A 137,705-nucleotide genomic window follows, 5' to 3' on the forward strand; every position below is an offset into this window, starting at 1 on the left:
TGCTTAGATTCTGAGAATGTGAAACCTGTAACTGAGATAGAATTGAAAGTAAGTTTTGATGTTTGAGATGTCCTAGCTGCTGGATGTCTGGGAAAACAACCCCCAATGTATGATTTATCCCACACTTGTAACACCCCCCTGAAGTATCAAGTATCTGTAACCCCATTGGCACAACCCTGTTACAGCCCACCTCGAGACCCCTCATCAGGGGGCTGCGAGAGTGGGCCTCCCTTCTGTTTCTTCTCTCCTCTTGTCTCTTTGTTCTCTTTTCCTTTGCTCATCTCTCTTGCCGCTTGCATCTTGCTCTTGGAATTTCCTTATCTCTCACTGCCCCCACCTTCCAAGGCCACGCTACAGCTGCGCCTGGCGGCTCCGAGCAAGGCCTCACGTCCTATACAATAAACCTCTTCTTCTAAAACCTAGCTTCAGAGATCTCTCGTCTACATTCATCCACACCGTCCTGGAGTCCTCAGCAGCAAGCAGGAGGAGGCATTTTCTACAGTTGGGTTTGTGGGTGTGGGTGCCAAGGTCCTTTCCAGCCCAAACCATTCTGTGATTCTGAGGCAACCAGGGTGGCTGGCCGCATCCATACTGTGAAATTCCTTCACCTTCAGGAAAGGTGGCTGGATTAAAACTATCCACAGGGAGTGGTTCCTAGCCCATACCAGCCCTCATGGATTTGTGATAGTTGGTCTGGGCCCAAACTGAGCCAGTTTAGCTGATATTACAGAGCCAGGCCCTGTACCTCTGTCCCTGCACTGTTTTACTGCCACCATGGACACGGCGCTGCTCCGGGACATTTTGCTATGGATGTTATCACAGGAGAGGGCAGATGGAGCCTTTGCTTCCCTCCTTCCCCTCCACTCACTCCTTCTGCCCCAGGACACCCAGCAGTTCTGCTGGTACATTATTTGGACCAAAGCTGTTGCAATCACACCACGAGTAAGTGAAATCTCTGGCTTTTATTCTAAAAACTAATTGGCCTTTCAGATTACAGCAGTTCTGTATTTAATCAGCCGTTTCCCCCATGCAAAGGACATAGGTCTTGGGCAGTGATTTAGTTGCAAGAACAGTTTTGGTTACAGGAATGTGATATAAAATCTCAGAAGCATAAAGGAAGGAAGGAAGCAGCCAAGCTGTTGGACCAAGTCCCGATTACAGACAGCTCCTGTTCTTACATAAGGGACAAAATCCCAGGGAAAAGTTCAGGCAAAGGAAACAAATTTGGTTGGTTTTCCATGCTCAAAATCTAAGAGCTACATTATTTCTCTATCAACTTTGGGAGATGGGGAATGATGTGCTGAGCAGAGCCATCTGCTCCAGCCTCATCTTGCCATTTTCTTATTTGGGAAAAATTCCCATAATGACGTTTTCACTGCAAATAAAGGCACAAAAAAGTATCTAACATAATTCTGGGGTTTTGAAAAGCTAATAGACTGTGATAGAGCAGGGAATGCAATTAGAAGGATGGGTACCTGCAGACTGATGAGCTCTGGTTTGTATTCATTTAGTCATTTATTAATTTTTTAAATCCACTCTTGATTACATCTCACTGCCAGTGTTGGTGTCTGCTCACAAGGGTGGTCCCTGTGCTTTGTCCAGGTTTTCTTGGAATTTGTTCCAATATTCACACAGTTCCTAAGACAGCAACCTGAAAATCTCTCATGAGTACATCCTGGGTCTGCACCTGGCAAAACAGCTGAAAAATAGAAAAAAAAAAAAAAGTTTACAAGAAATTAGTTATGAATTAAGGTCTGGAATCTGACGACAAAGAAGTTTGATGATTTTCAGACTTGGGGATTGCAACAGAGATGGAGATAAGAAATTGCTTTGAGCCTTTTTTATTGTTGTTTTGTCCTGAAATAAATCCAAGGAAATATTTCTCTCTTGAAGATTTGTAGCTGATAATCCATCCCATACTGGTTTATGGCCTGATTTTAAAGATATCCAAGCCGAAAACCCTTCTGCCTCCCAACTGCAGAGAAAGATAAATATCAACCACACGCCATCAACAAAACATACATTGGGAAAGAAATTACCCTGTGTCACAACCTGGGTTATTTTCCCCTAAATCCATTACGCCCATGTACTTCTGTTATATATTTTCCCACTTGCTCCATTTTATGAAGTTCTCTGCTGTCAGTGTGGCTTTTTAAATACCTGAAATAAAATTGCTGAAACCCCACTCTTCGGGTTTTTTTCCATGCCATTGCTGAAGGTATTTATAAAAATCCATCCCCCCATGGGGCACCCCACGGGCAGTCACAGCCCTGGCACCCCCATCCTGCTCCACACTAAGGCAGGAGTGAGATGTAGATGTAAGCAGGGAAGGGATGAGAGCACCAGGGATAGGCTTGGCCAGAGAAAATGAGAAACACAAAGTCTGTTAGAATCACAGAATCACTGAATTATTTTGGTTGGAAAAGAGCTCCCAGACCACTGAGTCCAACCTGTGACTGATCCCCCCCTTGTCACCCAGCCCAGAGCACTGAGTGCTCCAGCAATTCCATGGACACTTCCATCACCACCTCCCTGGGCAGCCCCTTCCAACTCCTGACCACCCTTTCCATGAAGAAATTTTTCCTGGTGTCTAAATGTTAATAGATTCCTCCATCACTTCTCCAGCAGCCACTTCATTGATTGATTCAAGTACTGGGGGAAATAAATAGGCTAAAGATTTTTTTGTTTTGTTTTGTTTTTGTTTTTGTTTTTGTTTTTGTTTTGTGTGCGTGTGTGTGTGTGTGTGATGCAATGAGCCTCCCTCCACAAACAGGAGGACCTACAAGTTGCCCAGAGGGGGTGTGGAATCTCCCTCACTGGAGATATTCCAGAACTGTCTGGACACAATCCTGTGCAGTGTCTTCCAGAATGAGCCTGCTTGAGCAGGGAGGTTGGGCCAAATGACCTCCAGTGGTGCCTCCCTGTTGGAACCCCAGGCACAGAGAATTTTAGACTTTCTGTGCTGCCAGGCACTGACCTCCAAGAAGACGCTGCATTTGACCTGACGCCATGGAGAAGGCATCCAAAATCGACTGATAGCGCTGGGATTATGGGTGTGTAATTTGAATAGAAGTGTGTGATATCATATTGTGGAAAACTTAGACTTCAAGGTTTTAGAATATAGTGATATATATAAAGCAAGACGGAGGATTTAGGGTGTAGGCTAAGTCCTTCTTTTTCACCTTCTTCATGGGTCTGGGTGTTATTTTGTAATTGGGTGGAAAAATCCGCATTGCAGGCCACAAGTGGCTAGTTTTTGGGTTAAAAGTAAAAATCATTTAGGTGTTGTATCATAATTGGACAGTTTGTTCTTAAAAGACCTTGTAAAGAGATAGAGACAGAGCCATTTTTCACTTCGTTAGCTAGAACTCACAACTTGTGAGACTGTACTATAGATAAGAATTAATAAACATCTGAGTCCGAACACAAAACACCGTCTCTCAAGCATTTAATCCTGGCCCTAACAGAAAAGAGGATAAAAAAGCCACATCTTCCAACTTTATCCATTTTGTGTGTCTGTGATCGTTATCCTTAGGTAGGTCCAGCAGACCAAAAACAACCTTTCCTTGGTCCCTCACAGGGAGATGTGACCTTGTCCTCGGCTTGGACACTGAGACTTGAGCCCACAGGGTGGACAGAAACGAAAACGAAACGTCGGCTTCCAAAACAGTCATAGGATCATCCTAGAAGGAAGCTGGTGGCACAAGAGTGACACTGTTGCCTATACAGACAGAAAAAAAACCAAAACAACCTTGCTGCCTGACAAAACATGGTTCAAGTTTCTACAGAAAAGCATTTCCCCCAGACACAAAAAGTCCAGAGTTGAACCCAATCCGTCACTGCGTGAAGGAGTCCCAACTTCAAGCTTCACATCCTCCTCTGGCCAAGCTACTTCTGTGTCAATATTCAGAGTAAACTACTTTGTGTAACAGACCTTGATAGGGCAGATCACAGTTCCCTGAGAACTGAATTTTCACTGGAATATATAAAGTTATATAGGAAAGAACATTTGTTACAGGAATTTATAGCAATATGGAATATTTTAAGCCTTTCTCCCTCACATTTCTCCGATTGATATGGCCTCAAAGATTTCCTTGTTTATGCAAGACAGAGTATTTTAACTGGAAACATTCAGAGAGTCTCAAGATTATGAAATAATCTTGGTTTTTAAGTAGCTTATGACAATTTTCCTTGAATGGGAGACATCAAGTTCTAGTCTCTGTTGAAATGTCCCTTTGATTAAACCTCATCACCAGGCTCTTGGCAGAATCATCAAATGGTTTGGGTAGGAAGGGGACCTCAAAGATCCTCTCATTCCAACCCCCGTGTCATGGGCAGGGACACCTTCCCTAGACTGTGACTCAAATCTCTCCTGCTTTAAAAATGAAAAGCGTTTTCAGAAGTCTTAAGAGTTTGGCCCATCAAAAAGGGAGATTAGTTGTAAACTCAGCACTTTTTATGAAGTGTGAAACTGTTCCTATTGCCTGCAGTGAAAATACCCCTGATGAGAAGTCTACAAGAATAATGTTTCCTACCAGATACCCTTTCAAGAGAGTGCCAGTTGTCCCAACAACAGCACCCTGAAAATTGTACTGTTGGGGTCTTTTTCACCTGTGGAAGATTTTCGAAAGGAAATACCCGAGTTTCTTACCATTCTGAGAAGTCAAAGGGACAGAAAATCACATTATGGAGACAGAGCCAAAGACAAGGACATTTGGCTAAATGATCTTGGAGGTCTTTTCCAAACCCGATGATTCTGTGACATTGAAAGCAGTGAGGCAGCGACATCTTGAGGAAATCCCTGCTCACTCAACCCTTTGGTGGCATTCCAGGAGTTATGGGATAAGGGATCTTAGGTTCTTTCTTCTTGATCCATTCTCTTATCTCAGTATGCCTCCTGTTTATATATTTTAAAATTCACCTTGAAAGAGCTCTTAAAGGAGTTCAACTACTTTTTATAAATTATAATTCATTCCTACTGATTCAAGACTTTTTTCCCCAGCCCTTCATCCCCTCTGTCCATCTCACCATGGGGAACCAAGAAAAGACTAAGCAGAGAGTTAAAGATCCTGATGACCTGTCCTGATGGCTCAGTTTAGTCTCCCCACAGCTGGGTGTTCCAACAGAATCAGAAAAAACCTCATTGAAATAGTGAAGCAAATTCAGTGAGAGCCATCAAGATGGTGGGGGACTTGGATGCAAGGGATGTGAGAAGAAATGGGAAGAAATTGGGATTATTCAATCTGAGGAAGATCATACAAATGGATCTTATCCCCCCTAACAGGTCCTTGCCCTTCCAAAGGGGTTTTGGGACCAGAGGAATTGACACCCAGACAAGAAGTCACATCTGAGGTGTCCACGATTCCTGCCAACTTTGCAAACATTGGATAAGGGAAAGCTGAAGTTGTATTTGGAAGGAGTGTAACCCCGAAGATACTTTGAATGCTCATCCAGCAAGGAAAGAGCACTCTGCCATGGCTCATCCACTGCCCTTCAGCAGCCATCTGGGGTACAGAGTTACCGAGTGGGAGGGCAAAAGGAGGCATCCAGGAGATGCACATCTCACATCCTGACCCCGGTGTGATTTGAACACACAGCCTTCTGATCTGGAGTCAGACGCGCTGCCATTGCGCCACGAGGTCAGGGATGGGGATGCTTCCCGCTCAAATATCGTCCTGGAATTTGGGGCATTTTTTGAGGGAATGGGAATTTTGTTTCACCTGATAGAGGAGCAGCACCATCTTTGCCTGCCTTGCCTTGCTAAAAAAAGAGAGCTCTAAATGAGATACTTCAGAGGAAGAAGGCCAAAAATGGCCACTGCCCAGAGCAGCCCTGCAGAGCCTCCCCCAGGAGAAACAGACTCCTGGGTGTGGTGTCTCTAGAGGGACAGGAGAAATGGTGGCCCAGTTCCTCCCTGGGGACAGAGGCCTCATTCACCCAGAAGAGGCACGGATATCAAACCCAGGTCACAGGTCACAGGTCACAGGTCATAACCAAAGTGCAGGACAAAGCAGGGAGGTGTGGTGGGTGCCTGCTGCACTTTGCCTCATGAGGAAGCTGAAGGGAGTGAAGGCTTTCTCTGAAAAGTGGAAGAATTTTCAAAGCTGCAGGCTCAGTCACTCCTGGGGACCTGGACTTATCTCCACGTGATAATTCCATGGAAGACCAGTGTGGGGTGGTGCAGTTAGTCCAGGGGACTCCTGGAGTGTTCCAAGACAATGATTCAGTGTAAGATGATGAAAATAGAGAGATCTTCCTGATGAACACCATGAGGAGTTTTCTCAAGAAAAGAGTGAAAAAAGAAGAGTCTGCTCCATCTCTCCTCAGAGGCCAGGTGAAGATTATGAAAGGAACGTTCCTGAAATGAAGGAAGCATGTGGTGATGACTGGAGACAGGGACCATGGACTTCCCAAGAGCAGAACACTCTGGGACAACACAATTTCTTCCTCAATGGCCAATTGAGGACACCGAGGAACATCACTTATCTTGACTTTGGTTTCACAAGATCTCCCGGACGCGTCCCAGCAGCAGGACACGCACACAGAGCAGCTGAGCTCAATCCAAGGGCAAAGCAAAGGGCCGGCACCAGGCACTCAGTGGGTTGGGCTCAGTGTTGGCAGCCCAGGTGACCCTCCACTGCTGGATGCTGAACTGGCTGTGTTTGGGGTCTCTGTGGTGGGAGCAGAGGCTGTTCCACAGAAGGAAGGACATGGGCAGGCTGGCAGGGACAGGGGGACAATGAGGGGACAGGGCCAGTGGCGCAATGGACAACGCGCCTGACTACGGATCAGGAGATTGCAGGTTCGACTCCTGCCTGGCTCAACACTTTTAGCCCAGGCAAGTTCCTCCTGCTCCCTTTGTGAGCACCTTCCTTCTCCTGACTATCATCCATCTTCCCTCAAGCTGCTGATGTCCTGTCCCAGCACTCCAGAAGGGGCAGGGATGTGCCCATCCCACACCAAAGCCAGGGGCACCACAGCAAATCCCACAGCGAGATGTGGGCGCCTCCTGAACTGCTGCCCTGCAGCCAGGACAGAGCCAGCACTCCCAGGATGTCCTGGCACCTCGTGTGCCCTGGTGCCCAGCTCCCTGCAAGGCTCCCACTGGTCCTGCTGCCCTTTGTCAGTGCCTGGCCAAGTTCTGCCCTGGAAGCAGTACCCTGCTCACGGCTTTGATGTCACAAAGTGATGCTCCTGTGGTGGTGATGTTGGAGAGATGGGGAAAAAGCCTGGAAGGTTGAGGGCCTCAGGAAGACAGCTGTCCCTTGTCACCTCCACCACCAGTGTCAGGACTTAAACCTGCACTCTCCCGATCCATAGTCAGGTGTGTTCACTGCCCATTGAGCAACTGGCCCCAGCCTCTGATGCCACCTCCTGTCCCCACTTCAGGATCACCTGGATTTATTGGTGGTTAAAGGGAAGTGGCAGGATCTTACCTTGCTCCCACCTGCCCCTTCCATGTCAGCCTCGCCCTCCTCACCTGTGATCCCCCTGGTTCCACCACCCAGGAAAGGAGATGCCTGTTCTGAGCTCCAGGCTCAGCTCAGCTGCTCTGGTGGGTTGGAGGACACATCTTGCCTTCCTCATGGGACATGCAGATAAACTTCCCAGCCCATACAGAACTCTCTGGAGCTGTGGTGCCCAGTGAAGGGGAAAGCTTAGTCCAAGGTTGTGGGCCTGATATTTCTGTGTCTGAGAGATTTTGGCCTGCTGGCAGCTGCTAACTTTTTCCCCACGGGAAAATTTCTTGAGAAAGCTTCTTCTCAAAACAATATTGGCAAAACAACTATCTTTTCTCAAAACAATTTTTCTCCAGGTGGTGTTTTGCTGTTTCTCTGGTTTCACCAATGGGATTAGAGAGGTGTTGTTCTTGTTCACCGATCACGTTAAGTCTGTATCGGAACACCTTATAAAAAGTAGTAAGAATTAGACAATAAAGCTTTTCTATACTCTTTGCCTTCTGAAGTATCTGGAGTCTCTCTTTTTTTTTTTTTTTTTTTTGTGTCCTACAATGACACCAAGCCACCTCCACTTGCTCCAGCCTGGTGGCAGAGGGATGGGCAGGTCAGCTGTAGCAAGATCTTGCTTGATGGCCCGTTGGTCTGGGCTACCCCGCACATGGACACCTTCAACCTTCCTGGCCCAAGCCACAGATACAGTGAAGGTACAAAGCAGTGATGATAGGACCATGCAAACGTGGGGTGAAGCAACAAAAGAATGTGGAAATGGGAATTTTACATCAAATAACAGTGATTCATGTTGGAAATTACATGTGGCAGTCTCTAGTGCAGACCTGCTAAATTTATGACATGCAGATCAAGACTGCGCACTCAGACTCTGAGTATCTCCAGGGATGTAGAGACCACAGCCTCTCTGGGCTCCTCTCTTGGTGATTTACCATCTCACAGAGAAGTTTTTAACCAGTGTATCCAGTCAGAGCCTCCCCTGATGTGAGGGAAGTTTTGCTGTGCAGGAAGCCCACCAAGAGGGGACAACACCGGAGAGACACAGGGCACTGTGGAGAAAGATGTTCCCTGTCACCATCTATGTGACATCCAGGCTTGTGGGCAGGAAAATTGTGAGCCAGGCCAGAGTGGAACCTGCAATCTCCTGATCCGTAGTCAGGTGCGTTGTCCATTGCGCCACTGGCCCGGCCCTCCCGGAGCTCTGGGGGCTTCCCTTCGCTGGATGGGCTTTGTGACAGAATTCATTAAGTATAGAAAGAAATAGATTTTAGGAGATCCCTGGGTGATCTAATCTAAGCAGCTGATCTAGTCCCTGCTCAGAGAACAACAGTCTTTGACATCAGGCTGTAGTCAAACCTTAAATAGCTCCAAGGATGGAAACTCCAAAGCTTCTCTGGGACCTCATCCTACTCTGAGACCATTGCTGCCACATGCAAGGCACTGACAAAGGGCAGCAGGACCAGTGGGAGCCTTGCAGGGAGCTGGGGACAAGGTGTTGGGGTTAAGTTTTCCTGTGGAATTTTTCCCCCCATAAGTTGCTAGGAGACTAAATACTGATGCCTAAAGGGTGCTTGACCAGTACAAAAGAAGTGGATCACTTAGTTTAGGGGCTAGGAAAAGGCTCCCAGGAGATGAGGGTGGTGGTCTCTCAGCTCTCGGTTTTCCAGAGAGGACGGTCGGGTGACTGGTGGCTGCATGGAGTCCATGGTTAACAGAGGAGTCTGGTCCTGGGAATTCTATATTGGAGCGCCCAGGAATTCGGAGTTTTTTGCCTGCACTGCTGGATTTTGGGTCAGCCCGAGTCCAGCTGCCGTGGCTTCTCCAGCACTGCTCACTTCGCCTGCCAGGACACCCCCCCTGGTGCCGGGACAACCCACCTCTTCCAGCCATCAGCCATGGAGTTTCCACCGTTTCGGTTTGGTGCTCTTGGGGTCCCAAGAGATCAGACTGCCTGGGACTTGTGAGACAAAGCCCCTCGGGGTTCTTGGCTCTGTTTATTATTATTATTATTATTATTGCTGTTGTTGTTTGTCTGTCCTGTTATATTTACTAGTAAAGGACTGTTATTCCTTTCCCCATAGCTCTGACTGAAAAGTTTTTTTTAATCTTCCAAATTATAATAACACGGAGGGAAGGGATTGGAATTCCCCATTCCTAGAGAGGCCCCGCCTCTCTTTTCAAACCAAGACACCAGGGCACACGAGGTGCCAGGACATCCTGGGAGTGCTGGCTCTGTCCTGGCTGCAGGGCAGCAGTTCAGGAGGCGCCCACATTCCGCTGTGGGATTTGCTGTGGTGCCCCTGGCTTTGGTGTGGGATGGGCACATCCCTGCCCCTTCTGGAGTGCTGGGACAGGACAGGAGCTTGAGGGAGGATGGATGATGGTCAGGAGAAGGAAGGTGCTCACAAAGGGAGCAGGAGGAACTTGCCTGGGCTAAAAGTGTTGAGCCAGGCAGGAGTCGAACCTGCAATCTCCTGATCCGTAGTCAGGCGCGTTGTCCATTGCGCCACTGGCCCTGTCCCCTCATTGTCCCCCTGTCCCTGCCAGCCTGCCCATGGCCTTCCTTCTGTGGAACAGCCTCTGCTCCCACCACAGAGACCCCAAACACAGCCAGTTCAGCATCCAGCAGTGGAGGGTCACCTGGGCTGCCAACACTGAGCTCAACCCACTGAGTGCCTGGTGCCGGCCCTTTGCTTTGCCCTTGGATTGAGCTCAGCTGCTCTGTGTGCGTGTCCTGCTGCTGGGACACTTCTGGGAGACCTTGTGAAACCAAAGTCAAGATAAGTGATGTTCCTCAGTGTCCACTTGACTACCAAGGAAAAAATCTCTTCAAAGAAATCTATTCTTTTGGGCAAGGGTGGTCTGCCTTTGGTAAATCTTTGGCCTTCCAGTCATCCTCACATCATTCCTCCTTTTGGGCATGGCTTTCTGAAGGAATGTTTCTAGATTGTTCAGGCAGACTCGGAGCTGTGATATCTCAGACTAAAGCTTTCCAGGTGGTCTTAATATTCTAGAAAAAATCTTTCCATGTTGCTCTTTAGAAACTTGTACCCTTTTTCCATAATCAAGAGTAATTGCTTTCAATTCCCCTCTAGATATCCCCTGGGCTGACAACACTGCTCCATGTTACCTGCCAGGAAAGCATGTCCAGGTCCTCCAGAAATGACTGAGCCTGTGGTTAAAAAGTTTCCTGCATTTTCCTTGGGAAGACATTACCTCCTTCTTGAGGTAAATTACGGCAGACACCCACCCCAACACCACCTCCCTGCTTTCATCCTCACCCATAATTTCCATCCAGCACAGCTCCCTGCTCAGAGGAGAGCTCTGGACATCAAATTCCCTCTTCCCCATATGGTCTTGTCCGTGCCCCTCCACCCTGAGCCCTGCCCCTCCCACAGAGCAGCCCCCCAGAAAAGCAGGGAAGTGCCAATGGTGCCCCTGAGTGACCCCGGTGTGATTTGAACACACAACCTTCTGATCTGGAGTCAGACGCGCTGCCCTTGCGCCACGAGGTCAGGGTGGAGGGGTCCAGGGGCCCGGGATTGGCCACTGGGAATGTCCTTTCCATGGGGACCACACTGGGGTGTCCCTGCACCCCAGGAGCAGGGCTGTTGCTATGGAGGGACAACCTGACGGGACAGTGGCCAAGGATGGCTGCAGAGATCGATCCAGGCTGAAGGATAAACCTTCATGTACCTACATGCTGGAATTCCAGGCACAGAAAATTCTCAGAATGTTGTGCATGTAAGCTCAAACACAGAAATGAATACAGGGATTTGACTTGAGGCCTTGGAAAAGGCCCCCAGCTTTAGAGACCGTGAGCAAGAATGTGGGTTTGCAACAAGATAGAGACATAGGTAGGTAGTGGAGAGTTTTAAGGCTTTAAAGTTAAAATATAGAAGTAGTTATAAAGGTAATAAGAAGTTTTAAGGTGTAGTTCTGTAAGATTGTGTGTCAATAGATGATTGGATAAAAACGTCCGCACTGCGGCAGGACGAGTGATACAGTTTAATTGGCTGTTGGTGTGAAAATTAAAACAATGTGCGTGGGAGTTTATTGGCTAATAAACCTTTAAAACCTCTCGTAACCTGTGGTCTCGTGACCACTGACCATGAGCTCCTGGTGTATGCAGTGAAGATGTTCTCACTCCTCGAGACTGAGGCAGTAAATCATGTCTTAAGACATCTCCCAGTGGTCCTGTCTCTCCTAATATCCCGATAGGTACGGGGTGGGATGAGGGGACCTACAGGGTCAGTGAAGGCAGGAACCAGGCTCAGGGATGCTCCAAGGGAGGATGGTGGCTCAGGGGGGAACACAGGACAGCTCAGGGTGGGTTTTGGCTGTGGGGCCAGAAAGGGTTTTGGTGGAGTAGAGCGCCCATAGGCTCAGGCCAGCCACAGCTCCTGATGTTCTGCCCCAGCCATGGCCCTGTGCTGGCCAGGGGTGGCCCCTGGACCTCCTCCAAGGAGGGCAGGATGTCCCACCTGAGCAGGCAAGGTCCACCAGCAGCTCCAGCTGCCCACTCCTTTCCTCATGGGTACTCAGGGCAAGGCTGCCGTGGACAATGGTATCAGTAAGGAGGTGAAACCTTCCTTACCCTGCTCCAACTCCGTTCCCAACTTCACTCCCACCCCATGGGAGACATGCTGGAGACAGTCTGCTGCGTGCCAGGGTGTCTGGAGAGGGGCAATGCAGGCAGGGGCTGCGGCCAGCAGTGCAATGGGCAAAGCACCAGGAAACTCCTCCCTGGCACAACCTAATCCTGGTCAGAGCAGAGCTCTCCGTATTACTATAATTACAGAGATTTTTAAAGTTATAGAAATGTTATAAAATTATATGATGTTAGAAAACATTAACTTTATCGTTAAACACTTACCATGAATGTAAGAGACTCCCTCCAAAAATTCGATTCCTCTGTAAAAATTGATGCCTGAAACCAACTGCCATCCGTGCTCTCCAAAAACTTTAATAATCACCACGCATTTACTCTGTGAATTACCAGTGTTGAGGATGGAGCAAAGAGGCATTTCCTCTTGCTTTTACCTTTCCACCTGAGCAAATCCTGCACCACGAGGACCCTTCCTCCTCCAGCACATTTTCCCACAAGAGGGAGCCAGGAACCAGCTCATGGGCTCCATGGGCTGTAAATCAGGCTGGAGATTACTTTTGTTCATTGAAGGATCCTCCATCCCAAGGCCTGAGTGGAAATTCAACATGTTTCCTTCCTGGAAAAACAAGATTTTTTCCTCCACAGCCCAAAGTTTTTGTCTATTCAATCCCGATGGTTGCTGTTAGATTTTCCCAGCACATTTTTCCTCACTGATCACCTTCAGTGGCACCTCTCCTCATCCATCCCACTCTGTCACTTGCTCCTGATGATGTTGTAGATAAAATTGGGTTTTCAGCCAGTTCCAGGACCACTTCACCCCAGCTGCAGTCAAATCCTGCTGATTTACATTGCCATAAAGCAAATCTGGTTAAGTGCTTTGGGAAAGCAGATGTTTCCCATAAATTTACTGTCCCAGGTATAATTTTCAGACCTGTCTCATGACTGAAAACTTCAAAATGAAAGAAAAGTCTTCCCTTCTGATAAAAACTCCCTTACTCAAAGGGATGTGGGTCCCAGGCTAGATCAGCAAAACCCTCCAGGGATGGGGACTCCACCAAGCTGTGCCAGGGCTGGACAGAGCTTTCTGTGAAGGAATTGTTCCTAATATCCAATCTAAACTTCCCCAGTGCAATGTGAGGTGATTCTTCTTGCTCTGTCACTCATTACCTGGGAGAAGATCCTGACCCTCCCCTGCCTGTCCCCTCCTGTCAGGGAGTTGTGCAGAGCCACAAGGTTCCCCCTGAGTCTCCTTTTCTCCAGGCTGAGCCCCTTTCCCAGCTCCCTTGGCAATTTTTCCAAGAGATCCTTAGGCAAGGGGCAGAACTTCCACCGTGTGTGAGCATTTCATTTGTGATCCATATAAAACACATCTCTGACCTGGATTAACCTGAGAAAGGAGGAAAACAAAAAAGAGCAAACAAAGCGCAGAGGCATCAAGGCAGACTGAGATGAATTGAATCTCAAAGAGCTGCTTTTTCTTCTGGGATAATTTCTGATCCTAATTTGAAGGGGAGTGTGGTCATATAAGCACTTGTGGTCTGATAGTGAGCACATTCTGGAAATGATGGAGAAGGATTTTGAACATGAGATTACTGGGCAATTACTCCTCTGCCACCAGACTGTTAACACACACGAGGTTTTGAATTTGTACTTCACCTCCCATGGAAATAAATTTTAAAAAGGCGAACATTTCCAGTCCATCACTACAGAACAGAACAGGGTTTTTTGCCATTAAAAAAAAAATAAAATAAAAAAAAAAAAAAAAAAAAAAAAAACAAAAAAACAAAAAACAAAAAAAAAAAAAAAAAAAAAAAAAAAAAAAAAAAAAAAAAAAAAAGTTGAGAAAGTGGAGTGTCTGCTCCAGTCTGACAAAGCACAATGACAGATCCTGTCTGAGAGCTGAGATGAATATCTCAGCCAGGATCCCCGTGAGTTCGGTGGGACCCTGAGCCAACTGAAGGGTTCTTGTTACAGCCTTTGCTTCATTCCTGTCCCTGGAGTACCTGGAAACGGACACAAACACCTCTTCTTCACGACTGGATGGCGCCTGCAAACTTGCCATGGAAAGCAAACAAAGAAAGCAGGGAGGCAGACAGAGAACAATGCACACGGCTGAGGGCGAGGTTTGTATTGTTGATATCAAGGCTGCCGGGTCAGAATAACATCAATAAATACCTTGTACAGAAAGAGGCTGAAGTAAATGATTGGGGGAGAGCCTGGGCTGCCAGCTGCCACTTCCATGTGTCTGTTGGTGGCATTCAAACTCCATACAGACAAATGCTGAGAAAAAATCATGAATCTCACTTGTCATATGCTCCTTGTGCACCTGCAAAGCTGAAGGTGCCACTGGTGATGTCTGAAAACTGATGATCTGCACTTCACGTATCATAGAAACATGGAATGGCAGAAGGGCTTGGGATGAAAGGGATCTGAAAAATCATCTCATTCCAAGCCCCTGCCATGAACACCTTCCACTTGACCAGGTTTATTTTTTTTTCTTCACAGAACCTTTCACAGAAAAAAAATACAGCTATTTTATATGTTTGTGTACAGAATGACCATTATCCTTTATTTCTTTCTCTTGGAAACAGCTGTTGCATCACAGGGCACGGAGCAGGATCAGATACTCTCTGTTGCCCCGAGAAGTGGTGGATGCTCCATCCCTGGCAGTGTCTGAGGCTGGATGGGTCTTGGAGCAGTCTGGGGTAGTGGAAGGTGTTCCTGCCCGTGGCAGGGGGTTGGACTAGATGGTCTCTAATGCCCTTTCCAACCCAAACTATTTTATGATTCCACGATGATTCTATGAGATTCCAGCTGCCTTCTCTCCCACTAAATGACGGCTCATTTCCTCCAGATAATCCATGACCAACCACAATGATATTTCAAGCTACTGATGCTCTCTGGGTGGATCCGTGTTGATAAGGGGCCCTCCCAGCAGCCTTCCCAGTGGTCAGGCAGGGAGGCACAGCTCTTTGTCCCCTTGTTTTTGTGCCCCTGGGCCATTGTTCAGGTTCAGCCGTGTGCAGAGGTCAGGCTGTACCCGCTGCCTTCCCCTGCCACCCCTGCCAAGGTTCTCCGGACAGCCACAGCTGCTCCCGCTGCCCTATAAATGCCGGAGTGCTCCCTCCTCACCTGCTCAAAGGTTCTGGCATTGTGGCCCTGTCTCCACTCTGCAGCTGAGCCCTTCCACCATGAAGCTCTTCTCCTGCCTCATGGCTCTCCTGCTTTTCCTCCTCCAGGCTGTTCCAGGTAAGGGGCAAGCCCCACACTGGGGTTTGCCTGTGTAGGAGGCACAGCTCGGTGTAGGAGGCACAGCTCGCTCGTGTGGTGATGCAGAACCTTCTTCTCAGCTCCTTTCCTTAGAGCAGTTCCCTATTTCTCAGCCTAGAAGCAGAAGTGAAAAATTAACCTATGTTGAGCGGGTATCACACCAGAACCTCCCCACAGAAGCCTCTGCCAGGTGTTGGCTCTTACGAGTCTTTGAAGCCTCTTTAAAACACTTTCCGGCACTATTGGATGGAAATCACCTCCTCTTCTAACGCCAGGGTTAAAAATTGTCCCCTCTGTATAGGTAGAGGAGAGCAGAGGTGTTCCCTGGTATTGCTCAGGTTGGACTGCACCACTGACTTCAGCTCTCTGAAAGTTCTGGTTCCCCTTGCTCAGCCCTTCTGCTGCACTGACTCATTGTCCAATTGTGTTTTCATCCTACCTGTTCCTCATGCTTAATGAAACTCCTTGCCTTGGAGAAAGGCTTCCAGAGAAAGAAGGGACTGGGCAAACTCCTTGTTCCCATTAATAGAGCCAGATTCTGCTTTTGGGGGTTTTTTAAAGTCATAATCTTCAGGGCATGTGATGACCATGCTGTCCCTTGCATATCCCTGCAGCATTGCAGTCCCAGAACTCAGAAGCATCCAAGGCTCTGCTGTCCCTTCCTGTTATCGCACAAATGTCCAGGATATGTTCAGAAAATTGCCATCAACCCCTATGTTTCACTCCAGTTGTACAAAAACCTTCCCTGGAATGCTCTGAGGTCCACGAGTTCCTCAAAACTTTTGGGGTTTGGGGATATTTGCGCCAGATCCCTAACTGGGGTCTGTGGGGTTTCAGCAGGAGGAAGACCATGAGAATGGACTGATCCTGCAGCACAGCTGGGAATCCCATTCTCCCTGTAGGTCTCGGCTTGCCCAGAGACACCTTGCGTTGTTTGGAATACCACGGCTACTGCTTCCATCTGAAATCCTGCCCAGAGCCTTTTGCTGCTTTTGGGACTTGCTATCGGCGCCGGAGGACCTGCTGCGTTGGTATGTGTGGGAACCCTGCCCAGGAGGGCAAAATCTGGGTGCGAAACGGCTCAACCCAGCAAAACAAACTTTGCCCCCAAATCACAGAAATGTTTGGGTTGGAAGGAACTTAAAGATCATCCAGTTCCACCCCCTGCCATGGGCAGGAACACCTTCCACTATCCTAGGTTGATCCAAGCCCTGTCCAAGCTGGCCTTGGACACTTCCAGGCACAGGGTCTGAGCCATCTCTTCCCATGTACAAAGATGGACCTTTGTGTTCCTCCACGGACATCCTGGAGCCGTTGGGGTTGGCCAAAATAACCCAAAGCTCCACCTCCAACTGGGGAAATCAAATAAAAGTTGTGGCGCACAGAGGCTCCTCTTTCCTTGGTAAATCTTCCTTTAATCATCTGTTGGGTCACTGCTGGCTGCACCCACTCCGCTGTGCTTAACAGGTTCAGCTGACCTCCTCCCTGTTATTTTATCTAAATCTTCTCAGAACTGCTTGTTTTTGGTGCTCCTCAATAGATAATCCTCAACATAAATCACTAATGAACACATACTTCAGAAACAACTGTGCTAATCCTAAAGTTCTTCTGACCCAGCATCCTGGATCAGAAGGATCCTGGATCTTTTGTGGGCAAAAGTGGATACTTCCTCACAGTTATTCCATGTATGTGAAGTGACCACAACCATATCATTACATTTCCTTATATATTACACTGGCTATCATGAAATTGCAGCTCAGTATTTTTAGATTTAGGCATCCTTGTGTTTAAAAGTCCTTTCTGGATTTCCCCCCCTTCGGGTTAGAAATTCCTTTCATTTCTTTTAAAACCTCATCCCTCACAATTTTATTCAGTGCCACCTATTCGAAATGTAGTCATTCTGCATCCACCTTCTCCATAGCTTTACAATATCCCTCCCTCAGTAAACTCTTTTCCAAGCTGGTGGATCACAAATTCCTTCTTTTACAGCAATGCTGTTATAAGCCCCAAAGTTCATCTTCGTGTTTTGGAGACACAGTAACCACAACTTCCCAACAACTTTTGTGTATGAGATGGTTTGGACGGCAGTGTCAGGTTTCCTGGTTTGACTGAAACCCTCTGAATTGCAGACACGACGTCCAGCTTCCACATCTGCCAAGATGAGGGGGGGCACTGTGTGTCCCCAGAAATCAGATGTCTGCAGGAGCAAGAGGGACTCTGCCCCCGCAGGGGATGGAAGTGCTGCACAGATGTGTGACGAAGACCCCGTGGGATTGCAGAAAGCCATGGAAGTGAACAGCCAAGAAAGCAAACAAGTTTTATTCCGAGTGTTGTAGACATGTCTGGTGTTCTCCACAGGCAAAGTGTGTGAATAACTAGAGCTGACAGGTCTCTTTATATAAAGAAGGCAATAAATGCTAAATAAACAGGAATAACAGTCATTTATTCATGGAGAGAGGATGGTTGCACTTGGATGCTTTAGAGGACTGAGGACATTTAATCACAGAATCATTTAGGGTGGAAAAGGTCTCCAAGGTTATTGAGTCCAACCTGTGACTGATCCCCACCTTGTCACCCAGCCCAGAGCACTGAGTGCCACGTCCAGTCATTCCTTGGGCACTTCAGGGAGTGGATGAGGGAGCTGGGAAAGGGGCTCAGCCTGGAGAAAAGGTGGCTCAGGAGGGACCTTGTGGCTCTGCACAACTCCCTGACAAGAGGGAACAGCCGGGGGGGGGGTCAGGCTCTGCTCCCAGAAAACAGGGACAGGACAAGGGGAAATGGCCTCAAGCTGTGCCACAGGAGGGTCAGGTTGGACATCCTGAGGAATTTCTTCATGGAAAGGGTTGTTAAGAATTAAAACAGGGTGCCCAGGGCAGTGATGGAGTCCCCATCTCTGAGGGATTTAAAAGACAGGTAGATGTGTCATTTGGGGACATGATTTGGCTTAGGAGATCTGGAGAATGGTTGGACTCGATGACTTTGGAGGACTTTTCCAACCTAAATGACTCTGATTCTAGTTACGCTGGTCTGATTGGGAACTTTTTTTTTAGGGAGAAAGGGACTTTTAACCTTGCTCTTTCACCTGTCAGCTTAAGATGTGTTCACAAAGCAGTTTTATCACCACAGCTGAAGGGACAGCAAACAGCAGGGCCAGGCAGGGCAGCTGGAATAACACATTTTACAGCCAGAGCTGCACACTCACCACAGATTTCCCACCTCAGGCGGCATTGCTGAGCTAACAGCTCTTCCACCAGCACTGTGTGCTCATCACACTCAGGAATGAAGCCTCCCAAATTCTTCGGAGGCCAAAGCTGGGAAAAAAATATAACACCCAGGTTTCAGCTGGAGAAAATATTCACACGAGCTCAGATTAAAAATTAATCACTCCCAGCCTGCATCCTTCTCCTCGCAGATCCTCAGGAGTGTTCCCTTGCAGGTTGCTTCGCTGCTCCCTGTCACTTCCAAGGGATTTTGCTGGCTGCAGGTGAAGGGCAGAGGATCCCTCTGAGCCTCTTTTATCCAGCTGGAATTCTACCAGCCCAAAATGCCAAGGAGAGGAGTCAGGAAAGCCAGTGAACGTGAAAAAAGTCAACATTGTTTGGAGCAGCAGCGCTGGGTCAGAATGACATGAAAAGGGTTTCTCAGCAGCAAATGTTACTCTGGGGACTGGAATAAAATTAACTCCTGCCCAGTCCTCCCCTCCTCCTGGATGCCATCCAGCATGCCAGCAGCACACAGAGGCTTCTGCGAAATCTCACTCCCAGCCCTGCGACTTTCCAGCAGAGCCAAAGGAATGGGGATCCTTGTGCTTGTTTTCATATTCATCTCCCTGGCCCAGCACGGTAAGACCAGGAAGGCCTGGGGTGGTGAACAGGATATCTGGGAACAGGGATAATCTTTCTCTGCTGTGTGATATTGCAGGTACTGAGGAAAGGTGTTTTCTGGGTGAGAGAGTGGGTGAGGTACTTCGGGAAAAAATCATGACTTAATCCCTTGGGGGAACACAAAAAATGAGCAGGGAGGAAGCTGTGGAAATGGGTCACACCAGTGAGTTAGGAGAAGCCCTAAAGGAGAAGCCCTGTGCTCTGGGAAAAGGTTCCTGCCTTTTCTCAGGCTGCAGTTGCCTCCTTGGCAGGGGGAGGACAACCCCTCTGACCTCCCATGCACTGTCTTTGCCAACATCCTGAAAAAACAGCTCCATGATAAAACGTCCCTTGAGGGATGTCGGCTCAGCAGTTTAGGGTTTTTAACATGGATATCTGAACCTGTCTGTGGGATGGGGATCGAGGTGCTCAGGCTCTCTGTATGCTCCCAGTGCTGGTTTGGCTGGATGGGAACATGGTGCCAGAAAGAACTCCAGGAATTTTATCCACGAATTTGCTGCTCCCTTGTCCAGGAGATGCTCACGGACCAGACAGCTGTAACCACGGAGGCGGCCTGTGCCGAGTGGGAACCTGTGTTTCTGGTGAATACTTGGCTCAGTACTGCTTTGAACCCATCATTCTCTGCTGCAAAAATCTGTCCTCCACCAGCACAGAGAGCTGAAGGTTCCCAAAGGAGCACGTGGAGAGCTGCAGGCTCCTCTGGCATGGCACGAGCAGCTGTTGGGAAGGAGATTTTGTGGGTCCTGTGACTGCTGCTCCCCTGGGAGGATATGGCTGTGGATTCACTCATGGACTCCTGAACACTTTGGTTTTGCTTTTTAGGAAACACTGTGACAAGAAGAAACTGAGGCCACTCAAACTGTTTGTCACCCTTTTGGGACTCTGATTGTTATCTGACATGCACAGGTGAAAAATTTGCCTTCCTCCTTACCTGAAACCAATAAACCAGAGGTTTAACAAAGCAGCAAGTGCCCCCCTGTGAGCCAGCAACGCTGCCAGTGCTGGGATGCCACTGACCAGGAGTGGCCACGGCATTCCTCACCTCCCCAGAACACCAGGGGGACTCTGTCCCTTTATTTCCCTCCCCAGAGAAAACAGCTGCAACGGGCAAAGCCTTTTTGGCATCGCTTCTGGTGCAAAAGGCACCTGGTTCGACATAAAGGTGAGTGTGGTCTGCGCTTCTCAGGGAAGATCCAGCCCCATCCACTTCTGCTTTCCAGGCTGTGCCAGGTTCTCAAGGCAGTCACGGAATCCCAGAATGGTTTGGGTTGGAAGGGACATTAAAGATCATCTCATTGCAGCCCCTGCCATGGGCAGGGACAACTTCCACTATCCCAGGCTGCTCCAAGCCCCGTCCAGCCTGACCTTGGACACTTCCAGGGATCCAGAGGCAGCCACAGCTTCTCTGGGCACCCAGTGCCAGGGCCTCATCACCCTCAAAGGGAACAATTTCTTTTTCCCTAAGATCCCAGGTTTGCTTGTTTTAAACATGGTGGGGAGGGGATCTGAAAGCAGTGTCCCATTGCCCTGACAGGCTGCCCTCTCCAGCCGTGGACTGCATTTCTGGTGCAACTCCTTCCCCTTTTGGTCACCCAGCCCCAAGGAAATCACCTCTTTGTCCCTCACAGCTTTCTTCCTATGAGCTCCCTCAGCCTAAATTAATTTTCTGTCCAAATCCACTCTCAACCCTTCTGTATCTTTTCAACATAAAATTTGGACACTCCCCTGCCTTTGTCATCCCTTGGTCTCCCTTTCCAGGTAAAATATTTCTCTCTGGGTCAATCATTTCTGTGAAAGCAAGGAAACAATGACGTAATGAGAGAGCCATGCCAACCAGCTGAGGCACTGGTCAGATGGAGCCTGTCTGGAAAAGTCTTCCCTGGGAGACGAAATTCTTGTTCTGATGAATCAAACGGGAAAATTCCTCCCTGGCCTCACCAGGGTCAGGCCCCGCTGCCAGAGGGCCAACAACTCATTCATCCAAGTGCCTCCATTCACTGATGAGCAGCCCAGTTACTCTCCTCGGGTCATCAGTGGGGCTCCAGCACACACAGGGAGATGCCAGCGCTCCCCTGGAGATCCCCTGCAGTTGGATGAACCCTCGGGAGAGCCAGATCACCCAGAGCTGGCTGTTGGCTTGGGAACTGATTCTGAAAACAGGGACAGGGCTGAATCCGAGCCCAATTCCTGCCCGTTTCCAGCCCATCCCTCTGACGCACGCTGATGTACGAGCACAGCACAGGGAGGGGTTTGAGTCAAGGCACCTCTCCAAATCAAACAGTTTATTTCTCACATTCATCCACAGGGTTCACTATCTGGGAATGCTCAGCCATCCTGGTTGCAGCCTGGTTTCCCGGGAAAGTGAAGAGAGGGGTCTTGCAGCTCACCTTGCACATCTCCCTCGTAGTCACTGGGCTTTCTGCTCCTGACAGGTTTTGGGCCGACTGGCCAGTCCACCAGGAAAGGTGGAAATGCTCAGTTTGTAGGGAATGTTGTCCCTCTGGAACTAATGGGCACGCTCACAGGCATGGTCCCCCTGTCCCACTGCTGTGTGTCCCCTTGTTTGCTGATCTGAGTGGAAATAACCTTAAAGAAACCTAAATCACAGCCCCAAAAAATAAACAAAATTCCGTCATTATTTCTGCCCAATGAATAAGATGAACTGAATTCCCTTCCAGTCTCGCACAGAGGGAGGAGAGACAAAGCACCAAGGGCATGGTGGATGGTGGAGAATGGCATTTCCAGACCTTATAAAATTGTTCCTTGGTGTGGTTTCTTGACCCCTCAACTCGCCGGAGGCAAAGCAGCCAGCTCAGCTCGCGGGGAGCTGCTTTGGTGTAAGTGTGTGACAGGGAATGCTGCTCAAATTAGTTAAATCCCACTTGGAGTATCCTGTAAGCCTGGGAAGGAGGAAGAATCATAAAATCCTCATAGAGTTCCAGAATGGTTTGAGTTGGAAGGGACCCTAAAGATCACACAGATCCAACCCCTGCCATGGGCAGGTGAAGGCCAAATGAAGAAGAGGATTTTTGTGGGAAATTCTTGACTGAGCTTTGAACTCCAGCTGTCTGTACCTGTTAGAGCTCAGAACGCTTCAAACAGGGGTTCTTTAGTGCTACCTTAGCAGACCCACACCTAGAGGAGATGCAAAAATCATCCAGACACCTTGGGATGTATATTTGGGGTCTCTGCAGCCCTGCAGACTGCCAGGATAGAGCTCTACCCTCATGCCAGGTCTGTCAACCAGCACAAGCCTTCTGGGTAACTGGGGACTTCAGTCCATCAAAGCACGGCATGGATTCCCTCGGCAGGATTTGTTTGCTGTTCCCAGGCAACAGGCCAGTGTTTGTTTGGCAAAGAGACCCAAATCCTCCTCCTCTGCCCTAAAAACGTCACTGTGATGTGCACTCAGGAGCAGGAGGGAGTTGGAGGGCTCCTGCTCGGGGAAGCTGAGGTGCCACAGCCGTGGGCAGCCCCTTGGGTCCAGGTTGTCTCTTGCACCCCTGGCAATCCCACGCAAACCAGTGCAACCCCCTGCGTGCCTGGATCTTCCTTCATCCAGGGGAAAAGGGGTCACATTCCAACATTCCACCTCCTGTGGGGTGAAAGGAATCACCTCACACCACAGCCCAGCTCCAGGGCGTGCTGGGGAGACAAAATAGGTCAGGATTCAGAGCTGTACCTAAAGGAGTAAATCCAAGCATGTGAGGCTCAGAAATCAGTGGCTACTCAAACGTGCTGTCAGAAAATGAACAGTTTTCCACTCTGTTCCTTGGCACAGTTTGGAGGTGGGCACATGCCAGGAATGATCCATAAAATCAACACCTGGATGTGGCCCTGCACTGGAAAGGAGAAGTTGATTGCACAAGGTGTGCTCTGACCATTTTGTGTGGGACAAAACCCATTTCTGGCTGTGTCCAGCTCTGGTGGCCTCGACTTAAAAGAGACTTGGACCTGCTGAAGAGAGTTCTGAGCAGGCAATGAGGGATGGTCTGGAACGAGAGCCATGGGGGGTTTCTGGACTGGGGCTGAGCCCAGAGCTGAGCCCACGATCATTTCCTCACAGGCTGAATTGCAGGGCTCTTGCTTGTTTGGCAAAATGCTGTCAGCGGGATTGGGAGCAGGAGGTGGCATCACAAGATGGCAAAAGGATTCATTCGCCCAAGGAATTGCTCCTGCTGGCAAAAACTTACCCCAGGATGCATTTAAAAGCCAGCCTGCTCAGGTCCTGGCCTGAAGGCAACGAAGTCAGTGGAAACATCCCTCCCGTTTGGGAACAGAGAGCAGATACAGATGGATCCGACTCCTCCCAGCCCCAAAACCCCTCAAGCACCCAGGAGCCGATTCCTGTGCCACGTGTGTGAGCACAGATCAGCCTTTGTGCATGGTGAGCTCTGAGAAAAGACATCTGCTGGCAGGTTGGGAAGCAGGGGAGGGTGGGAGGCTGCCGAGCCAGCCCCAGTAGGCTCACCAGAGGCTGAGGCCAGCACGGCAGCGAGACCACGCCAAAGGGAGCCAGACCAGCTGTTGTACAAGCAGTTGCCCGAGGGACAGAGATTTCCTGCCCCGATTTCTGGAGGAAATCTGGTTTTTGTTGGTACTGTGGAGTCCCGTGTAGTCCCGGATTTCTTTCCCTAGGCACGTTCTGCAGCTCAACCTATGTTCCGCAGCAGCAGAGCAGGGGTTTGTGGTGGTGTGGGGGATGCAGCCTGGTCCCCAGAGAGCCTGCAGCATCCAAACAGCTCCGGGCACAAATCACCCTCTGCAGTGGTGCTGCTCCCACCGCGGGAGAGCAGCTGAGCTGGAGACAAACGCCTGGAATTTTGCCATCCGTCACTGGGAACACCATGGCCACGTGGTAGCCTGGCTCCGTGCTCCACATCCTCTCTGGAGGACACCAAGCCATCTGCACACACATGTTAGATTCTTCAGGTCACACACAAGGAGCAGGACACTCACGGGAGCATCCACACGCTCCTCCCTCCTTGGACTGTAGCTCAAGAACTGCCATCTCCTTTCTGCTGGATAAGCTCTTCCCAAATTCTTTGCTTTGGATGTTCTTCCTTGTGAGGATGCTGAGGCCCTGGCACAGGGTGCCCAGAGAAGCTGTGGCTGCCCCTGGATCCCTGGAAGTGTCCAAGACCAGGCTGGATGGGGCTCAGAGAAGCCTGGGATAGTGGAAAGTGTCCCTGCCCATGGAATGTGTTGGACTGGATGATCTTTAACGTCCCTTCCAACCCAAACCATTCTGGGATTCCATAATTCCACGAAATCCCACTGCACCGTCCCTCACAATGGAGATGCCAATCCTCAGAGGTACAGGGTGGGTTGTTGCCTTGCACTCAAGAAGTGCCAGCAGATAGGCAGAGCACCTTTTCCAGAGGCTCACACACATCCTTGCATCCAGCTCTCCCCAGGTGGGTTTCCAGATCCTTCTCCCCTCCCAGGCTGTGCGTGGCCGGTTTGCACGATGGCCTGGTTAAGAGCTCAGTGTCTCTGACTCCAAAGTCTGACTGGTGAAGGCCCCTTTATCTGCTCTGTTTGATGAAGGTGATCATTGTTCTGTTCAAGCAGCCTGAAGGACATGGGCTTTGCATTTTCCAGCACTCCCTGGCATCCAGCCTGCAAAGAAAAATCCATCAAGGTGATTTCTGGAGGGAAAAGGGAAGACATGGTGATGGCCTCCGCTGCATCATCACTGTAAAAAAGACTTTTATAAAGTTTCTGTTTCCTCTTCCTCCATTTGTCATTGGCTGGGGAACATTCCTGCTCGTTGTTTGCTTTGCGTTGTTTTCCCAAGTTGAAACACAGCTCTCACCTCTACTGATTTCCTGGAACTAACCTGGAGAACTGGTACAAACCTGAAAGCCTGCCAGCATCCCTGGGAGCGCTTTAACCCGCCAGCTTTCCTGATGCCACTGAATATTGAAGGGAGGTATCCCAGCTTTCCCATTAAATAAGTACATAGATGAATAAAATATTAAATTGTCTTTTTTTCCTGACAGTTGTAAACAAAACCTTGGCAAGCATCCTCTCTGCAGCCTGGAAGTTGGGAAATTGAAGCAGACCCATATTTTTTTTTAAGGATCCCATTATTTTCAAGCCAGCTTTGTGTGTTGGCGTGTGCTGAGGAGTAGACTGGATTTTTTCACGCTTGACTCTGTCAGGGCTAAACACAGAGTGAGAACTGGAAATAATAAAAACAAAACAAAACCCAGCACTCTGATACTGCAAACACTTGTATTGGATTTTAAGATCACATGCTCGAGCCTACAAACACAGAGCCAGGCTGGGTCAGTCCCAACATCCTGTCTCCAGCAGCAAGCAGTAGCAGACTCCCCAGTGCTCAGTGTAATTGTCAACAAAACCCTGATTTTTTTTTTTCCCTCCTTTTTTGACCTTTTTCCTTCCTTTTTTTTTTTTTTCCTTTATTTCCCCTTTATACTTTTTGTCCGTAACGATGTGACTGAGAGCAGGCGCACCCCGTGCAACTGTTTGCTGTTGTGTTGAAATGCACCTGAGTTTGACAAAGTTCCCTCCACTTTGTCAGAATTACACAATCCCCCTGGCCACTATAAATCCAGGATTTCCCTCTTCTCCCTCTCTTTGGGGCCCTTCACTCCTCTCCTCAGGGTGGAACCTCCACCCACGCCGAGCCATGCGGGTTCTCCAGCTGCTCTTTGCAGTCCTTGTCATTCTCCTCCTCCAGGGCGCTCCGGGTAAGGACAAAATTCCCACAGGGGTTCCTGCAGGACTGTGGAGAGAGAAAAGGCACGTTCCTACTCCGAGGCAGAGGAGGACAAGGCAGGGCTCTCAAGTCAATGTTGACCTAACTCAAGTCAATGTTGACCTAACGCATACTTCCAAGGAAAAAATTTCTCCTGAGATGGTTTCCATGAAGTTCCTGGATGCGGCTGAGTTCATAGGTTGCGCACCCCCTCCTATCTGCACCCTCCAAACTCACCCAGAAATGCTGAGCCTAAGCCAGGAGCCTGAGCTTTGCTCCTGACCAGGATAAAAACCTCAACCTCCACGAAACAAGGAGAATCCCATTAAATTCTCCATGAGTGGAATACAGATGCGGCAAATGCAGGAAGATGCAAGTGTGCCCAGAAGGTTGAGGGAGATGATTTTCATGCTCTGATCTGCTCTGGTAAGATCCCACTTGCAGAGCTGCCTCCAGCTTTGGGATCCCCAGCATCAGAAGCTGCTGGAGCAAGTCCAGAGGAGTCCATGGAGATGTTCCAAGGGCTGGAGCCCCTCTGCTCTGGAGCCAGGCTGGGAGAGCTGGGGGTGTTCACCTGGAGACAAGAAGGATCCAGGGAGAGTTCAGAGCCCCTTCCAGGGCCTAAAGGGTCTCCAGGAGAGCTGGAGAGGGACTGGGGACAAGGGATGGAGGGACAGGACAAGGGGAAATGGTCTTAAGCTGAAGGAGGGAAGGTGTAAATTAGGTTAGGAAGGAATTCTTGGTTGTGAGGGTGGTGAGACTCTGGCACAGGTTGCCAATAAAGGCTGTGGACTCTCCGTCCCTGGAAATGTTCAAGGTCGCGTTGGGTGGGGCTTGGATCAACCTGGGATAGTGGAAGATGTCCCTGCCCATGGCAGGAGGTTGGAACTAGATGGTTTTTAATGTCCATTCCAACTGAAGTAATTCTCTGTATCTTCGATTCTATAAAATCAAAACCAACTTTCAGGGAGAAAAAGCGGGAGGGGAAAGACAGATAATTTGCCTTTTTGTTTGTTTGTTTTCTTCTGGGATTCTGGCTTGATAGAAAAATATTCCTTGGTTTGGCCTTTTTGCTGGCCGCTTGTATACATACATCAGAGATCCAGGTTTCATTCAGGTCTCTAAGATGTGATACACAACGGTATCACTATACCATATCACTATATCACTATGGTGATGTCATGTTCACAGAAGGTAAACCTGATAACCAAGAAGAGGAGATTTACTTGCTTAGCCTGTTTATGCTCTCATTTATTTAACTGAAGTCCTGGGGACAACAAAGGGAGGGAGAAGGGTTTTCCCACTCCTCTGGTGGTGGACCCTCCAGAACCCCCAAACTTGGTGTTTCTGCTGTGTCTAAAGAGAAGCAGCACATGCCCTTTCAATCAAAACAGCAAAAGGTTTGAAAAACCCAAGCAAACAAAAACCCCAAAACACCAAGAAGCCAAAAAAATTCTCCGAACCAAACAATAGGTGAAACGCGCATTCCAAAAGGTACTTCTCCATCTTTTGATGCTTTTGATGCTCCAACCTCACCTAACTCATCTAACCTAACACAGCCAACCCAAACCTGGCTGTCTCACCCAGGCCAGTCTTTAGGAGACTCCCAGTGCTTGCTGAGGATGGAGAATCTCCTCCCAAGCACATCTGATCCTCACCATGGAACCAGCTGAATTCCCCTGCCACAAACTGAGAACATCCCATTGCTCAGCCACCAACACCAGTGGAGTTCGCAGTAGGTTTTGGGGCTCTGAGTAGGTTCCAGCTCTCCTAACCAGATCTCTTGTCCTCTTTCCCCAGCAGCCAGAGGCCTTTCAGACAGCCAGCAGTGCAGAAGCAACCGTGGCCGCTGCCGGAGGCTCTGCTTCCACATGGAGCGCTGGGAAGGGAGCTGCAGCAACGGCCGCCAGCGCTGCTGCCGGTGACAGCGGCCACACCAGGGTGATGTGACAGCCCCAGGAGTGCCAGCCCAGTGATCCTGCAGCCTGAACTGTACACAGAACCCGCCCTCAGACACCTCCGTGCCTCCACTCGTAGCTCGGTTTGTCTGCACCAATAAAAACCTCTTGGTTTTCTATGTCCTGCTGGGTCCGGAGCGTGGCCGTGCTTCTCCCTCAGATGGATCACCCTGCCCCACACTTGGGAGCTGATGGTGCTGCAGGTGCACTGGGCGATCCAAACACCTGCACAAAGGTGGCAGATGTGGTATAGGAGCAAGGGGTGCCCTGCCAGAGTGGCAGCAAGAGAGGGAGGGATCTGCTGGGCTGGTCCAAGCAGTGATGAAGCCTCTCTTCAAACCCGTTCCGCCACCTCTGTCTCAGTCACTGCCTTTAACAACCTCAGCTTCCAGCTCTGTTCGGAGGAGACCATGACCTCTTTCTCCAAGGGGATCCAAGACAGAGGTATGATTTTCCCTCCAGAAGTTCCTCTTCCACTCCCATAGCAACAAGGTGAACCCAGGTGTGTTCAGGTTATACCTGAACTCACCCAGGTTCTGGGTTATAACTCCGGTTATAACTGGTTATAACTCAGGTTATCCAACCTGATCTCCTTGGAGATGCCCCTGCTCATTACAGGAGTGCTGGACTAGACGACCCTTAAAGCTTCCTTCCGACCCAAACCATTCCATGATTCTGTGATCCACCTCTGTGAGGAGGTAAAGGTGGGTAAGGCTGAGAAACCCCCAGGGGGAAAACAATTCAAACAATTCACCTGCTCTCACAGGGACTCCTGCATCTGCCCTGCTCCTGCATGGAGCAATTCCCAGAAGAAATCTTACTTCCATTGTACAAGTTATTCCAAACTCTATCCCAGTGTCACCCGAGGGTATCACTGCCTCTTGTCCGGCACAGGCTGATTTATTGAGGAGAATTATGAGTGGGAATGAGCCAAGGCCAGCTTCACTTCCAGCAGCTCATCACCAGGGAGATTTGTTGGCTGTGGACTTTTGTTTACTGAAGGAAGGGGAAGTGCCCACCGTGGTGTGCTCTGGAGCAGGACCCCCAAAGCAAGTCCTCACCTTGGTGGTGGTGAGGTGGAAAGGAGGTGTAGGACAGGCAGGAATAGAGATATCTTGGAGCAGCGAGTAGAGAGATGGCTTGAAAGGGTACGAAAATCACCTCAAGAGAAAAGCTGGAAGATTTATCTCTGGAAAACACCCAGCGTGATACTTAGGACATGGAAGAAATGAGGTGGGCAAAATTCCCACCCCAAAACCCCGAGCTACACACCTGGCTTCACTAAAAACCCACTCTGCTCTCCATCCCAGAGGCACCAGTCTTGCCATGGAGGAAACCAGCAAAACCCAGTGGCCCAACTGTGCCAGTTGACACCCAGTGGAGATCTGACCCATCTCTGGTTGGACTGTGGGCAGGGAAAGGTCCCCTCACTCCTTCTGCCACCATGAATTGAAGCAGTCAGGGATTGCTGGGCTCCGTGCTGGGATATCCCATCCTTGCTCCTGTGGCTCTGCTGGCTGCAGGCACGGTGGCAATGCCTCCGTGCAGTCCCCTCTCCCGGATGCTTCTCCTCTCCGTTGAGTGGCAGTCTGGCTCCTCAGGGACCTCGGAAAGCTCAGCCAGAGGTTAGCAGCCACTGCGGCTCGCATGAGCCATCAGCCCCATCGAGAGATAAGGCTCCCCTTGATAACAGGACCTGCCAGAACCGAGCCTCCACTTTTTCCACCTTTTTGAAGTCTAGCCGGTGAAGTTTTGCAGAACTTTGTCTTTTTGCCAAAGTAACCAACTTCCAGCTCCAGCCTTTGCCTTCCCTCCTGTTCCCCGGCCTCCTCCCCCTTGCCTTCCCTCTTCCTCCTCGCTCCTCCAAGCGCTGCCTCTCCGTGGGGCTGATAGGGATGCTGGGGGGGAGGATGGACACGAGGAGGAGGTGATGTCATCTGTTTTTGGCCCTTCAGAGGAGAGAGGGTCAGACACGTCTGCCTCTACCCAGCCTGGCGCCGGGAGAAACTGGGAGCCTTCCTCTGGCAGCCGCCCCTGCGCCTTATCAGGGGCAGGATGACATCCCGGGGCCGGGATGCCGGAGCTGCGAGGGAAGGGAGGTGGGGAGCCCCTGAATGCGAGCCCTGTGAGCGGCGTGCACGCCCGGGTGTGCACAGGGATGTGTCTGTATGTGTGTGTGTGTGTGAGCTCGCTGGCAGCGGGGAAATCGCTCCCAGCAGGATGGAGCCGGCTATCAGCCGCCGGAGAAGGGGAAAGCGCCTCTGTGCCAAAGCCCGGCCGAGGCGAGGGCGATGCTATCACCCACATCTGCTCCGGGGAGGGTTTAACCTCTCATATCCCAGGCGGACAACCTGGAAAATCCATCTGAAAAAGGTTAGAAGATGCCCCTTGCCACCAAAGGAGAAGGTCTGGGGAGATGGAGGGAGATAAATTAATTTGTCCCATACTCAAAGCTCAGGGTCTGGAGTGCTCTCAGGTGGAGCTGGGTACAAACTGACCATGGAAATGGTTTTGGGATGGACCACTGAGTCCTCCTCTTGTTTTGGCAACTTTCTCCATGGTGGAATGGAAAATCTTCACTCTTTTTAAAATAGAGAAAATGCTAAAACCAACCCCCTCTTTTCTTCTTTCCCTCAGAAAGGTGATCAGAAAAGTGTGAAATATTTTGGCCAAATCCAGGGAAAACTGGGCTTCCTATCTCCTAAAACACAGCCCTCAGAAGGGAAAATCCTGTGGGACATAGGAGCCCAAGGAGACAGAGAGTTCCCTACAGCAATAGTCTTAAAATAAATTTATTTTTTATATTATTTATTACTGTTAGAAAGAATATTTTTCCCCCATTCGGACTGGTCATCATGCTCATTTTGGAGACCAGTGCTCTGAAAGGAAAGGAAGATTTTGGGGAGAGCATCTACAGCCTCTGAGAACTGGGACAGAAATCTAAACAACTGGTAGGTCTCTTCCAGCTGGAAAATTTGTAAAATTTATTTTCTCTTGCTTGGAACAAATAAGGTTTTCTGCAAAAGTCATTCTCAATTGTTGTAACTAGAGTGAGAAAATAGATACTGAAAAACCAGGAGTGTTATAAAATCGGAGGAAATGGCCTCAAGCTGTGCCAGGGGAGGGTCAGGTTGGACATCAGGAGGGCTTTATCCAAGGAAAGGGTGGTCAGGGTTGGAAGGGGCTGCCCAGGGAGGTTTGGAGTCCCAGTCCCTGGAGGTGTCCAAGGAATGACACTCAGAGCTCTGGGTTGGTGATAAGGTGGGGATCTGGCAAGGTTGGACTCAATGGTCTTGGAGCTCTTTCCCAGCCTAAGTGATTGTGTGATTCTGTGTCAAGTGAACCTCTGCCAGCCAAACCGCAGCACTATTTTTCCCATGAACAGATCGATGCCCTGTTTGTATATCCTGACAAGGGGACTGGGAAGAAACGCAGCCCCTGGCACCGCCCCATGCTGACCCCGGCTCTCCACACCAGCACTAGAGCCTGGCAGTGGCTCAGCCCCAGCATCCCAGAGGCTGTGTAATAAACTACACGTTTTTTCTAGGCATAAATAAATGACTTCATCCTTCTGGCGAGCTGCTCCGGGCTCTTTCAGCAGCTCCACGTGGAAGAAGGGCAGCGCTGGAGCAGCACGGCCCCCTCTCCCCACTGAGGGAGCACTGGCTGATGAGGCAGCTCCAAAACAAACACCGTGGTGAGCAGCTGCTGGGCTGCTCCCCAGCACAACAGCAAAGCCACATGAAGTCAAAATCCCCTGACTCTCATTTTGGAGATGCCCCCAGGGCAGGGGGGAATTTGGGGAAGGTGCAGGGGAATGGAATTGCACCCCAAATGAGGAGGGTGAGTGGATGAGCCCTTTCCCCTCTCCAGCCTCCTCCCCAGGACCACAGCTTCCTTCCCCAAATCCCACAAGCACTCAGGTCTTCTTCCAGGACTATCCCCCCTGCTGGGGATGGACACGAAAGCTGTCAGGAGGCTTTATTGTCCAGATCTTTGCGCCATTATCAGCGACTCCCACACACTGGAAGTGAGATATGTGTGACATTTTTTCCATCAGGGAGCTTATCATGGCTGAGAAGAGTGGAAGGGCTTGGGGAGGGTGATGGGGAGGGAGAGGAGGAGGAGGGAAGGAGGGAGGTGCATGGGCATGAATGCCCACCCAGCCCATCCTCCACCCACCCCATGAACCCACATCCATGGAAGGAGGAGAGGAAAAAGAGGGTTTTGGAGCAATGTGTTGTCAAAGAAGTTGCGTCAGACCTGAGGCCTCCTGACCCAGTAGAGCCAGTCCTAAATTCCTTGGGTAAGATCCGAAAACACCCTTCCTGCAAGCGCATCTCTTAATCCATATGGGTGTATACACAAATGAGGAGTGCTTCTGCAAGGATGTTGGCTGGGCTAGCAGGACCCCGAGGGGTCTGACCCCTCCTCGGTGTCAGGCACATCCTTCCCAGGGCAGGGAGAAGCTCCAGCCAGCAGGAAAGACATTCATGTGGAAAATATCTCAGCTGTATCAGACCACAGCAGAGCTCCTGGGACCCCAGCGCTGTATCTGTGGTTGTGAACTGTGCACTGCATCTCGCTGGGTTTCTGCTGTTGCCGCTTTCCTCAAGCTCTGGGCCTGCAACCCAGGTTTGTAGAGTAGAACCTGAAGCCTGCCCTTCCCAGTCTTCATCTGGAGGAGATGGAGGGACCAGAAGTAGGGGATGATCCCTTAAGACTGGAAGTTGATCCCCAGCCTGGAAGACATGATGCCATGGTCCCGAGGCATCAAGAAACAGTAAAGTTTGTGCTGCAGGAGCTGTGGGGACAAAATCAAACCTGCAGCTGGGTGATGGGAAGATTTTAGGGAACTACAAAACTTGGTGATAGAGATGTGGAGCTGGCAGCACTGGCAAGGGCAACACGTCCCAGTGAGGTCTGCAGGACAAGCTAAAAATGCAGATGTGATTTCACAGAATCACAGAATGCTTTGGTTTGTAGGGGACCTGAAAGACCATCTCATTCCACCCCCTTCCATGGGCAGGAACACCCTCCACTGTCCCAGGTAGCTCCAAGCCCCATCCAACCTGGCCTTGGACACTTCCAGGGATAGGGAGTCCACAACTCCCCATGGCAACCTCATCACCTCTGTAGTAAAGAATTTCTCCATAATTTCAAAGGCTCTGTGCATTTGCTCTGGAAATCACTGTGTTTATTCCAAGTTCATGCATATCCCAAGTTTGCCATTAACCCCTTTTCTCCCAAAGCTCTGGGTGTCTCCTTGGCCCATAGCAGCCACTTCAAATGAAACACAGTTGCTGGGATGAAGAACACAGAAATTAATTCCTCCCTCCAGGCTGCTGCTTTCAAGGAAATCTCATGAAAATGCTGCCCTGGTTTTGCTTCAAGGTGAGGAGTCTGGCAGTGCTGTCTTGAGGCCATGGGGAGGTGATTGCCCAAAGGAACCAGCTCTGGAAGCAAAGGTGAAGCTGAGGCCCCCCTTGCTGGCATGGGAAGAGCTTTATCTCCCCAAGGAGGACAGTTATGGATGTGCCCGTTGGGATCTGCACGACGGACTCTCTGCACCATGAACAGTAAAGGATTTGCGTTATGGACTCTCCAGGCTGATGTTTCCAAGGATGAGGCTGGATGACAACACAATCCTTCAATATACGATTCCACGGCCCAGGGGCAGCCCTATCTGAGCACCAGACAGCTCCTGACACAGAGCACACGGAGGGAAAACACATGGGAGGGGAAAAATGTGGATGTTTTGTCTACTTGGGGCTGTGATTAGTTCTGGTAGCCGGGATGGGGAGGTGGTGGCTGTGTTCCCGTGATTAATGGGAGGTTTCACCATCGGCATCGCTGCTCCCAGGCTGCCTGTTCCCTCAGGAGCTGCTATCTGCTCTGGGAGCTGCTGTCTGCTGGGAGATGCTGCTCTTCAAGCACAGTTCGTTCAGGAGGGTCTCCTGGGGGGTGACAGACTGCGGTGGGTTGAGCACAAGCTGGAAAAGGGGCTTTTGGATTTTGTGAGCTGACACGGTGGGGGATGATCCGAGGTCCTGCTGAGTGTAGGCAGAAGCAATTCTGGCTCCAGTTAATCCGGTTATCAGCCCCCACAACAGCCCTGTCACTCACCAGAGTCACGTGGTGAAATACTGCAAAAATGCCTTCAGAGACGGGAAGTCATCCCACCAGCCATAGTCAGCCACTAAGGACAACCCTGAGGCAAAAGTGGATCCCAAAAATATGTGCAGAGACCTTCTGTGGCTTGGGCATGGGAGAGAGATGAGTGGGTTTCTCATGGATGATCTGCAGCTGTGACTCTCTTGTCAGCCTTAAGCCAAGAAATGAGGTTTGTGGATGAAGGTGGTGCAAAAACAGATGGGGACAAGTGTTTTAGCAGGATCTGCTGTGACAGGGCAAGGGATGATGGTTTTAAACTAAAGGTGTGATCGGGATACGCAAAGCAATCACACGGAGGCGAGAGATTTCGCAGGGCAGAGTTGTTCCTCCGAGAGCTCAAGGCTGAGCCGAGGCCCAGAGCTCCTCTGCCTGTTTATTTCTTACTTTTTATACATTTGTAGGTCTGGCTGTGGATTGGCTTCTGAAGTTTTCACCTCCCAGCCAAATGGCCAGACCAGCTGTCAGTTACAATTGTTTTCAGGTTAGGAATATGCAAACAAAGGACAGGGAATGAAAAACAAAGGATTTGTTTATGTTACATGTGTGGGAAAAAGTGAAAACTGCTCCTAATATTGTACAGTAGCTAAAAAGTCTGACTCCATTTTATGAACAGTCAAAAGGCTTTAAAAAACTCAGAAAAACCAGGGTGACACTAAAGGGGAGTCAGTTAAGATTAGATACGAGAAAACGTTTTTGCAATGCAGGTGGTGAGGCCCTGGGACAGGTTGCTGTGGCTGCCCCATCCCTGGGAGTGTCCAAGGTCAGGTTCCATTCAAATCAGTTTTTTCAGGGCTGAATGGTTTGGGTTGGAAAGGACCTTAAACCTCATCCAGTTCCACCCCCTGCCATGGGCAGGGACACCTTCCACTATCCCAGGTTGCTCCTGTCCACCCTGGCTGTGGACACTTCCATGGATCCAGGGGCAGCCACAGCTTCTCTGAGAAACCTGTGCCAGGGCCTCCCCACCCTCACAGGAAAAAAATCCCTTCCCAATATCTCATCTACCCCTGCCCTCTGTCAGTCTGAAAGCCATTCCCTGTGTCCTGTCCCTCCATCCTTGTCCCAAGTCCCTCTCCAGCTCTCCTGGAGCCCCTCTGGGCTCTGGAAGGGGCTCTGAGCTCTCCCTGGATCCTTCTCTTCTCCACGTGAGCACCCCCAGCTCTCCCAGCCTGGCTCCAGAGCAGAGGGGCTCCAGCCCTCAGAGTATCTCCATGTCCTCCTCTGGACTCTCTCCAGCAGGTCCATGTCTCTCCTGTGCTGATGACCCCAGAGCTGGATTCAATGTATATCTCTCACTTCATCCCTTCATGTGGGACCGGGAAAGAGAGGCTGCTCCTCTCTGAAGCCCATGCACAAACAATGCACGGAGCCCTTTCTTTTTTTTTCCCTGATTAGTTGCAGTTTTGTATCACGGTTGTCCCAGGCACCACTTTCTCATATCCCATCTCACATCCAGAGTGTGTCACCAGCCACATCCTGGTCAAGTTCCCTGTGGTTGTGACATTGAGGCTGGAATTTCAGTTTCCATCCCCAGCACTGTCAGTGATGGCTCCTGGATCAGGTCACTGGGATGATTCTGCTCAGGCTCCTCTGTTCACAGCCCTTGTCCGGCAGCAGAGTCTGGTGTTCTGCATCCCATCTCATCCCAGGGGACACCGGCACCATGGAGGTCTCCTCAACCTCTGCTGTATCTGAAAGATTGACCTCATCCCTTCTGGGGTTATCATCTACCAGGCCCTCACTGCTGGAATGTTACCTTGGCAAGACAGGGATAATCCTTCCCATCCAGGAGGGAATTAAGTTTGTCTGCACTTTTAAATTAGTCACTCGTTGCTTTTAACGCTGACCAGTGAGCACAGAGCGAAACAAGCCCTCGGCACAGTTTGGCGGTCAGGACATTCCCAACAGGCTCCTGTAGGGAAGAGGTCCCAGAGAAACGAGTCTGAAGGAACACGAGGTTAGGTGTGCCTCCATTGCACCCATCTGGGTTTTGGGGAGGTTCCTCCACAGGTTATGGCCATGATCAGGGTGGATCTGGATTGGGGTTTTATCCATGGAAATGTAGAAGAAAGGCAGTGTCTTGCAGTAATGACGAGGTTTCCAGGTTCCACAAGCGTGACTTGCTCCAAGGTGAGAACGTGGAAGTGATCAGTGCCTGAGGGATCAGAAGTTGTGGTGTCTGAAGAAACCAGCCAGGAAATGCAGTTGTTGTGTCCTGCCACATTAAGATTAAACAGCGGGACACCTGCACAGGGAACCTGAGGCAGGACACACCTGGGATATGGACAAAAGCCCCTCTCTCTGGTTTGTAACACCCCAGCAGGATCCAAGGGACCGATTCACACACGAGTCATAGAAACACGGAATCGCAGAACCATAGAGTCATGGAATGGGTTGGGTTGGGAGGGGCCTTAAAGATGATCTGGTTCCAAATCCCTGCCATGAGCAGGGACACCTTCCACTGGACCAGGCTGCTGCTCAGAGCCCCATCCAGCCTCCAGGACTGTCCCTGTTCCCAGGATTGTCCTTCTTCAGGGACATCATGCTTGGTCTTACAACAAAGGGAAACCGGCCACTAACAGATTAATTAGCTGTCTTCACAACAGGCTAATTACCGTTTTTGCACAGGGCAGTTCTTGGAGTTTCCCAGCCAGGTATGACCCTGTGGGTGTGTGACCACCCCTGCACACAGATCTGCTGAGCATCCCTGAGCTGTGAGGCTGAGACCCATTTCCCAGTACAATGAGAAGGATATTTCTGCGCTGCTTTCCTTTCAGCAGCTTCCTCTCGCTGCACGACGCCTGCTGCGATCTTCATTTCCCTCTCACCCTCCATTACTCCCCAGTATTCCTCTTCCAGGTCCTTTCCCTTATCTGCCGCCACTTTCCTGTTTTTCTTCCTTGCTCAGCACCCTCCAGCCTGCCCGGCTCCTGGACCATCGGCTCTTGTCCAAGGGCTTCCTCCTCCTCTGGCCGACGTCCTCGCAGAGATAGCCCCGAGCATCCCGGGGGACCGCGGGCATCCCGTGGGGTCCCGTCAGGAGAGGGTGGAAGGAAACGGCGCAAGGAGGAAACGGCAGCGCTGGGCTCCCAGAATATCTCTGCTCTGGGTTACCCCAGGGGTGCAGAGATAAGCAGAAAAAGGTGGAAGGAGGAGGAAGAGGAGGTCAGGGCTGTTCAGCTGAGATGTTTGCGTGTCTTCTGGCACAAACACCAGTCTGAGCTTCCCCAGCAGGCGCCAGTGTCGTTTTGGGGGGCAACTGTTTGTTCAGCCTCGCTCACCTTGGAATGTGCAGTTCAGCACCACGGCGGCGAGGGAGATGCTCAAGGCCCGAGACAATGCTGGGAGAGCCAAGCCCTGTCACAGCAATCCCCAGGAGAGGATCCCCTCTTTCTGTGGGGTTTGTTGCCTTGGGTGGGTGCCAGTTCAGGGTTAGGACCTCGCTGTGCCTGGTGCTGGAAGACTAAGGGCTATCTCTTACGCCTCAGATGGGACATACAGACACCTGGTGTCACAGCCCATCCCATGGGACAGCTGCCTGCCGTGTGGGGACTTCCGTGGGTGATGTCCACCCTTAGTGGGGCAGTCTCAGGAGCTCGTGGCCCTTGCAGGCACCAGCAAATAGAGTTTGCCAGGCACAAGTCCTTGGAGAGGCTGCAGCAAGGAAAATGATGCAAGGTCCCTCTTGGGAGAGTCCCCGGTGTTTTGTCAGCCCTCAGACCCCAAGGTCCATCCCAAGGCAGGTGACCTGGGGACTTGGCACAGTGGAGGCTGCAGCCAGAAGTCACCACCTCTTTCCCCATGCCAGGAACTTCCTGCAGCCAAGTGATGCCTTGGCAGATAAATAAAAAGACCCTGGAAGAGGAATATTGAGGAATAATTAGGGGTAGGAGGGAAATGGAGATCACAAGTACTCCTTCAGCACAGGCATAGCTGGAGATAGCGACATTCTACTCCTATTCTATTCTATTCTATTCTATTCTATTCTATTCTATTCTATTCTGTTCTGTTCTGTTCTGTTCTGTTCTGTTCCGTTCCGTTCCGTTCCGTTCCATTCCATTCCATTCCATTCCATTCCATTCCATTCCATTCCATTCCAATGATTCATGGTTCCATGACTGTGCACCACGGCTGTGTGTTGGGACATCTGCCACCCTGTTCCCGCGAGAGAAAAGTCACCTCAAAACCAAAAAAAGCCCGTTCCAATCCAGCTGACTTGTTACCCCATCAGCTGAGAAAAACACCCAGCTGCCAACTTCCTCTCCAAACCCCAAGACTTCCCCAAAGTCCCAGGGCAGCATAACTTCACACTTAGGTCTTGGTTTTGGTTTAAACACATACACGTGACTCTGTCGCAATGAGCACGAAGCTGTCCCAGAGCCAGTTCCCTCCGCTCGTCCCCAGCCAAACCTGCTGCCTTCCTCCTGCTATATTTATCAGAAGGATTTGGCTGGTTGGAAAGTGTTTGGGGAGGCAGCAGGGGTGGAGCCACCTTGGAGAACAGCCTTGGGGAAAAAAACTTGGAGCCGGCTCAAAAAAACCCGGAGCCGGCTCAAAAAAACCCATGTGGCTGTTTTGAGATGGTCTCAGATCCCCCTCGGGGTAATTCCAGTGTAAACCCCGGGAGGCTGCTCTTCAGCTGGTGAATTCCTCATGCTTTACAGATAATTTATAAGTCTTTAGCACCTTCGTGCTTGTCCTTGTGATGGGGACCTGCTCCCCTCTCAAACCTTCACAATCCTCATTTCCAAACATATTTCCAGGGAGAGATGCTGCCACTTTTTTTCTACTCAGGAGATGTTCAAATCCGTTTTTGGGGTTTTTTTGGTTTTTTTTTTTTTTGTTTTGTTTTTTGTTTTTGTTTTTGTTTTGTTTGTTTGTTTTTTTTTTGTTTGGGGTTTTTTTTTTTTTTTTTTGGTCACCCTTTCTACCTGAACCCACATGGACTGTCACCCTAAACTGGGAATTCTTACAGATACAAGTGAGATGGGTTCATCTGAGTACCTAAAAAAGCTTTGTCACCCCCACACTCTCCTCTAGCAGTGAGACCAGAGGAGAACAGCACACAAAAACCTCTCCCAAACCTCCGCAGTGAGACAGGACAGTGTTTGCTCCTCACTTTTCTGCATCCCTGGGAAGATCTGCTCGCAGCTGGAAGCCTTGCCCGTGCCAGCCTGGAGGCACTCCCTCAAATCCCTGCAGCTGCAGAGGCTGAGCAAGCAGTGCAAGAGATTCCTGCCACACACAGCACGTGGGCTGCTCTTGGGCAACCAGGCTTGCAGCAAGACAGGGTCAAACCTCTTGGATGTAGAGGTTTTATGGTGCTCAGCTTCCTCTTCATTCCTGGAGCACACAACCCTGGCATTTCCGGCTCTGAATGTGTTTTGTGTTTCTGTGCTGGGATGTTCCTCTGGGCAACCTGTGCCGGGGCCTCCCCACCCTCACAGGGAACAATTCCCTCCCAATATCCCATCCATCCCTCCCCTCTGGCAGTGGGAAGCCATTCCCTGTGTCCTGTCCCTCCATCCCTTGTCCCAAGTCCCTCTCCAGCTCTCCTGGAGCCCCTTTAGGCTCTGGAAGGGGCTCTGAGGTCTCCCTGGATCCTTCTCTTCTCCAGGTGAGCACCTCCAGCTCTCCCAGCCTGGCCCCAGAGCAGAGGGGCTCCAGGCTCCAGAGCTTAAAACGAGATAGGACAAAACAGCCCAGCTCCCTGGAGGTATTCAGGATGGCAATTCCCAAACAGACATGGGATCAGGTGATGGAAATCATCCCCCAGGAATGAGACCTGTTCAAAGTGAGAGGGCTGGGGCAGATTTCATGATTCTGCCAGAGAAGTGACAGCAGGAGCTGCCCAACTCCACAGTTTTCTGTTCAGACAAGGAAATATGCTCCACACATCCCTCTGTAAAACCTTCCCGGACCACGAGATGGCATTAAAAACCAGGGCAGCCTGAACCAGACAGGTTTTCCCTTTGGTCTGGCCTCCCCCAGAAAACCCAGATTTTCTGAGATTCATCCTGCCGGGATGAATGGCACAGAGTGTCTCTTCTCACAGGAATGTCACTTCTGCCCCAAGAAACTCCCTATTGGCTCCCTCGTCCTGCAATTTTTAATTTATTTTTCGAAATAAATAAAAATAAAAATAAAAATTAAAATTAAAATTAAAATTAAAATTAAAATTAAAATTAAAATTAAAGTTAAAATTAAAGTTAAAATTAAAATTAAAATTAAAATTAAAATTAAAATTAAAAAATAAATTAAAATTAACATTAACATTAAAATTAAAATTAAAATTAAAATTAAATTAAAATTAACATTAAAAATAAAAATTAAAATTAAAATTAAAATTAAAATTAAGTTCCATGTACTTCCAGTTTCTCCCACATCCCAAACAGGTCCCGGTACCCATCTCACAGCTCCCTTGCTGCTGACCGTCAGAAAACCCTCCCAGCGCTTTGCCCTTCCTGCCCCAGCTCCGTAGGAATGACCCCGATTTCCAGCCCCACCAGTTCTCCTCCCATTCCCATTTCCCCCCCTGAGGCTCATGTATAAACAAAGCAGAGAACAGGGAAAAACAGGGTTTCCAAGAGAAAGCGGGTCCCGAGTGGCCGGTGGCATGTGACAGACCCTCCCACGTCACCGGGAGCCTGGCCCGGTGCCTGATGAGATAACCTTTCACTGCAGCACCAAAAAACACCCTTTTCTGAAGAATCCTGGGAGGGTTCCCTCCCTGCTAGGAGCCAGCAGCTCTCCTGGCTTTGCAGGCAGTCAGAGTGTGCCAGCAGCACAATGAAGTCATTGCTGAGGGGCTCTCCATGGGCCAGCACTGTCAGCTGGACTCACCCTGGGATGGAGCCTTCCTGCCTCAGTTTCCCTCCCGCCAAGAGGAAACCAAAAATCGCTCTGCAGAGAAATTGTTCCCTCCCTGAAGAGAAATTCTGCCTGTACCAGACACAGCCCCCATCTCTGTGTCACCTTTCCAAGCCAAAAACAACACAGAACAAATGCTTGGGCCTCAGGATCCCCTCCACCCCAATGGGTGTTTCGTGCTCTGAGCAGGAGACATCAAGAGATGAAACCACGGACACAAATGAGAATCTGAGGATCTCTTGGAACAGACAAGGGCAATCACAGCCCCGTTCCTTGGCCAGACACATTGGGAAAACACCTTCCCAACTCTGTGTGGGGAAGGAAGACTCAGGTGAGTGGGAGGAGCCAAGCGCTGTGGTGATCCCCTTGCTCAGGCTCTGATCTGGGCCATGGACAATCCCTGGGCCTGCAGAGGAAGGCCAAATCGTGAATCACTCTCTCAAAAAGCTGTGCCCAGAGCTCTCCCAGTAAAGCCAGGATGGCAAAGTTGCCCTGGCTGGAAGGGACTGACACACTGGTCATGCAGAAGAGCAAAGGACACGGAACGGGTTTTGCTTTCCCTCTGTACAGCACCCACAGAAAAGTGCTTTGGATGCAAATTCTCACATGTCACTGTCCCCACTTCTCTCTCACTTCTTCTTTTCAGTGGATTTTCTCTTCTGGAGCCAGCTGGGGGTTACTTTTTGAAGCATAAGGCCCATCCTTAGATGACCACATCCTACAGCTGTCATCTGGGCAGTGGGTGACCACAGAGGGGCACAGAGGGGAAGTCAGGTCCTGCTTTCCGTCACAAAGCCAGGATGGATGGACACAGATTGCAGGCTCGAAAGTACAACCTCAGCAAGAAGTGGAAGGGTGAGGTCAGGATCAGGTGACCAGGCAGAGCAGCTGAGTCCTGAGCACTTCCCACCACTCCTGAATTCCCTGGAGGCTGGGGTATGGCAGGAGCAGGAGCAGAGTCAGGCGTGTACCACAAAGGGAATGGAGATCACAGTGTCTGCTCCAAAGTGTCTGAACATGCCTGACCCGGCTGGACATGAGCCAGGTGTGCCCAGGTGGGCAAGAAGGTTCAATGGCACCTGGGCTGTGCAGCCAGCAGGAGCAGGGCAGTGCCTGTCCCCTGTGCTGGCACTGCTGGGACACCTCCAGTGCTGGGAAAACTTCTGGGATCCTCATGACAAGAGAGACCTGGAGGGGCTGGAACAGGTCCAGGGAAGGGAATGGAGTTGGGGAAGGAGCTGGAGCACCAGGAGCAGCTGAGGGAGCTGGGAAAGGGGATCAGCCTGATGAAAAGGAGGCTCAGGGGGAACCTTGTGGCTCTGCACAACTCCCTGACAGGAGGGGACAGCCAGGGGGGTCGGGGTCTGCTCCCAGGGAAAAGGGACAGGACAAAGAGGAAATGACATCAAGTTGTACCTGGGGAGGTTTAGATTGGATATTAGAAATAATTTCTTCACCAGAAGTGTTCTCCAACCCTGGCACTGCTGTCCAGGGCAGTGCTGGAACCCCCACACCTGGATGGATTTAAAAGCCGTGTGCATGTGGCACTTGGGGACATGGAGCAGTGGTGGCCTTGGCAGTGCTGGGGGATGGTTGGACTCGATCCCGGAGAGCTTTGCAAAACTAAATTATGCTATGACACTTTTTATGGAAAGCACATGGCAAAAGTGCCCTGGAGATAAAGCATCTCCAAAAGGAACATCCTGGACTACCTGGGGCCAGAGCAGCTGCCCTAACCAGCCCCACGCTGATGGGGACACAGCTCTGGGGAGCTGCCCCAGCCCCAAAAGATGAGAAACACAATCCCCTGCCGGGGCAGAGAGAGTATGTGGAACAAGTTCCCATAGATTCAAAAATCTGTCAGATTCATGGAGGAAAACTCAGTTCTGATAAACACAAAGTTCCACCTTTGGCTCCAGGAGTGCTGCAGCCAAAAAATTGCTGGGAGAGTGGGGAGAGAGGTGTGGCTGTGCTGAGCAGTGACACTCACACAGCTCTACAAAGCTCTCTCTCAATCAAGGCACAGGACAAGTTTGTTCTCTGCCTCTCTGGTGTGCCAGATGTGAAGGAAAGCTTTTCCACCTCTGGATGAGAGCAGCTGGGCATGTCCTGGGGCACCGCTGATCGCGTTTGCTTTAGGAATTAGGAGGGGAGACACGCCAGGAAGACACGATGGATGGAGCACGGGAACCAAGGAGATATTCTCCATAAAAATGTACCAAAATATTAATGTTTAACCTAGACAATGACTCTGCCTTATGCTAGCGCGTAGGATCTATTTTGTCACCCTGCAAAGGGACATAAATCTTTGCAGGAGTGGATAATATCCCACATCCATCCAGGGCCAGCAATTTCAGCCCTCGAAGTCTCACTGCTTGCCCAGATCTGGGCTCGACCAGTCCCAGCGATGGTGGGAAGAAGATTTTTGCTGTGTCATCTGCTCGTGAGTCACCTCCCAGCAGGTCACAGGGCTCCTCGTGAGCCAGCCCGGCTGAGTCACCACGGGGTTGTGCAACCGGAGTTCCCTGTTTGCGCGGATTTTCAGGGAACCCGAGCTCTCTGTTCGCACAGAATTTGCAGGAAGCAGAGGAGGGGGAGGATTTTGCAGGATCCTCCAGATCTAAAGAGGCCTTCAGCCTCTTAAGCAGCATCAGCAGCAGAAGGCTAGAGGTGCTGCTGATGGGTGTCCAGGACACCGAAACCCCGTGATGCCTTAAATTATCTCCCATCCACACCAGGAGCACGCAGTCCCCCCCAGCCAGGAGAGCCTCTCTTGCTCAACGAGGCAGCAAAGCTCATTTTCTGTCTGGACAGAAAAGTCTGGTCAACAAACCCCGACTTCCACCAGACAAGCCAAAATCCATCAGAATTAGCCAAGAACCCACCCAAGGCATGTTGCAGTGAGCTTTCTAAAGCCATGTGCTCCAGCGGTGACCCTGGCAGGCACTGAATGTTTGGAGGGTGAGGATTTGAGCTCAGGATGTCCCAGCTCCCATGCAGAGGTGAGGATTATCAGTGCCCAACCCTTCCAGTCAGGATTTATCAGGCAGCATTATGGCTTTAAAAATATCCTGTTTTAGTTGCCCTGGGCGAGTATTTTACCTTGGCAGCTGGTGCAGCCATGTAATAACCATCATTATTCCCATCAAGGCCTCAGAGATGTTCTGCTGCTGTCAGGGTGAGCGAGTCAGCTGCAAAATCATATCACAGAAATCTTAGAATCATAGAAATGCTTGGGTTGGAAGGAGCTTTAAAGCTCATCTCATTTCAACCCCCTGCCATTGGGCAGGGACACCTATCCCAGGTTGCTCCAAGCCCTGTCCATCCTGGCCTTGGACACCTCCAGGGATGATGCTCAAAGAGGGACTCAAAGCCAAGAATAAAAGAACCTCGGAGGCAAATATTGTAATGCTGTAAAATTCAGCAGTAAAATTATAGTGCTTAAAAGCATCTGAAAAGGATGAATCAGGAAAAAATCAGGGTGGATTTTCCCCGAAGGATATCTGGCAGCGCAGCTGGACAGGCTTTGGCTTCAGGGAGGAGCACGATTCACTCCTACCCCAAGAAAAGCAGAGCTACTTGGTTATTAAATAAACTTGCATTTCATACCCCTTTTTGTAAACAAAGGTGGTTTTAAACCCCGAAGATGAAAAAAGCCATACCTGCATTAATTAAGACCATATAAAAATTATGGTAGGAGGTGAATATACACAAACTTTTTTTTCTAAAACCTCTAGGTGTTGGCCCTGCAGCAGCTTTCTTAAGAGCTATCTGCTGTTCAGTGTTGAAGCAGGGGCACCATGATACAATCAACACTGATTTAACGAGTGATAAGAGAAGCTCAAGGCCTCCTGACCCATTTCCTCACCTCCTTCCTGTAGTGCTGGATTTTGCTCCAAAGGCCAAAGCCTCACCAAACACCATTCATTTTTTTTTCTGATGCACTAAAAAAATACCATGAGAAAAAAGGAGGTTTGTTTCATGCCTGGGCACACAGGGGCTTTTTTAACTCTCTGCGAAGTCTCAAATGGGGAAGCTTTCCTGGCTGCATTCAATATCATATACAAAAACAACTTATCATTGAACCACAGAATGGTTTGGGGTGGAAGGACCTTAAAAGTTCATCCCATTCCATCTCCTGCCATGAGCAGGGACACCTTCCACTCTCCCAGGCTGCTCCAATCCCCATCCAGCCTGGCCTTGGAGACTTCCAGGGAAGCAACAACTTCTCTGGGCACCCTGTGCCAGGGTCTCACCACCCTCACAGGGAACAATTCCTTCCCAAAGTCCCATCTGTCCCATTGCCCCTTGTACTGTCCCTCCATCCCTTGTCCCAGTCCCTCTCCAGCTCTCCTGGAGCCCCTTTAGGCTCTGGAAGGGGCTCTGAGCTCTCCCTGAGCTGAACACCTCCAGCTCTCCCAGCCTGGCTCCAGAGCAGAGGGGCTCCAGCCCTTGGAGCGTTTTATCTCAAAACTGAACAACTTATCTCAAAAATGATCAACTAATCTCAAAAACTGACATGTTTTCAGCCCAAAACAACTGCAATAGGGGAAGCAACTTTGACACTTCCCCACAGAGGGCAGAAAGTCAGCAGTCTCTGCAAAGTTTTAGTTCATAGTTTTGTCTTGAAAAAGACACCAAATATTTGCAGGAAAAACAGGTGGCTTCTCCCTTCTGAGCAATCCACAGAGGACACCGGCAGAGCCTGAAGGATGGGCTCCCTGGTGACTCAGAGTGAGGCACCATAAAAGGTGTTTTATGGGACTGCACAAGTTTAAAATCACTTTTCTGTGACTTCTGGGTGAAAACCTAGTTGGAAATAAGGAGGGGTGGGGAATTCAGAGGGAACTGACTAAGTTACTGGGAGAAATAAGTGTTAGGTGATGTCCTGACTGCAGCTCCACATGACTGGAGGCTTTTGGACCCAGATTGTACAAAGGGCAGGACAAAATCCAGGTTATTTCTCCTGTGTTTTATGTCAACAAAACCTCCCAGACAACGTGGAAAGCTGAAATCAACCTTCACAAGGAGAGCAAAGAAATCCTGTGGAGTCTGAGGGAAGTTAGGCAGGTTAGAAGTGATTTTTTTTTTTTTTTAATATTTTAGTTGCTAAAGCACAAATAAAAACATAGTGAAGGGGTGGTTAAGTATTATATGCAAAGGCATGCAGTGGTCCAAGGGCCATTGCACACAGAGCATTGAGGAATAAAAACATTTAAACACATCAAAAACATCTCCAATTTTACTGCATAAGTACTGAGTTGTGCAGCCAAATGTATTAAATGTTATTCTGATTTTTCTCATCACTTCACTAGGAAACCTTCTCAAATCAATCTTTAAAATGTCATTGTGACCAAAAATTGATTGACATAAATGGAACTGGGGGAGAAATGAATATGCTCACTGGGTTCTGATCACTGATTAATTACTTTTGGTTCCATGGTCTTTTCATTTCTGAGAATGGTGGGGAGTATAGTTTTTCCCTCCTCCTCACAGAGAAGGGTGAGAAAATAATTTTAAAAATTGTGGGGTTTTTTCTCATTAAAGAGAAGCTTTAGTGTCATTGTGGTTTACAACAGAGCTTGAAACTGGCTCCTGAGATGATCTTTCTGTTGTTCATACCCCTGAAAATTGGCCAAAACAAGGGGAAAAGAGTCAGCACAGTAACACAGAGAAATATTCCTGCATTTCCAGATGAAAACTGCAAGGGATAGTGATGGGGGTGGCATGGAGACAGGATAGTGGTGGGGTGCAAGGAGGGTGGAGTAGGAAAATTAGATGGGCCAGAGGCAGGCTGGAGGAGGGAAGCAGGAGGGTCACAGAACCCCAGAATGGTTTGAGTGGAAAGGGACCTTAAAGATCATCCAGTTCCAGACCCTGCCATGGGCTGGGACACCTTCCACTATCCCAGGGTGCTCCAAGCCCTGTCCAACCTGGCCTTGGACACTTCCAGGGATCCAGGGGCAGCCACAGCTTCCCTGGCCAAGCTGTGTGATCCAGGTGGATTTGAGAAGGGATGGGTGTGGGATGCAGGTGGGATTTAGGATGGATACAGAAAGGCTGGAGGAGGAAAACCAGATGGGAGAGGCCAGATGGGAGATGGAGAAGAGAAACAGGAAGGAAAAGGGACAGAGACAGGATGGAGACAGGATAGCAAAGGGTGGGATACAGATGGCATTCAGGAAAAATCCTGAGAGGTTGCTGGAGGAAAACTAGATGGGATGGTTATAGGATGGAAGAAGGAAGCAAGAAGGATGTAAATGGGATTAAGCAGGGATAAAGGTGGGATGCAGGTGGGATTGAGGAGGAATGCAGGCAGATTGGAAGATGAAAACGAAACGGGATGGAATAGGGCAAGGAGGCAGAAAGGCGAGAGGAAGGATGTGGGATGGGATGGGATGGGATGGGATGGGATGGGATGGGATGGGATGGGATGGCAGAGGGCGGATCGAGGAAGGTCAGAGGCAGGCTGGAGGAGGGATACAGGTGGGCTGGAGGTGGAATTGAGGACGGATGCAGGCAGGCTGGAGGTATGAAAACCAGGTGGGATGGAGGCCGGCAGGAGCAGGGATGGAAGCAGCAGCAGGGGAGCTCTGCCATGGAGGCAGGAGAGAGGCGCGCAGGCAGGAGCAGGCATGGAGGAAGGAGGGAAGCCGCGAGGAGCAGCGAGGGAGCCGGGAGCAGGGATGGACGGAGGGATGGAATGAGGGAGGGAGGCGGGCTCTGGGGGCGGGCAGCCGGCAGGATGCAGTCACGCCGGGGGCGGGCCGGCCCGGGATGACTCAGCCTCCGGGAGCTGCCCCGGCCGTGGTTACCGAGAGCTGGCGGGGCCGGGAGCGCCGTGAGTTCCCGTGAGTGCCGGTGAATCCCCGGTGGATGCCGGTGAGTGCCGGGGACGCGCATAAGGAGCGCGGCGGGGACCGGTGAGGGAGGGGATGCTCCGGGCCAGGGGACACGGCAATGGGGCACCCCTTCCACGGCCACGGAACACCCGCAGGGACAACAGCAGCAGCGTCTCCCGCTTTTTCCGGCGGCGTTTTGGGGGATTTTGTGCATAGCGAGTGCGGAGTGCGGGATGAGGGAGGGGGATGCGCTGCGGCTCAGACTGGGGGAAAATGAGCCCTCGAAACGCGTCCAGCCTTCAGGAAGGGTCACGGGAGGAGAGAGGAAACCTTGTTTTTGTGCTAGAGACGGGGAAAACACCGCAGCCCTGCTCGCCAGCTGCCGCCGAGGTCGGCCTGGCACCCGGGGAACATCCCGCGATGCCTGGGTTTGGACCAGGGCCGTGGCTTGGGAATGGCGCTGGAGAAGCCGCCATGCATCCCTCCGGCCTGGAGCGGGTCTCCCATCCCCATATCCCACTCTCCGGGATGCTCTGCGGGCGTGATACAGCAAAGGTCGCTTCCCTCTGGCGTTTCCCTCTGGGTTGCAGATGAAGGGAAGGGATTTCCGCAGCACGGGGTGTCTGGGGGCTTGTGCAAGACTCTGCTTTATGGATGGGTCTGTGAGAAGAGGGGAAAAGAAAAAAAAAATCAGTGCAGCTTCATTCCTCCTTCATTTGGGAGGAATATTTTGCTTTCCGTGTATGGAAGCTGCAGAGGTGAGTGCTGCAGCTTCTCAGGAGGGAATTATTTTGTCAGATACAGAGCAGCTGGGTCTAGTAGGGTTGAAATTAGATGATCTTTAGGATCTCTTCCAGCCCAAACCTCTCCAGGATTCTGTTATCTGACCTGGGCTGGTGATCTGGCTTTGCCAGAAGGGAATAAGCCTGGGGAGGAGAACCTCATGTTGTTTTTTTGGTTTTTTTTCCTCTCGATGAAAAAATAATTCAGGCTTTGGTAATGCTGTAAATGAAGTCAGCAGACCACGGGTTTGGTGCCGCCGAGCTCCCCTGGTGACGCAGCAGGCTGAGCTGGATCGGGAGCTGGAGCTGAACCTTTCTGGGTTGGCTTTGTTGTGGCTTGGAGCCACAAGCCCTGGCAGGGAGAACAAAGGAGAAAGCTCGGCCCAGGCCAAGGGCTGGTGCTGAGCAGGACACATGATTTGGGCTGTGCTGAGCACCCCTGGCCCTGGAGGGCTGGGGGTGCTGTAGAAGGGAGGGTGGGACAGCTCTCGCCTTCCTTGGAGCCTTGGAGAAGGTGTGGATGTCTGTGCCTGCAGGGGCTTGGCCCAGACGGTGCAGGAGCTGGGAGATGCTTCAGGGCTGGGCCTTATCTGTGGTCTGACCTGCCCCGGCTGCGTCATGTGAGCTGCGCTCCCAACAGCCGGTTTGAGGGTTGGGTTGTTGCTTTTTCTTAAATAAAGTTCAGCGGGACGCTGTGGGCTTTGTTTTGGGGAAGGAGACCTCGGTGGTGCGAAGGTGAAGGGATTCACTGCTGTGGGCACCGTGTGCCTGTCTTGGCTGCTGGGAGGGCGATGTGGGATCCTGCTGAGGTCTGGAATATCAGGGTTCGACTTCCAGGAGCCGTGTCCGTGGGAAAACAGGTGGGGAGCTGCCCTGGCTCCCAGCTCTGGTCAGGAGGGATGGAGATGGCACTTGGGTGGCGTCTCCTGCTTCCCTCCTCCTCTGCGACAGCACCGAGGGCTGTGGGAGGATGCTGCAGCGCCAGCACAGCCACAGCCCTTCGGCTGCTCTCCGCCCTGCAGCTGCTCTGAGCAGCTCCTGCAGAGCCTTCGGCCTCGCTGCCTCCTCCTCACGGCCTGGAGAGGGGCTGGCCCACATTCCCTCTTTCTAAGGGACCAGCTGGCTGAATCCTGAGTGTCCTGTCCCGCCCAGGGTCAGGGGTTTATTTCTTGCTCATCCTTCAAGAAGTGGCATTAGCAGGTGCTTTGGATCTCAAAGCTGTCCAGGGGATGGTGGAGCAACCTGAGGAGCTCTTTGCGAGCCCCAAACATCCTCCTGCCACCTGGGGGATTCTGCAGGGTGAAGCTGAGGGGTCCTGAGAAGCCCAAGAGCCCTGTTTCTGTTTGCCAGCTGATGGGCTGTGGTGGGATGTGAGCTGTGGATCAGCCTCAGCAAGGGTTCTCCCGAAGCCGAGGCACCTCTGGAGATGTGAGGTGCAAAGGGAAAGGATCTGCTGGGGTTCCTGGGGAAACTCCTCTGCCCTGCTTGGTGTGCACAGAGCAGGGGCAGATGTTGGGGTGCAGCAGCTGTGATGCAATTTTGGTTTTGGGGCTGCTGCTGTGGGGTTTAAACGGCCGTGAGGTTTCATGAGGAGGAGGGGTCTGAGCAGGAGATAGCGGTGCTGGGGGAAGCACCAGTGCGATAACGCTGCCAGGGGAAGCTCTTGCTGCTTGGATCAGCTGGGACAGGGGGGTGAGGGAGGAAACCAGCAGCTTTTTGTCGCTGTAGGATCTCTGGGGTTGTTGTGGTTGGGCTGCATGTGACCCAGGGCCGGTGAGAATCCGTCCTGCCAGCCCCGTGCCTGTGTGTCCTATTTATAGACCTGCTGTACACAGGATAAAGCCAGGGAGAACGGGGGGGTCAGGGAGGGAGATATCCCAGGGGGGTTGAGGATTTCCTCTTCCTTTTCCAGACAGATCTTGGGGTAGCTGGTGCCAGCTGTGAGTGTCAGCTCCCACCACCCAAAACTTCACAGCCATAGGAGACCTCGTAGGATAATAGAAAGGTTTGGGTTGGTAGGGGTGTTCAAAGGGCATTTAATTCCAACCCTGCTGCCATGGGCAGGCACATCTTTAACTATATATTTTAATTGTACATCACGTTGCTCAGAGCCCTGTCCAACCTGACTTTGAATGTTTTTTGGGATGGGGCATCCCCCATCTCTTGGGGCAAGCTGTTCTAGTGCCTCACCACCCTCACAAGGAAGAATTTCTCCCTAATATCCCATCTACCCCTGCCCACTGGCAGTGGCAAGCCATTCCCTGTGTCCTGTTCCTCCAGCCCTTGTCCCAAGTCCCTCTCCAGCTCTCCTGGAGCCCCTTTAGGCTCTGGAAGGGGCTCTGAGGTCTTCTTTCTCTTCCCCAGACTGGGCACCCCCAGCTCTCTCATGACCCGTGGGGAGGCTCTGTGCCCACAGGGGACTTGGCAAGAGGATATTTTATTTTTTTGCCTAGAGAGCCATCTGGCTCCCAGCTATTTTCTTTGCTGGGTTTGCTGGCTCTGGGCCACGTCCATGGTGCAGATGCAAAGCAGTGGGGCTGAAACTCTGCCTGTTGGAGGGGAAACTGCTGGGATCTATTTTCAGCTCGGTTTTGGGTTGCCTGGAGAGTGTGGTCTGGTAACCCGAGGCCGGGAGATGTCCCGTGCCTGTCCCTCAAAAGCTGGGTGTGAGCAGCGCATCGGTGCCTGGCAGGGTGGTTTGCAGCCTGTCAGCAGATTTACAAACATCCTGCTGGGAAAAAAAAAAAAAAAAAAGAAAAAAGTGTAATCATGTGATTCTGGCCTCAGAAACGCCTCCTGCCTTTGCTAAGGGAAAATACCGAGTTGACTGCAAGAAGTGCAGAGGGTTATGGAGCTTCACATTTGTATGTGTGTGCATTTTTGGGTTTTTTTCTTTTAATTTTTATAAGATTTTTCATTAAAAAGTTGCCTCAGCTCAGGCTGGCTACCTGCAGGCTTCCTGTGGCCTGTTGTGGACAAAAAGCACGGTTTTATTATGAGTGTATATGTATTTTCCTGGGTTTAACCTCCTTCCTGCTGTGTAAGCAGGGGAGCACAGCCAGCGAGTCCCTTGCCTGGAGAAACCTCTAAGCAAGAAAACATCCATGAAACCCATGAAAATATGAATAAAACCCCTTCAAAGAGGTGAGATTTAGGAGTGGGAGGACCCAAGTGCTGCTGAACCTCCGCTGGTTTTTTGGTTTTTTCCTTTTTTGGGCCGAGCATCCTGCTGAAAGCACAAAAGAAGAAGGGGGAACAAATGAATAAATGGTGGAAGGAGGAGTGGGAAAGGAGAAAAAAGCCCCTTTATGCAGCGAGCTGCAGCCGCCTGGGCTCACTGCTGGCAGAAAGTAGGACACTCCTGCTGGGTTTTCTTCTCTGGGAAGGCTAAACTTGGCTGTGAGTGGGTGGAAGCAGCCGGCAGGGAGGTGTGGGACGTCTCCCATCGCCGTCCCCTGCTCGTCCAGCTCTGCTGCCGTGGGGCTGCAGGAGCTGCTGGCAGGAGCTGCGTGTCCGGTTCACGCTGGGGCTTGCAGAGGTGATTGCACCTTCAGCTCGCTGAGTTGGGCAGGAATTAAAGCCTGGATATCTCTGCTGTGGAGGATCTGAGGTCTTGGAGTGCTCATCGGGGTGGATGTGGGGCTGGAGGGAGGGAGCTGGGAGGGTTTGCAGGGAGAGGAGGAGGAGGAGGGTGCCCTGGTGTGTTTGCAGAGATAAAGGAGCTCCTGGCCTTGTGATGTGTCTGAGTCAGGCGTGGGGACGTGGAACAGGCGGCTGCTGGCGCGGGGGGTGAATTTGAAGTTGGGCAATTCGGTGTGAATTAGGTTAAAGGGGAGCAGGGAAAGCACGAGGCCCTGGAGTGGCTGTGGGCTGCGTGGTGCTTGTGCTCCTGCACGGGAGGCTGTGGTCCTTTCTTTCCTGCTCTTGGATTTCCCCTGTGTCTCTGATCCCCAAATTGGGGCTTTGCTCACACCCTGCATTTCCCTAGGGAAAAGCCCCAGCGGGAGGGGAGCAGAGGACAGCAGCCAAGGCAGCTCTGGTGCACGCTGATCCCCCTGTGCATGGACATGGGGTCACACCTGGGGCTGTGGCACCCCCAGGGCTGCAGGCTGGCCAGAATGAGCCTCTGAAGTCCAGAAGTGTAAAGTGGAGTAATCTCTTTAAAGGGAAGAGAAGGGCCTATCAAGTCCCATGCCTGAAGGTTGGTGTGGAGATGGGATGTCACTTATTCCTTCTCCTGGTCCTTATCCTCCATTGTTGTGGAAGTAAACACAAGTTTTAATACCCTCCAAATCCCTTGGATCTGCTTCAAAAGGTATTTTCCTGCTGCTGCTAATCCTGCAGTGGTCAACAAACAAGGCTGCCTTGTCTGATTTCTCCTGAGCTGCAGGCAGGGGGGTGTTACTCTGTTCCGGTCTCTCTCCTGGCTTTTGGGGCACTTGGGGATCTGGAGGGATCTGGTGCAGGGATCACCTGGAGGGATCTGGTGCAGCCACACATTTTATCCTCCCACGCTTGCTGCAGCTGAGCCCACCTTGGGCATGATTCCAACGCTCCAGTCTCGCTGCAGGTGCAGTGTCCTGTTCAGTAGCCAAGATGTGGCCGTCCGTGTCCCTCCTGTGTGTCCTGGTGGCCTTCGCCAACGCTCGCAGCGTTCCTCACTTCCCTCCTCTCTCAGATGACCTGGTCAAGCACATAAACAAACTCAACACCACCTGGAAGGTGAGTACTGGGCTGATTTGGGTGTTTTTTTGGGATGCATTGCTGACAGGCTCCTTGTAGGATTCAGCGGCTGAGCTTCGGGAGTGTCACCATGGTGGTGGCATCTATCCAGCCTTGGTCCCAGCTGACTTTTCCACTGAGGTGGTGCTATCAGGGGCTTCTGCAGTGACAGGAACTGTGCGGCTCCTCTTTGGAGCAGAGCAGAGTGAATTTGTGGAATAGGAGCAGTGCAAGAGGAGGGAACTTTGCAAGAGGCTGGAGGCAAGCAGCGAGTGTCCAGTTCCTGGTGACCTGACCCTCCTTGGCCAGTTTGCTGTGTCCAAAACCTCCAGCTGGACCTTCCTGGTGCAGATGGGCTGATCCTGGGCTGTGTTCTGTGTCTGTAGGTGGTTGGCTCTTGGCCCCTGGGCTTTGCAGCCAGTGTCAGACTCTGGTTGGGATTCAGGCAGCTCTGGAGCACCGGGCTGTGGTCCCAGGGATGCTCCTGGTGTCTGTGGAGAGCCGTGTCCCAATTCTGCATGTCTCTCCCCAGGCAGGGCACAACTTCCACAATGCTGACATGAGCTACGTGAAGAAGCTCTGTGGCACCTTCCTGGGTGGGCCCAAGCTCCCCGAGAGGTGAGTGCAGGGAGGAGAAGGTGAAGCTCCAGTAAAAGTTGTGTGGATCCTTCACGGGCATCTGGAGTGGGTGAGGGGCTCTCCTGGCAGGCTGTGGGCAGCAGGGTGGACGTGGTTCATGGAATTAAGCACGGAGCACACGTGAGGGGAAAATCCATCCCGTGCCCTGCCAGACACTTGACCAGTTGTTCAGTTTGTTACCCTTGAAAATGAACACGCCAGAGGAGCTGCTGACCTGGTCTGAGCACAGCACAAGCATTTGTGCTCCTTCAGTGAGCAAACAACAGCCCTCCTTCTCCAGGTCGCCTTCAGAGGAGGCTGGAGAGTGCAGTGCACCCAGCTGTGGTTCGCTGGTGTCCCTGAGACAGGAATTCCCTCTCCTCACAGGGTGGATTTTGCTGCAGACATGGAGCTGCCCGATAACTTCGACTCGCGGACGCAGTGGCCCAACTGTCCCACCATCAGCGAGATAAGAGACCAGGGCTCCTGTGGCTCCTGCTGGGTAAGGACAGGGGAAGTTCAGTGTTGTGGTCATAAAGTTTACTGGGCAGAACCCGTGACTTTGTGTTTGCTGCTGAGCCCCCTGCCAAGGGCAGGGACACCATCCACACACCAGGGTGTTCCAAGCCCTGTCCAACCTGGCCTTGGACACTTCCAGGGATCCAGGGGCAGCCACAGCTTCTCTGAGAAACCTGTGCCAGGGCTTTACCACCCTCACAGACAGGAATTCCTTCCCAATATACCATCTCTCCCTGCCCTCTGGCAGTGGGAAGCCATCCCCTGTGTCCTGTCCCTCCATCCCTTGTCCCCAGTCCCTCTCCAGCTCTCCTGGAGCCCCTTTAGGCCCTGGAAGAGGCTCTGGGGTCTCCCTGGATCCTTCTCTTCTCCAGGTGAACACCCCCAGCTCTCCCAGCCTGGCCCCAGAGCAGAGGGGCTCCAGCCCTTGGAGCATCTTTGTTGCCCTTTCTGAGGAGACACTGCGGGATCCTGCAGTGTCTGAGCTCCTGAGTGGTTTCTCCCATTGAAACTTGGCCATGCTTGCTGCACTCATTTCCAGGAGGTTTCCTGGTTTCCCTCCCCTGGCCAGCTCTAATGGGTGTTTTGGGGTTGCCCTCAGGCTTTTGGTGCCGTGGAAGCGATTTCAGACCGGATCTGTGTCCACACCAACGCCAAGGTCAGCGTGGAGGTCTCAGCTGAGGACCTGCTGTCGTGCTGTGGCTTTGAGTGTGGCATGGGGTGAGCTTCTCCTGGTCCTTGTGCACCTGGAGGGTGGTTGGGAGGAGCAGGGGCAGGCCCTGGAGGCGCTGATTGCTTCAGCCTTGCCTTCATTGCCTCCCTGACGAGCACGAAGCTCCTGCGGAGGTTTGTGCTGTGGCTGAGGGGGAGTTAGGTGGGAACATAAAGGTGATTCCAGGGACTGGGACACATCCTGCCCCCAGCACGGAGCATGGTGCTGGCTGCAAGCACACAGCGATGCTCTCCCACACACAGCTGGCAGCTGCCAGAGCCACAGGAAGGATCTTTTCATAGTCCCACGTCCTTGGTTCTCAGGCACAGTTGTCGAGCACAGGGCAGGGAGTTGAGCCTCCAAGTCCTGTTACTCCTGGCAGCAGAAGCTGATCAGGGACATGGTAAGGAGGCGCTTTGGGATTTGGAGCCATGAGCGCTCTTACCTCCTTGCCTGAGGCCTTGGTGTCTCAAGGCAGATCCTGGGGAAGAAAAGAACAGACTCAAAAAAGGTTTAATGTGTCCAAGCCTGCCTTTGAACCATCCCAGGCTGGCTCCATTCCCTTGCCTCTCCCAGAATGGGATGGCTGGGGCTGGAGCTGGTGCCTCTCCCCCAGGTGCAATGGTGGTTACCCCTCCGGCGCGTGGAGGTACTGGACGGAGCGGGGCCTCGTGTCCGGGGGTCTCTACGATTCCCACGTGGGTAAGTCCTGGCAGACACCCTTGGGAGAGCAAGGAGGAGCACCTCTCCTTGGTTAAGGTTCATGGGTTTTTTGGGTCTGCGTCCTTGTGGCTGTTCCCTCCTTCAGCTCGAGCAGCTCTGCAGTCCCAGCTGGCTGCCCCTGCCCCCATGGCTCCTTCTAGTCCCTGCTTTGGGACAAAGGTCCCTGAGCAGCACCCAGAGGCAGGAGGCCCATCTGGGAAGGGAGCCAGGAGTCCTCAAGGCATAGCAGGAATGAATCAGGCTGTGAATTTTGTGCTGCTGCTTGTTTTGAACCAGTTCACTACACTTTGGATGAGGTCAGGAGTCTTCCTGATATGTTTCCCCCTCAAAAAATTAACTTCCAGACTGGAGCCCTCTGCCTCCCCCTGCCATGGCCATCAGCTGGTTCATGTTTCCACGTTTTCCATCACCATTTGGAGAGGGAGGTGGTGGGGTAGCAGGTTTGGTGGGAAGCACGTTGCTCATGGAGGGGTTGCCCATCTGGCAGGGGAAGACCTCCTGCGCCCCGCTGATCTGTGGGGTTCCTGGGGCAGAAAGGCTCTTCCCTGGGGAGTCCAGTGCCTTCTCTAGCGTGGCCGTTGGGATGTTTGGGGACAGCCAGTTGATGTCACCTCTCTCCTGGACAGGCTGCCGGCCCTACTCCATCCCACCCTGCGAGCACCACGTCAACGGCACTCGGCCCCCCTGCACCGGGGAGGGAGGGGGCACCCCGAGGTGCAGCCGGCACTGTGAGCCTGGGTACTCCCCCTCGTACAAGGAGGACAAGCACTATGGTAAGGGAGGCGGCCTCCAAAGCAGCCCCAGAGCTGCTCCTCCTGGCAGCTGGGAGGGGTTGGCAGGACTGAACTCGTTCCTGGTGGCTTTTATCCTGTGCCCCGTCCCTGGAGGCTCCATTCTGGTGGTCCTGGAGCAAACCTGAGTGTGGCAGATGCAGCAGTTTGTGTTTGCTGAGGCTCAGCTGGGAAGGGGGAACTGGTGGAACTGGTTTGGGTCCTGGCGGTGCATGTGGTTTTCTTGAAGAGTGTGGTGCTGAGCCCCATCTGGTGCCAAAGCCACCTCCAAATCTCCCTGGCAGCTGCCAGCCCTGTATGTGTAGGATAATCCGACTGATTCTCGAGTTTTGTCTTCACATTGAGTCTTTTGGGTTTGAAAAAGGAGAATGTGCAAGGGAAAAATGTCCCCTTCCCACTAAAGCTGTCTGGAATAGGTCTTTGGGTACAGAACAGGACTCAGATTAAAGAATTCCCTCTGGGAGAGGGGTGGCTGGAGCCCACTTCTCCTGCCTGGCTGTGTCAGTCCCTCTGGAGCTGCTGGGTTTGGATTTAACCTGAATTGAAGTGCAGGAGGCCTCCTGCAGGATCACACTGAGCAGGCTTGGTCCAGCCATCCTGTGTGGCCTGACAGTGCCATCCTAAAGGTGGGAATTCTTTTCCTTTTAGGCATCACATCCTACGGGGTCCCTCGCAGTGAGAAGGAAATCATGGCCGAGATCTACAAGAATGGCCCAGTGGAAGGAGCCTTCATTGTCTATGAGGATTTCCTGATGTACAAATCTGGTGAGCAGCAGCAGCAGTGGGGCTGTGGGGGGCAGCCCTGTTCCCTGCTGCATCCATAGGGTTCCTCTTTTGTGGGCCTGGTCTGTCTTCTCCAGTCTTGGAGATCTCAGCCTCGCGCTGGAGTGTCTGGTGTGACAAGGACGTGGGCAGATGCCATCTCCTGTGTCCACAGCAAGAGTCTGGATCAGGCAGGGAGCCCTAATGGGCAGCATCCCAAATTCCAGCTGACAACAATAGCTCTGATTTTAGGATGTCAAAACTCTTGTTTTGAACTGCCTTTGAGCCCCTTGGGGAATGTCTCTGGGTGCATCAGTCACAGAATCATGGAATGGCTTGGGTGGGAAGATAACGACTAAAAACTCATCTCATTCCAATCTTCCACACCTTCCACTATCCCAGGTTAATCCCAGCCCCATCCAGCCCAGCCTTGGACACTTCCAGGGATCCAGGGGCAGCCACAGCTTCTCTGTGTCAGGGCTTCCCCACCCTCACAGGAAAGAATTTCCTCTTAACACCCAACCTAAATCTCCCATCTTTTAGTTTAAAACCTCTCCCTTCTGTCCTGTCGCTCTCTCCCGGTGTAGACTCTGCGCTAAGTTTCAGTTTCACATTTAATCAAAAACCTCTCCTCAGCCGCTCTGGGGGTTGTGACACCGGGTGTCCCCCGGGCTGTGAGCGCTCTGTGGTGTGCACAGGCGGTGCCTGTTGACATTTTGGGGTGGTTTTTTCCCTTGCAGGGGTGTACCAGCACGTGTCTGGGGAGCAGGTGGGAGGCCACGCCATCCGCATCCTGGGCTGGGGCGTGGAGAATGGCACTCCCTACTGGCTGGTGGCCAACTCCTGGAACACCGACTGGGGGGAGAACGGTGAGCACCGCCGGGAGTGCCCGCCCCATTCCCATTTCCCCACCCCCTTCCCCTCGGATGGATGGAGAGGGTGACTCTTTTCTTTTTTTTTCTTTTTTTCTCTTTTTTTGGCTCTTGTTGTTCTCCCAGGCTTCTTCAAAATCCTGCGAGGAGAGGACCACTGTGGCATCGAGTCCGAGGTTGTGGCCGGCATCCCCAGGACGGAGCAGTACTGGAAGAGGATGTAACTTTGATCAAACCACAAATAATCCTGAGCCCCTGATGCTTTTAACTGATAGCGGGTTGGGTGCAGAGACCCCCCCCTTCTAAAACAGACTCTAGTTCGGGTTACTTTATTAAAGCTTTTTACCTTTTCTTTTTTTTTAATTTTCTTTTTTTTGTTCTTTTTTTTTTTTTTTTAAATTTTAATTTTTGGGTTTGTTGTTTTGTTGTTTTTTTTTTTTAAATTGTACGATGGAGCTGGAGGTGGAACCGCTCTCTGCCGGACTCCTGCTCCTGGTGGGTCACAGCAGGATATTGGGGCATTCCCTGCTCAGAGGACGGCTGGAGAGCTCGCTGGCCTCTTGGAATTTGGTTAGCCTGGACCCCTCCCAGCTCAGTTTGCTACTGGGAGGGGAGGAAACAGCAGCTTTGTGCTGGGATTAGGGACTTGCTGGGGCAGCAGAGGTGGATGCTGCTGGAAAGCCATGGCCAAGGGGGGATTTGTGCACCCCCAGAGGGATTGATCTGACTGCACCTGGAACAAGCAGGGAGGAATTTCCTGTGAGTGTGTGCCTTGAACTGGCTACAATTAGGCCTATTAATGACAAAATACTGATGAACTTGATGTGGGGCGGCTCTGGCCAGAGCTGCCTGCACCAAGTCCCTCGTGCATTGCCTGCTCTGCTCCATCCTTCTGGCTTTTTAAACCACTTCTTCCTCAACTCTTCACTGGCTGTTTTTTTTATCTGCTGTAGTCTGGGGTTATTGCTGCTGGGGAAAGGCCTGGCTGGAGCTCCATGAGCCTTTGATAAAATATCCTGCAAGCATCTTGGAGGGAGCTGGAAAGAGCAAAAGCCTTTTTCCTCCGTGGCTGAGCAGCTTGATGTGTGCAGATCATACCTGGGCAAACCCAAATTTGGGGTGCTTTGGGGCTGCAGGTGCTGAATGCTGAGCTGTGAGGGATGGTTCCTTAGTCTGCTGCAGGGAGCTCAAGTAGATGCTTGGAGGTGTCTCACTAACTTGGACACGATTAAAGCTTTTTTTTTCTTGAGCCACAGGCATTAAGGTAAAAAAACCTTATTTTTGTTACTGGGGGGAGGTGTAATAGTCTGTGTATAGGAGGAATCATGTGATTTGCCAACACTAATATAGCAAAGAGCTTTTTTTTTTTTTTTTTCTTAATTTTAAAGCACAAAATATATTTCTGAGCTGAGGCTACGGGTCTGAAATGTGTGAAGCAGGCTCTCCATGCACTGTAAAATAGCCCCTTACCTCTGCTTGCTCAGGCACCAGTGAGGCAGAGCTGTGCTGTATTTGGCTGGAACACCTGTGCCAATAAAGGATTTCTCCAGACTCTCGGCTCCTGGCTCTTGGCTGCTGCTGCTTGGCTTCTGCCACCTCAGATGGTTGTCTGGAGTGGAAGCCAAGTGAGACCCTTCTGTCTCCTGAGAATGGTTTGGGTTGGAAGGGACCTTAAAGATCATCCAGTTCCAACCCCTGCCACAGGCAGGGACACCTCCCACTGTCCCAGGCTGCTCTAAGCCCTGTCTGACCTGGCCTTGGACGCTTCCAGGGACCCAGGGGCAGCCACGGCTTCTCTGGGCAGGGTCTCACCACTTTTACAGAGTGAGACCTTATTCCTTCCCAATATCCCATCCATCCCTCCCCTCTGGCAGTGGTAGGCCATTCCCTGTGTCCTGTCCCTTCATCCTTTGTCCTCAGTCCCTTTCCAGCTCTCCTGGAGCCCCTTTAGGTTCTGGAAGGGGCTCTGAGCTCTCCCTGGATCCTTCTCCAGGTGAACACCCCCAGCTGTCCCAGCCTGGCTCCAGGAGCTCCAGCCCCTGGGAGCATCTCCGTGGTCTCCTCTGGACTTGCTCCAGCAGCTCCACATCCTTCTGCTCTTGGGCCCAGGGCTGGAGGCAGCTCTGCAGGTGGGGTCTGAGGTGAGGGGGGCAGAGGGGCAGAATGCCCTCCCTTGTGCAGGTGTGGTCACTGCCAGCCCTGTCCTGTGGCCCTGCTGGTGACAGGGGTGTGTGCCAGTGGTGGGGAAGGTGCTTCCAACCCCGAGCAGAGAGCAGCCAGGACGTGTCCCCAGCATCCCTGAGGATGTACCAGGGCCCTGGAGCACATGCCTGCAGCCCAGGGCTGTGCCACCACTCCTTTCAAAGTGAATTTATGGCTCCTCAGCTGTCCCTCTGGTTAAAATTCTTCCTCCACGTCTGGCACGTTTTGTGGCTGCACTTTGATACACAGAGTTGGCAACAAGGGAGCACTGGAATTTCATGAGCCGAGGGCTTGTAACCTGTGGGGAAATTACTGGTGTAAAAGAAATAATAGCTAAAACAAAAACATGATCCAGCACTTTTATTTTTTTTTCCCAAAGAAAACTTTTAATTTCAACAAGACGGGAAGCTGCACAAAGAGAGCTACCGCGAGTTTCTTTAGGACAGCAGCTTAAAACTATCTACACCAGGAGCTGTGGAGTTGGGGTTCTCCTTCTGAGTAACAGCCTGGCCACGGGGGCTTGGCCTTGCAAAGGCCACCACCCTGCACCCACCGTCCTGGACCAGGACATGGCTCTCCTTCCCTTCACCACGGCAAAGCAGCATTCGAAGGGGGTGGGTAGGGACCTTGAAAACAGCAATCCACCCCAAGAGAACAGGACTTGCCTTCAGGGTGTTGTTTCCTCTTGTAAGTCCAGCCTGATGCATTTGAAGACAGCAGTAGGAGCCTCTTGCAGCTCGCACATCAGTCTGAGCCAAAGCCGGAGCCAAGTGGGCCAGGGAAACCTGCCCTGGTCACCCCCTCGGAGGCTCCAGCCTTCCCAGCTCATGGCAGGGATCGTTTCTGCCTTCCAGGGTGATCCCTGCCCCCCTAAAAAAGCATCCTCCTGCTCCCCTGCCTTGCTCTGCCACCACCACCCATCCCCTGGGGCCGAGTCAGCGCAGAGCCCAGAGCCTGCCGTGGAGCCAGGCCCGGGGGAGCTCAGGGCTGTGCTGGCAGCTCCCTTCTCATTTTTACAACCTCCCAGCTGCTGAAACAAGAGCTGTGTCACTGCAGGGGCCATCTGTCCCCAGGCAGGGAGCTGCACAGCTGCCTTTCAGCTGGGGGCACGTTCGGGTGGACAGAGTACCTCACCTCCCATGTATTTAACATCAAAAGGGCTCATTTCAGCATCCTTCAGCACAGCAGAAATGTGACTGTGCCTCTGCCTCCTTCCAGGCTGCAGGATGTCAATCACTGAGGGCCAGAAAGTGGCCAGAGTTTTTTCCTTGGATGAGGAAGCACGTTCCTCTCACAGCTGAAGCAGCATCCTTCCAGCACAGAGCAGGCATCGGAGGTGAGGGAGAAGAGGCTGGCTAAGAAAGGGAGGCAAAACCCTCAGGGTTTTGCTCAGCTGTGAGCTGGAAGGATGCCTCAAATCTCAAGGAAGAAAAGAAACAACCGGAGTTTCTATTTCAAACCATCCTAACGGAAAAAAAAAACCAACAAAAAAAACAACAAAAACCCCACAAAAATCAACAACAACCACCCAAAATATTCAGGTGAGCAGGAAAAAAAAGGGGGAAAAAAAAATACTCAACCCCAAACACTAAAACTCCAATCAGCATCTGCAGCCCATCCAAGCAGACAGCACGGGCGGTGAGGATGGAGCCCAGCAGTGCCTCACTGTTACCACGGGGCTGCAGCTCCCATCCTTGTCACCGTCCCGGTGCCCAGAGCTGGGCCACCCCCAGGGCAGGGGACGAGGAGCCTCCTGTCCCCGCCGCCCATCTGCCACCGCTTGTCCCCCTGCCCGGCCACCGCCCTTCAGTTCTCTCCCGCCTGCACGTACTCCTCGGTGGCCGTGGAGAGGGTGCTGAGGTACTGCCAGCTCAGGGCAGCCAGGAGCATGGCACAGGACAGGTAGATGGGCGAGTAGTGGTGGCGGGAGGCCATGGGGCTGCCGGGCAGGCTCATGGCGCGGATGGAGGCGATGACCTGCTGCGTCTTGTTGGACGAGGGGTCCGTGCTCGGGATCTTCTGGTAGATCTGAAGGAGGAGGGAGGAGGGAGGAGGGGTTACGGCTCCCACAGGAGGTTCAGGAGGGAAGCGGGATGAGGATGGAGTTTAAAGGGTCAAGAGTGACCTCGGTGGTGGAGTGCCATGAGCAAGGGACAGCTGGATGGGTCCCGGTGCCATCTCTCTTGGGAAGTGCACTAAGCCAAGCTGCCTCTTGAGGGCAGGCCACGATGGGACATGGACTACACTGCCTTGGACACGATCCCTCAACCCCCAGGGTGTTACTGGGATCAGGGGTTCTCACCCTGCGATCCTCACTCGCTGTATAGCCCACCTCAAACCAGGGGGAACATTCCTGCCTGGAAACAGCCACATCATCACCTGATTCCGTGGCATTTGGGGTTCTCTTCTCATGGCCTCTGAGATACTTGTCTGCAGGAGTGTGAGCAAGGTGGGACCAAGCAGAGACCCTCTCCTGGGTTAATGCCCTGCACTGTCACTGTCCCTTGCCATGGCATCGGCCAGTTCACAAGGGCAGCTCTAATAACCCATGGTCTGGGGCTCCCTGCTGCAGAAGTGAAGGCTTTTTATTCAATATTTATTAGTCTTTTTATTTAGTATTTACTTAATTCCTCAGGGGAATTGGGTTTTGGGAAGGGGGTGCTTTTTTCCCATGAAACCACCCACCAGCTGGCCCTCCATGTGAACTTTTAATCTCCACAGGACCCTCAAGTCAGGAGGAAGTCATAAGGTCCCCCCTGAGCCTCCTTTTCTCCAGGCTGAGCCCCTCCCCAGCTCCCTCGGCTGCTCCTGGTGCTCCAGACCCTTCCCCAGCTCTGCTCCCTTCCTTGGACACACTTCAGCTCCTCAGTGTGTTTCGTGTTGTGAGTGGCCCAGAACTGACCCCAGAGTGGGGTCAAGGGGACAGGCACTGCCCTGGTCCTGCTGTGCTGCTCCAGGCCAGGATGCCGCTGGCCCCAGGCCCTGCTCCTCAACACAGACCAAGGGCACGTGCAAGGGAACGCATCAAGCACAGCTTGGCCTGGGCCAAAACCACATCAGGGTCACCACTCCCCACCCACTGAGGCAAGGACAAAAGGAACAGATCCTCGTGCGTTCCCAATTCCACCCCAAGAACGGGGACAGGAAGGGCCAGAAATGACTCAAAGCAAACTGCTGAGCCTACCTCCTCCACATACTGGTACACGATGGCTTTGACAGCTTGTATGTTCGTGGCATCCATCATGAGGGTGACGGCCTGGCCCTTGCGGATCTTCACCACCCCCCTGAACACCTGCTGGTTGTTGTAGCAGGCAGCCAGCGTGGCAATGGCCATCACCTGAGGAGAGACAGGGGGAGCCTTTACTGCACTGCAAGGAACTTGCCGAGGGATCACCTCATCCACAGCGACATCCACGGAATGGAGCCACAATCTCAACAACAGCAGGAATCAAGAAACAAGTGAAAAAGCCAACGGCACAGAACCTCCTCCACCTCCAACTCCTCACCAGCTGGGCTGCAGAGGATGAGGAACCACTTGGAAGCTCAGCTCACCTGGGGGATAGCGCAGAAGTTGAAGACGCTTTGGTTTCTGAGGCGGGACAGGTAGGTGAGGACGTCGGGGACGTGGTGGAGGGCGTTGGTGATGAGCTCATTGAGGCACTGCACGGCCACATCGATGTTCTCTGGCTTGGCAAGGTCCGAGAGCTTCTTGGCATATCTGCTCCAAACCTGAACACCAAGAGAAGTGCTCATCAGTGGGAGGGTGCACTGATGTCATCAGAGAGACACCAGGTCTGGGAGAGCAACAGGAACCACCGAAATCCCCCACAGAACATCCCCGGAGCATCGCTGGGATAAACCAAAGCAGGAAGGGCAGGCTGTGGGGACGTGGCAGTGGCCTTGGTGTACACAAAGAGATGGTAAAGGAGGAGGGTGCAACTCATCTCCACATCTTTCCTAGGGAATGCAAGGAAAAGTTGAGTCACACACCAAGAAATGCCCTGTGAGACAGGGGGATAAAAATTTTTGGACATCCTGTCAGGCACAGGCAGAGCTGATCCCGCTTTTGGGAGCAGACCAGGTACCCTCCTGGGATCTCAGCCAGTCTCATCCTCCCTCACTCCTAGAGAAAACCTAGCAGAGAGGAGAAAAAGCTGCCTAAGTAGTTCTTGGCAGTGTGTGGTGAAATCACCTTGTCCCCACACCTGCACCCAGAGAGCTGCAGATGTCAGGCAGCTGGCATCAGAACTGCTTATTACCAAGAAGATGTACAGCCAACAGCAGCAATTTGATGAGGTTTTTCCTCACCTCTCTGGGCCAGAACTCCCTTCCCTCCAGCTGGTCCTCCAGATAGTCACGGATGATGTTGGTTTTCTGTAGGAAGAGGCCCATGGAGTTTGCCAGCTCTGTGTCCTGCCCCACGATGGAATCTTCCAGCTCTGATGCAGAGAAGAGACGGGAGAGGCCAATCCCCACCAGCCCAGCAACGTAGTGACAATACTGCCAAGGAGGAGCCAAGTTGAGAAAGGGAGGGGAAAAAAAAAAGAAGATAAAAGGAACAATTATAAAGAGCTGCCTGTTTGCCACAGTGAGTTTTACAAAAAGCAACTGACAGTTCCTTTGATGCAAGTTCTCATGGCCCTCCCTGGGATGTCTCAGCTGTCCCATGAAAAAAACCCCACCTTTTCCCAAACAGGGATGCTCTGTCTCCTGCTTCCATAGAGACAAGGTGGAAGTGTTCAAAAAACCTGTGGATGTGGCACTTGGGGACATGGTTCTGTGGTGGCCTTGGCAGTGCTGGTGGAATAGCTGGACTCGATGATCCTAGAGGGCTTTTCCAACCTTAACTCCGTGACCCTACTCATGCTCAGTCCATTCCTCTCTCTGGGCTGACTCACCTTATCCCACTCATGCTGAGAATCCACCTTCTTCTCCAAGAACTCCGCCATCCCAACACCCATCTTGTGGCAAATATCAGAAATCACATCCTGGTAGACCTTGGAGAGGTTTCTGAACTCCATGGAGATCTGTAGCACAGTAAAAACAGAAAGATAGTGTTCAGGAAGGGGAAAAAAAAAAAAAAAAAACAAACAGCAGAGCTCAACATTTATAAAGAAATCAGAAAAAATACTGTTTACCAGGCTCTATTCCTGCCCTGGCTGGAGATCTGGGACAGCTCCCCCAACCTGAGCTGTTTCAAGGTCCTTGGAGCTCAGGCTCAGCCTGTTCCCAGTTTAAAAGGATGATCTCTGGCAGGAGATCAGACACAGCAAAGTCTTTGGGAAGGTTCTGTGGCCTTGGACTGGTATCATCTGGGAGCTGCAGGACAAAACTGACTGCACTTGGTGCACAGAGCTGTTTTCCTCTGTAATTTGAGAGCATTCCATCACACCAGCCATGGGAAAAGGCCCATGGGATGTTTGTGATGCTCTGTTCTCCCCAGCCCTCTCCAGCTCCAGCTTCAAAGGGCACATTTGGCACAACTGGAAAGGCATCAAGCAGTGAGGGAAGTGTAGAATCCTACTGCATGGCCAGTAACATCATCATGGAATCACAGAGTGGGTTGGAAGGGACCTTGAAGATCTTCTAGTTCCACCCCCCCTGCTCTGGGCAGGGACACCTGCAGTGTCTCAATCGCTCTCACACTGAAAAAAACAAAATTTAAAAGTGCATCCTCCCTTTCCCAAAACTGTGGAGCATCACATTTCACTGTGCTAAGCTTTATTCTCCATCAGCCAGCCCAGGGTTTGTGTGCAATAAGGGTTTGTCTGTAAAATAAATGTATTTACTGTGCTTCTGTCTCTGTGGTTTCAGTCCTATACACAGAGGAGCACAGCCTGCAAATGCACCTCTAGGAAATATTAGAATTTTTCTTACTATGAGGGTGGTGAGGCACTGGCAGAGGATGCCCAGAGAAGCTGTGAATGCTCCCCAGAAAATTCAGGATCAGGTTGGACAGAGCTTGGAGCAACCTGGGAGAGTGGAAGGTGTCCCTGCCATGGCAGGGGATGGAATGGGATGAGTTTTATGGTCCCTCCCAACCCAACAGTTCCATGGTTCTACAATTCTATGATTATTAAAATTGCACCTGAGCATGGATTGCCTCAAACAAATAACATATACACCAAGAGAGAAGAGCAAAGTGCCACAAACACCCTCCCAAAAGCTCCTCTACAGCCACTGGCACACCTGCTGTACCCCTACACACCCAGAATCCCAACACAGACATCCCCTAGAACACTCCACCCTCTGACAGGTCACAGCCATGGTCACCCCAAACCTGAGCATCAAAACTCACAACACACCTCAGTTCTCCAAACAATCACCCCATTCCCACTGCTAGGGGGAGCCTGAAAAGGGTAGAATAAATTAGAAATGGTAAAAACTTGAACTAAACAGAACGTCCTCAGAAAATGAGATGCTCCTCACCAGAACTATTATATTTTTTCTTAAACAGAGCAAAGAAAAAAAACCCTAAAAAATCAACTCAGCAATAAAAAAAATCAAGGCAATATTGTTACTAATAACTGTGAGGGTGCTTTTTGTCCTGTATCACAGAATTGTGGAATGGATTGGGTGGGAAGTGACCTTAAAGCTCCTCTCATTCCACCTCCCACTGTGCACACAGGCACGGTGTTGGGTAACGACCCCAAATCTCTCTCCACAAGACAATGGTCACCCGCTCTTCCAGCAGAGGAGGCAAAAAGCCACTTTCCCAGGGCTGGCCCTTTTCCACAGCCAGATCCCCTCTGGCTGGCTCACAGCGTTGCACAGCCTTTGGGTTTCTCACCCCAGCTTGGCCCCCAGCCCCACCGGCAGGTGATGGAGCCCTTGGGAAGATCTGTGGGACTGAACGAGCTCTGCAGGCACCACGTGGAGACAAGCAGGCACCCAGGGGTGCCACAAGGAGCAAGCAGGAGGCTGCCTTACCGTCGGGAAGTCTTCCAGCACCTGCCGGTCCTTCTCCTTGCTCTCTGTGTACTTCCAGTCTGGCTGGTAGAGATGGGAGTGGAACTCTTGGAGCATCGGGACCTTGACATCCAAGGGGATGCTCATGTCATCCTCTACAGTGTCCAGGGCACGGAGAACTAGGTAGAATATGCACACTGCATGTCTGGGAGGGGAGAAAAAACAGCAATCTCTTACTTGGGAGTGCCTACGAGGCAGGACAAACAGCTGGGATTAACCAGAGCCTTCAGCAGGGACGCTTGGAGCTCAACACGTCACACACTGGCACTGCCAGGTCCTTGGTGCCTTTGGAAGACACCAGCCAAGTCAGCAAATCCAGGATTTTCCCTCATGAGGAGAACTACAGTGTGATTTTGGGCTTTCTAAGACGTGTATCAGGGAAGGGTCAGGCCTCTGAGCTCCCCGAGCAGGGAAGATCCAACCCTGCAAGGAAGGCCAGCGCTCATCTGGACTCAGAGGGCAGAGCTTGAGGTCAGCTTATGGGAAAAAGCAAATGTAAAATAGGGAAAAAAAAAAAAAAAAAAAAGTGTGTTTTTCCCATCACTCCCTCTTCTCTGCATACCTTTTACCCTGTTGGGGGGAAATAAAGGGGTCACACCATGCAACAAGAACATGAGGACTGGCAGAAAGAGCCAAAATCACCCTTTATTTTGTATCTCTAGGAACAAGACACTGGAGGCAGCCCATGTGTCCCAGCATCCCAGCAGGAAGCTGCTGGAGAGCCACCTCCCCTCCTGCTCCCACCACTCCTGCCTTCCCTATCCCTGCCTCTACCATCCCTGCTCCCACATTTCTGCAGCTTAACCAGAAAAACCAAACCAAACCAAAACAAAAACCAAAACCACACAAAAATCCCATAAAAACCACAAAAAAACCCCAAAACAGCCCAAACAAACAAAAAAAGCAAAAAAACCAAAAAAAACCCACAAAAAACAACAACAACAACAACAACAAAAACCCAAAAAACCAAAACTAACCAACCAAACAAAAAAACCCAAAACAAAACACAAAACAGACCACCAAGTCCTGATATCAAGAAATGCTGTTTACATCTCCAGGATTTATATAAAATAATCCCCAGATCTCCACGAGCACAGGGATATATGCCAAGGAGATGAGGCATTTATTAATTGTTTAACAAATGGAAAGCAGCTTGGTCTGTTTAAATGCTAATTTCCAGGTGACAGTGCTGTTCTCCTGGAATGACATTGTGCAAGCAGTGATTAAACATCTAGGGAAAACTGACTTGCTCTTAAGAGTCAATACTGTTAAATTTGGCCTTTTTTTCCTTGATTAGAAGGGTATTTAACACCTCTGTCAAGCCACATGAGCAGCTCTCTCGTGCTCCCGTTCCTCTGCATGACTGAGTTTTTCCATTCCAGCCGGGCTGCAAACGTTCATCCAACAGGATGCAAGTGCCCAAGGCTCCAACCCACTCCCAGGAGCCACAGAGGCAGGCAGAGCAGAACCTGGAATGCCATCCCAAAGGCACCTCTCACAGGGGCATCAGAGCCAGCAGTAATTCCAGAGCCCAGCACAGTTAAAACACTCATTTAACCCCAATTCTGCATCCAGACCTTGCTTGCCTCCCTAACTTCCACCACATATTGAATTTAGATCCTTGGACATCTTGGCAAATCAAAGGAAGAAATTCTTTGCTGTGAGAAATTCTTTGCTGTGGCACAGGTTGTCCAGAGAGGTGGTGGATGCCCCATCCCTGGAAACATTCAAGGTCAGGCCAGACAGGGCACAAATGGAAGCACACACTTCCAAAGAACAAGTGTGGATCTTCCACAGCTCAAGCTCCAGCCCTGTCCTGGGTGCAGCTCCCTCCTGCCCAGGGAAGGAGGTCTCCTTTCTCCTTGCCAGGACATGCAGCCTCTGCTGAACCTTCAGGAACAGAGCCTGAAGATTTCCAGAGGCAGGCAGGACCATGGAACCGGCAGCAGAGAGGCAGGAGCATCCCTCTTCTCCTCTCCATCACCAGGAGAGGAGCTATGAGCTTGGATCATAACTCTTCTCCACCACCAGCACTTAATGATGCTGTTGGCTCAGCCGTAGATGAAACTGCAGTTTTGAGCCTCCCACCTTCCCAGAAAACACCCTAACCGCGGAGCAAGGAGCTGGACACAGCTCTGGCCAGCAAAACAGGGATCAAAACAAAACAAGCAAGGAGGAAACAGACACCTCAGCTCGACCACCAATACCCTGTCTGGCCAGGGAAGGACTGCTCCAAGCACTCCTCCAGAAGTTCCCCATGTTCCTGCAGCCCTTCTGGGATGCCTGTCTGCAACCACAGGGGCTCAGCTGAACTCCCTGTCGAGGTCAGCACCAATGCAAGCACTTTTTTGATCCAGCAAAACAGATTCCTTCTGTAAGGCTGTGGCTCTGCCTATTTCCCTATCCTCCCTAATTTGTATTTCCCTTGTTTGTCCCTAAATTCTCCAGTGGAGCTCCTGGGCTTTGAAAATGAGTCTCTCCTGATCCACTACTGAGCCAGCTGTAGTCCAACCACCATCCCTGCCCAACAGTGGGTTGCAAAAATCAGGCAAAGAGCATTTTTAGGATGCCAGGCAGAAGTTTCTGTGCCCTGAAGGGTGTTCCTGATCCCAGCAGGCTGCAGGGCAAGGATTAAAGGACAAAAAAGTCAGACAAAGAAAACTGCAGGAAGTTTGAGGCAAGCACAGGGCAGACACATTGCTAACAGGTTTCATAGTGTTTTCTTAATTTTTTTTTTCTCAATTCTTGCACAGAAAAAGCATGGAAAATAAAAAACTTAATTCTTGGCCTCACTCGTACTTTTCCACGCAATTGCAGCCAAACCACTGAATTTCTCTGCCTGTCCTGTCAACCAAGCTGCAAACAGCATTTCATAAACACCGGACACAGCTATGGGGCACCATCCAAAATGCCAAACCAGACCTCAGAAACCCCACAGATCACCCAGTGTTCAGACTGGTGCCTGCAACTGCTCAGCAGAACCCCTAAATTTGATCATCAACCCACCTTAGGATTAACTGGGCATTTAAAAACTGAGATCAGCAATTGTCAAATGAATATAAGGAACTGTATGGAGAATAACTACATGGCATGAGCCCCCCTGGCCAGCTGAGCTTTACACCCTCTGTTACTATTCCCAGCTGAAGCTTTTCTGCACAGGGCAGCAAAATCCACACAGCAAAAAATGAGTGTGCAACAAACCAACTGTGACAACTGCGCAGGTTTTGAGGCAGCTGCTTCCAAAAGCGCCTCCCAGGCAAGGCCCAGATCCTTGGTCAGCCCCAGGTTCTTCCTCACCTCCTCCTCCTCCCTCCAGCCTTTGTCCAGCGGCAGCCTTGGCACTGCAGGACACATTCCCAGGGTGTCACACACGGCACGCTGCCAGGCTCTGTGTTTAACAGTCTGCTGGCCAGGAGGCTCAGCCCAGAGACCCAGTTTGGGGGGAGGATGCGGTGCACAGGGGGGATGTGGTACAGCCAGCTGGGACGTGAAAAGCCCCACGTCCTGCTGCGCGGGGTGGGGCTGAGCCGAGAGAGTCCAGACAGCTCCTGATTGGAGAGGGAGCACGTCCCAGCAGCTCCACGAGAGAAAAATGGTGTTTGGGGGTACTGCACGGGCCAAACTCTGGTACTGGGGGGTAACACACCCACAAACTCCTGGGGAGACCTGAAACTCCACTGCACCCACTAAGTTCCCAGGGATCCCCAGATTTGGGGTGGCATTGTACCCACCACCTCCCAGCGAGGAGAACTGCCCCCACCATCTCCAGGGATTCCCGGAGTCGGGGGGAAAGCTGCGCCCACCCGCTCCCGAGGATCCCCGAGGTTGGGGTGACACCCCAGCTGCCACCTCCCAAAGATCCCCCAGTGCCGGAGGGGTCACCGCACCCCCTCCCCGAGCCCGCGGGGTCCCCCCGCTCACCGCAGCTCTCCGTCCAGAGCCTGGATGACGGCGGCGAAGCTGCGGCTGGTCTGGTTGAGGTAGCGGTAGCAGGTGCGGAGGCCACATCCCAGCGAGTCCTGCGGGCAGAGCGGGGCGCGGGGCGCGGGTTGGAGGCGGGGGGCGGCGGGCGGCGGGGCCGGGGGCTCCGCGGGGGCTCCGCAGCGCTGCTGCTGCTGTCCCCGCCGCCGGCCCGCTGCCCGCGGGGCGTTCCGCGGAGGGGACAGGGTCAGCGTCCGCCGCAGCACGGACACGGCCCGGCAGCCGGCCGCCATGGGGGCGCGGCGGCGGGGGGCTGCGGCCGCTCCGCCCCGGCACGAATCCCGCCCCTTAACCCGCCCCAGCCCGGCTCCGCGGCCGCGCCGAGCCCAGAGACGCTGCCATGTACGGACAGCGCCGGGGATGCTCGGAGCTGGCGGGATGGATGAGGGTGCGGGCACCGAGCGGTGCATGGGAAGCCTGAAGCCAGTGGGATGCTCGCACCGGCACCGAGCAACGCAAGGGACGCGCCGGGCCGCGGGATGCTCGGAGAGCACCGGGGCTCTGCGATGTCCGGCACAGGTACCGGCATGGAGCAATGCAAGGGATGCCCGGAGCCGGTGGGATGCTCGCAGGGTACCGGCACCGAGCAATGCAGGGATACTTGAAGCCGGTGGCATGCTCGGGAAGCACCGGGATTGTGCGATGCCCAGTGCCAGTACGATCCACGCAGGGTACCGGCACCGAGCAATGCAGGGATACTTGAAGCCGGTGGCATGCTCGGGAAGCACCGGGATTGTGCGATGCCCAGTGCCAGTACGATCCACGCAGGGTACCGGCACCGAGCGATGTAGGGATGCTTGGAGCCGGTGGGATGCACCGATGCACAGGATGCCCGGAACCGGTGAAATGCTCGGAACTGGTGGGATGCACGCAGGGTACGGGCAATGCTATAGGATGCCCGGAGCCAGCACAACCGGGAAGCACCGAGGAGCACACAAAGCCGGACAGGTCCTATACAGGCTGGATATGGGATGGTCACCCATGGCAACACCGTATCCGTGCCCGGAAATGACAGTGCCCCCCACCTCCTCCTGTGCCTCGCTCCCCATCGGGGGCACCGCGCACCGGCGACAGCGAAACGCATCCCGCCGCCCGCGCATCCGTCGCCGCTCACCGTGTCCATCCGCGGCATGACGGCGCGGTAGCCGCCCATCTTGAAGCGCAGCAGGTTGTAGATGTCCTCGGGGTGGCCCAGCCATTTCCGCAGCAGCTCCATGGGGGCCGCGCTCAGACCCCACCGCAGCCGCCGCGCGCTCCCGCCGCCCCCCCTCACCCGCCGCTTAACCGGGCACGGGCGGGGCCGCGCCAGACCCGCCCCGCAACCAATCACAGCCCTCGGCACATCACTCGGTCGGGCGGGCGCGGTGCCGATTGGCGAAGGCGCGCTCGCACCAGGGCAGCGCCAGCCAATAGAAAGGCGGCGCGGCTGGTGTGACGACCGCCGGCGGGCGCTGATTGGCGGAGGCGCGCGTCGGCACAGGCGGAGCGGGAAGGAGTCGGCGGCTGTGAAGCCGCTCGTGTGAGCGTGAGGGGAGCGGCGCCGCCATGGAGGCACGGGAGGGTTGGGTGGGAAGGGAGCTTGAAGACCTTCCAGTTTCATCCCCCTGCCATGGGCAGGGGCACCTCCCGCTATCCCAGGCTGCTGCAAGCCCCGTCCAGCCTGGCCTTGGCCAGTTGCAGGGACGGAGAAGCCGCAGCTTCTCTGGGAATTCCATCCCAGCTCCTCCCTCCCACAACAGGGAAGAATTCCTTCCCAGTAGTCCATCTAACCCTGGGCTCTGGCATTAGGGAGCCATTCGCCCTTGCCCAAAGTCTCTCTCCAGCCCTCTTGAGCCCTTTTAGACACGGAAAGGAGCTCTGAGGTCTCCCTGGAGCCTTCTCCAGCTGGACACCCCCAGCTCTGAGCCTGGGTCCAAAACAGAGGTGCTGCAGCCCTTAGAACATCTCCATGGCCTCCCCTGAACTTGCTTCAAGAGTCCACATCCTTCCAGTGCTGAGACTCCAACACATACCCAGCTCCATATCCTAATTGTTCTAAGTGCAAGACTCAGCTTTTGGGGTTCTTTTTTGTGAGTGGCTTTTTTCCAGAAGCTGAGCTTTGATCATCATTCTGGGTCCTTTCCAACTCAGGATATTCTGCAATTCTTTGTTTTGGAAGGGACACTTTGCCAACACCCTGCAGAAGGGACATTACCCACCTTCTTTGGCCCCATAACCCCATTAATCGTTTATTCAGCAATCTCATAACCTGCAACCTCTCAAAGGCATTTCATTTCACAGGGGAGAGGCTGTGCAAGTCTTGCTTAGGAATCAGCTGCCTACAACAGAAGTGTTTACCTCCAGCATTCCCAGCTGATTTGCAATCTATCTTTAAATCCAGTTTCCATTAATGAGAACACTTACACAGCTAAGGAAAGTCACTGGTACCACAGGCAGCACCAAAGAGGCAGCTGTTAACCAATTCCAGGCAGCAGGAATTCACATGTACACCCCAGCTTTTAACCAAGAAACTGCCAGAAAGGACACGACACGCTTGAGATGAACATCACGAATTCTAATTCCAGGTTTTTTTTTTTTGCTCAACAACTTACTGTTAAACTCAAATCCAAGGAGAGAGAATGGCAGCAGTTCCCACCTAGAGACACAACTCTATTTCCAAACCTTTTTGCTTTCAGGTTTCCTTGGAGATCCTGAGTTTTATGCAACACTGTCACAACCTATATTTATTATTATTATTACAGTGAGATCTGGAATTGGCAGTTTGCCGCAAAACTGAAACCTGTAGGTGCAGAGATGAGCTCCACCAAGCAGTGCTGACATATATTTTGTATATGTTGGCATGGAAGGAGGGAGCTGCTCCTGTCAGATCTGACACAGGGAGCAGCTCCTTATGTTTAACCACACCTAATCAGGTATACAGCTCCAGACACAGGCAGGATTGTTTAATTCCTAATTAATCAAGCTGCTTAGCAGAGGGATATCCTCTGTTTTGCTGACTCTTCCAGGGTCAAGGGACAGCGTCCCTTCAGACCACAGCAATCCCCTGCTCAACATTTTACACTTCCCATCCACTGCCACCTGAACAGGGCAACCAAAACACCTCAGAACTGGTTAAACTCTTTATACTGCTTTGCCACTGTGACAAAAAAAAAAAACAAAAAAAACCAAAAAAAACAAACAAACAACAAAAAAAAAAAAACCAAAAAAACACCACCACAACAAAACACCACCAACATGGACAGCCACTTTTTCCTTTCTGCAGCCACTCAGGGGGCCTGGGACCTCCACTGAGCAATGAACTGTGCCAGCTCCCTAAGGCTCAAACTCATCAGCCTCAAAGAAATCACAGAGACCTTCCTGGAGAACGAAGAGCATGGATCAGAGACCACCCTGCAGGACAGGTCACTCAGTGACTGGGGAAGGGTCCCCATCCCCTGGCAGCACCACAGGCTGGCACTGAGGGCACCACCATGTAAGTCTCTTGAAGCCACCTGAGGGTCCAAAAGTGCCCTTCATCAGGGGGTGCCCCAGGGGACACTGCTCCTTCTGGTACACCTGGGGGTGCAGCCCTTGGCCACACAGTTTGTTGTGCAGCCACTCAGAGCTGAACTGAACGGCGCAGTCCAGCAGACGCTCCAGATCTGAGAGAGCCAAGAGGGAGCCTGGTGTTAACGGGTGGATCCTGGCCAGGTACAAGATCTCGTTCTTAATGATGTTCCCTGGAAGGGGTGAGGAATAAGGAGACAGTAAGAATATTTCTAATCAAGGTAATGCAGGCTGCTGGCTCCAACCTGTGGTTTCTGCCTCAAGGATCACAGCCAGCAACACCATTCCCTGTACCAGAGGTGGCATCCAAAGAGTAGACTTAGAGCTGGGATTTGACTGGAAGAGGTTCTCTTCCCTCTACCATTGTTACAGACCTTGAAGATGACCACATGCCCTCAGCTGGATCAACCAGAAGCTCTTCAACTAAAGAGAAAACTGCCCAGACATGCACTTCTGCATCTGTAGACATCCCACCCACCCTCCTCCATTTTTTCTTCTGCCCTTGTACTCTGGAACTCACCCAGCCCTGAAAAATGTCTTTGGTCTAGGAGGGTGTAGCAGATGGGATCGGGTGCACAGAGGGCACGCAGCGCCCGGCCACGGTGGAATTCCACAGACAGGATGTCAGAAGCAGGATCAGCCCTCGGAGAGGAGCACCAGAGCATCCGGCAGTTGTAGAAAACAAGGAAGCCTCCGCTCTCAAAGTGCAGAACCAGCCTGGGAGAAGCAGGGGAGTTGGAATATCTCGTCAGAAACATCTCTGAACTACTTGCTATACTCTGCAGCTGGCCACTGTCTCAAGGCAGGGTGGCATCTTTAGTGATTGCAGCCATGAAGCTTGGCGGTGAACCCACACAACTGGTGGAGTTTTTCCTTCTGCTGCCCTGTCACCCTGGATGACTAAGCCTCCAGCAGGACAGTCCACAAATCAGAGAAATAGATGTTAAAAGTAGCACAAAAAACCTGTTTAAAAATTCTTGTATAGAAATAAAGTCATCCTTCAAATAATCATAGGATGGTTTGGGTTGGAAGAGAACCCAAAGATGATCTTGGGCCACCCTCTGCCATGGACAGGGACACTTCCCCTACCTTAGGTTGCTCCAAGCCCTGTCCAACCTGGCCTTGGGCACTCCCAAGGATGGGGCAGCCACAGCTTCTGTGGGCAGCTGCTCCTCTTGCTCTGTACAATCCCAGTGGGATACAGGACACAAACCACACCCATGTTTTCAATTCATTGCTGCCTTCAACAGCATCACTCCAGCCTGTGATTCCAGGTGTATGAGATGTTTGCTATTTATCCTAGGCTTTTTTAAAAACACATAATTGGGAGAAACTGGCATTTTTAGGGCATGATTCAGCCTGGCATCCTAAAACCTCTCTCTTCAATATAAAAATCTTGGCAGAGCTGGTACTCTAATCCTCAGGCAATCGCATCCTACAATTCTCCCGCTGATTCTCTGGTTGATCACACCCCACATTCACTCATGCCTTAAAAATGATCAGAGAAAATCAAGGCTAGGAGCATTCCCACACAGATTTGGTTTGGGAGAAAGAGAAAGAGAAGAGGAAATACCTGGGCACAGGATCCTTCCAGTCCCCCCTTTTATTGGCTCTGTTTGCCCTCGAGAACTCGTTTGCCCGGACGCTGCCGAACATGCCAAAGTGGATGCGCAGCCAATTGCCCCGACCCTCTGCTGCCTCTGGAGCTTCAGATCTTGAGTGCTGGGGTTCCTGCAGCTCCTCATCCTGGGAACTGGGATGTGGAGCACCACCCTGTCCTTGCTGTCCCCGGGCAGGACACTGTGCCCCACAAGCAGCCTCTCTTTGCAGCGCTGTCTCTTCTGCAGTTGGTCCAAAGGGACCTTCAGCTGCCACAAATGCCAGGTACAAGTTCTTCCCATGAACCTGAGAAAAGAGGTGGGATGTGCTGATGATCCATAAAGGATCACAGCATTCTAGAAAGACTTCGGTTAGGGTGGACCTTAAAGCTCATCTCATTCCAAGCCCCCAGCCATGGCAAGGGACAGCCTCCACTAAACCAGGTTGCTCAGCCCTCGTCCCACCTGACTTAGAACATTTCCAGGGATAAAACCTCTGGCTGTTTCCCTACAAGTGACTTACTTTCTACAACCTCTATTAGAGGGCACATCAGTCCACCCTGAACATGAGATTCATTAGCATCCAAGCCATTCCCATCAGAGCTGGGGTCATCCTTGCAGATCGCTTTCTTTGCCTGCCTGAAGCACAAGGTGTTCAGATGCCACTCAATTTTGAAACTCCCCCAGGGGCTCCCATCAAGCCCACCAGGACATACACTCAGGGATTTGAAATTTGTCATCATCAATTCATCTTCCCACTTTGTGCTGGGGTGCATTAGATGCTTTTCATTTTGCTCCCCACCTTTGATCAGAGGCTGGTGAGGCTGCACCAGGGTTTTGCAGGTCAAAATCATCATCTGGGGGTGTCAGGCCAGTGAAGCCCCAGCCGGACCAACCCAGTGCGACTTCTGACAAGTACCCACAGCACAGACACCTCAACTTAGCCAGGTGAAACCCTCAGGGAAACATTCACAGGTTCTGTCACCCAGGTGCATGACAACAGCGACTTCCCTCAGACTTGTCATGGATCTGTAAATTCAGCTGTAGCACAGCTCACCTGGGAGTCCTGCAGCCTCAGGGCATTCAGGTCCTTCACACTGAGCTTCCGGCTGCTTCCCCCCACCTTGGCCACCACTTGTCCCACAAAAGGGGAGGTCAGCAGCTGGAACTTCCTCACTGAGGGGCCCTCTGGCATCTCCAGCAGCTGCGGAGGGATTAGCAGGACCTTGTCACACTCTGCTCTAGACCTGAAAGGAAGCTGCAACTCAGAAATACACAAAACATTCTCCCGATTTTCCTCCTTAAGCTCCTGTGGCAAAGTCCATAAACATAAATAGGACCAGGACAGTGGAGGAGTTCCCATCCTAGCGGATGTATATAACTTAATCAAACACAGCCCTGAACAACATACTCCAATGGTAGTTTTCACACTGCAAGTAGGAATTTGACCCGGGGAATCTCCCAAAGTCCTTTTTTTTTTCCCAGGGTAGTGGAAGGTTTCCCTGCCCACATCAGGGGGGGTGGAAGTAGATGATCTTTAAGGTCCCTTCAACCCATTCCATTCTGTGATTTTATGGTTAGTGACCCAGAAGCAGCACGGGCCAGTGACCCATCTTTTTCCCAACACACCATGGGAAGTGCTGCTTCCATGGAAAGGTCAGCCCTGGAATTAGAACATCTCCACCCCTTGCTTTACCCACTGCTTGCCCCACTGACTGCAATGGCATGGGACCAGTTGGGGAGCATTCCTACACTCTGCTAACAGCATCTGGGAGGAGAAGGCTCTGCATGAGCGGGAGATGAAGCAGCACCATCCTGCAGTTCCTTCCAGGAAGTCACACCAATACATAAGGAGTTATTATTCCTGGCATGAAGCCCCAATCACTTGCAGTTCTTCTGAGGATTTCTGCTGGCTGTGGGTGTACAAGGAAAGTTCAGTTTGGCTTTCATCCCACAGCGCCAGTTCTCCCTGCTAATCCAGCACTGATCAGAGGCTCAGCTTCAAGCTCCACAGCACTCAGTACAGGGCTCTGAGGCACCTGGCACAGCTCCGAGACAGCTTAATGAGAAAAATCAACAGCAATCCTGGGGTCCCCCACCAGAAGAGCCATTCCTACCTGCAGCCATTCCTGTGCTGCAATATAAACCAAATCACTTTTGGAAGGGCTCAAGAGGAACACATGATAGGGAACATTAATTTAATGTCTTAGATCCAGGTACAGATATTAAGTGGTCATCAAAACTACATTTAGCAAGGGTAAAAGAACAAGCTTTAGTCCTCTGCCTTCACGGGCATGTGATGATTATTCACAGGCCTGCTCCAGTTTTATCCAAAAAAACTGCATATTATCTTAATCAAGAGACAGCTAATGAGATGCTCCTGCTGCCAAAGGCACCAGCAGCAGTTTGGATCCCTGGAAACAGCTGGGCACAGGTCATCCAAGGAGTCTGCCCTATCCAGGCACTGGTTTCATGTCAGGCAGCAAGGATTGAGCCCCAGGACAGCTCATACAGCCCAGAGCTCACATCCCAGGAAGTTCATCACCTGAAGAGCTCTGACTGCTGCTAAGTCAGTTCTCCACAGGCTCCGTGTGAGAGGCTGGAAGTGCTGGGAGCTCTGTAAGGTATTCCTGCTCACACTGCCCTAGCTGTAAACTGTCTGACAGCAAAGGAACACTCCTCCTCAAGAGGGAAGGCTGCTCTGTTCCACAGCACATCCAAACCACCAGCATCTGCCATCCTTATCCCATGTACCAGATTCCCTTATCTCCATGTACCTGATTTCATGTTTTCACTCTAGACCCACTTCAGTCTCATCCAAAGCACTCCCCCCTCAAGGAGGAAGAGAAGGAAAATTACCCCCAGCTGTCTGCAGGGCCTGACATCCATCTCACCGTGAGCATGACCACCTGAGCTGCTACCTCTGCCAGGCCTCCAGGAAAAATCCTCCCCCTGTATGGGCTCATTCCCAGTCCTTGTGCCCAGACAAAAGCCCAGCACCCACAGCCAAACAGAGCAAGGACAAGGCTTGTGGAGCACACTCCAGCTCTGCCTGCATCCCCACAGTGCCATCCTGCACCCAGGGACTGCAGAAAGGCCCCCTGTGACCTTACAGCCCTGGGCAAGGCTCCTGCAGGGACTTGAGGGCACAGCTCTGCCCCTCCACATGCAGTCAGGGGGCTGCAGAGCTCTCCATCTTCTCACATTCAGCCAAGCATCAATTTGCAGCCATCCTAAGAACACAGGTACTGAGTTCCACCCCATTCTCACCCACATCACCCCAGGGCAGTGAAGGCACCTACTGCTCTTCCCCCAAGCCTTACATTCCTGCCTCCAGCTCCCATCCACTGCTCTCCCCAGGTTCACCTTGTGCATCCATTTGGGAAGCAACCTGAGCAGCCTTCCCCCTTCATTGCCTCATTGCCTCCCCTTCATTGAGCAGCCTTCATTGCCTCACCTCTACCCCTCACAGCCTTTCCTCTGCCCCTGGCCACCTCCCACAGCCCCTCTACCCACCCTCAACAGGACGTCCTACAGCCAAACACCTTCCACCCACCTCCTTTTATAGGAGAGGAAGATCCTCCCCCGACAAATATCAGAGGAGCGCCTCAGTTGGCTGCTGGGGAAGGGATGGGTGGGTTCTAGGCTCACTCATGCCATTAGCTGTACTGGTCTGTGAACTGGTTGGACTGGGAAGGAAGCTGAGCAGTACCTGGCAGGGTGATTGGGTGATTAAAGGAGGGCTGTGCCCTCTGCGGAGTGGGAGGTGGCTGAGCGCAGTCTGTGCTTGTGACCTGATTTCTGCTTGAGGGTGTTGTCTCTGAGTTCAGCTGGAAGCATTCAGACTGAGCAAAGCCTACTGAGTAAAACTTAGTGAGAAGACCAAAAAAGCTAAGTCATGATGGGTTTTTAACTGGCCCCAAGGGCTTTTCCCCTCTCTGCTGTGCCCGGGGTGTTACTGGGGCCTGTCCTCATTTATATTAAAATCATAGTCTTAGACTGGTTTGGGTTGGAAGGGACCTTAGAGATCATCCAGTTCCACCTCTCTGCCATAGGCAGGGACACCTTCTACTTGACCAGGTTGCTCCAAGCCCTGTCCAGCCTGGCTTTGAGTTGCTCCAAGCTGGGTCTGTCACCTCAGAGTTATTCATCCTGTATTTGCCATCCCAAATCCTGCATATAGGAGGGGAATCTGTGTGGCTCTGGGGATCGGAGGCAACATTGATTCTCCTGCAATGACTCATTGCTTGGGAATTCCCAGGTCTAGGCAATTAATTTACCAAATATTTTGGTTCTCATTAATAATCTAATGTTTATGATATAGGAATTTTATATAGGACAAGGAGTTATGGGTGCAAGTTAAAGGAGGGAAAATTTAGATTAGATATTAGGAAGAAATTAGTAACTTTGACAGTGGTGAGACACTGGAACAGGTTGCCCAAGGTGGTTGTGGCTGCCCCTGGATCCCTGGAAGTGTCAAAGGCCAGGTTCAATAAGGCCTTGAGCAGATTTGTCTAGTGGAAGGTGTCCCTGCCCATGGCAGGGGGTGGGACTAGATGAGCTTTAAGGTCCCTTCCAACCCCTTAACATTCTGTGACTTGGAAAAACATTTCCACCGTGAGGGTGGTCAGACCCTGAACAGGAACCCAGAGAGGTGACAGGATTTTCACCTTGGGGTGTGTTCAAAGTTTGACTGAACAAGGCTCTGAGAAACCTGATCTCATCTCTTCTGACTTAAAATTCCCTGTAATTCTTTCATTGTGAGCTCTCTGGGACAGGACCCACTTTGCCATTTCTTCTCCAGGTGCATTTCATATTTTCAGTATTTCATAATTTACCCCCCACCCTTTCCAAGAAGCCTGTGATTGTAGACAGAATCAAGCAGAAAACTTCTGGTTTTATTATCATTGTTTTATTTCCATTAGTTCTAAAGGTGTAGAAGTTACGTGGATTGGTAGCCATACTACTTCATAATAGATATTTTTTTACATCTTTAAATAATTACAGCTTGTTCAGTTGGTTGGTTTCCCTCTCCCCCTTACAAGTAAGTGTTTCTACGAGACCTTCCCAGATGACCTGGGAAGCTTCCAACTTTATATATGGGGAGAAAAAAAAAGGCAAGACAAAACAAAACACCACCCCTGACACAGTCACAGCTTCAATGTTACATTGAGAGTTGTTGATTGGTTTTAAAGCTCCCTTGCAATAATCCTGAGCTCCTCCCGATTGCACCCTCTCCATCCAAGCCCATAAGATTGCAAGTGATCTGTGGATCTTGTCTGATCAATTTACAAAGAATAACCGGAGTGGATCAACGTACTGCACTTCCACAAAGAGCAAAGACATTTGGAAGTGGTTAAATGACCTTTCTTGCCTCCCAGTCTGGGTTCTCATCTGCCCATCTCACTTTGCTGGCGACTGGGCTGGTGCCAAGGTCTGGTTTGGCATGACCAAACCTTGTGCTGTAAACCCTTCAGCGTCAAAATCTTCCTGATTAGGGATGATCTCAAGGGGAACAAATCCCACAAACACATTTTTAAATGTTCTGAGGGGTTTTGCAGGAGTGAGCCCTTTCCTCTTGCTCCTCAGGGACAGTTCTCAGTCCTGTATTTGTGTAGGACCTGGTATGGATCTCGCTAGGTCCTCCAGCAATAAAAGCAATAATAAAACAAATAATTACTTTGCCTTAATGGGTCTCTAATAATTGCATATAATTTATTACCAAAGCCGGCTCCAACTGCCTCCCCCACCACAAGCAGGAAAGCAGAGTTGGGTGGAACCTGGAATTTTGTAATTGGCTCCTCTTGCTGGAAGGAGCTGAGTGTCCTGAAAGTGGCGGCACTTTGATCCTCTTGTCCTGTGAGCATCCCTTGGTCTGTCACTTCTGGAGTTTGGCCTCCTGCATTGGCCATCCCAGCTCCTACCTGCAAGACCTGGCTCTGAGTGATTCCTGGGCTCGGAGACCACATTCAGCCTCCCACGATGAATACTTTCGTGGGAATCCCCAAGTGGGAGCAATTAATTTGCCAGTGATTCTTGGAAAAACAATTACAGCCTGAGGGTGGTCAAGCACTGTGTAGTGGTTTCAAGTTTGCCAATCTGAGTCTGTCTTTGACACCTCTACCTTTGCAGCCTGATCTACCTGCTCGTTGTTTCGGTGCTCCTCATCACTGATTGGTTTTTGCCACAGCTTTCTTCAGTCAATGCAAAACCAGCACACACTGGAACAGGAACCCAGAGAGGTGGTGGGATTTCCATCCTCAGGAATATTCAGAAGTTGCCTGAACAGGGCCTTGAGAGACCTGATCTCATCCCTTCTGAGTTAAATTATTCAGTAATTTGATAGTTAGGAGCTCTGAAGAAGAGGACCCATCAATTATGGTGTGTTTGTACCCCGCATGAAATGGAGATGCTGCATCTGAGGTCAGTGTCACATGATCCTGATATCAGTGTTGGCCTGAAAAAGACAAAATCTATTGGGCCAGCAGCAGCTCTACAACAGTTTTGGGTGATTGAAAAAAACCACTGAACCTGGTGTATCCAAACTTCTGCTTCTGATGCAGAAAGGGGGACAGAAGAGCTAATTTCTACCCCTAAAGACTTGTCCTCTATCCCTAAAGCTGCCCTCACAACCCTCAGAGCTTCACCTTTTGAAAGCAGATGTCTTGTTCTGTTAGCAGGGACTTGTAAATGCTCCTCACTCTGTTTGAAGAATTGTTTTTCAGGCTTTGAGGAAGGCCAAAATCCACTTCATAGATCTCTACCCAGGGGACATAAGGCAGATATGTTCTGCAGGGATTTTTCCTTCTGGCATTATAAGCAGAGTTCTTTCTGGCATCTCTGAATGGTTTCTAAGGACAGGAGAAAAACTCCACCTGGGAATTTGGCTTTGAGGGAAGGAGGAGGAGCACAGCAATAGGGAAGGGAAGGTTGACAGAACCACTGGGAGCCTCCACATGGAAAGAGAAATGGGGGTGTGGTTGGCTTGGAGTTTTAATCCTCTCCTGGAGGCTCCACTCCCTCTTGGGCTTTCCAGGGCAGTTCTGGATATCTCAAAATCTGGTATGAGCCACGTGGAATTTTATGGTGCAGGCTGCTGTGTTATGACCAGGAATTCACAGCCAGATCCCAGGAGAGCTCGACTGCCACTTACAAAGGGATTTACTTCAAGGAGGAGTTTGGATAAAGATCTTCCTGCCAATGGAGAAACACCTTTGTGTTTTCACCTTAAATTCATATTTTTCAGCGCTATTTCTGACCTCTTCTCTAAACCCTTGCAGGTCGGAACAAAATCACAGAATTTCATTTCTTTTTATTCATGTTTCATGAACATCTTTCCCTCATCTGTAATTAGCACTGATGACGCTAAACACTGCATTAGTTCCGAAAGACAGAGTGGGAACTGGTGCAAACACCACCCACCTGTTCCCATGGCATCATTGCCATGGTGTTAATCTCTAGGGAGTGTGGAGGCTCTGTCACCCCTCCACAACACTGAAAATCTGAGCTATGGAGAGAATAGGGAATGCGGGAGGGTCCAGGACTCTCCAGTCATGACCAGTCCAGTCGAATCCTTCTCCTTAGAGAAGCTTTTACACCACCAGGAGGAAAAGGGTGAGTTCAAACAAAGACAACAGCGCCATTCTTTTGCTTCAAACCTGTCCATGGCTCTCTTCTTCACCAAGCCATGTGCCTTAGCTTGTGTTTAACATTCCCACATTCCTTGTGGGAATGTTAAATTGTGGGAGACAGAGGGTGGCACATTTGGGAGGGTTGCACAATCCCTCTTAGAGATTTTTCACTTGGGGTTTCTGTACTCGAGTTCTGGATGTGGAGAGGAAACAAGAAGAGCTGGGAAGGCAAGAAGGGTAACAGGGCTTGGGAGCAGACAGAAACAAGAGTGAAGAATCTTGCAGGACGAGGTCTCCCAGGGACGAGGTCTCCCAGGAACTCTCTGCATGGGTAGACAAAGCTGTCCATCCTTGGAAATGTTGATGCAAACGTCATAGGAAACATCTGGTGAAGCACTTGGACTGCCCAGGGGAGCTGTGGCGTCTGCGGTGCTGGAGTTTGAGTTTGTTAAACCAGAGGCAGAGCAGTCAGGGCTGGATTAGGCAGGACTGATCCCTTTGGGGAAAGGGAATGAGTCAGTGGGCTCTTAGCATCTCTTCCAACTCCAGTTGCCAGGATTCCCTGGTAGCTGAGAGCCTTATGGGCAAGCAAAGAGTCGAGTCTTGTTTGATGGAGTTGTGCTTCTCTTGCAGGCAAGCAAGTCTGTGCATATGCTTGATAAAGAAAACGGCCCCTGCCACCTCCAGCAGGGGCTGAAGCCACTGCTTGCTGCAAAAAGTGAAATCCTAAAGGACTAGATGGGGGAAGTGGTCACGAGCCAGCTGTTAGGGGGAAAGTGGGCACTCACAGTACACCCAAAAATAAGTGACAGTCAGATTTCACCAGTGGCATCCAAACCAACATGAAGATAGGCAAAATAATTAAATTATCTGTCTGAAAAGCAATGGCACAGCAGCGTTAGAAGAGCATCTTTCACTTGCTGTGCTCTTGAATCATCTCTAAGCCTGGCTTGTCACTATCCATCAGGGAAGAGCCCAGCCATTTCCTCCAGGGTTTGATGACCAGCATGAGTCTCATCTACCTTCTTCCAGAAGGTTCTTTCTTCCAAAATCCCCCTTTGACTTTGGACAGACCTACTCCAGGCTCAGCCAACAACCTTTTGGAAAAACAGTCCCACAATTTCGTGGTGATAAATAGGAAAGGAGTTACTATTAAATACAGACATTCATGAGCTTTCCAGGCCATCTAGGAAAATGAAGACAATGCTCTACATGTGTGAGCTGAGGAGGAAGAGGGATGTCTCTTCTTTTCTCTGCCCTACACCATATCAAATCCACTAAAGCCACTAAAGAATCTCTAGTGAAGTCTGTTCAGCAAACTGTCCTGGAACTGGCTCCGTTTGGTGGAAGATCACTGAATTTGGGTGATGAGAAGACAATGGCATTTTCTTCTGTTCAGGAAAAGAAAGGGTGGTGACAGAAGTGTCTCTGCTCCACCATTGTCTGAGTCTTAAAATGCCAGATATTGTTAAATAAAACTCAAGAACTGTGTCCATCTCTGTGTTTCTGGCTGTTTCATAGTAAGTGGTGGCAGTCAGATAGAGAGGCTCATTTAAAGTGGGGAAAAAAGTCTTCAAATCCTTGAGTTACTCTGAGATTTGAGTCTTCTCTGTTCATTTCGTAAGAGCTCCCCCTACACCTCGGATAAGTTCTCTTTACCTCTTTGCTGGAACATCTCACGAGGGGAGAGAAAACCGGAGAGCAGGGGAGGTGGAGACAACATTGACTTGGTGATTAGGTGGCATCTTCTTCATCTCTCAAGCGTATCAGCCTGGAGTTCACAGGGAAAGGGGCAGGTTATGCAGTTATGATGTCCCCGTGGTTCTCAGCCAGCACCAGGCTGTTCCAGGAGTCCTGTTTGGAGCTGGTTTGGGGAGACTGGCTCATGGTTGACTGGTAAGCCTGGGGGGAAAGCTTCAGAGCTGAGATCGCAGGGTGAATGGATGATCCATGTCCGGACATGGCAGAGACTGAGAATGCCTATGGGAAAAGGAGAATGCTGTGAAAAAAGCTCCAAACCTTTGAGGACCATGTGAAATCATTTAGTGTGGGCTGGTGGTGTTGTAAAAATACGTCTGGATTTGCTGAAGAGCTGGAGATTGCAGCCTATGTGGGATACTTTGGGCAGGCTCTTTCCTCCTCTCTCCCTTTCCTTCTAATTCTAGAAATACAGAACAATTTGGGTTTGAAGAGACCTTAAAGATCATCTTGTTCCCACCCTCTGCCATGAGCAGCAACACCTTCCACTATCCTTGGTTGCTCCAACCCCCATCCAGCCTGACCTTGGACACTTCCAGGGATCCAGGGGCAGCCACAGCTTCTCTGGGCCCCCTGTGCCAGGGCCTCACCACCCTCACAGGGAAGAATTGCTTCCCAATATCCAATCTAAACCTGCTCTCTTTCATTTTAAAGCCATTCCCCTTTGTCCTGTCACTCCAGACCCTTGTAAATTGTCTCTCCATCTTTTCCTGCAGCCTCCCTTCAGGTACCTGTCTTTAAGTACCTAAGTAAAGTTTTGAGGATGTTCTCCCCATGTCTACCCTCCTATTTTCCTTTATTTTTTCCCACTGCCAGCACCTTCCCTCCATACCTGAGAAACGGGGCTGGGGTGCCCATAGTGAGATGAGAGCCCGGGCTCTGTTTTGATGGGGCGCATTTCCTCGGTGGTCGTGGTGCTGCTGCTGCTGCTGGTGGAGCTGGTGGTCGGGGTAAGACTCTCGCTGCTGGATGGGCCTGGGAGAAACCAGAGGGTGAAACAGGCTCTTTCCAAAGACCTTTCAGCACAGAGCTGTGCCCACTCACCCACAAGTTAGGGTGGTAAAAATAAATTTTAAAATAGTTGGAAGGGTATTCAGGTATTGAGGCATCCCCCATTTTTAAAAAAATTGTCCTGTTTTGTCATTGGGTCTCTAATTCGAGGGCACTGTGGTCAGAAATGCAAGTGTACACACAAATACACATAATAAAATAAATTGCTTCATTCAACACTTACCTGCAGGTGCCTTTGTTTTGTTAAGGTTCTTAGGCTTGCGTTTCCTCGTCTGAATTCCCTCTTTTCTCATGGCTAAAGGCCTTGGGACCTGTGGATCCAAATAGAAAAGCGCATCGGTTTCTGAATGTCCTTGAGGTCATCTAAGAGAACATGATTCCAGTTCTAACTTGTGGTCGAGCTGGTTTAATTGAAAGCAACAACAAGATGGAGCCCAAATTCCCTGGTCAAGAGAGATTCAAGATGTGCATCCAAACGGGAGTAAGAAGGCAGATCACACCATGGTATGGAGTGGTTTAGGGCCAGAAGGGAACTACAGCTCATCTGTTTGTGCTTCTGGCTTGGCTTTCTTACTAAGGTGGCTGAATTTATGTGGGAAGAACCTAGGCCTGGTTTTGTTAGGTTTTAAGACTTTTTTGCAAAGGGGACCTGATTAGCAAGTGGGAAATACCCAGCGTGCTCACCCCCTTGCAGGTATAAACATGACATGACCTTGAGGGCGACTAAACCCAAAAGGACAGCAGGAGGAACAGCTCCAGGAGAAGAACAGAGAGGCGTGTAAGGAATCCATCCCCCGGCCTGGTGCCGTGAACACCCTCCCACAGCAAGGATTTACCCCGTGGAGCTTCATGTAGAGCCCGCAGGCGTTGCAGACGGGCTCCCCCTCGGCGTTCCTGCGCCAGAGCGTGGTGGTCGTTGTGTGGCAGTTGGCACAGGAGAGTCCAACACGGCGGGATGCTGACTGCGAGGGGACAACAGAGCAAGGAAACACGTCAGCCCTGCAATGGCCTCACCAGCAGCGCCCCACATCCCAACCAGCTCGCTCCTCCACGCCTCAGGGTTCCCTCTCCTCTTGCCTCTCTTATTTCTCTGGATTTTTCTCTTTCCGCCCCTTTGCAGTTGTCCAGCTGCCTCTTTCTGCCCCTCTTGCCTTTCCACTGACTCCAGGAGGTTTCAGCTCTCCTGGGCCATCTCAGGTGGCTCCAGAGACATGAAATAGAATCATTAAGGTTGGAAAAGACCTCCAAGATCATCGAGTCCAACCTGTGACTGATCACCACTACCCAGCCCAGAGCACTGAGAGCCACATCCAGACCTTCCTTGGACCCCTCCAGAGATGGAGACTCCAAACCTCCCTGAGCAGCCCCTGCCAATGCCTGACCACTGTTTCAGTGAAGAAATTCTTCCTGATGTCCAACGTGAATCTTTCCTGGCACGGCTTGAGGTTCTGTTCTCTCCTCCTGTCCCTGTTTCCTGGCAGCAGAGCCTGACCTCCACCTGGCTGCACCCTCCTTTCAGGGAGTTGTGGAGGGCCAGAAGGTCCCCCCTGAGCCTCCTTCCTCCAGAATCCCACATCGCCCGAACAGAGCCCCGGATCTCCAGCAGCTCTAGTGGCAGCTTAGAGACCCCTTTGTGTGTACACCTACACTAAGGTGTCTGGATCTCAGGATCTCAGGTCATCCTGCCTTTGCCAGCTCCCAAGCCCTTCCAGGCATCGTGATTATCCCAAGAAAATGTTACCAATACCATAAATGTCCCATATTCCTTGCTGGCTTTGTGCTATGTTGCTCATAGAGCTCAAGGGGAAGATTTAAAAAAAAGAGAAGCTTCCAGCAGTATTTTCCTCCTCTCGATAAAGAGGGATAATTAATAGGAAGTCTCACTAACGCATTAGTGCAGGGAGCAGGCACAGCGTTCCTTTTCTGGATGAACTGGTTTAGTCAGGCTCAGAAGGCAACAGGAGAAAGCAACGGGCTTGAGGCCATATAAAATACAAGTTTTGAGCTGGGAAGCAGAGTGGGAGGTGGAGGAAGAAAAAGCCGCATCCTTCCACACCTGCCTGACTTTTCCCATCACCCTTCAGAGCTCAGGCCTTAGAGGGCAGTAAATGAGCGAGGGAAGGTCCCGTGTGCCGGGATGGGATCCTGCCGGGATCAGGCGGTGTCTGGAAAGGCGTTTCACGAGAGGGCGCTCGGTGCCCGCGGCTGCTGGCAGCGCTCCGGCTGCCGCTGTCGCTTTTGTCACTCGCAGGGGGCGGCTGGGTTTGGGCGCACACAGGGCTGCGAGACGCAAAGGGCAGGGCAGGGTGGGGATGGAGCCTCGTGGAAAACGAGGGGTGTGCAAACCTGGCTTTCAGGTGGCTGCTTTTAGCTCGGGTTCATGATAGTGGAACTTTAGGAAATCGTCGAATGTTGTAGGATCACAGAATTTTAAGGGGTTAGGAGAGATCTTAAAGCTCATCTCGTCCCACTCCCCTGCCGTGGGCAGGGACACCTTCACTGGACCAGGTTGCTCAAGGCCTTATCCAGCCCGGCTTTGAACACTCTCAGGGTTGGAGCCTCCCTGGGTAACTTATTCCAGTTTCACCACCTTCACAGTAAAAAAATTCTTCATAATATCTAAATTTCTCCTCTTTAAAGCTGTACCCATTGCTCCTTTCGTGCCACTCCAGTTCCTGATGAAGATTCATGGCTTCCCTGTCGGACACTTCAGATACTGGAGGAGGCTGTGAGGTCTCCACAAGACCTTCCTTTCTCCAGGCTGAACAGCCCAACTCTCTCAGCCTGTCCTGATGGACTCATGTCACTGGGGGCACAGAGACCTTCCCAAACCCCTCACCAAAACACGCAGGGAGCAGCAGATTATCAACACTGAGCTCACAGAATCATGGAATGGTTTGAGCTGGGAGAGGCCTTAAAGATCATCAAGTTCCATCCCCTGCTATTGGGCAGGGACACCTCCCACTATCCCAGGCTGCTCCAAGCCCTGTCCAGCCTGGCCTTGGACACTTCCAGGGATCCAGGGGCAGCCACAGCTTCTCTGGGCCCCCTGTGCCATGGCCTCACAACCCTCACAGGGAGGAATTTCTCCCTAATATCCCATCTAAATCTGCTCTGTCAGTTTGAAACCATTCCCCCTTGTCCTTCATCCTTGTAAATGTCTCTCCGTCTTTCCTACTGGCTTCCTTCAGGAAAGCTGCAATTAGGTCAACCCAAAGCCATCTCTTTTCCAGGCTGAACAATCCTGTTTCTGTCCCCCAGGCTCCTTGTGCATACCCCACCCTGACCCCTCAGGGTTTGGGATGCCCTGATCTGCCCTACAATAGGGGCTTCACCTCATCTGGGAGCAGAGTATCCAAAAAAAGTATCCAGAAAAGTCACCATGAAGTGAGAGGCTCACCCAGCAGTGACCAGGGACCCCTTGTGGATAAGAGAAGATGAACTGGTATTGTGCTGGACCTGGAAAGAGTTGCCATTCCTCCAAATATACCTGCAGTGATACTAAAGCAAAGACTGCCTCTTGCTGAACTGACACCACAGATCCCAAAGTCACCCTGTGTCCTACAGCCCCTTCCACTGCCTGGCTGAGTGTCTGGAGAACTGCTCCAGGCAGTACGAGATCTTGGAGTGTCCAAGCATGAGAAAATCTGTCTTGTTTTGAAAGTCTGGGCAGATGGAGTTGAAACACCCCTGCCATCTCCAGCTGGCCGAGATTTCTTTGCCTCCCCCTCACCCCAGGATGTGATCTTGACTTACCAGCCTCCTCTGGGGTTTGAACAGGGGCCGGTTGATGCCGTTCATCTTGTGGTAGAGCCCGCAGGCGTTGCAGAGGTAGTGCCCCGTGCCGTCCCTCCTCCACAGCGGGGTGGACATGGCCCCACAGTTGACACATTCTCGCCCCTCTGAATAATCATCAAAAAATTCTGCTGCCAGGATGGGAGAGAAGGGAAAAGACTTAGTTAATTACTTTTAATTGCTGCTCTGCTTCTCAGTTTAGCCCAGAAGGAACATTTCAAGAAATCACAAATACTCAGATTTTACAGCTTGCAAAAACAGCTCTTCTTTCCCCAAGGAAGCCCCCCTTGGGATTGTTGGGAAGAGGGACTCCTTTCCCTGCCATGGCTGCTGGACTTCTGTGGCAGCAGGGATGTGCTGGGACACGGATACCAGGAGACAGAAATAGAAACCTTTCCCTTCTGCTCTGACATTATCCAATTTTTGAGACTGGCCATAGCCAGGACCAGCAGATCGGGGCAGGCGAACAACCCTGGTTACCATCAAGGCAGATTCCTGAGACCATGGATAAACACAAACCCCACAGAGCAGAACTGCCCAGAGGTCAGGCAGCTGCATCTCAGCTGGGTGGACAAAACCATTCCATGTGCCCTGCTCCCCTGGGAATGCTCCTCACCCAGCCCCTCTGCTGGGGGGAATGGCTGCAGAGAGCCAAGGGGAGGCTGGTGTGCCTTCACCCCATTCTCTGCACGTAAACATCTCCTGAGTTACAGGAATCCACATGTACAACGTGAAGGTTCCCTGCCCAATGGAAGGAGGTTGGAAATGGATGGTCTTTAAGGTCCCGTCCGATCCAAACCATTCCATGGTTCTGGAATTCAAACTCCAGCTCAGGCTGACAGCCAACAGGGATTGTTGGGAATTCATGTGTGTTAGAGGCTCAGCTTTTGACGGAAATCTGTACTGTGTTTGATGCCACACTCCAGGGCTTGCTGCATTCACCCACTGCCTCCCTGGTACGTCCTGCACTGGGGCTCAGCTGCAGCTGGGATGGGAGGGACAAGTGGGCATGGAGTGATAGGAAAAGGGGGAATGCCTTTAAACTGACAGACTGCAGGGTTAGATCAGGTGTTTGGAAAAAATTCTTCCCTGTGAGGGTGGGGAGGTCCTGGTACAGGTTTCCCAGAGAAGCTGTGGCTGTTCCATCCCTGGAAGCGTCCAAGGCCAGGCTGGATGCAGCTTGGAACAACCTGGGATAGTGGAAGGTGTCCCTGCCCATGGCAGGGGCATGGAATGAGGTGAGTTCTAAGGTCCCTTCCAACCCAAACCATTCTGCCACTCTCTGAACCGCCCTGGGCTGGACCAATCCAGTCCCTCCAGCTGTGGCAGGACCAGGAGGTTCAGAGGTCAGCACAACACAGCTCAAATGCCTCATCCTTTGGAGAGACACAGCTCACTCCCGTTCCATACAAACCCTTCCAGAAACCAGGAACATCACTGTGTTTTTTGCTTGTCCACCTGTTTTTTACACAAAAATCTCGACTTCCTGCTGGAAGACAATTGTTCCCCAAGGAGTGAACTGACAAAATTTGGCTTCTTGCTGAGCTGTGCCTCAGTCCCATGTGGATTTTCGGATGTCTAGCAAGGGTTATGTTCAGACATGACCTTATTTTCTCTTTTCCCCTGACTATTTTTGGAAAATCTGCAGGAAACTGCACAACCGTGAAGCTGAAAAAAAATAATGAAGTGGCGCCAGTTAACAGGGAAAAATATTCATGTGACTCTAATTCTCCCTAAAAAATCTGGCCAAAAATGGCAGGAGATTACACCATGTGCCTGTGGGGAAATGGTAGAGAGCAGTAATTTGTTGTGCTCAAGCAGCTCTGGAGCCAGAAAAGCAGGAATCCAGTATCTCCCTAGCAGTTTAGGAAAATCTCATTACCCTGGAGCAGTTCTGGTGGTTTCAAAGAGATGGGAATCCCTCCAGGCGATTTTTGTCCACATGGATTCAGTGACACCATAACTCTCACTTTCCCCCTTAAAATGACAATTGAGTCACAGCCAAAATCTAAATCAAATAAACTTCCTTAAAAAGAGAAGGGACTGGAACAGCTGGTCAGGAAAGAACTCGTTTCCTTGAAAAATCTCAAGAAAGGAAAACATTTCACTTTTTTTTTTTTTCATCTTAGAAGTTGTTGAGGTTTTTGATTATAATTTTCCAAAGAAAATGCCAAAGTATTTTCACAGTATTTTTTTTCCTGTAAAAAATACCTTCTTCTTAGAAAGTAATTCAGTACAGAGTTGTGGACATAATCCAGGGAGAATTTAGCAGAGCTGAGGTAATCAAAAGGTGACAGTTAAAACTTGAGTGATTTGAGTTGTGCCTGTGACTAATTACAAAATATGATCTTTCTTGGAGATTTTTCCACCAGGAAACCAAAATATGAAAGTTTTTAATCAAAGACAAAGGAGAAAATTCCTAACAGTCCCTCGGAAATATTAAGAATTGAGCTAGTTCTTGAATAAGAAGGTCCCTCAAAAAAATGTCAAGTATGGATATATTTCTGATTAAAAAAAATATAAGTCTCCTATCTTCTAGCAATAAATAATTTGTTACCAAATGCTGAGTGTTATTTCCCAGGAGTGGGACACCCAGCTCCAGTGCCACATTATTCTCAGCGTTGGTTTCTCATCCAAAAAAACCAGTGCAAACCTGCCTTGAGACCTGCTCCCCTTTTCCGCCTGCATTGGACTGATATTCTTCCCTATTTCTTTGGCGCCTTTGGGTTGGGTTTGGCATTTTTTTTCCCAGTTTCCATGGGATTAGGACTGGAACGTCTCTCTCAAGAGGGTTCCATAGAATCACAGAGTGGTTTGGGTAGGAAAAGACCTTAAAGCCCATCTCATTCCAGACCCCTGCCATGGGCACGGACACCTTCCACTATCCCAGGTTGCTCCAAGCCCCATCCAAACTTTAACCAGTTGAAGTTTCCAAAAGTTCCCTTCTGCTTCAGTGGCAACAACATTTGTGAGACTTTCCCCTCACAGCTGCAGGCAAAGGTGATCCTTGTGAACATTCATAAGCAGGAATCATTGGTGTTTGAGGAAGGAAGGGTCAGACTTTGTTCCCAGGGGACACCGAGGCTCGACGCGATGGGTGGCTCTCCCTAATCACGGCCCATATCAGATGGGTGTGTCCCCTCTGGGCACCACCCAGTGCTGAGTCAGATGACACTGGTGGAGTGCGACCTCATTCAAAACATTCCTGCAGCCCTGGCAGAGCAGGGCGAGCTCCTTGGCCTAGGGAGATATCACCTGGAGGAGAGATATCTTCACCTGCTTCGAAGAATTCTTTGGGATGGCCCAGAAGGTGTCTTGGGAACTACTGGATGTTGGCTTAGAGATGATGATATGGGCTTGGTGTGTGTCATTTATTGAACAAAGGGTGTTTGGGCCCTGAGGAAGTGGGAAATAAGGAGCTGGATTTGTTTCTAGAATAAATTATATTTTTACAATTATTATTTTGTGTATATAGAAAATGAATAAATATATAAAATTTCACAGCATCTCTAAAGTCTAGGCTGAAGTTGCCGAGGGGTGCTTTCTGAGCTGTCCTTCTGGCCACACATGCCCCCTGCTCTGAAAAACCCTGGAGATCTACAAAACAATGAGAAAATATCACCTGAAGATCTGCAGCCTGTGCAGTTTGATGTGGGTGGGTGTCCAGAACCCAGGAAACCAAAATGTTCCCAGGGCTCAGAGCCCACAGGACCCAGGATCTACCATCAGGCTGAGCTAAATTGGGCATGGAGGTCACCGGGCTCCAAATGCACTAATTGTTTAATTTATCACTGTTATTAATAATGGGGATTCAGGAGACTCCCCAGGAAAAAGCAGCAGTGTTTCCTTGGCTTCTGGCTCAGGGCTGGAGCTCTAAATCCTGGCGTTATGAGATCCCCTGACACTTATTCCTTGTACTTTGCAGCCGAGAAAGGAAACGTTTATTCAGGCAGCAAATGGTCCGAGCGGCTCCCAGAGGGCCCTGAACAATGAGGGGGGAAGGAAAGGCTCCCCCAGTCCCACTCAGGGCAATAATTTCCGTTCTGTGGCACAGGAGCCGCTGCCTGATAATGGAGATTTATGGGTCCATCCGGTGACCTCTGTAATGGCCTTTCTGCTGGAAAGATTTACACCCTCTCCCGAAGCCAGGTACAGCCAGCACTGGGACAGGGTTGAGGAAAGGATTTGCTGATCAGGCTGAGAAGGACATCAGCCCACGGCTGGGGGAGCCTCGTGTGTGCTGAGTGGCCTCATCTCCCTCTTTGAATGTTCAGCTTCCCCACGTGCCTTGGCCAAGCCCTTATCTTGTATCTTGGGATCATTCGGTCCTTTTTATTAGCTGGGTCCCTGGTGTTGACTAATACTGATGGCCTTCTACTTAATTCTTCATAAAACCCTGCCTTTAGTCAATGAAGGAGCTTCTCACATGAAAGCAGATCATGAAATCTCACTGAATGAGAGTGGAGAGAATGGATGAATGAGAGTGGAGAGAATGGATTGTGTCCCGTGCCTATCGTGGTCATCAGCTTGCTGTGTAAAATGAGATTTTTTTTTTCCCCTCACATCTACTGTTCACGAGCACTGCAAGGTCCCCAGGGCAGGAAATGTCACTTTTGTGTTGCACAACAGCCTCCTAATCTTGGGTGAGGCCTTGAGTACGCTCATGTCAGAAATACTTTCCACAATGGGACATCCAGTTCCCAGGAAGCCAGCAGTGACTCCTGAGTGGGGCACGGGGGTCCAGTAGGGAAAAAAGAATTCTTGGATGTGGCCCTTCGTGACACTTGGTCGTTGGGAGGGGTCCTTCACATCCACTGAGATCGACCTGTACGGACAATGCTGGGGTCATCAAAAAAGCAGATTGGGGCTTGCCCTGCCAGCCCACACCTCCAGCACCTCCGGCTCACCAAAGGTCTGAGGAATTTTGCCTTCCCAAATAGGAGAACCAGATACCCACTTGCAACTCAAGCCTGGAGAGTGGCTTGAACTGCCTTCTTTCCACCCTCTCTGCAAAACCCAACTCTGCCAGCCTGGCACTACATCCATTCCTAAGTCCAGACCTTTCAGCTTTGCTTTAGCAACCCATCCCTGGAAGTGTCCAAGGCCAGGTTGGAGGGGGATTGGAACAACCTGAGGCAGTGGAAGGTGTCCCTGCCCATAGCAGGGGGTGGAACTGGATGAGCTTTAATGTTCCTTCCAACCCAAACCATTCTGTGATTAAATCTGTTTGCATCAGAGATCATCTTGAATGCATAAACCTGATGGACCAGGACCCTAGGAATGATAACAGAAAAAAGAAGGATTTTGAATCCTTCAGTTCAGAGCCATCATCCAATTTATGAATTTCACTTCCCAAACCATCCTGTGGAAGGGGACAAAGAGCCCTCCCTACCCTGGTTTGGGTCAGACCCTCCTGCATGAGAAACAACGAGGTTGTCTTCTACTTCCCTCCTGCCCCCTCCTGCCTTCACCCTCTCTGGATGGAAAGAGACTTCCATTAATATAGCACTGGAGTTTTGTTTACAGCTGGAGAGATATTTGATATCAACAGTTCCCCCTGCAGAAGTGTCTTCTCAACCCAATGAAGCAACTCAGCAAAGGAGGAACTGTCCTTCAAACACAGCCAGGCCACTTACAGGCTCTAAACAGAGCCTGAGAGCAGTTTTCCCAGCAGAGAAGCAGTTTCCTAAAACAATTTGTTATGATAAGAGGTGAGAGCCACGATCCTGTGTATACACAAACCCCAAATGGACTCTCAGGGGCACTCGCAGCTGAGGCAAAGGACATGGACACCCTGGAATCCCACCCAGGACACCCTCACCTTGTGCTTCAAGGAACAGCCAGAACAGCATGGCAGGGGAAACAGGATTTACCATTCTGAGCCACTTGGTCTCAAATCCCAAAACTGTTCCCATTAAAAAGGGGCAGTTAGGAAATCCTTCCTACTCTTCAAGCCTTTTGGTGTCCTTTAAACCAGCATTTTGCTGCAGCTAGAGGAGCTGAAAGTCTTATCTTCTATTTCTTTGGAATGGGTTGAGGTGTTTCCATGAATTGCATGATTCCAGAAGTTGAAGTTTCAAAGGGAAATATCCACCCAAAGGTTTCTGGTCAGATCACAGCCCAGTTAAAAGTGCTGGTTGGTCCAGGATTGTGGCAGAGGAGGGAAAAAAAGAGGAGAGACAAAAGAGGAATGGGCAGAGAGTGACTGCAAATTTTAAAAGCACAAATTTATTCGTGGAAGAGCTCTGTAGCCAAAGAAATGCTGTCAGTGAGCCTTCCCTTTGTCCATGGGGACATCACCAGCTTGGCACACAGGCCGGGATCAGAAAGTGTGGATGGAGCTAATGGAGCCAAGGGTGTTTCTGTAAAAACAGGTTTCGTTCATTGGCTTCTCCACCTCTGCTCCCTCTTCTCTTCCTGTTTCCTCTCAGACAGAATTTGGGGAAAATTCACGCAGGGTTTAAGAGATTAATGGGATCCAAACACCGGGAGAGCGGGACAGTGCGGGTCTGAGCAGTGCCCATCACTGGGGTGGGTGCTGTGGGAACGTGGCTCCCTGCTCTCCCTGCTCTGGATTGACAGAAGGCATCACCCGTGTGACTGAGGACCTGCAGGAAATGGGGAACCAAGTAAATTCCCCACACTTAGCCAGAAACACGGTTTCAAGCAAAAAGCATCATTGTGCAGCCTCACAGAAATGGCCTGATGCCATCCCAGAAAGTTTTAGGGTTTATCTGACACATCTATGGTGCAGAAAATGGCTGTGTACCCAGCTAGCTGCCTGGGCCAAGCAGCTTTCCCTCCAAAAACATAAAGACCCTACTTATTGCTGAGGAGACATTCACCCTACAGTCTGGCTTCCCAGAAGGCAAAGAAATCTGCTTTTTCCCCGGCTTCGCGAAACACCACGGCGAGACATTTCCCGTGCAACCCTTCCCAGGCCAAATGTTTCACGTCAAGGCAAAGGGAACATTGTGTCCCTCCCCTGCAGCACTCCCTGCTCTGCCTGCAGCAAGCCAAGGTCTGTGGCACACACCATTGCCAGCAGCCAGGAATACTCCTTTCCTTCGTGGCTGTGTATTCCGCGCTTTGAAGGACGGGAGAGGTGGAAGCAGCCAAAGGACCAGCTGAGCTCATGTGCAGGAGGGCCAGCATGGGAAGGTTGGGCAGATTCTGGGCCTGGCTTGGAGTTCAGTCTTGGCTCTGCAATAGAATGCCCTTGAGCAAGGCTTTTCATCTCGTGGTGACGCTGTCCTTTCCCCATGACAAGGAGTGACACTGGAGGGGGCCAAGAGGACAACTCTCAAAAGCCACAGCTGGAGACAAGAAATGGATGGAAGAAGGGTGGGTGGGAACAAGCTGGATTCCTCCAAATTGGATCTAAACAGTATTTTCGGAAGGGGCAGGAGCTGAGGGAATGGCTTACCTGGTTGCTTGGAAAAGCAGTGACAGCTCTCCAGCGCACCAAAACCACCACAGCCCAAACCATCCAGCTCTGTGGCTGTCCCAGAGCTTGGTGGAGAGAGAGTCCACACGCAGTCTGAAGGACCATGTCCCACATCCCAAAGGTGCACAGCCTGCTCTGAAGGAGGCAGGAATGCAGACATCCTTGAGGGTCTTTTGGTGGGAGCGTCTTGGCCACCTCTTTGAGAACGACCTGGTGTCCAGCAGCAACTTCTGCTGACTGTCAAGTTGTGCCTGAGTGAACTCCCACCCACCAAAGTGGCCTCCCCTTCCTTACTCCTCCTTGCAGTTCTTACACTTGTAAATATCTGAGGCTCCTCTGATAAACAGGAGATTCCTCCGCTTATCGACTGTCCAAATATTTTTTAACAAATCTCAGATTAGCATGGAGAGCCCAGGGAATGGGCAAGATGGGGTCAGCCACAGCCTGGGGTCTGCTTGGCAGGAGGCACCTGGAAATGGTCTTTCTCTCTTTTGACAAAGAAAAAAAAGAGCCACAGCCTTGCCCTGCTTGAAATCTGGCCCATCTCCAAGTGGATGTGCCTGTCAAGAGACTCTTTGATGGCCTCAGGGAAAGGACAGTGAGGAAAAAATGAAGAGGATCAGAAAAGCTTGGGATTTACAGTGCCATGTTCCCTCCTGGGCAGCTGTTTCTGAGTTGGGAACGGGTAATGGATCATGTGCAGCCGTTCCTGGTGTCCCCACAGGAGACCACGAGCAGGTGTGCTGTGGAGCCCTGCCAAGCTGCTGCTCCGTGGTGGAGGCATGGGAATTGTCCTTATGGCTGTGGGGTAACTGGTGAACCAGGGCCAGTTACTGGTTAGGTGGTGAAGCCTGACCCTAAGCCCAGCCAGCAGTCTGGCCTTGTTCAAATGTTCTGAGACCCCAATCACATTCAAACAAACTTCCAGGAGACGCTGGGCTCAGGCTGAGATGGTCTGTGCTTGGACACAGCCAGGGGCTAACAATCATCACAGAATATCCTGAGCTTGAAGGGATCCACAAGGATCACTGAGGCCAGCTCCTGCCTCTGCACAGGACAACCCCAAGATGATTCTCCACCAGTGATGGGAGATTATGATCCATTGGGTTTTCATTTGGAGATGGGGGAATGTCCATCCTTGAGCATCCCAAAGCCTCATCCACATGCTCTCAGCCACTGCTAAAGTGATTGTCCTGCTAGGGATCTTAAAGCATGTGTTTCTACAATCCTACAACTCCAGAAACTCTAAGTTTGGGATGGGTTTGTTTTTTTGGTTTTTTTCCCCAGATCGGGAGGACAGACATTTATCCAAAGCAAAGCAAAATCTTTCTTGTCGGAATACAATAAATTGTATTATTGTTATTATGTGTGTGTGCATGTGGTATACATATATATAAACATATATATTTGTATATATACAGATAGCATGTCCTAGAATCACAGAAAGGTTTGGGTTGGAAAGGATCTTAAACATCATTTAGTTCCAGACCCTCTTCCATAGGCAGGGATGCCTGGGATGTCCTTGAGAATGCGATTGTAGCAAGTTAGGAATCATGTCCAATCAATTCCTTATGGTTTTGCCATTAAAAATATTATTATTCTGTAATAATATGTTCGTATAGAACTGAGCTATATAGAATGGCGTGTGCATATATATTTTTATATATATGTGCACAAACGCACACACACACACATTATATATATATTAAAAACCTCATGTATAAAACATATATGATATATTAAACCCCCTCACTTTGTAATTATAAAACATGTCAATACCATGTGTAGGAATATATGGAATATGTAGGACTGCTCTGCATGTCCAATCCCTCCCTGAGCATAGCAGCACCGAGCAGTACTGACATATCCAAACCCCTGTTCTAATTTCTCTGATTTAGACACAGGCTCTGCCTCCAATTCGGAGCTGTCCCACTGATAAATCCTGCTCAGAGGAGCTGCACCAGCACAAGCCAGGCCAGATCCCGTCCTCCCAGCGGGACTCCAGCCAGGGACAAACAAAAAGGTGTTTACTACGGCTCATCACGTTAGAGGGGACAGTGAGTTTGTCTAACCCCTGGCCCTTCTCTTTTCCTCTTTTATTAGTTATTCTGGACGTTAAGTCAACTCAGCCCCCGAGCGGGGCGGGAGGAGGGGATGATAAAGCATCTGCAAAGGTCACTTCGCAGCCCAGGCCAATAAAACGGCAGGTACCAAACTTATCAGGGCCGCATATAACTTGCAGTTTTTCTAACTCAATTGATTGGACTTTTTATCTAAAATAACAGGCATTACAAGATAGGCGAAAGTCGAGATAAGGAGGAAAATTGAGTAGGACTCGAATCAAGATCAGCCTGGGGACAGGTTCAAACTCCCACACCTGCCCCAGAGGAATCAATGAAAGTTTCTTGGCGCCGTCCGCTCGTTTTGAAACGCTGCTGAAGTTGGGTGAACTTTGAGACCGCGGCGTTTATTCTGTGATTATAATTAACCTGCTCACCCGTTGTTATTGATTTGTGTGGAGGGAGGTGGCAGAGCCTGACTGGGATGTGGGTTTGGGAAGAGAAGTTCTTGGGGAGAGCAGGCAAGAGTGAGACTCTTCCCCGGCTCGAGGATTTCACCCTCCTCCTTATGGCCCTCCTTATTTTGGGAAGTGAAAAGACCCTCGAGCCCAGATCTTCATGTCCAGAGGGGCAGGATAAATTACAGCATCACTCATCAGTCCCAGGGAAGTAATGAAGGACTGAAACATGGGAAAAGTCATGCCCAGGATCCAGAGCATCATGCCAGCCCAGGGGAGTGTGAGGAAGAGACATCCCCCCCCCACCCCAAACCAGCTGCCCCTCTCGTGCTCCACACCACCCAGGCATGTCCCAACCCAGAGTCCTTCCCAGCAGCCAGCCCCCTGGCCAGGCAGCCCCTGGGGCCAGCACTCCCTTCCCAAAATAATCTCAGACATCTGGGACCACACGTCATTCGGAGGAGCCCTGATGTCTGGGGCTCAGGGCCTCAATGATTTCTTTTTTTTTTTTTTTTTAACAACTCCAGCTCTGCGAGCCCTGGATGTTGAAAAATGGTGGCTCCCTGGCACGCAAATCCAAGAGCCTGGCTTGGAAACTCATAGGAGTTTAAATAATAAATATTAGGGGGTGGGGGGTTTGCCTCATCTAGGATTTCAGCATGAAGGAATCAGGGTTTTCCAGCCTCTCCCTTGTCCAGGAAAGCTGTTCTTTCCCTTTCTGAAAGAGCAGAGCCTGCCATATGATAACAGGACTCCGGAAGCTGGAGCTTGAAGGAAAATTGAGGAGCACCAAAGCACAAGGGCTGGCAACAGCCAGGGATGGGAAGCTGGGAATCCAGCAAGAGGGAGATGTCTCATTAACTGTCTGGAGGTGTTTGCAGAGCCGAAGAAGGCCCTTGAGGTCAGAGGACAACCTGGAATTTGCTTAAACATTATGGACACAGGGAGCTCCATGTGGAAAAACCAGGGAGAATTAGCAAAATCTTGCTTGGAGGGACTGGTGTGGTCTCCTTCCCTCTCCCTGCTTCATCTCTGCCTCCAAATTTGGGGTTTAAACTTTTAGGAGAGTCTGACGGCAATGGGAACCCAGCCCCATCCCAGCTCCCTGTAAATCCACAGCACTGGAAGCATTCTCCAGCGGAAAAGGGCTGAGCTCTGGAAAGAGAGCAGGAGCAGGGAGCGGCATCCCACCACGGGACCTCTCCTGAAATGCTCCCCCGGCAGACACCAACTTAATTCCCAGGGATTAGGAGGAAGCATTTCCAGGCAGTGATTTTGTTATCCCAGATTTAGAAGCAATCCAGTACCAGTCCCTGGTGGAGACGGGAGATCAGCCCTGTGGGATCCCTCGTCCAGCTGCCCTCACCCCACCTCTGCTGGAAAAATTATTAATTTTTGGCTTTCCAGGAGTTATTTCTTTTACTCTTTCACAAACAAAATCAATTTCCGAGTCTCTCCCAAGGCTGGTGTGAGCGGTTCGAGCCCAGCTGGCTCTGATAAGGGGCTCACAAGCCTTAGAGGTGACTAAAAATAAATTAAAAAAAAAATCATTAATTCCTTCATGCTGCAGCATATAAACAAAGTGGACACTTCTCAGGAAAAAAAGGAAGGTCCCACTGGATTTTGGGGTTTCACCTCCCTGTAAATTCCTATGTAATTTGCAGTGGGCTGAGTTTCTTCCCTATGGAATCTCTTTGCACGGCCCTGATCCTGCACCAGCTCCCAGTGAACCGCTTTATGCTTTAAATCAGGGATGGCTTCAGCTCTGAACAAGGAACGTGGATATTTTTGAGGTTGTTTTTTAATTTGTCACAGTCCATACAGAATCTGTTTTATAGGGGATGGCTGATCCTAAAAACCTGAGCAGATTTGGCCTTAGAAAGACGCAGAAAGCAAAAAGACATTGGAAATACCCAACTTGCTCCACCCGAGCAAAGACTTCATTCTATTACCAGGTATCCACCTCATTAAGCAAAAAACCCCTCTGTGCCAGCAAATTATTGAGAAAAAAATTAATCGCTGGGCACTTCTTGGAACAGAAAAAATAATTTTCGCTTGCAGTTGACGCTGCCCCAAATTTGGCTTTAAAATACAGGTCTTGCCAAAACCCCAAAGCTGAAACATTTCAGCGCTGATGGCGGGGCCAGATCTGCATCCAGCTTGGAAAATCTCTGCCTGGCTCTTCTTTTGGAGCAGACCCAGCACCCACCAGTTCTTTTTTTGGGGGATGAGAAAATCCAGCTCGAGCTTATCGTATTGAAAAAGAAATCGCCGCCGAGCACCGCGAGCGTTTAAAAAGGTGCAAGAGCGCGGGGAATGCTGCAATCTCAATGTACCACACAGCAAGGAGCGCCTGGAAAAAAGGGGGAAAAAAAGCCAAAAAAAAAAAAAGAAAAAAAAAACGGAAAAAGATGGGAAAAAACCCAACATTTTTCGAGTAGGTTTGAAAACACTGGCTTTTTCAAAAGAGCCTTTAATGCCAGTCTTGCCAACGGTGATGGAATTATTTCTGAGGGCTGTCACGCAAGTGCAAGCGTCCGTGTGTGAAAAGACCTCAGTGCTCAGGCCTGGCAGATAATTGGGTTTAATTTGTCATTACAGATGTATTTACAGCCCGGGCCCGGTCACCGTGACCGATGATGTGGGGAAGACTTGGAAAGGCAGGAGAGGTTTTCATATTTTGCCACAATGTGGGATCTGATCCTAGACATCTGCAAGAGTTCTGTCCCATGAAGGAGAAAGACCAGTTTTTCATAATTTTTTTTTTAAAAACTTAATCCCACCCTATAATGAAATTTGCTTCCATAATTTGGGTTAATTTGGGAGTACAGAGCAAATTCTCACCTATTTCCCTGATTATTTAAGCAGCGTTTCACACTCGCACACCAAAGGCGAATTTACGCCTTCCTGCCAGACGGCAGCGCGGATTCCAACCCGCCGACAAGGTGAATATTTGGCATTTCTAGATATTCCCATCTCCCTTTTTGCAATCCTGCAGGCATAATTACACACATTCCCACTCCAAAGCGACGCAGACCTGTAACAACCCAGCCTGGCCATTACAACCAAAGGGTTTTGGCAGCGTAATCACATTTTTCGGGATCCCACGTCCCCGAAACCTGCAGCCAGCTCAGCAAAAATCTGCATTTCTGCCTTTCCCTCCCAGCATCAGCCAAACTTTCTTTTCTAAGCCTATGGATTGAGCACTTGAGGTAGATTCCCACCTGGTTTTGCAGCCAGCAATGAGCCCCAATGGGGAAGCAGACTCTTTATTAAGTTTTTTATAGTTGTGTTTCAGAAGCCTTGAGGGAGCCAAGATTTCAGCTTCCTCTGTCCCGTGAATCCCCAGGAGCATCACCGAGCACGGAAAGGTCCCTCAAAATCCCATTTCTGCACCTTCTTTTCAATAAGGAAATTGCAGGAAAGGAAGGACATGCCAGGCTGGTGTGCAGATTTGGGAATAAAACCTCTCAAAGTTGATATATTTGCATTCCTTTTCTTTTTCCTATGCTTGCAAAGCTCCACAGGGCTCAAGGAGCAAAAGTTTCAACCCAAAGCCCTGTGCTGATGAGAAACAAAACTTCTGAAGGTTTTGGGACAACACAATCAAAAATTTTAATTAAATTTTCCTTAAAATTGCACCTTTATTTTAATAACACCTGCAAATATCCTCCCCCAGAAATAACAGGCTGCCAACCTTCAGGCACACAAAATGCCACTTTTTCACCCAGCTTGGAATTTTATTTGCTGTTGGGTGCTTTGTTGGTGGGGGTTTTTTTTTATTTTTTCCATATATCCTTAAATTTTTCAGAGTGAAATGGTTTCGCCATTCAAAATACCCCTCTGCATTTGGGGAAATCAGTTTTGGAGAGCCCCTTTCTGTCGGCCAAGCCAAGGTTTTCCCATCATCAGAAGAGCACAGAGATGTCAGGACTGGGCCAGGTTTCCTTTGGAATACTCTGCCTGATAAACCCTCATTTGTTTCCAAGAATTTTGCCTCTTTCCCTTAAAATTTCTGGCAAAAAAAAAATGTAGAGGGCAAAATATAAGCTGTTTCTTAAAAAAAAAAATACTGCTGTTATTGTTGCAGGGGTAAAGAAATGCACATGGATGGCTGAGAAATAATTAATCCTGGTTTAATAAAGTCTTAGATTAAACACCACCATCCACTGCCTTAAGTTTTACTGCTCTACAAAAATTTGTGAACATTTATTTTATATACTACCCCATGGCTGTTCTGTGCAGCATAAGCCGTGCTTGGTAATACAGTGCAATTTTTAAGTGAGGAATTGAATTATTAATAGGGGTGACTGAGTGTCCAGGTTGGTGTTATTTTTATTATTACCATTGATTTATTTGCAATTTAAATTTCTACTGCTTGGGGGCTTGGAGGGGGGAATAAACCCTTGTATGTTCAAGCTTGATCTTGCTCAGAGATTAGAAACCCTGATTCTGCTGGTTTCATCCCAAATCCCAGACTGACGGGTGACAATTAAATTAGGAGGGAGAGCAGAAGGTGGATTCAAACCCGGAGGGGGGAACAAAGCCCCGGGCGAACCTTCCCCGCCGGCGGGGCTGAGGTGAGAAATGCGGCCGCTTGCGAAACGGGGGATGGAGGAAAATGCAGACACGTCCAACAGCCCCATCCCGGTGTCCAACAGCCCCTTCCCGATGTCCTAGAGCCCCTTCCCGATGTCCTACAGCCTCTTCCCGGTATCCTACAGCCCCTTCCCAGTGTCCTATAGTCCCTTCTCGATGTCCTACAGCTCCTTCCCAGTGTCCCACAGCCCCTTCCCGGTGTCTTATAGTCCCATCTCGATGTCCTACAGCTCCTTCCCGATATCCTACAGCCCCTTCCCGGTGTCCTATAGTCCCATCCCGTTGTCCTACAGCCCTTTCCCGGTGTCCCATAGCCCATTCCCGCTGTCCCACAGCCCCATCCCGATGTCCAACAGCCCCTTCACGGTGTCCCACAGCCTTTTCCGCCACCCTACACTCACATCCCTCTGTCGTCTGGCCCCATCCCTCCGGGGTCAGGGACAGGACGGTGCTGGGCCCCCCTCATGGCCTGCCACCCCACAGCGACCGGCCACCTTGTCCTTTGGTGCGTGGGGAAGGTCAGGGGCTGCTTGTAGGGCAGAGGGTTGTAACAAATGCCGATGAATCACTAGAAATGTCAGCCCCGGGATGCGACAGGGCAGATCTCTTAGCATCCCTGTGGGAAAGCTTAAGATCTGGTTCCCAATCTCTCCCCCACCAGCAGCAGAAAGGACATTTTCCAACCCAGTGTCTGCTCCAGGCTTTGATCTTCCCAGATGCTGTTGCTGTGTTCCAGCAGTGCCTGTTTGAGGAGTCCTGACTTCGATTTAGCAAAAAAAAAAAAAAAAAAAAAAAAAAAAAAAAAAAAACCAAATAAACCAAACAACCCCCCCCCCCCAAAAAAAAAAAAAAATCCCCAAAAGCGCCCACCAGGAATGCCCACAGCCCCGATTTATCCCCGACCACAGCAACCTCCGCGATGCCACAGCCAAAGTAAAATCCCCGCTGTGAGCTAAATAAAAGGGAACGGGGATGGCAATCTGGGATCTGAGCGCCCTTCCCCAGCCTGGAAAGATCCAGGAGGCAGCGGGGGGCTGTGGGATGGATGCGCTCGGAGCCCCGTGCCGCCCTCCATCCCCGCTCCCTCTGCCTGCGGAAGGGTCAAGAGCCAGGCTGCCCATGCAGGGTAACTTTGGGAGAGATTTCAAGAGACTTTTTGGTGCTGGCGGGGAAGTCTTTTGAGAGGGGATTCTGCAGCTAGTTCTTTTCATGCCTCATTAAGTCGGGAATTCACAGTAACTCCATCCCAGGCAATGCCTGGGGCAAGTTCACTGCCTCGACCGCAGGGTCTGATCCTGCGCTTCAGGGTAATGAAATCAGTCACCAAACTTACTCTGAAAAGACCAAATTTGGCATTTTGAGCTCACACCGGGGCAAGTTTTTCAAATGGGCCCGTGTGTTTCACCGATCCTTCCCAATGCTTTATACCACCGTTTAACCCAAGCCAAAATCCCCAAATTTAGGGAAAAACAAGAATATTTGGTTTTGGGGTTTTTTTTAGTATTATTTTCTTAAAATACATTTTCACAAATCTTCTTTTCCCCGTGCGTTGTTTTATTATTACAGGGATATATTTATATAAAACGGGGGAAAAAAATTCACGCCAAATTGCACAGACTGTGAATTCGTGTGTGGATATTCAGCTCTACCTGCCTGTACTCGATCTTTATTTTTTAAAAAAATATAATAATTTAAATTTTAATGAACCCGGGGGTGCTAAGTATTTAACACTACCCGGGGGTAGTGGTTATTTCTCTGGTAAAAAAGAAAATGAGAGTGCTGCAAATACCACTCGATTTAAAAGGATTGCGTTTCCACCTTGAGATTCCTGGCTGTGCAGAGAATAAAATTATTTTTAGCCCTAAGAAAAGGCAAAGAAGGAGTCAACTCCACCGTGCCAAGGATTTCTCAGGTGCTGACCGGGCTCGGATATGGGATTAAAGTGGGTCTGTGATGGGAACAATCCACAACGGTGTCCGTCCCCGCCCCCCCCCCCCCCCGCTGCATCTTTCAGTGCCTTCAGTTTTTCAGAGTTTTCTACCCTTAAAATCATTAAAATAAAACCTTTTCTCGGCTCAGAACCCCTCAGCCAGCCTCTGCATCCTTCACTCAACTCCCTCCATGCCCAAGGCATCGCTCGGCTTCAAGGAGGGACCCGGCAGCGGGCGCATCCCGGCTCAGGGAGAAGCGGGAACGGGACAGGTCTGGACCTTAAACTACTTCCCGGAGGAGCTGCCTTCCAAAAATTCATTTAAAACTCACCAGCTCTCAGCCAGTTTATTTTATTTTTTAACCAAAACCCAAGCACTTTTGTTTTAAAATGCGAGTGCTTTTCCATATCCAATGCAGAAGCATAATTAGCCCCATGCTAATGAATCCCGCGTATTCGGCCGCACTACCGAGAATCCGGCACCCGAGTCAGGACCTGGCCGTGAAGAGGAGTCCCGGCTCCTTATTCCTTCATTAAAAAATATTTTCTGGACTGACTCAACGCATCCCTTCTTCCCAATGCTGTTTAAAAACCTATTTTTTGCCATCGAAATTCGGGGCTGCAGCACAAACCACCAGGCTCAAAACCCCCAAGTCCCCGCGCTCAACTCCTGCCACTTTAAAAGCTGATGCAATTCTGCATTTGCATTATTTTGGGTTTCGGTTATTTTCATTATTAAGAGCCCTTCTGAAACCACCGCAAAAAGGTGATTTTTTTTTTTTTTTTTTTCCTTTCCCAAGGAAGAGATGGCACCGTGGTAGAACACAAATATTCAGATGTGCTTGCTGATATTCAATTAACATTTGATCATTTAATTCATCCTGATTTTTTCCTCTATGATCTGCCTTCTCATGGCTTCCCAAAAAACACTGTCTGATTGACTAAAATTTTATCCTTAATCTGTTCCTCGTTTTGAGGAACTTTATAGCACTTAAAGAAAAGCACAAGATGTTGGCGAGGCCAAGCCTTCACCGACGTCCAACTTTCCTTCTTTTAACATCTTAAAATAATGCTAAATACAATGCAAATCCTGCTGGACGCGATGGAAAAAACACCCTCCAAAATTCGCGTCAGAGAACGCGATTGTAAAAATAGATCTGCAGACAAATTTGAGGTTTTTTCTTTGTTAACCCCGACCCCAAAGCCGACAGAAATACCTTCACGGAGAGGAGGCGGGAAGGAAAAAAAGGGTTTATGAAATCACAACGCAAAGACGTGTCTGCATTTCTCTCCCCTTTTATCAATCCTCCACCCCATGAAATATAAAAGCATTATTTTAAGCCATTTGGACCAATTCTTCATTGTAGGAAACAGAGGAATTTAAAGAAATGAAAGCCTGCGAGATTGGACTCAGCGCAAGAGATCAGGGTGAGGTTTTTTTGGGTAAGGAGACTCTGAAACACCAGAGTTGTGTTGTTCAGATGTGCCTGAGTTTCCCAAAAAGCACCATTATAAATGTGGATGCATTTATTTTAATCTTTCTCCATCATCTCTCCCGCCTCAGCTCTAAATTTCTCTTCGCTCTCCATTTTTGTAGCCCAACTGACCTTTCCAAAAAGACCTGAACGTAAAGCAGCCCGGAGGGAAGCTTTGAAATTCATGGACCCAACTTTGATTTCTTAATGCTCCCAGTTTTACACCTAGAGCCGGCTCGGGAAGGGGCTGCCTGCGTGTCCGTGGAACATTGTGGTCCTGCACCCCACAATCGTCCCCATCAGAACCCCCAAATCCCCTCTGAGCTATTTGAGGAGCCGGCAGGCCCTCGCTCCGGAGCTCAGCTCATCATTCCCTGCCGCTCCGGGCCTGCCCTGAATTTCATTTACTTTTTGGAAGCTGCGGCCTTTGAGGATGTTTCGGAACGGTGATTTTGCAGCATAAAGGAAGAATAAAAACCCCAACGTTTCCCAGAGAGGCCGCTCAGACAGCGCCAACCACGACACTCCAAATTCCTCCCTCCTGCCCCTTTGCGCCTACGCACAGAGGGGCGCGCACCCCAAAATCCGGGGGGTAACCGGGTGAAAGCTTCCCTCCCGTGTCCCTGCCCCGTGCTCACCGATGTTGGCGTGGCGGGCGGCCGCGGGCGTCCCTCGGCTCTGCAGGTTGTGCAGCATGGGGCTGTCGAAGGGCGAGGAAGTCCAGGTCGTGGCCATGTCGGGGCTCATGTAGGCCGGGTAGGGGCTGGAGTAGGAGCTGCCGAAGCCCCTGCTGTACTGCTCCCTCCCGTTAGCGGAAAGGTTCAAGGAGCTGCTGTAAGCCGCCGCCGCTTCCCGGGAAGAGGTGACCGGGATGGGGGTGCTGGTGGAGAAGGAGAACCGAGGTGACACGGGAGGGTGAGAAGATCCGGGGTTGTAAGCGGCGCTTTCGGCTCCGGGCTGAGTCCAGATGGAGTGGCTGGAGACGGGGCTGCCTTGCTGGGAAGAGCCGGTGCTCTGCAGGTAGGGCAGGCTGGGGAGCATGGAGGTGACCCTCGTGGTGGGCACATAGACCGGGGACGCTGCGGCCGCGCTGTGCATGAAGCCACCTGCCCCCTCGTACGCCGGAGGGCCGGGGTTGGCTGCCATGGCTAAGCTCTGGTACATCTCGTGCGGGGCCTCCCCAAAGCCCAGCCGGCTCCCCGGCCGCGATCCAGAGCGATGGGGAGCTCGCGGAAAACCCTCGGCTCCACTCTTCCCCGGAGCGGTCTCGCGTGGGCGCAGCCTTCCAGCCAAAACCAAAACACCACCAGCGATGCGATTTTCCTCCGACCCCCCCCCCCCCCCAACACACACACCTTTCCCCGCCGCCCACCTTCCCCACCTTCAGCAGGTCCCGCCGCCTCTTCCAGACCCCAAGCAAGAAGTCCGGGTCCCTCCGGAGGGGAAATTTAGCTCCCGCCTGGATTTAGCTGCTCCCACCGGTCTCCATCCATCACCTCCCGCCCCCCCCCCCCCCGCCCTCCACCATGAGGCTGGGCTGTTTAAAACCCTCGGTCAGTCTCCTCCTCCCTCCCCCCCGCCCGCCCCTTCCAGCACCCCCGGGGGAGCAGGGGGAGATGCTGCCGGGATGCGGGATGCGGCGGCGGCCGGGCCGGGACCCCCCCGGGCGGGGAGATAAGGAGGTTAGAGAAGGGGGGGGAGGTGAAAGCAGGGCGGGGGGACACAGCCGGGAAAGGTGAGAGACAGCGATGCTCTCTCCTCTGGCCCGGGGCAAAAACCTTTGTCCCGCAGGTACGATCGGTGCTTTAAGTTGTTAATGGCCCCCGGGGCCGGCGTTTGATGTGGGCGGCGGGAGGCGGCCGAGGAGGGCCGGGGTGGGTGGGGAGGGGGAGTTAAATTAGGGAAAAGTAGGGGGGAAGGAGGGAAAGGAGGGAGGATGGCTGGACTCTCTCACCCCGCGCCTGCCCCACGCGTGTCCGCAGCCCCTAAAGCCCGGCCACGCGTGATCGAGGGGGGTTAAAGCAGAGGGGAGGGACATTGCCCACTGCAGCCCCATTAGTGCCTAAAGTGGGGAGCAGACCCCAAGCAGAGCCCACAAAACTACCGCTCCCGGGTGGTTTTTATGCCTCTCCCCCATTTTTCCCGGCTGGGGAGCAGGGAGAAGCTGGAAGCTGGAGTGACTCCACTGGGGACTGAGAATGCCGTAGGTCTGGATGGGGAGGAATGTCCCAGAGTCACGGGACAGGGTGGGGGAAAGGGGTGCTTGGCTTCGTGTTGGGTTGGTTTCGAATTTGGAGTCATTTGGGGGAATTTGGGGTGGGTTTGGGCCTTGGAATGCCATCGGGGCCTTGCGAATAGCTCGTGATGGCAAGACCCCAAAACCCACTTGTGGAAAGGGGTCGGGTGGAACCCCTTTCCCATGGAGGGTCCGGGAAGGGGGTGAGATGAGTTGAGGCGCTGTTTTCTCTGCAAGTCGTGGAGGCAGCCTCTTGGACGGGGCTTGGAACAACCTGGTCTGGTGGGAGGCGTCCCTGCCCACGGCAGGGGGGTGGGAACTGGATGGGCCTTTAGGTCCTTTCCAACCCAAGCCATTCTGGAATTGTAGGATTCCATGAAAACCACCTCACGCCGGGAGAAGGTCTGGATGGGGCGCGGGGGGCGGGAATTATGGCCGGAGAGATAACTCTGGGGACTGCTTTAGGTTTAACCAACAGATTCCCCCGGCTGAACCCCTCTGCCGGGCTGAATTTAGCAGCAGAAGAGATAACCAGCAGATAAGGACTGATACCCTGGGAGGACAGCGGGAGACGGGTAGGCGGCCGAGGAGAGGGAAGAGAAGCCGGAGGCAGCGTTGGGAAGGGGTAAGGATGGAAGCGAGCCGGGAAAAAGGGGCTTTAAGGGAGATCCGTGTCCCCCCCGACCCCCAGGCAGTGGTTGGTGTGCAACAGGCCTTGGACGGGGCGTTTCCAGAGGATTCCCTGAGGAGGAGCAGGATTCACGGGAGGGGAACTAGGAGCGAGCTCCCCTCTCGCCCTACGAATAGTAGCGGCGATAATAAAAAATCAGCCGGAGGGAAAATAAAAATAAAAATCAAAATCGAGTCACTTTTCAAGCCCGAGGAGACAATAGGAGGAAGCTTTCGGGGAGGCCTCTAGGAAGGGGCTCGCTGGGGTCCCGGCGTGACAGCGAGGAAGAGGAGCGAGGGGACGGAGAAGCGCTACCCACCTTCAGTGCTGGGGGGCACAGGGGTGGAGGGGGCGAGGCCGTGGGGCAGGAACCGCCCCCCCCTCGCTGTGGGGAAGGCAGAGGGCTCAGAGATGCCCGGCTCCTGCTTCCATGGGGGGGATTAGGGGCAGCGCTGCCCCTCTCCTGGCTCCCCAGTATGGCCAGGCTGCCCAGTCCCACTCGCTGACTGGTTTTCCCACGTCACGTGGAAGTGGGCGGCGATGGAGGGAAGGGGTGGGGGGTGAAGGGGGTGGCCGGTATCTGTTGCACCATCAGCCGGGCGCCAGGTTTCATGGCTGTGGAGAAGACGGGGAAAAAAAAAATAATTAAAAAAAAAAAAAAAAAAAAAAAAAAAATAAAATAAAATAATCAAACCAACCCCACGGGCATGGCTCCACCAGGTGGGCAGCCTGGCGTTCCTGCACGCTCCAGGGATGCCCGTGCCCGGCTCCCAGAAAAAATCAGGGGGATTTTCTGAGGGGTACACACACCCCCTAGTCATCCCATCCCATTGGAGTCAAGCCCTTTCGTTGGTGATATTGCACAGGGGAGATTTATTCCGTGCTTCTGCCCCAAATCGTGATCCCAAACCGTGGAGTGAGGAGGTGGCAGCTGGTCTCCTCTCTATCCCACCCGGTTTTGGGGGTGCTTCCCCCAAACGGGACGCCCATCTCCTGTCCCTCCATGCTCTGATGGGTTTAAAGGTCAACGATGAAGTGCAGCGGGGGTGCTGCACCCCTCTTCAATTTGGGATTCAGCCCCTCACCCACAGCTCCCCCTCTCCCAAGGGCTCGTTTCACCCTGGAGTCTCTCCAGACATCGGGGGGGGTCCCACTGCCCCGTTTCCCGGGAATAACTCTCACGCCATTAATATTTCCCACACTCTGGAGTCTTCCCGTGGAAGTTCGGGGTTCCGACTCTCAGTCTGTGGAAGGGGGGAGGACGGGGAAATGTCTGCGGATTTTAGTGCTTGGAAATAAAAATATTGAATTAAGATTTGAAATCTCCGCATGAAAGGGACGGGGCGGGGGGGGGGGGGGGGGGGGGAGGGAAGAGGGGATGGGGAAAGCGATTTATTGAAGGGGGATGGAAAGTGAGGAGAGCGCTTGGGGTTGTGAATGAGTCCTCGGGAATTTGGGATACCCTCATCCTCTGCCCACACGTTATTCTGTGTCAGGGGACACAGGGACTCCCCAAACCCCAAAAGGTGGGAAAACGCACTTGGAGATAACCCCAAATACCGGGATTAAAATAATTCTAGCCCCGTATAGAAATAAAAATTATAGGCACAGAAATACATAACAAATAAACATCAGCAACAATGTCACTGTGCGTATTTGTACTTTCAGCACACGGGGGAAAATATGTGATTAACAAAAGGTGTGTAATTTTATACAGATCGATACAAAAATTAAGTAAAGACGGGACTTACTGTGTGTTATAATCCACAGGAATGTGTGTTTCGTGCAGAGATGTACTGTCATACCAGAATAATTTATTGTTTATAATTTATAACGCGTTGTGCTATTGTTTTTGTATATATGTAAATTATGAAATATAAAAAATAGATATATAGCCTATAAATGATAATGTTTAATAATTCTGTATAATATCTAAACATGTAAATGCGTATATTTAAAAATATGTACGAATTCATGTATACATAAAAATATGTTTATGAACACGGGGATAGCAGCACACAGGGGGAAAAAAAAGGAGAATTAAATATATCGATGTCTCTTTTTATATCCCTTCTCCGAAGCAGCTGCCTATCCAGATGTGCCGGGTTCGGAACGCTCATCTTTCCTTCCTTTGCAAAATCCCTGACGGTTTTCTCTCCCAAAGCAGCGATTTCCTAAAGATTCGTTGAATTCCTGCAGAAAAGCAGATCTTCCCTTAAAAAAAAAAAACCTATTTAAACTGATTGAACCCGCCCAAGCATCAATACCAGGAGCAGAGAAGATTTCAAGGACCTGTTTTGGCTTTGCTACTTCCAGGAAAAAAGGTACAAAGGCGATTCCCGTGAATTGTTTCGGGTGAGTGTGGCGGGGTCCAGCGTCTTTCTGCGGGGAATTATCGGTCGGTGGAGCCGGGAATCGCGGGGAAGTTCATCCCGAAAATCGGAGAGGTGAGGAACTACACCGAGCCCAGCCCGGCGTGACCCAGCAGCCGGCACGGAGAGGGTGGATTTAGGACAAAATTTCTCCCGGAAAAAGCAGACGGGATACAGCAAATCGGTGTGACAAAAAAAAAAAAAAAAAAAAAAAAAAAAAAAAAAAAAAAAAAAACCAACCTCCGCAAACCAACCCCAAAACTCTGTTAACTCTGTTCTGCGCGCGGTGGAGCTTTTTTATTTCCTTGCGATTAACGAAATCTGTGTGAAAATAACCCGGGGGAACTAACTTTGGCCTCGCCTCTCCTTTCCATCCTCCAGTTCTGCCCCAGGCAGGAGAAAAAAAAATCGCTAGGATACGATGTCTAATTTTTAGGGGGGTTTTGTTTTGCTTTATTTTTCCCCCCGTATCGAGCTTAGTTCCGCGGTGGTTTTAGGGTTAAAGCTCTGGGTGTTGATGCATGGGAAAAAGAAAACTATCCTCCCCCCTCAACCCCCCCAGAAATCACTCAAAAACATTTTAGGAACTGGGGAGGATGGGGGGGGGGGGGGGGGGAGCAGAGGGGAAGAGGGGAGAAAGTTAATTTAAATTTTTATCTGGGCTAAAAATTGAAATTTTAAAACATCATGAAGAAAAATGTTTAAAAATAGGGGGGAAACATCAGCGGGGCAAAAGTGACTTTAGCAGGGCAAAAGGGATAAGTGCGGCTGCTGCGTATTGGGCATTTGGGAGTATTTGGGGGTTTTATTAGTATTATGTTGTTGTTATTATTATTATTATTATTATTATTATTATTATTATTATTATTAATTCCTTGCTTTGGCTGCAGTCGGGCAGGGTCTGGAGAGGGCTGGGGGGAATCTGAGAGTTGCAGACTGCGGGAGGGGATCGACCACCCCGGGGCAGCGGAGAGGGGAGAAATACACAAAAAAACAAAAAACAAAAAAAACCAAAAAAAACCAAAAAAAAACACCCAAAAACCTGATGTCTTCGGCTGGGTGGTGTCTGCGGGCGGTATGGATCAGCTATAGGCACCTATCTATAGGTACCTCTCTATAGGTGTCTATTTATGGGTATCTATTTATGGGTATCTATTTATGGGTACCTTTCGGCTGTCCCTGCCTTGTGTTAGAACAGCCGGTGCAGCTGGGGAGGGGAACGGGGGTCCCGGTGCACCCCCGATTTTTGGGGGCTGCGCGGCAGTACCGGGGGATGGCCGGGAGTGGGGGACGAGGCTCCTTGCAGGCCAGGAGACGTCTCGGGACGGCATCGCCTCCTCCCGCCCCCTTCCCACCCGTCTGGGGGTCTGGGGATGGACAGGGGGTGCTGCCCCCGGCCCTGCCCCTCCATCCCTCCCCTGGTGCAGCAAAAACCGAGAAATCCCGAGCGCCAACCCCTCCTGGAGCTATGCGGGGGGAGGGATGAACCCCCCGCCCTCTTGGGGGACAGATCCTGGACCCTCCTCTCTGGAGAGCCTCGGAGTCCCCGCTCTGGGAGCCCCGTGCCCACAGACACGTCTCAGGACACGCCAGTGCAAGGAAAACCCACGGGACACTGTGGAGAACAGAGCTGGGAGGGACAGTGGGACACCCCCCGCACCACAGCCGCACAGAGGGACGGTGAGCCGCTGACAGGGGACCCTGCTGCGGCTGCCACCCCCGCCCCGGCTCAGCCAAAGGCTCTCGTCACGCTTCTGGGGGACGCTTTCCTAAACAAACGTCACAGCTGTTTACAGGACGGCAGCGGTGCTCAAAATGCCACCAAGCCCCCGCCTCCAGCCCCATCCCAAAGGCCAGGTACTGCCCTTGGCAGAGGGGTGGCCAAGGGGCATCACGGCTCAGCGGAGCTTCAGGAGGATTTCTGAAACCTTTCTGACCTTCCTCTCTACCTCCAAATATTATTTTACTGCTTTTCTTGTTTGTTTGTTTGTTGTTTTTCGGGTTTTTTTCCCCCCAGTGGAAATAAATACAAGTGACATCCTCAGGGACAAGTCCATGGGATGCAGAGTTGCGTGGGGCAGGGATCCATCCGTGCTCTGATGCCGCAGGAGGGGAGAGGCTGAGAAGCGAGGGTCAGTGCCTTGGCAATCCGGGGACAGGCAAAATCCAAACCCCACCCGGAACGGGGATTCTTAGGAAACGGGGGGGAATCTCTAGGAAAGGGAAGCACAGGACCTGTGATGCCCTGAGTGTCTGCACCACTGTGTGTGCGTGGGGGGGACAGATGTGTCTTAGAGAACACTGAAAATACAGCACGGATCCATGCGCTGCGTTCCTGTCAGCTTTACCGCCAAAATCGAGAGAGCTGAGCCTAAAAGGCTCTGAATTTCCCGGGCTGGGATTCTCTGGATTGGTGGGGACACGCGAAAGCCCAGCTCAGAGGGACCTTCCCCCGGGGGACAGGGGGTGTGACAAAGATCTGCGTGGCATCTGTGGACACACGTCACCCGTGGATGGGATGTCCCCCGGGGCCACCAGCGCGGGGACGAGTGGGCGCACGTCCCCTGCGCTGGGGGGAACCCGCTGGGGAGGAAGGGGGTGCGTCACCAGCGCCCGGCGCACGTGTGGTTCTGCTGTCACCACTGTCACCGCGCTTTGACGCAGGGACACTGAAACCACCCGTGCGGAACACACCTGAGGTGACAATCCCGGCTGCCGGGGACTGAGCGGCCCCGGCAGAGCCCCGCGTGTCTGGTGGGAAGAGCAGCGGTGATGGAAAACCCCTTCCCGTTCTCGGAGAGGCTGGAAAAGCCCCGCGCGTCAGGCGGGAAAGGCTGCCCTGCCTGGAAATGCCGGGGCTGGAGCCCTGGGAATGCGAAACCTCAGTCAGTGTCAGCACCCGTCATCTATCCACAGATTCATTTATCCATCATATATCCATGTATCCATGTATCCATCATCTATCCATATATCCATCACCTATCCATCTATCCATCCTTCCATCATCAATCCATATATCAATTTATCCATGTATCCTTGTATCCATGTATCCATGATCTATCCGTATATCCATTTACCCATCATCTATCCATACATCCATTTATTTATTCATCATCTATCCATATATTCATATATCCATCTACCCATCGTCTATCCACATATATCTCTATATCTCTATATCCCTACATCCCTATATGCCTATATGCCTATGTCCCGATATCCCTACATCCCGACATCCTATATCCCTACATCCTTATAACTCCCTACATCCTTATAACTCCCTACTCATTCCTATGTCTTATTTGCTTTTTTTCCTGCAGATCTGCTCAGCCAGAATATCGATTTATTTATCCATCTATTTATCCACGTGTCTGCACCTCTCACACCAACCTCTCTTACCTTCCTGCTCGCCTGTGCCACTCGCTGTGTGTCCCCGCCTGTCACTGCGGGGTCCCCTGCACCCCTGTACCCCCCTTCCAGCCCCCCTGACCCCCTCAATCTGCCCCTCTGGGATGTTTAAAGCCTCTCACAACGATGCCGCGTCCATCCCAGACCCACGGGGCTGCTGCCCGCAGGAATGCCGGGATCCCCGGATCCTTGTGGATCACCTGCAGCCTCACCCCAGTGGGGCTCTCCGCACCCCGGCTTCACCGCTTCTCTCCCCACATACACCGCGGATGGATGGCGCTGCCTCCAGCCCCGCCTCCGGGGCTGTCCCCGCTGGCAGCCCGGCGCTCCGGGCCGTGCCAAGCCGTGCCGTGCCGGCAGCGGTGCCGTCGGGGCGGCGGGGCCGGGGCTGTCAGCCCCTATTGATGAGGTGTGGGCTGACGGCGGCCGCCGGCTCCGCTCCAGACTCCCCGGCGCTGGGGTCAGCGCCCCGGGCAGCCCCGCCGCCGCCGGGAAGGGAAGGGAAGGGAAAGGAAGGGCTGCGGGGCCGGAGCCCGAGGCGATGCCCCCGCGCTCCCTCCGAGCATCGCGCACCGGGCGCGGGGAGATGCAGCGCCGAGGCTGGATGTGGCGATGAAAAAAAAAAAACAAAAAAACCCACAACAAAAAAAAGCCGATCCTGACCCAAATCCGCAGATGCAGGGTCAGGACAGAGGTTTTGTAGCTGAGTTCCTTCTGGGCTGAAAGAAGTTGTTTCTCTCTCTGCTCTGATGTGTCGGTGGTTGAATGAATGCACTTATCCTGGAGGGGAAAGCAAAGAAAGAAAAGAGGTAAATTTCACGGAAAAGTAAAGCCAAAATAGTTCTTCATGCACCAAAAATTCCAAGCGCTGAACTTCCAAGCCCAAAGCCGTGTGAAATGCACTCACACGAGCAAAGGACAAGCAGGGTTTCATGTGCAGGCGGTGCTGGCAGGGCAGAGTGGCAATGCAGGAGGATGGTTTGACCTTGGACAAAATGCCAGTCAAAAACCCACAAAATATTGACGAATTTTTAAAAGGAAAACTTGAAAAAAAAAAGTGAGAAAATGATCCAGTCTTTTCCAAAAAGGGAAAAAACTCCTGGTGCAAGGTGAATTTGTGATCTGAGGTTGGCCATGTTCTCCAGCAAGGGACACTGGGGGCAGATGGGAATTTCTGGGAGTCTTCCTCTCTTCACCTAGATTTGCAAATGGTTGAATTCCCCGAACTTCAGACACCGGGCTGGAACTCAGCCTCTCCCAGACCCACCCGCTCCCCCAGCCTCAAATTTGCAAAAGAGAGGACCCAAAGGATTGTCCAGCCCTGGCACAGCTGCCTAGGGCAGTACTGGCATCCCCATCCCTGGAGGGATTTAAAAGATGTGTGGGAGTAGAACTTCGGGGCAGGGTTCAGTGGTGGCCTTGGCAGTTTTAGGGGAATGGCTGAACTCAGTGATCTTAGAGGGCTTTTCCAACCTAAGCAATTCCATGATTCTGTTAAGTGTTGCCAGAGTTCCTTCAGATTATATTTAATTTCCATGCCATCTACACAACAATTTCAGGAGCTGAGGCTGCAACATGGGATTTTTTTTTTTTTCATTTCATGATTAACGTCCACCCAATTTTCCAGAAATATCCCACCAAAATCCCCCTTGCACTGCTGTTCTCCTGCCAAGTGAACATTGCAGTGAATTTACTCCTTCCCCAGAGTCACTCAGGGCAGCAGGAATTCAGACTATGCCACTGCGATTTTCATGGCTGCACAAATAAGGATCCCAGTTTCCCTCTACCATCAGGAATATCCTGCTCCTCCTCCTTCTCCTCGTCTGGGTTTGTAAAGAAAAAAAAAATCACTGGTGTAATATTTTTGATGCACCAGTGTTACCAGAGGGAAGCAGAGCTGATGCTCCTTTAAATCTGCTGAAATCCAGTCTGCCTTTGGCTTTTGGACCCATCCTGCAGCTTCACACCCACCTCGGAACGCTGTCCAGGATGGGAAACCCCGGGTGAAGGTGGCATTTTGTCATCCACAGGGAAAAGCAAGAAACCACGCCACGAGCTGTAACTGTAAAAGGCACAACGACATGAAAGTTTGTTTTATCAGGAAATGATGTTGTTATCGTCAGGCAAAGCTCCAGTGCAGCTCACGGGGAAAGAATACTCAGGTATGTTGCCAAATTTATGTGTAATTAGGTGTCGTTCTTAGATCATTACTGCAGTGTTGATATTATTAATGAACTGTGGTGTCTGTTGGGCAGCTGATGCTCCTCTGAGTTTTCATGCATTGGACAAGTCAGGAATGATGCGATTCCCGAGACTCACAGTGTAGCAGGAGAGAGGTGGAGTCCCAGACAATGGTTTGAGTTTTGGAGAGTTTTTGTTGGAATGAACAAAAATCCCACCAAACCCATCAGAGACAGGAGAATGCTGGACTTGGATGTGTGGTTCTGACTGTTGTATGGATCCAGGGAATCATGGAAAGGTTTGGGTTGGAAGGGACCTTAAAGATCATCAAGTTCCACCCCCTGCCATGGGCAGGGACACCTTCCACTATCCCAGGTTGCTCCAAACCCATCCAACCTGGCCTTGGACACTTCCAGGGATCCAGGGGCAGCCACAGCTTCTCTGGGCACCCTGTGCCAGGGCCTCAGCACCCTCACAGGGAACAATTTCTTCCCAATATCCCATCTGTCCCTGCCCTCTGGCAGTGGGAAGCCATTCCCTGTGTACTGTCCCTCTCCAGCTCTCCTGGAGCCCCTTTAGGCACTGGAAGGTGTTCTAAGGTCTGCCCAGAGAATTCTCTACTGCAGAAATTATCTTTTGACTTGTGTGGCAGTGCAGCTCGTCCTCAACCCCATCCTGTCCCACCCACCAGGGACAAAGTGGACAAAGCAGATTTGATTCAGGACAGAAAGGCAAAGACATCTCAAAGGGACAGGTTCTTTCCATGGGCTGGAAAAATGTCACTGCAGTGTCACCCTCGCTGGCACCCAGGAGCATAATGGTGGCTGCTGAGCTCTGCAGCGAGAACTCAGACAGACACAGCCGATGTTGGGCTTGTATTTGTCACAAAATCATGGAATCACAGGGTGGTTTGGCTTGGAAGGGGACTTATCCATCATCTGTATCTCCCTGGGAGTCACTCCTTCACTCCTTGCCCATGTGACACCAAAATCAGCCTGCATCTTACTTTTTTTTTTTTTTTTTTTCTCTTTTCTCAAAGGTCCCGTGGCACTTTATAAGGATTACCACGTTAAACCTCCCAACAACACTGCAGGGTGGGTGGATCTTATTATCTGAGAAGACAAGGGGAAGGGGGATTAAAGGCCTTTTGGGGGACAGCAGATCCAGGACAGGACCCGTCCCTCCCAGAGCACTTAGTCCTGTGCCTTTTCACAGGATTATGGATTTTTGGCAGAACAGCTGTGAAATCTCACTGTAATTCCAGCAGGACACCCGGAGGCATTGAAGCATATTCCAGTTGTTAACACCCAAAGATACCTAAACCAGCATGGAGAAAGGGTTGCAGGCACCCCTGCAATGGAGGGCTCCTCCCCAAAATACCTGCTCTTGGTTAGCTGTTCTTTTCTGACAATGAAAAAAGGTTCATTTTTAACACCTTTCCATCTGGTCTGTGGTAAAACTGCGCATGTAATGTTCAGTCCAGGAAAACACACATGAAAGAAGTAGAACTCATTAAGAAACACCTTTTTTTTTTTTTTTTTTTTTTTTTTTTTTTCCCCTTCCCAGTGGAAAATCCTCCCAAAATCAAGAGAAATGTCATTTGTGTTCCATCTGGAAGAGGTGGATATAGAAAAACCAGCAAACTGGAACATTCAATATTTGTTGTTTCAGGCTGGACAAAGCTCCAAAGTTTAATAGCTGGGGTGGGGTTTTTTTTCAATTTTCCTTTTTAATTTAAATAAATTTTACTTTCACTTTGGGCTTTTTTGCTTGGTTTTGGTTTGTTTGCTTATTTTAAGAAAATTCTAAGACCTTTCTTGATGAATTGCTGTTTAAACTCCAGAAAAAGAAAAGCTGGGCTTGAACTGCTCTAAGTAAGAAGTCCAAATGCTTCTAACAATTTTACCAATTAAAGATGAAAAAATCTGAATTATTTTCCTTCTTGGTTTGGGGGAGGGCGGCTCATATAGAGAATAAAGAACATTTTCAGAATTCAACCTTCTTATTGCAGTAGAAAAGCCTTGACTGTTCACCGTGCGCAGTGGGAAAACAACAGCAGGGGCAAAAGTTGTTACATTTTATATAACAGCGAGCAAAACCAAAACACACAAAGGGGGGGAGAAAAAAAAGCCCAAAACCAAAAAAACACAACAGGGCTGTTTGTGTTTAACTCTTTCTCCCTTGTTTTTCCTCTTACATGGAAAATTAAAAATATGAGAACCACAGATCTCTACCATGAATACCAGGATATATAAGAAATCCCCAATGCTTTAAAAAATAAAAAAAACCATTTTTATTTTAGCATCAGATTCCTGTTTCTACCATCAGCCCTTGTGAGCTTCTTGTACTCACTTTGTCTTTGAGCAGATCTCAGCATCACAGAGGGGTCTCATTGTTCCCGTCCTTTAGGCTGTAGGCAAGAAACTCTTAGGAAGAGCAGAGGATTTGCTCCCTGGGAGTGTCCAAGGCCAGGGTGGATGGGAGCAGCCTGGGATGGTGGAAGGTGTCCCATGGTTGGGACTGGGACTGGATGATCTTTGAGGTCCCTTCCAACCCAAGCCATTCTGTGGTTTCATATTTCTATGGTTCTTTGAGTTCCACATTCCATATCCCATTTGGATTAAATCGTGGGAGATTTTGATGACACCCCAGAATCTTCCATTTCCGAGTGGTTGGCGGTGTGAAGAACATCTTTGGGCCTCATTTCCTGCACCTGCCTCATTTCCTGCCTTTTGTCTGTCCTTGGGATTTCATCACCATATCAGAGGTGATGTGAGCTAAGATGCCATGAGTTCACATCAGAGAATCATGGAATCACAGAATCACTGAGGCTGGAAAAGGCCTCTGAGATCATCGAGTCAAACCTGTGACCAATCCCCCTCTTGTCACCAGCCCAGAGCACTGAGTGCCACGCCCAGTCATTCCTTGGAAACCTCCAAGGATTGTCGATATCCACCAGTTACTGACAATAATTTGGGAAGCATCTGAAGAGGTTCCAGCTGGGCCTCCGGGGCAGAAACTTCTGTGAAATGCTCTTTGTTTCCTTTCCTTGTAGTTGACCACCAGTATTGACCATGTGGCAAAAACATCTTCTGTTGGTGATGGGATTGTAATTCTGGGCCAATTTCACATTTTTCATGTTGGGGAAAAAAAAAAAATATATATATATATATATATATATATATATATATATATATATATATATATAATATATTTTTATATATATATATATATATATATATATAATTTTTTTTTTTCTGATTTCTCTTTTTCTCTTTCCCCCTTCTCTATTTTTTTTTTCTCTGCTGCTGGTTTGATGCTTTAACCCAAATGACTTGTACTGAATTTTGTGAAAGAAATAGAAGAGAATTATTTAGGGGAGAACTCTTGCCTGCAGATTTGGCCTCTCTTGGAGCCTGGATCATCAAGAGCTTTTATTTTTTACTTTTTGTTCTTTCTTCTTCTCTACCCCATTGTTGTCTTGTCAGATGAGTCCTGATCTGATCAAGACCTCAAGACGTCCTTATCTCCTCCCCATTGACTGGAAGAGGGCTGCTGGGCAAATAAAGCTTAGCAAATGGTCACGTCTTCAAAAAGAAGTTGGGAATTTAGATGGAAAAGTGTCTCTGGCTGAGTCTTCTGTGTTCAGCTGTCAGCACAAAAACACCCTGAGCTGGTGCGGTGCTGTTGGAAGGGAAGGATGTCCTTAAGGTTTGGGAATTCCCAGCTCAGTTTAAAATTGTCCTGGGATTTTGCAGAGGCCACAGCATTCTTTTTGGGATCTCAGCTGTCCATCTGCTCAAATAAAGGTGATAAAGCCCCACGGTGTTAATCCTTGACTGCAACGTGCTCTCCACATCATCAGGATCTGGGACGGCACGAGCCGAGGGGGACATTGAGGACATTTATCCCCACACCCAGCCCTCAGACAAGGCAGGAGGGGATTTGGCCGCTCAAACAGAGATTTATCCATTGATCAAAATGCTCCTGAATGGGATTAGGGATAAGTCTATCAGCGGATGGGGTTTGATGTCCTCCCTGCCAAACATGGGGGGCTGATGCCACTGTGCTGATGAGTTGATAGCCTTGACCAGAGGAGTTATCAGGGCTGGGGACAATGCGAGCACAGGAGCAAACACTGGGCAGCGGCACCTCAAGAAAGGCTCTGGGAGCCACTGGAGTGATGTTATCTCACAGGGCAGGCCCTGGGAGCCTCTTTCCCCCACATGGTGGGATCGGTGACTGCGACAACCTTCGGACACGAAAGGCCGAGGGTACAGCGTGATGGTGCTTGGGCAACAGTGCTGGGAAATCAGTGGGCAGAGCTGAAGCCCTGCACTCTCTCATGAAGTGAAATCATCAGTTCTCAACCCAGCTTCCACAGAATCATGGAATTTTTAGTGTTGGAAAGGGCCACTGGAGATCTTTAGTCCAACACCCCAGGCAGGGCAGGGTCACCTGGAGCAGGTGACACAGGAACAGAGAGGGAGACTCCACGCTCTCCCTGGGCAGCTGTTTCCATGCTCTCCCACCCTCAACATGAGGAATTTCTTCCTCATGTCGAGGTGGAACTTCTTGTGTTCCAGTTTATGGCCGTTGCTTCTTGTCAGCTTGTGCACATCTGGGATGGAGAAGAATGTTGGAAAAGAGTCTCGGTGCTGTCTGTATCCTCCCTTTAAAAAATGAGGTTGGGTGAAAGCGCTGGCTGCAGGTCCCTCCAGATGACATTAGCATTGACTGATTTGTTCAAGCCAGGCTTGGCAGAGGGGTGGAGACCTGTAGGAAAGAGCAGAAATAAGCACTGGCTGTCAGGATTCACAGACTCTGGCTGAAGATGTTCAAATCTGTAGAAAATCACAGCATTTTACTCCTGCCTTTCCCAAATGAGATCCCAGAGCTGAGACAGCCATCAGCCAGCCCCTGAAAAGTTCACACCTTTAAATGTTCTCCTCAGAGGAGAAACCAACGTCCAGAAACTTGGCAGTAATTGGATCACCAAGTGCAAGTTCCCGTGATTAGATCAGGAATCCTCTGCCAGGGTTTTAATGAATCAAAAGAAAGGATCAGACTGCTGGAAGAGGGAGCAGCTCTTCATTTAAACTTCATCAATTTCCTGTCCACTTGGCAAAGCCCATGAAATGCCGAGGTGGCTTCCAGCGAGCACAAGCTATTGCTGGAGCAAGAACAAACCTTCATTATCCACAGGATGGGAAGAAGCAAAGTCCAGGCTCCAGCAAGGGATAAGCCTTGTCTAAAGAAAATACATAGCTGGCTTCTGTATTTTTTATTCAGGCCCATGTGATGAACTAGAAGAAATGCAAATTTTATTTTCTAATTTAAAAAATCTAAGGTTGTTCTGGAAGGTTCTGAAGATCTCCAGCTTATGCTGTACTGGATGGAGGACTTTGAGCTCTCACACCTTTTCTTGGAAGGATATTGGTGTAAAGGTTAAGCCATGAATTTCCTGCTTAAAAAGGAATTTTACTAAGCAGATACCATGAATTCAGAGGTTTATCCCTGCTCAGCTGTCACTGAGGTGATGCTTGTGATGATCCAACATGGGGGTCATGCACCCTTGGGTAGCACTGACCAAAGTGCCCAAAATCTGATCCATCAGAACTTTAAAGAGGTCCAAGCCCTGATGTAACTGAAGGGATGCTCACCTGATCCCAGGACCCCTAAAATTGTCCTTATCATGGCCCAATTTATATGGACAATGAAGGACTGGCTATCCAAACCTGGAGTAGGAGTCACCAGAAATGTCCTGCTGTGGCTGCCCCATCCCTGGAAGTGTTCAAGGCCATTTTGGGTGGAGCTCTGAGCAACCTGGTCTAGTGGAAGATGTCCCTGCCCATGGTAGGAGTCTGAAACAAGATCTTTAAGCTCTTTTCCAGCCCAACCCATTCAATGATTCTACTCTCCACGGTGTAACTTCCCCAGAAGAGTGTTCTGGTTTTCCAGAGCTTTTCATCACCACAGGTGAACACACTTTCCAATGAGAAAGTGAGGAAGTTGTTTTATTTTTTCCGAGCAGAAAATCTCCTAAAATCTCATCCATTTCAGGTTGTAAGCAAAAAGTAAGGGAGTTGCTGTCAGCAAGAAGGTTCATTCATCTTAAAAGAAAAGGACATTCCAGCCAAATTAAATAATGAAAGAGGTATTAAAACCCACCTGCTTTTTGACTCCAGGTTTCTGTTTCTTTTAAAATCAGATCAGTGTATTAAAGATAGTCAGATTTTTTTTTTTTTTAATGGAATTTTTGGGCCAGATCTGTATCTGTTCCAAGTGGGAAGAGGCACGTCCATCCCGGAACCATCATTTCATGATGCTGTACATCCTTTTTCCCTCCAGTCTCAGGGGAAGCAGATTTCTCTTGGGTTTTATAGGGGGAGAAATCGAAGCAGGAGACTTTCCTAAGATTTGCCAGGATGTGAGGGAAGAGGCTGGGAGGACAAGTACAGCATTCAATCACTCCCTCCCCTCTGGCAGTGGGAAGCCATTCCCTGTGCCCTTGTCCCAAGTCCCTCTCCAGCTCTCCTGGAGCCTCTTTAGACACTGGAAAGGGCTCTGAGGTCTTCCCAGAGCCTTCTCTTCTAAAGATTGCTACAATTCCCAGCTGACCATGGAGCAGGGCCCTTCCTAGAAGGACGTCCACATTCAGTGAGAAAAGACTCTTTTTGGGGCTGTTTTGTGTTTGATGTTGCCAGAGACAGCAGCTGCAGAGAGTTGGGCTGCCAGAGCCCCGAATTTGGGATAAATATAAAAAAACCTTCATGTGAACACAACGGAGAGTGGCTAATATGATTTGAAGGGCTCTAAAGGCCTCTGTGCCTGGAAGTGTGTTGGGAATTTAGGGAACAGACACGTCACAGGGTGGAAATGCAGCCCTGATAAGGCTGGCCTCAGTGAGAAGTGCAGCTCTTGGCAGAGCCCAAACCATTGCAAAGGCTGGGACTCTCAAGCACGGAGGGTGGCAGAGGCTTGGGACAAGGGAGGGCTTAGAGGAAAACCGGATAAATCTGAGTAACAGTGGGACAAGACTGGTGAAAAATAAAAAAAGCAATGCAACAGCATTGCTTCACCATGGCATGAAGAGGATCAGCTGGGAGTAGGAGGTGATGAGCTGTGTTTGGTGCTGGACCAACAAATCCTGCTCCCTTAAAACTGACAAACTCTGTAATCAAGACAAAGATTTGCTGAGAAATAGGTAAAACCTCTGAAAAGTCCCTTCTAACCCACATTATTTTATGATTTTATGAAAAATAAGTGAAGGGACTTGCCCAGGGCTAAGCAGTGAGTCAGTGGCGGAGTCAGGGAGGGGGCTGAGGGCTCCTGCTGATTGTACAAACCTGGCTCAGGACCCAGACAGGAGCAGTGACAACAAATAATGAGCAGGGCTGGTATTTTTTATTCTTTCCCTGTCATGAACACCCTTGGGGACTCACACAAGTGAATAGACCAGGATATTTTAATGGAAAAGATGGTCCCTGCTCCAGGGAGCTAATTTCACTGGGGTTTATGGGAGGTTTTGGGAGATCCTCCTAGGAGGTTTAAAAAAAAAAAAAAAAAAAAAAAAGATACTCAGGAAATGGAGCTGCTTTGTGGCTTTTCCACTGCTGTTCCCTTTGTATGACTGTGTTGAACATAACAGACTGTTTTTAAACAAATTTTCCAGGCATTTGATGTGAGCCCAGGGGAAAAGTGGGAAGGAGAGCTGCAAAATGGCAAGCCCTGGCTGTCTCTGCTCCTAGCCTTTCCTCAGAGTTAGATAAGAGCAGCAGCAGATAAGAGGAAAAGCGGGTCTTTAATTCAGTCAGAATTTCACTTAGTGTGAAGGAAACCATCTAATAGGAGAATTAGACTAAGCCAGGAAATTGCCTCTTAAACCTGAACTCTTCTGTGCTGGCACAAGCCAGCATTTTATATAAATACATATCTACACATCTGCCTTTCTCAGTACCGCCATAAAATCCTGCTCTTAGCAAAGTGGCTGAGAAATTCTTTTAAGCTCATAAACCCAAGCCAATACAACCTTTTCAACCGCATGGGCTGGAGCATTTTTCCAGGTCTCTCCTAGTGTCAATATTCCCAGCCTCCAAGGACACCTGAAGCCAACAGAGCCATGGCCTCTCCCTTGCCAAGAGGTGCCCACCCAACCCACGCTGAGCTCCAGAGAGAAGGGCTTTGGCCAGGTGTGGCCACAATGGTGTTTTAAGTGATGCCTACCCCGAAATGAGGAGGCACCATCAAGGCTTTGTATTGAGCAGAAACTTTTGGGGAGGCTGAGGAGGGATCAGGCTTTGAGTCTGGCTCTTGTTGGAGACCTGGATCCCACAGCAGGGCAGAAGGCTGAATCTGCCCTGCCTCTCCTGTCATTCATCCAGCCCTGGGTGTTTGCTCGCAGAAAACAGCATTCCTTCCGAGTGGGCAGTGGTGCAGGAGTAACACAGGGATATCGCTGGGGTGTGGGGGCATCTGCCATGGAGGATCAGCACATGGACTATCACTGGGGTTTGGGGAGATCTGCCATGAAGGATCAGCACATGGACTATCACTGGGGTTTGGGGAGATCTGCCATGAAGGATCAGCACATAGACTATCACTGGGGTTTGGAGAGAACTGCCATGATCAGCACATGGAATATCACTGGGGTTTGGGGTGATCTGCCACGATCAGCACATGGAATATCACTGGGGTTTGGGGAGATCTGCCATGGAGGATCAGCACATGGAATATCACTGGGGTTTGGGGAGATCTGCCATAAGGGATCGACACATGAAATATCACTGGGGTTTGGGGAGATCTGCCATGAAGGATCAGCACATGGACTATCACTGGGGTTTGGGGAGATCTGCCATGAAGGATCAGCACATAGACTATCACTGGGGTTTGGAGAGAACTGCCATGATCAGCACATGGAATATCACTGGGGTTTGGGGTGATCTGCCACGATCAGCACATGGAATATCACTGGGGTTTGGGGAGATCTGCCATGGAGGATCAGCACATGGAATATCACTGGGGTTTGGGGAGATCTGCCATAAGGGATCGACACATGAAATATCACTGGGGTTTGGGGAGATCTGCCATGATCAGCACATGGAATATCACTGGGGTTTGGAGAGATCTGCCATGATCAGCACATGGAATATCACTGGGGTTTGGAGAGATCTGCCATAAGGGATCAGCACATGGAATATCACTGGGGTTTGGGGAGATCTGCCATGGAGGATCAGCACATGGAATATCACTGGGGTTTGGAGAGATCTGCCATGATCAGCACATGCAATATCACTGGGGTGTGGGGAGATCTGCCATGAAGGATCAGCACATGGACTATCACTGGGGTTTGGGGTGATCTGCCACGATCAGCACATGGAATATCACTGGGGTTTGGAGAGATCTGCCATGATCAGCACATGCAATATCACTGGGGTTTGGGGAGATCTGCCATGATCAGCCCATGGAATATCACTGGGGTGTGGGGAGATCTGCCATGAAGGATCAGCACATGGAATATCACTGGGGTGTGGGGAGATCTGCCATGGTGGATTGACACATGGAATATCGCTGGGGTTTGGAGAGATCTGCCACGATCAGCACATTCATGGCAAGGAGATGATGCTGCATCCAGAGGATAATTTGGTTTAACAAAAGACCTTTGTGTTCCAGTATCGTCCCTGCTGGGAGCTGGCAAATCACTCCAATTAATTTTTGGATTTGGGGTGGGAGATACCTCCAAATATCCATTCACAGCTCTTGGGGTCTTCCCAGTCTGCACCTCACTGGGATGTGGTCTCCTGACCCCTCCATCAGCAGCTGCTGAGAGGGCCCTGCAGCTTTGTGTCACTTAAGCCAGGGAGATCAGAATTGTGGGAGGCTATTAAAACCTGGTATTAAAACATGGCCAAATTCCACGCTGTTTCTCCACTTCAGGTTCCTGAGCTCAGCTCTCCTAAAGATGTCCAGCAGAAAGAAAACCATGGGCAGTCTGTGGGTCGTTCCTTATCCAAAGTGAGTGGGTTTGATTAGTGATTTCCATTCAATTTCTTCAATCCTCTGGCCCTCATAGGTGGGAGAGTCAGGCTGATTGTGGTCTTCCCTTCCTTGTTTTTTTCAAGTTACACTTGTTATGGAAGTCTTTTAAAAGTAAAGCGGTTTTCTCCTGGGGTGCTGACATCCAATTAAAGGTGGCAGGAGCTACAGTCTCTCCTCTAGGTAGTCCTGTGTTGTGGAAGTCATCAAATCCTTTACTGGGATTACTTCCTGGTTTGATTTTAGCTGAAAACTTCACAAGCTTTGAGTTGTCTTAGTATCCCCTACCAGATGATATTACCTCTTAGTATCATCTGCTGCAGAGGAGTCCTGGTATGTGGAGGGGCAGAGATTGCTCCAGTCACATAAACTTTGGGAACATTTATTGTAGACTACAAACATGAAATGCTGCTCACTAAGATAAATAATTATATCAGAAAAATAAGAATATGGTGACACGTCTTTGGTAGAACACACAGGGAGGATTGTGCTGAACCAGAAGTGGGGATCTGGGGTTTAAATGTGGGTTTTTAATTCTGCCATTTTTTCCAGTCGTTGTTTGAATGCTCGTGGACTTTTAGCATCCCCAGCATCCTGTGAGCACCTCCATGAGACTGAAAACACCCAGGCAGCTTCTTGCAACACCTGGGGCCAGTGCAGGAGCAGGAGACATTCTCTGTGCACCTAGCAAGGAAAGGTAAAGTGGAGCTCGCTGTGAGCTGATGCCGAGATAGCAGCTCGGTATCTGAACAGGTAACACCCAATTACAACAGAACTGTGTTGACTTACACTTTCCCTTATCAGAAGAATCAGGTATTCATGTAAATCACAAAAGAGTTTGATGGATGCCAGTTCACTCCAAGCCCCACACCAAGGAACAAGAGCCTAATTAAACAAAATGTATGTTGCCCTTATCTTTAAGCTGTGACTATTGCTATGAAATAAAAAACTATAAAAGAGAAGTGCCTTATCGTGAGGGTTATAATTCCTTAATGTTCCCCAGGGGCTGTTCCTGTGCTGGAATCAGCCCCTTGGGACCACTTTCTGAGCCCCACAGAAGTCATTTTCTCGCAGACAGATGATCTTTCCTTATCACGTGTTGTCTTGGCAATAAAAAAGTCTCTTTCTTGAGATGCATGTTTAGACTGAGCCTGGAGAAAAAAACAAAAGGAAAAGAAGGGGCAGCTAAATTGGTCCTAATTCTGATGCTGGCCTAAAAAGTAAACAATGAGATCTGGGGGCAATCTTCATTAGAGCCTCCTGGGCCTGGAAGCATGGCTTGGGAAGCACATGTGGTCAGGAGCCTTCAGACAGCCCTGCTGGAGTCTTGATCCGAGCCCAGTCTGATGGCCATGGCTAATCAGCCTCTCTTATCACATTTACTGGGAGCTGGGTGATGCCAATAAAACCAAGCCAGGCTGAGTGCACTTAGAGGAGCCCAGAAGTTGGTTGTTAATGGATGCCTATGGCTCATGGAAAGCCAGCTGGCCCCTCTGCTCTCCTGCCTGGGCGCTGCTGGGACCCCAGATTTGGGTTGTTCCTAGTTTCCTTTGGCACGCTGGAGATCCTGAGCTGTGTCAGGAATGATGGGCAGGATCCACATGATTTTATTTGTATTTAGTTACGTTATTGCGTGCCCAGGTGCTGTGTTTGAGATCCAGGCCTTATTAACGTGCCAACTGGAATCTCCAAGGGTGACAATGAAATCAAGCACAGGGCTAAGCTGAGCCCCGGCTTTGCCAAACACGGAAAACTGAAATGTGTAACTTGTGACAGTGATGAACTGTGCTCATACTTCCGTCCCCCAAACTGGAAAGAGATATTGGTGTAAAAAGATGAGACGGAGTTGATCTTAGTGTGATTTTCCCCTGGTAAATGCCCCCTGCCTATAAAAAATTACAAATTATGGATATACAGAACCAGAATCAATATGAATGTGTTTAAATCCTTATCTTCAATTGGTTTTTTTACTTCTTCCCTTAAGAAGCACCTAGGTATCTAAAGCCTTGTCTGCTTCTGCATCCCAGTAGTTTAACAGAGATTTTACACCACTGTGGGACAGAGTCCTGTCTTGGAGACTTCGCAGCTTAAAAAAATTTCTATTTTTTCTATGACCCGATAACTTGAGGTAGTTTTCTCTGCCAATCAATATGTAGTTCAATAGATCCTTCAAACCCAGCACCAAAGGGACAGGACCCAGACGTGAACGCCAGGCAGTTTTCCAACTGCGTGCTCTCCCTGCAGACTCCCAGGCTCCAGCGAGTGCCTCCCAATCTCTGCAGCAGCCGCTTCCCCCACCTGCTCTGGAGGGAGCCTTGGACCCCAACTCCTTGGTCCAGCAGCTTTGAAGGTCCTTCCTGGTACCTGTGAGAGCCTGGAAAACACCCCAGAGTCAGGTGCATCCCTGCCTGATCCACATCCAGCAGAGGTGGGAGAGCTCTGGTGCTTGTTTTGACGGAGGCGTCATGGTGGGAGCAGGGAGCACGGATTCCCTCTTTTCCCAGGCTGATTTGAGTTCCTGACAAGGACATAGGTTAGTCACGGGATCACAGAATGGTTTGGGTTGGAAGGGACCTTAAAGCTCACCCAGTTTCAACCTCCTGCTATGGGCAGGGACACCGTCCACCATCCCAGGTTGATCCAAGTCCCAGTGTCCAACCTGGCCTTGGACACTTCCAGGGATCCAGAGGCAGCCACAGCTTCTCTGCACACCCTGTGCCAGGGCCCCACCACCCTCACAGGGAACAATTCCTTCCTGAGGGCTGGGATTTTGAGAGGCAATCGCTTGGCACCCTCACCAGCTGCCTTCTCCTTGCATTCCTGGTTCCCCCAAGCCCACCCTCATTTCTGGACCCCTAAACCCTCATGAAGCCCCTTCACTACAAGGTGCACAACAAGCGGTAAAGGCTTTAAAGTGTTTTTTGGAGAGCAGTGGCAGGAGAGTGCCCTACAGGAAGCCAAGTGGTCTCTGCAGAGGCTTTGCAGGATTATTTCCAGTCCCTGAGGCCCTCGTTTGTGGAGCACATGGCAACATTTGAACTTCCCTCCCATTTCACTCCATCACTACGCCTGAAATCCTGCACCCAGGTGCAGAGACCTGGTGAGCTCAAGACATCCACCTGCAAAAAGTGGAGCAGGGAAGCAGCTGCTGGAGAAGGGAAGTGGGCTGTGGTTGCACAACCATTGGCACAGGAGGGGGCTCGGCCCCAGGTGTGCAAATACAGCTCATCCCTGGCATCTGCTGGGAACACCGCTGAGCAGGGATTCCCTGCCTTTATCTCCTGACCTCTTTCTCCCTCCCCTGAGCATCCAAATTCTCTGGGTCCAAGTGCATTCCAGCCAGCCTGCCTGGGTCCCACGCCACAGGGAATGAGACTCTTCGAGGGATGCCTGTGGAGGGATGCTGCTTCCCAAAAAACCACATTTTCACTGAGCCCCACAGAAGGACAGTCCTGTGGGTGCATCTGCAACACCCCAGGATCCTGTCGCTGCACATCTGCATCATCTGGGCTCACACGCTGCACACAGAGGCTCAGGTCAGACCCTCTCTCAAACAGCAGCAGTTAAAATGCCACAAAACCTGTGGCCCAACACGCCTTGGGCATCCCCCACCATCCCGTACGTGTTGCAGAAGCATCTTTAACTGGGCTGGCTGATGGCCTCCCTCAGCATCCTCAGCCAGCAGTGCTCCATGTGTCACCCAGCAGCCAAAAAAATCCCAGAAGCCCACGGCCCCACCTCTCTGCTGTTCACACGTGTCGCTTCTGCTTCGTTTTTCTGGCAAGGGAGGTAAAAATAGCTCGTGCGAAAATTATTTATTTTGTATTAATAGCTCGGAGTCAAAGCCTCAGCAGACACTTGGAATAAACAGGATCACTCAAAATGCAGTTGTTTGAAATCAGAGCTTTGTTCTGACCCTGGGGTTTCCAACCAAAGCCAGGAAACTGTATATATAGAATCCCTTATTATTTTCCCCCGCTGTTAATCCCCAGTACAACAAGGCCTTGCTTGTAGCCAAAGGACTTTGACCAGGGTGATTAAGGCAACATTTCATGCAGGCGCTTGCACGCGTGGTTGTGGGGGTGGTCGAGATGTAAAATAATCCTCCCTATCTGACTAATAACCCCCTTTGCACTTCCAGTGCAATTTGTATTTAAGCACATCCCGTTTCTCCCCAGCCATTCCTCTCCTTCCATTCCTCCTCCAAAAAAAAATTTATTTTTAAGTGCAGGCAGCTGTTGGGTGAAAAACAATTTTGGATGAAATTTACTGGACTTGTTTTCTTAAGAAAGAAGGACAAATGCTCACTTTTGTTTTTTGGTTTTCCTTCCTCTTTCTTTTGTTTTCCTTTACTCCCTGTCCTGCACACTCAGTTTTCCAGCAAGATAAAAGGAAGAAAAAGGGGAAATAAAACAACAAGTGAGTTCATATTTTTTACCTGTCTTCAGCCTGGTTCTCCTCTCTTCCCTTTTCCCCCCAAATAATGGTAATATTCCCAGATGAGGATTAGGGCACCTCAGCTCATTTACAGTACTGTGCGATATTGAGCACATCCTTTAGTGAATCCAGCTCTTTAATTATGGTGAGCCCTTGCTACTCACGGATTAATTAATGCATGAAAGGGAAGAAGAGTCAATGCAGGGGCCAATGTAGGCCTGGAGAAACCCTGGCTCAAGTCCACAAGCCCCTTTAGGACTCCAAATCATCCACGTGCCTACTTTTCGTCTCATTTCTTTGTGAAATGGGGCTGAGCAGCACCTGGGGTCCTGTAGGGTCTGACAACACAGTGGTGCAGGCAAAGCAAAGGAAACCAGGCAGAGATAAAGGTATTTCCCCCCTTTGCAAAACATTATTATTATTATTATTATTATTATTATTATTATCTGCAATTTAAATACTTTCAAGGGGCAAACTTTGGCTTTGCCTGGCACCCGCTCCGCCCTGCAGCATCCCTGAGGAAGGTGGCTCCTGCCGGGCTCCTGAGGCTTCGCACTTGCTCCGGCCCTTGGAAAGCCCGAGCCAGCGGCTCTCCCGATCCCAGCCGGCTGCCATAATCACACATTGTTCCCTCGCCGTCCCGCGGCACTTGGAAAATGTCAAATGTGGGAGTCCGGCAGCCTTAGGTTCGAGTGAAAAAACACTCCCAAACATATTTGGAGGGCTGCCAGCACTTTGCAAACCCTCTGCAAACTCAGATAAGGGGCGACCTTGCAGCCTGCGGGGTAGGCCGGGAGTTTATAAACCCCGCTCTTGCTTGGGCTGAGCTTTTCCCAATATTGTGACCGTCCCGTCCCCTCCCGGCATCGCCCGGCGAAGGCGGCGTGCGAAAGCAGGGGCCGCTGGCCGCCGTGACCTTCACCGAGATGTCCAAGGTGGAAGAACCCGCTGGAGATGTGACGTCCAGGGCTGGCAGGGACAGGACTCCCCCGTGGAGGGGAGGCAGAGGCTGCCTGGGGCTGGATCCGACATGGCCAAGTGAGCCAAGGCAGTGCCCGGCTGTGTTTCAGACGTCGTCCCCAAAAAACACGGTTTTGAGATTTGCAGTCCCTGAAAAGCGCGGCTGGGGAAGGGTGGCAAACGCCGCTTGGTGGGGAGGGGGAGGAAAGGTTGAGTTTGGGGCTTCGTTTTGAACCGTAACGAAATCTAAACATTTTGAAATTCTTCCCCAAATGACAAATAATGTCAAATACTGAGATAGCACCGGGCTGGATTTGAGCCGCGAGGCACCTTCTTACAGTCCTAACTTCTGATAAAAAGGATGGAACAGAGTCAGGAAAACTTTCCTCTCCTTCCCCTCATTATTTTTCTTTAAAAAAAAAGAAAAAAAAAAAAAAAAAACCCAACCTCAGTGAAATCAGCAATGTCTCCTGAAACGTTCCAGTTTGGATGGGAGAGCCTTTCGCAGCAGGAAATGTTTCCCTCTGGGTTTTCCTGGCCAGCTCTGGCTGCACGTTCCAGCTGAAGGTCCAGCCTGGGCATGACAGCTCAGATCAGGGCAAGCAGAGATCCCCTGCACCCACAAAAATCAGCTCTCAGGGCATTGATACCTGAATCCCTATTAATTAACAGGGTTAATTAGCACAGAGGCAGCACAGTAGCTGCGTAAGTGAGGAATGTGTGTCCTTAAGCCAGCGTTATTAATCTTTTTTTCCGCTCTTTTTTCATTTGCTTTAAACCTGAGGCTTTCTGCTGAAACCTTTGTGTCTCATTTAACCAATATTTAAACATTTTTGATCCAGGAATCCTTACAAATCCTTTCCCTCTCTATCCTGACTGCAGAGCTGTATGTGGGTGAATTATTTCTCAGCCATCCATACATCATCTAGCGAATTCAGGCTCCTTTGGGGTCTGTTTGCCGTTTGTTTCTTACTCGCAAACACATTTGTTTTCTCTCCAGGTCAAATAAGTCGTGTGAAAATGTCAGTGCATGAATTACCTGTGAACTATTTACCCCCTGCATCCCACCTGGGACCCCCCAAGCTTCCCAATGCCCATCCGGTCACCTGAAATACCGAGGAAGTTTTTGGGTGAAGCAGGATAAATGGCCAGGAAAATACCCAGGTGGATTCTTGTTTACTTTAACATTCAGAAGAGAATCAAGAGCTGTTTTTCCTGGATGTATTCTCAGCACCCAAACCTAAGCAAAGGCTATGATTTTGTGGGGAAAAAAATACTCTCAGCCACTTTTTGGTGCTGCTTAGCAAGGTCCTTAACCTCTCTCAGCTGATGAAAGTTTGTTGTCTGGCTCTCAAACTTGAAGGAAAATGTAATAATAATTAATAATAAAATTATTATTATTATTATTATTATTATTTTAATATAACTATATGTAATGATATAAAATAATATATACTTGCTATTATTATTATTGTTATTACTACTACTATTTTCCTACTTCTTTTTTCACTGTGCCCTGCAGGCAGCTCCATGTCCCAGCCCTCCCTGGGCAAAGTGCACACTTGGGGATAATAATCCCCAGCCTATGTGACATGGAAACAACTCCTCCCTTATTTTCCTTTCCAGAAGGGTGAAGAAAAGAACTGTATCTGCCAGATCCTTCCAGGTGCTCTCATCCTAAGGGGAGGAGATGATGAAGATTAAGGGGTTAAATACCCCCAAACTGGGGGCTTTATTAGGGTGGTAAAGCCAGTCTCCAGGATAAGAATGGAGGGTCTCCAAACATGAGAAAAAACCGTCTCTGGGCAGGCACCTGTTTCTCCCCTTGTCCAAATCAGCCTGCCTTGGTCCCCCTTTTTTTCCATTTTTTCTCCCCCCTTTTTTCCATTTTTTCTCCCCCTTTTTTTCCAGCTCTCTCCATGCCATCGGTGGAGTGTGCAGCAGTTAATATCCTTCTGTCTCCAATTGTGCCTGGAGAGGTGTAACATTTGATAAGCCCCATTTAACTTGGCTGTACTACATTGTTTAAATAATTCAAATACAGATTGGCCCTTTAGAAGGATTTCTGCTCTATTGACCCTGCTGGTCATGAGTTACCAGGAAGTCAGGGAGGGGCTTCTAGAGCTGAAAGCCTGGAAAAAAAAAAATTAAAAAAAAAAAAATCAATTCCACCTCTTTAGTGCCCCAATCACACCCCATTATTCCCGGGTAATTGCAGACCTGCTTTGCTGTTAACTCTTTGGGAACAATATGGGAAGTGTGGAAGCAAGAATGGTTTTCTTCTCCAGTGAGGTCTTTAACCTGCTTGGAGAGTGTCATGTCCTTACCACAGGAGTTCGAATGAATAATTATTTACAGGTAAAAGTGTCAAGCTGCTTTGTGGGTTATTTTTATTCCCTCTTCCCCCTCAATACCTGGTTTACTGGAGGTTGTTTGAGCTGCCGAACTCGTACTGCTTTTATTTTTCCTGCTTTTAGTTCTTTTTCTCTGTTCATTGAGCCATCAGGAATAAGGAATGGGATGAGGAATCAGTTAGTTCTGATTAGTGTTTGTCTTTCACACAGGGACCCCCCCAGCTCCCTTTGCTGAACAGACACATGGCAAATCCTACTCAAAAACTTGTGGAAAAGCAGGAGAGGTGACCATAC

The 137,705-nt window shown here is 50.5% G+C and overlaps 7 protein-coding genes, 1 long non-coding RNA gene and 4 other non-coding genes across 19 annotated transcripts; 6 read left to right on the plus strand and 6 right to left on the minus strand.

Annotated features, from left to right (window-relative positions):
* Window positions 1-5,570: 5,570 nt before the first annotated feature.
* On the minus strand, window positions 5,571-5,642 carry TRNAW-CCA (transfer RNA tryptophan (anticodon CCA)). The gene has a single exon. It is a non-coding gene; the product is annotated as a tRNA-Trp (tRNA).
* Window positions 5,643-6,750: 1,108 nt separating this feature from the next.
* TRNAR-ACG (transfer RNA arginine (anticodon ACG)) lies at window positions 6,751-6,823 on the plus strand. Its single transcript has one exon. It is a non-coding gene; the product is annotated as a tRNA-Arg (tRNA).
* Window positions 6,824-9,909: 3,086 nt separating this feature from the next.
* TRNAR-ACG (transfer RNA arginine (anticodon ACG)) lies at window positions 9,910-9,982 on the minus strand. The gene has a single exon. It is a non-coding gene; the product is annotated as a tRNA-Arg (tRNA).
* A 927-nt stretch (window positions 9,983-10,909) lies between these two features.
* Window positions 10,910-10,981, minus strand: TRNAW-CCA (transfer RNA tryptophan (anticodon CCA)). Its single transcript has one exon. It is a non-coding gene; the product is annotated as a tRNA-Trp (tRNA).
* Window positions 10,982-15,266: 4,285 nt separating this feature from the next.
* Window positions 15,267-17,602, plus strand: LOC120751067 (gallinacin-11-like). The gene is made up of 3 exons (XM_040060392.1): window positions 15,267-15,324; window positions 16,248-16,376; window positions 17,475-17,602. Exons 1-3 carry the CDS (start codon window positions 15,267-15,269, stop codon window positions 17,600-17,602), a joined length of 315 nt encoding a protein of 104 aa, XP_039916326.1.
* Window positions 17,603-18,770: 1,168 nt separating this feature from the next.
* Window positions 18,771-27,896, plus strand: LOC131378522 (gallinacin-12-like). The gene is made up of 3 exons (XM_058419938.1): window positions 18,771-19,187; window positions 19,742-20,391; window positions 27,757-27,896. Exons 1-2 carry the CDS (start codon window positions 19,055-19,057, stop codon window positions 19,888-19,890), a joined length of 282 nt encoding a protein of 93 aa, XP_058275921.1. The 5' UTR covers window positions 18,771-19,054; the 3' UTR covers window positions 19,891-20,391; window positions 27,757-27,896.
* On the plus strand, window positions 25,888-27,881 carry LOC131378521 (gallinacin-13-like). The gene is made up of 2 exons (XM_058419937.1): window positions 25,888-25,948; window positions 27,760-27,881. The coding sequence occupies exons 1-2, from the start codon at window positions 25,888-25,890 to the stop codon at window positions 27,879-27,881; spliced, it is 183 nt and encodes a 60-aa protein (XP_058275920.1).
* Window positions 27,897-47,704: 19,808 nt separating the features above from the next.
* Window positions 47,705-59,848, plus strand: CTSB (cathepsin B). Of its 2 annotated transcripts, none has more exons than XM_040058280.2 (10): window positions 47,705-47,840; window positions 53,153-53,304; window positions 53,837-53,922; window positions 54,310-54,424; window positions 55,040-55,158; window positions 55,767-55,852; window positions 56,500-56,646; window positions 57,313-57,429; window positions 58,167-58,295; window positions 58,425-59,848. In XM_040058280.2, the coding sequence occupies exons 2-10, from the start codon at window positions 53,179-53,181 to the stop codon at window positions 58,520-58,522; spliced, it is 1,023 nt and encodes a 340-aa protein (XP_039914214.1). In that variant the 5' UTR covers window positions 47,705-47,840; window positions 53,153-53,178; the 3' UTR covers window positions 58,523-59,848. The 2 variants fall into 2 exon arrangements, with proteins under 2 accessions (XP_039914214.1, XP_039914215.1); XM_040058281.2 differs by having other exon boundaries at window positions 47,726-47,840; window positions 53,142-53,304.
* A 997-nt stretch (window positions 59,849-60,845) lies between these two features.
* FDFT1 (farnesyl-diphosphate farnesyltransferase 1) lies at window positions 60,846-72,736 on the minus strand. Its single transcript, XM_040059897.1, has 8 exons — window positions 72,565-72,736; window positions 71,391-71,488; window positions 67,431-67,614; window positions 65,399-65,527; window positions 64,809-65,000; window positions 64,053-64,229; window positions 63,685-63,837; window positions 60,846-62,528 (listed from the first exon to the last, which is right to left on the minus strand). Exons 1-8 carry the CDS (start codon window positions 72,664-72,666, stop codon window positions 62,307-62,309), a joined length of 1,257 nt encoding a protein of 418 aa, XP_039915831.1. The 5' UTR covers window positions 72,667-72,736; the 3' UTR covers window positions 60,846-62,306.
* Window positions 72,737-73,479: 743 nt separating this feature from the next.
* NEIL2 (nei like DNA glycosylase 2) lies at window positions 73,480-80,244 on the minus strand. 5 transcript variants are annotated; one of them, XM_040059193.2, is made up of 5 exons: window positions 80,151-80,244; window positions 77,652-77,841; window positions 76,570-76,901; window positions 75,517-75,713; window positions 73,480-75,169 (listed from the first exon to the last, which is right to left on the minus strand). In XM_040059193.2, exons 2-5 carry the CDS (start codon window positions 77,787-77,789, stop codon window positions 74,853-74,855), a joined length of 984 nt encoding a protein of 327 aa, XP_039915127.1. In that variant the 5' UTR covers window positions 77,790-77,841; window positions 80,151-80,244; the 3' UTR covers window positions 73,480-74,852. The 5 variants fall into 5 exon arrangements, with proteins under 5 accessions (XP_039915127.1, XP_039915126.1, XP_039915124.1 ...); XM_040059192.1 differs by lacking the exon at window positions 80,151-80,244 and adding an exon at window positions 80,111-80,147; XM_040059190.1 differs by lacking the exon at window positions 80,151-80,244 and adding an exon at window positions 79,961-80,127.
* Window positions 80,245-81,471: 1,227 nt separating this feature from the next.
* GATA4 (GATA binding protein 4) lies at window positions 81,472-110,278 on the minus strand. 2 transcript variants are annotated; one of them, XM_040058479.2, is made up of 7 exons: window positions 110,140-110,230; window positions 109,397-110,040; window positions 90,751-90,920; window positions 87,831-87,956; window positions 87,218-87,305; window positions 86,816-86,958; window positions 81,472-86,205 (listed from the first exon to the last, which is right to left on the minus strand). In XM_040058479.2, exons 2-7 carry the CDS (start codon window positions 109,920-109,922, stop codon window positions 86,023-86,025), a joined length of 1,236 nt encoding a protein of 411 aa, XP_039914413.1. In that variant the 5' UTR covers window positions 109,923-110,040; window positions 110,140-110,230; the 3' UTR covers window positions 81,472-86,022. The 2 variants fall into 2 exon arrangements, with proteins under 2 accessions (XP_039914413.1, XP_039914416.1); XM_040058482.2 differs by having other exon boundaries at window positions 90,751-90,917; window positions 109,397-110,278.
* Window positions 110,279-110,340: 62 nt separating this feature from the next.
* LOC120750171 (uncharacterized) lies at window positions 110,341-114,224 on the plus strand. 2 transcript variants are annotated; one of them, XR_005699922.2, is made up of 3 exons: window positions 110,341-110,440; window positions 111,460-111,619; window positions 113,749-114,224. It is a non-coding gene; the product is annotated as an uncharacterized LOC120750171 (long non-coding RNA). The 2 variants fall into 2 exon arrangements; XR_005699923.2 differs by lacking the exon at window positions 110,341-110,440 and adding an exon at window positions 110,467-110,549.
* Window positions 114,225-137,705: the final 23,481 nt, after the last annotated feature.

This window comes from Hirundo rustica, chromosome 3 (genome assembly GCF_015227805.2).
Source record: "Hirundo rustica isolate bHirRus1 chromosome 3, bHirRus1.pri.v3, whole genome shotgun sequence".
NCBI lineage: Eukaryota > Metazoa > Chordata > Aves > Passeriformes > Hirundinidae > Hirundo > Hirundo rustica.

What these genes read in the sequence shown, in the direction of transcription:
- LOC131378522 (XM_058419938.1), top strand. Translation starts at nt 19,055, where the DNA reads ATGCCATCCAGCATGCCAGCAGCACACAGAGGCTTCTGCGAAATCTCA. An exon ending in CATCTCCCTGGCCCAGCACG is followed by an intron (nt 19,188 to 19,741) that starts GTAAGACCAGGA and finishes TCCCTTGTCCAG; the next exon opens with GAGATGCTCACGGACCAGAC.
- LOC131378521 (XM_058419937.1), top strand. Translation starts at nt 25,888, where the DNA reads ATGCGGGTTCTCCAGCTGCTCTTTGCAGTCCTTGTCATTCTCCTCCTC. An exon ending in CCTCCTCCAGGGCGCTCCGG is followed by an intron (nt 25,949 to 27,759) that starts GTAAGGACAAAA and finishes TTTCCCCAGCAG; the next exon opens with CCAGAGGCCTTTCAGACAGC.
- NEIL2 (XM_040059190.1), bottom strand. Translation starts at nt 80,007, where the DNA reads ATGAAGGGGGAAGGCTGCTCAGGTTGCTTCCCAAATGGATGCACAAG. An exon ending in TGAGGCTGCAGGACTCCCAG is followed by an intron (nt 76,902 to 77,651) that starts GTGAGCTGTGCT and finishes CTCTTTTCTCAG; the next exon opens with GTTCATGGGAAGAACTTGTA. An exon ending in AAGACATTTTTCAGGGCTGG is followed by an intron (nt 75,170 to 75,516) that starts GTGAGTTCCAGA and finishes CACCCCTTCCAG; the next exon opens with GGAACATCATTAAGAACGAG.
- GATA4 (XM_040058479.2), bottom strand. Translation starts at nt 109,922, where the DNA reads ATGTACCAGAGCTTAGCCATGGCAGCCAACCCCGGCCCTCCGGCGTAC. An exon ending in CGCCCGCCACGCCAACATCG is followed by an intron (nt 90,921 to 109,396) that starts GTGAGCACGGGG and finishes CCATCCTGGCAG; the next exon opens with CAGAATTTTTTGATGATTAT. An exon ending in ACCCCAGCCCCGTTTCTCAG is followed by an intron (nt 86,206 to 86,815) that starts GTATGGAGGGAA and finishes CTTTTCCCATAG; the next exon opens with GCATTCTCAGTCTCTGCCAT.
- LOC120751067 (XM_040060392.1), top strand. Translation starts at nt 15,267, where the DNA reads ATGAAGCTCTTCTCCTGCCTCATGGCTCTCCTGCTTTTCCTCCTCCAG. An exon ending in CCTCCTCCAGGCTGTTCCAG is followed by an intron (nt 15,325 to 16,247) that starts GTAAGGGGCAAG and finishes TTCTCCCTGTAG; the next exon opens with GTCTCGGCTTGCCCAGAGAC. An exon ending in CCGGAGGACCTGCTGCGTTG is followed by an intron (nt 16,377 to 17,474) that starts GTATGTGTGGGA and finishes TCTGAATTGCAG; the next exon opens with ACACGACGTCCAGCTTCCAC.
- FDFT1 (XM_040059897.1), bottom strand. Translation starts at nt 72,666, where the DNA reads ATGGAGCTGCTGCGGAAATGGCTGGGCCACCCCGAGGACATCTACAAC. An exon ending in TCATGCCGCGGATGGACACG is followed by an intron (nt 71,489 to 72,564) that starts GTGAGCGGCGAC and finishes CTCTGCCCGCAG; the next exon opens with GACTCGCTGGGATGTGGCCT. An exon ending in ACTTCTGCGCTATCCCCCAG is followed by an intron (nt 63,838 to 64,052) that starts GTGAGCTGAGCT and finishes GTCTCTCCTCAG; the next exon opens with GTGATGGCCATTGCCACGCT.
- CTSB (XM_040058280.2), top strand. Translation starts at nt 53,179, where the DNA reads ATGTGGCCGTCCGTGTCCCTCCTGTGTGTCCTGGTGGCCTTCGCCAAC. An exon ending in GGGCCCAAGCTCCCCGAGAG is followed by an intron (nt 53,923 to 54,309) that starts GTGAGTGCAGGG and finishes CTCTCCTCACAG; the next exon opens with GGTGGATTTTGCTGCAGACA. An exon ending in TCTCTACGATTCCCACGTGG is followed by an intron (nt 55,853 to 56,499) that starts GTAAGTCCTGGC and finishes TCTCCTGGACAG; the next exon opens with GCTGCCGGCCCTACTCCATC.